Below are 144,179 nucleotides of genomic sequence, written 5' to 3'. Positions count from 1 at the left end.
ATTGAATTACATGAGTAACTCATTCTTTATTTTCTGTTTATTATTTATTATTATTCGAAAACCCAATAATCAATTATTATCCGCCTGACTGAGATTTACAAGGTGATCATAGCTTGCTTCATACCAACAATCTCTGTGGGATCGACTCTTACTCACGTAAGGTTTATTACTTGGACGACCCAGTACACTTGCTGGTTAGTTGTGCGGAGTTGTGACTAAGTGTGATTCATGTTTGAGAGCACCAAGTCTTTGGAGCCATTGTTGATGATCACAATTTCGTCCACCAAGTTTTTGGCGCCGTTGCCGGGGATTGTTCGAGTTTGGACAACTAACGGTTCGTCTTTTGCTCAGATTATGTAATTTTCTTTTTAAAAAGTTTTCAAAAATTTTTTTTAAAAAAATTTCTTTGTTTTTGTTTTTCCCAAAAATTATTTTCGAAAAAAATAATAATATTTTGAAAATAAATCATTCTATGGTTTCAGAATTTTTAAGAATGGATTCTAGAGTTTCTTGAAGCATGTTGAAGCCTGGTTGGCTGTAAAGCCATATCCAAATTCTTTTGGACTAAGGCTTCAACTAATCACCACAATGCATGTAATTCCATCCTAAAGCTGGCTGGCTATTAAGCCATATCCAACCCCTGAATCGGAGCTTTAGGCTAACATTAAAAGATTCCTGGAATTCTTCTTAAAAATTTTGAATTTCTTATTTTCTTTTTCCTATATGTTTTTCAAAAAATATAAAATAAAATCCAAAAAAATTATAAAATCATAAAATCAAAAAAATTATTTTGTGTTTCTTGTTTGAGTCTTGAGTCAATTTTTAAGTTTGGTGTCAATTGCATGTTCATCCTATTCTTGCAATTTTCGAAAATTCTTGCATTCATAGTGTTCTTCATGATCTTCAAGTTGTTCTTGGTAAGTCTTCTTGTTTGATCTTGATGTTTTCTTGTTTTGTGTCTTTTATTGTTTTTCATGTGCATTTTTGCATTCATATTTAAGATTTCTAAGTTTGGTGTCTTGCATGTTTTCTTTGCATCAAAAATTTTTCAAAAATATGTTCTTGATGTTCATCATGATCTTCAAAGTGTTCTTGGTGTTCATCTTGACATTCATAGTGTTCTTGCATGCATTAAGTGTTTTGATCCAAAATATTCATGTTTTGGGTCATATTTGTGTTTTTCTCTCTCCTCATTAAAAAATAAAAAATATATCTTTTCCTTTTTTCTCTCAAAATTTCGAAAATTTGGGTTGACTTAGTCAAAAAATTTTAAAATTAGTTGTTTCTTGTAAGTCAAGTCAAATTTTCAAATTTTAAAAATTTTATCTTTTCAAAACTTTTTCAAAAGTCAAATCTTTTTCATTTTTATCTTATGATTTTCAAAAATTTAAAAATATTTTTCAAAAATCTTTTTCTTAATTTTATCTTTATTTTCGAAAATTATGCTAACAATTAATATGATTGATTAAAAAATTTGAAGTTTGTTACTTTCTTGTTAAGAAAGGCTCAATCTTTAAATTCTAGAATCATATCTTTTAGTTTCTTGTTAGTCAAGTAATTCATTTTAATTTTAAAAATTAAATCTTTTTCAACCATATCTTTTTATCATATCTTTTTATCATATCTTTTATATCATATCTTTTTCAAAATCATATCTTTTTTAAAAATTTGATTTCAAAATATTTTATCTAACTTCTTATCTTCTTATCTTTTCAAATTTGATTTTAATATCTTTTTCAACTAACTAATTAACTTTTTGTTTGTCTCTTATCTTTTTCAAAACCACCTAACAACTTTTCTCTCTCTAATTTTCGAAAATACCTCCCTATTTTTCAAAAATTCTTTTTTAATTAATTAATTGTTTTAAATTTTAATTTTAATTTTATTTCTTATCTTTATTTTTGAAAATCATTTAACTCCTTTTCAAAATTTAATTTCGAAAATTTCTCCCTCTCTCATCTTTTCCTATTTATTTATTCATTTACTAACACCTCTCTTCACTTCTCTTCATCAAAAATTACTGCCCCTATCCTTACCCTTGTGTTTGGATTCTCCTTTCTTTATCCCCTTTCTTCTTCTACTAATAATAAGGAACCTCTTTACTGTGACATAGAGGATTCCTCTTCTTTTTCTATTTTCTTCTCTTTCATATGAGCAAGAATAAGGAAAAAGGGATTCTTGTTGAAGCTGATCCAGAACCTAAAAGGACTCTGAAGAGGAAACTAAGAGAAGCTAAATTACAGCAATCCAGAGACAACCTTGCTGAAATTTTCGAACAAGAAAAGGAGATGGCAGCCGAACCTAACAACAATAATGCAAGAAGGATGCTTGGTAATTATACCACACCCACGTCTAAGTTTGATGGAAGAAGCATCTCAATTCCTGCCATTGGAGCAAACAATTTTGAGCTAAAAGCTTAATTAGTTGCTCTAATGCAACAAAACTGCAAGTTTCATGGACTTCCATCAGAAGATCCCTACCAGTTTTTAACTGAGTTCTTGCAGATCTGTGAGACTGTTAAGACTAATAGAGTAGATCCTGAAGTTTACACACTCATGCTTTTTCCTTTTGCTATAAGAGACAAAGCTAGAGCTTGGTTGGACTCTCAACCTAAAGATAGCCTGGACTCCTTGGGGATAAGCTGGTCACGGCTTTCTTGGCTAAGTTCTTTCCTCCTCAAAAGCTGAGCAAGCTTAGAGTGGATGTTCAGACCTTCAAACAAAAAGATGGTGAATCCCTCTATGAAGCTTGGGACAGATACAAACAGATGACCAAAAGATGTCCTTCTGACATGTTTTCAGAATGGACCATGATAGATATATTCTATTATGGTCTATCTGAGTTCTCTAAGATGTCACTGGACCATTCTCCAGGTAGATCCATTCACCTAAAGGAAATGCCTGTAGAGGCTCAAGAACTTATTGACATGGTTACAAATAACCAGTTCATGTACACTTCTGAGAGGAATTCTGTGAATAATGGGACGCCTCAAAGGAAGGGAGTTCTTGAAATTGATGCTCTGAATGCCATATTGGCTCAGAATAAAATGTTAACTCAGCAAATCAACATGATTTCTCAAAGTCTGAATTGATGGTAAAATGCATCCAACAGTACTAAAGAGGCATCTTCTGAAGAAGAAGCTTATGATCCTAAGAACCCTGCAATGGCAGAGGTAAATTACATGGGTGAACCTTATGGAAACACCTATAATTCATCATGGAGAAATCATCCAAATTTCTCATGGAAGGATCAACAAAAGCCTCAACAAGGCTTTAATAATGGTGGAAGAAATAGGCTCAGCAATATCAAGCCTTATCCATCATCTTCTCAGCAACAGACAGAGAATTATGAACAGAATACCTCTAACTTAGTAAATTTAGTCTCTGATCTGTCTAAGGCCACTTTAGGTTTCATGAATGAAACAAGGTCCTCCATCAGAAATCTGGAAGCACAAGTGGGCCAGCTGAGTAAGAAAATCACTGAAACTCCTCCTAATACTCTCCCAAGCAATACTGAAGAGAATCTAAAAAGAGAGTGCAAGGCCATTGATATAATCAATATGGTCGAATGCAAGGAGGAGGGAGAGGATGCGAATCCCAATGAAGAAGATCTCATGGGACGTCTCTCAAGCAGGAAGGAGTTCCCTATTGAAGATCCAAAGGAATCTGAGGCTCATATAGAGACCATAGATATTCCATTAAATCTCCTTCTGCCATTCATGAGCTCTGAAGATTATTCTTTCTCTAAAGAGGATGAAGATGTAACTGGAGAGCAAGTTGCTCAATATCTAGGAGCCATCATGAAGCTGAATGCCAAGTTATTTGGTAATGAGACTTGGGAAGGTGAACCTCCCTTGCTTATTAGTGAACTTGATACATGGGTTCAGCAAACTTTACCTCAAAAGAGACAAGATCCTAGCAAATTCTTAATACCCTGTACCATAGGCACCATGACCTTTGAAAAGGCTCTGTGTGACCTAGGGTCAGGCATAAACCTTATGCCACTCTCTGTAATGGAGAAGCTGGGGATCATTGAGGTACAGCCTGCCTTATTCTCATTACAATTGGTAGACAAGTCAGTAAGACAAGCTTATGGATTAGTAGAGGACATGTTAGTAAAGGTTAAAGGCCTTTACATTCCTATTGATTTCATAATCTTAGACACTAGGAAGGAGGAGGATGAATGCATCATCCTTGGAAGACCTTTCCTAGCCACAGCAGAAGCTGTGATAGATGTTAACAGAGGAAAATTAGTCCTTCAATTGAATGGGGACTATCTTGTGTTTAAGGCACACGGCTATCCTTCTGTAACAAGGGAGAGTAAGCATGCAGAGCTTCTCTCAGTAAAGAGTCAAACAGAGCCCCCACAGTCAAACCCTATGGTCTCTATATGAGCCTCAGATTCCTTGAGGTCCTCAATAGGGAACTCCTTTCTGTCTGTAGGACGTCCCATGAGGTCTTTCTCATTGGGATTCACGTCCTCCCCTTCCTCTTTGGATTCAGCCAGGTTGATTATATCAATGGCCTTGCACTCTCTTTTTGGATTATCTTTTGTATTGCTTGGGAGAGTACTAGGAGGAGTTTCAGTTTCTTACTCAGCTGACCCACTTGTGCCTCCAAATTTCTAATGGAGGACCTTGTTTCATTCATGAAACTTAAAGAGGCCTTAGATAGATCAGAGACTATGTTTGCTAAGCTAGAGGGGCTCTGCTCAGAATTCTTTGTCCGTTGCTGAGATGATGATGGAAAAGGTTTTCTATTGCTAAACCTATTTCTTCCACCATTGTTATTATTGAAGCCTTGCTTCTGTGGATCCTTCCATGAAAAATTCGGATGATTTCTCCATGAAGGGTTATAGGTGTTGCCAAAGGCTTCACCCATGTAATTTACCTCTGCCATTGCAGGGTTCTCAGGATCATAAGCTTCTTCTTCAGAAGATGCTTCTTTAGTACTGTTGGATGCATTTTGCAATCTATTCAGACTCTGAGATATCATATTGACTTGTTGGGTCAATATTTTGTTCTGAGCCAATATGGCATTCAGAGCATCAATTTCAAGAACTCCCTTCCTTTGAGGCGTCCCATTACTCACAGTATTCCTTTCAGAAGTGTACATGAACTGGTTATTTGCAACCATGTCAATGAGTTCCTGAGCTTTTGCAGGCATTTTCTTCAGGTGAATAGATACACCTGCAGAATGGTCCAATGACATCTTAGACAATTCAGACAGACCATCATAGAATATATCCAGGATGGTCCATTCTGAAAGCATGTCAGAAGGACACTTTTTGGTCAGTTGCTTATATCTCTCCCAAGCTTCATAGAGGGATTCACCTTCTTTCTGTCTGAAGGTTTGAACATCCACTCTAAGTTTACTCAGCTTTTGAGGAGGAAAGAACTTGGCTGAGAAAGCCGTGACCAGCTTATCCCAAGAGTTCAGGCTATCTTTAGGTTGGGAGTCCAACCATACTCTAGCTCTGTCTCTTACAGTAAAAGAGAAAAGCATAAGCCTGTAGACCTCGAGCTCAACCCCATTAGTCTTAACAGTATCACAGATCTGCAAGAATTCAGTTAAGAACTGAAAAGGATCTTCTGATGGAAGTCCATAAAACTTACAATTTTGTTGCATCAGAGAAACTAATTGAGGCTTTAGCTCAAATTTGTTTGCTCCAATGGTAGGAATTGAGATGCTTCTTCCATGTAAGTTGGAATTTGGTGCAGTAAAGTCACCAAGCATCTTCCTTGCATTGTTGTTGGGTTCGGCTGCCATATCTTTTTCCTGTTCAAAAATTTCAGTTGGGTCATCTTCAGAGTGTTGTGCTTTAGCTGCTCTTAGCTTCCTCTTCAAGGTCCTTTCAGGTTCATGATCAGCTTCAACAAGAATGTCTTTTTCCTTGTTCTTGCTCATATGAGGGAGAAGAAAACAAAGAAAGTATGAAAATCTCTATGTCACAGTATAGAGATTCCTTTATGTGAGTAGAAGAAGAAAAGACTAATAGAAGGAGGAGAAAAATTTGAACACAAAGTAGAAAAGAGGGTTCGAATTTTTAGATGAAGAGAAGTGTTAGTAAATGAATAAATAAATAGAAGGAGATGAGAGATAGGAGTTTTCGAAAATTGTTTTTGAAAAATGGTTAGTGATTTTCGAAATTAGAGATAGAAAAGTAGTTAGGTGGTTTTGAAAAAGATAAGAAACAAACAAAAAGTCAATTAGTTAGTTGAAAAAGATTTGAAAATCAATTTTGGAAAGATAAGAAGTTAGAAAAGATTTTTGAAATTGATTTTGAAAAAGATATGATTTGAAAAAGATATGTTTGAAAAGATGTGATTGAGATTTGTTTTGAAAAAGATTTGAAAAAAAAACTAAAAAGATTTGATTTTTAAAAATTAAAATTGATTACTTGACTAACAAGAAACTAAAAGATATGATTCTAGAATTTAAAGATTGAACCTTTCTTAATAAGAAAGTAACAAACTTCAAATTTTTGAATTAATCACATTAATTGTTAGTAAAGTTTTTGAAAATAAAAGAAAAATAAGAAAAAGATTTTGAAAAATAATTTTTAAAATTTTCGAAAATAATAAAAAAATGAAAAAGATTTAATTTTTGAAAAAAGATTTGAAAAGATAAGATTTTTTTAAAATTGAAATCTTGACTTGACTAACAAGAAACAACTTATTTTAAAATTTTTTGACTAAGTCAACCCAAAATTTCGAAAATTATGAGGAAAATAAGGGAAAGATATTTTTTTGATTTTTTTGAATTTAATGATGAGAGAGAAAAATAACTAAATGACTCAAAACATAAAAATTATGAATCTAAACCAATGATGCATGCACGAACACTATGAATGTCAAGATGAATACCAAGAACACCTTGAAGATCAAGATGAACATTAAGACTTAGTTTTGAAAAATTTTCAAGAAAAGAAAAATATGCAAGACACCAAACTTAGAGATTTTTCATGTTTAGACACTATGAGTGCAAAAATGCATATGAAAAACAAGAAAAGATACAAAACAAGAAAATATGAAGATCAAACAAGAAGACTTACCAAGAACAACTTGAAGATCATGAAGAACACATGCATGAATTTTCGAAAACATTTAGAAAAATTAAAACGTTCAATTGACACCAAACTTAAAAATTGACTCAAGACTCAAACAAGAAACACAACAATATTTTTGATTTTATGATTTTATAATTTTTTTTGGATTTTTCGAAAATTATTTTCTGGAAAAACGAAAACAAAGAAAAATTTTGAAAGATTTTTGAAAACTTTTTGAAAATAAAATAGACGTTGAAACAAGAAGAAAATTACCTAATCTGAGCAACAAGATGAACCGTCAGTTGTCCAAACTCGAACAATCCCCGGCAACGGCGCCAAAAACTTGGTGCACAAAAATTGTGATCTCTAACGATGGCGCTCAACTTGGTATGCGCGTTTATAATCTCAACACTTTCTTCACAACTTCGCACAACTAACCAGCAAGTGCACTGTGTCGTCCAAGTAATAAACCTTACGTGAGTAAGGGTCGATCCCACGGAGATTGTTGGTATGAAGCAAGCTATGGTCATCTTGTAAATCTCAGTCAGGTGGATTCTAATGGTTATAATGGTTTTCGAATATAAAGATAAATAAAGCATAAAATAAAGATAGAGATACTTATGTAATTCATTGGTGGGAATTTCAGATAAGCGCATGAAGATACTATGTTCCTTCTGAATCTCTGCTTTCCTACTGCTTTCATCCAATCATTCTTACTCCTTTCTATGGCAAGCTGTATGTTGGGAGATCACCGTTGTCAATGGCTACTGTCCGTCCTCTCAGTGAAAATGGTCCAGGTGCGCTGTCACCACACGGCTAATCATCTGTCGGTTCTCGATCATGTAGGAATAGGATTTACTATCCTTTTGCGTCTGTCACTACGCCCTACAGTCGCGAGTTTGAAGCTCGTCACAGTCATTCAATCCCTGAATCCTACTCGGAATACCACAGACAAGGTTTAGACTTTTCAAATTCTCAAGAATGCTGCCAATGGATTCTAGCTTATACCACGAAGATTCTGATCAAGGAATCCAAGAGATATTCATTCAAGCTTATTTGCATATAGAACGAAAGTGGTTGTTAGGCACACGTTCATAAGTGAGAATGGTGATGAGCGTCACATAATCATCACATTCATCAGGTTCTTGAGTGCGAATGGATATCTTAGAATAAGAATAAGCATGAATTGAATAGAAGAACAATAGTACTTTGCATTAATACTCGAGGTGTGTAGAAACTATGGTGTGTAGAAACTCCACCGTTGAAAATACATAAGTGATAAAGGTCCAGGAATGGCCGTGAGGCCAACCCCCAAAACGTGATCAAGGGATCAAAAGATAATCCAAAGATATCCCCAAAGATGTAAATACAATAGTAAAAAGTTCTATTTATACTAAACTAGTTACTAGGGTTTACAGAAATAAGTTTAAGTGCAGAAATTCACTTCCGGGGCCCACTTTGATGTGTGCTTGGGCTGAGCTTGAGCTTTACACGTGCTAAGGCTTCTCTTAGAGTTAAACGCCAAGTTGTAACGTGTTTTTGGCGTTTAACTCTGGTTTGTGACGTGTTTCTGGCGTTTTACTCCAGAATGCAGCATGGAGCTGGCGTTGAACGCCAATTTGCGTCATCTAAAATTGAATGAAGTATGGACTATTATATATTGCTGGAAAGCCCTAAATGTCTACTTTCCAAAGCAATTAAGAGCGCGCCATTTAGAGTTCTGTAGCTCTAGAAAATTCATTTCGAGTGTAGGGAGGTCAGAATCTAACAGCATCTGTAGTCCTTTTTTAGTCTCCTATCAGATTTTTGCTCAGGTCCCTCAATTTCAGCCAGAAAATACCTGAACAAAAAAACACACACAAACTCATAGTAAAGTCTAGAAATATGAATTTTGCATAAAAACTACTAAAAACATCCCTAAAAGTAGCTAGATCCTACTAAAAACTACCTAAAAACAATGCCAAAAAGCGTATAATTTATCCGCTCATCAATGTGAATTTGCATGAGAATGAAAGTTCGATTAAGCTCATGTCTCTTCTTATAGTGGGGCTTACAACTGCAATCCTGAATAGTTTTGGCATCTCACTCTCCTTTGAATTAGAAGGATGTCACTGTCTTTTGAAATTAGAATCCGGATAATATTATGAATTCTCTGATCTTTATACTCCAGTTTTAATCCTTGAACACAGCAAAATTTACTTTAATTCTCTTTTCTTTGGTGCTTTGCACCTTGGGCCTAGCCGTGACTTTAAGTGTTTTGTCTCAAGCTTCACTTGACACAAAAATACCACAAGCACTTAACTGGGAAACTCTCCTTAAGTTTTGAATTTCCTTTAAGTTACTCCCAAACAGTAGTGCTCAAAGCCCTTGGCATACCCTGTTAAACGCACTTGGTCTCGACTCTAAGTGTTCTGTCTCAATGATTATTTGACACAAAAACACCACAAGCATATGACTAGGGAAACAACTCTTTGAGCTTTTAATCATGTCTGACCTCCCTAGTCATTGATGCTCTGAGCCTTGGACCTTGCTTTTTTCTTTTGCTGTTTCTTTTGCTTCAAGGGTTAAACTTTTACTTATTTTAGAAAATTCATAATAACTTTCAAAATTCCTGTTCCTTATACATCAACATCTTTTGATTCAAATTCAAATATGCACTGTTCATGTCATGCATTCAGAGTTACAGAAAATACCACCACATTAGGATAAATGAGACTACTCTTAAATTAAACTCAATTTCTCATGCAATACGTCACTTCTTTTTCTTTTGAATTCAAGCTCGGTGAGTAATGCATGAGATACCTTTCAACATTAAAGCAATTAAAATAAAATAAATAAAAATAGCAAAATAAACTGAAACTTAGGAATTGAAATAACAAAGGATCATGCAATAACTAAAACAAAACAGCAGAAAACCAGAACATAACATAGTAAGAGCGGGAGGAAATAATATAGAATGAAAGGAACTCAACCACCTCAGTTATCCTAGTGGCCGTCTCATTCTTCAGGTTGTGCTCCTCCGTGAAAATGATTCGCCTCCCTTTGGTGTCATTAAAATAAACAGAAAATCTACAAGCAAAGCGACAACACCAAACTTAAAGGTTTGCTTGTCCTCAAGCAAAGAAGAACTGAAAACAGAGAGGGACATAAAAACAATTAGTATGATAAAATAAGTATAAAAGGATAAAAGAACAAGAGAGAATTAGGATTTGGGAGGGAGAGAGAATTGAAATCTAGGTGGCGCGCTGGGTAAGTGATGCGGCGCGATCGACGCATATGTGTTAGGCACGCACACACGTGGTTGGCCACATGGTGAGGGTGACGCATACGCGTCAGGGACGCGAACGCGTGGGTTGAGTTGCGCGGCTAGCACAGTACCAGTGCGAGACCAGCATAACTTTCGGCCATGCCCCCGTTTACGTCAATTTTTTCAAGGCACGCGTGCGTGTTAGGCACGCGCACGCGTGGGTGGTCCGTGAACCAGAGGGACGCGTACGTGTCTGGTACGCGTACGCGTGGGTGAGCTGGTGCGCATTGCATAGTTCCTGCACAACTCCAACGCAACTTACGGCCTATTTTCTCTTCTCTCGCTCTTTCTCTTTTTTTTTTAAAATATTCGATTCCTGTTCTAAAATAGCTGCATGATCAAAACACACGTAAAATGAAAGAAAAACAGTAAAAACTCAATAAAAATCAAATAAATAAGAAAATCACTACTACGAAAAATAACTAAGGATACGAAATTATCGGGTTGCCTCCCGACAAGCGCTTCTTTACCGTCACTACGGTCAGCTCCTCTAAGGAGGAGGATCATAGGGGCTCAGCTCTTCACCCCTTACTTTGAACTTCTTTCCTGTGTCTCCATAAAGTAGCTCAATATGCTCTAGAGAGAGGATTCTGTTTAGTGTATAAATCCACACTAGATTGCTAGTCAACACCACTTTCATTCCTAGGGAGAAACCTTCAGTGGGGATCTTTTTGTTTCTCCATCCTCTGGGTACTTTCTTCTTTTTGGGAACCTCCTCCTTGGTGGATGATGCATTCCCGACACCAAACTTAGGTTTGATGTCAGGAGAAATTTTATTGGTTGTCACCAAAGGAGGTTTGAGCTGCAATTTCTGCTGTGCATCATCAGGGGGTTCTTGAAGGTTTGGATCAATAAGCTCAGTCTGCATGCACCTCTCTTCTTCACCTGCTGAATGTATATCTTTGAAGACATGAAAGACTAGCTGCTTGTCATGCACTCTAAGCACTAATTCACCCACTTCTACATCAATCAGAGCTCTTCTAGTGGCTAGGAATGGCCTTTCTAGAATTATAGAGGCATTCTCATCCTTCCCTGTGTCAAGAATCACAAAATCTGTTGGGAGGAAGAACTTACCCACTTTGACCAAGATATTCTCCACTAATCCATATGTAGGCTTCATAGATTTGTCTGCCATCTGTAATGCTATCCTTGTGGGTTGTGCCTCTTGGATTTGCAGCTTCTTCATCACAGAAAAGGGCATTAAATTGATGCTTGCTCCCAGATCACATAACGCTTTCTCAAAGGTTGTGCTCCCAATGGTGCATAGAATTTAAAAACTCCCTGAATCTGGCATCTTCCTTGGCAAGTTACTTTGAATTATGGCACTACATTCCTTAGTCAGGACCATTGTCTCATCACCCTTTAAAGGCTTCTTCTTTGACAACAATTCCTTCATGAATTTGACATAGAGAGGCATTTGCTCCAAAACCTCAGCAAAAGGAATATTGATCTGCAACTTTCTGAAGACTTCCAAGAACTTTGAAAACTGCTTGTCCTTGGTCTCCTTTTGAAGTCTCTGAGGATATGGCATTCTAGACTTGTACTCAAGAGCCTTTGGCAATGTAGGATAAGTGTCAAGAGAGTCTGGGAATGGGTTGTCTGCACGCTTTGGAGGGACATGCTCTACTTCTTCCTTCTTCTCCTCTGGAGCTTCTTTTTCAACTGGCTCCTCATTAACTTGTGCTTCCATACTTGCCACTTGTCCACTTATCAAGGTGATAGCCTTGCATTCCTCTCTTAGATTTGGAATTGTGTTACTAGGAAGGCTATTGGTGGTCCTCTGATTAATTTTATTAACTTTTGTGGCTAATTGACCCATCTGAATCTCAAAGTTCGTGATTGATGCTCTGGTTTCCTGTCTAAAATTTGCAAATATTGCTTCCAAATCATTATTCTGCTGGGGCTGAGAAGTTGCTTATTGAGATGACTAAAACTGGTGGTTATTAAAATTATTCTGTTGAAAACCATCCTGAGAATTATTATTAAAATTCTGTGGCCTCTGAGGTTGCTCTCTCCACCCAAAGTTTGGGTGATTTTTCCACCACTGATTGTAGGTCTTAGAATAGGGATCATTATTGGGATTTCTAGGAGCACTCCCCATGTAATTGACCTGTTCAGAAGAAGATTGAGCATAATCATAATTTTCATGTTGCATAAAATTATCTGTCATGTCATAAGAGACCTCTTGAGATGGATTTAGGGTGTTGATAGCTGAGACTTGCATGCCACCCATCTGTTGAGTAAGTAGACTTATTTGATGAGACATAAGCTTGTTCTGAGGAAGAATAGCATTAAGAGCTTCTACTTCCATAACACCCTTCTTTTGAGGAGCCTCAGAGTTCACAGAATTCCTGTTAGATGAGTATAAATATTGGTTGCTTGCAACCAATTCAATAAGCTCAATAGTCTCCTCCGGTGTCTTTTTCTTGTACAGTGAACCACCTGCAGAATTATCTAAGCACATCTTGGACATTTCACCCAAACCTTCATAAAAGATATCTAGTTGGGTCCATTTGGAGAACATGTCCGGAGGGCATTGCCTAGTCAGTAACTTGTATCTCTCCCAAGCTTCATAAAGAGTTTCACCATCCTTCTGCCTGAAAGTCTGAACCTCCACCCTAAGCTTAATCAGCTTCTTTGGTGGGAAAAATTTAGTAAGAAACTCAGTAACAACCTTGTCCCAAGTATCTAAACTGTCCTTGGGTTGAGAATCTAGCCATAGCTTTGCTCCATCCCTAAGAGCAAATGGGAAGAGCATGAGTTTGTACACCTTTAGGTTCACTCCATTTGTCTTCACAGTATCACAAATCTGCAGAAAAGTAGAAATAAATTGATTTGGGTCTTCGTGGGAAAGACCATGATACTGGCAGTTTTGTTGCACCAAAGTGACCAATCGTGGCTTCAACTCAAAGTTGTTCGCAGCTATAGGAGGCACCACAATGCTTTTTCCATAGAGATCTGTAGTAGGAGCAGAGTAAGAGCCAAGTACTCTCCTTTGTTGCTCATTCCCATTCGGATTTGCCACATTGGCATTAGCAGCATTATTAGAATCCATAGTGGATTCTGCAGCCTTGTAAAGTCTTGCTTGTTGCAAACGTCGCCTGAAAGTCCTTTCAGGTTCAAGATCAAAGTCTACGAGATGTTCTCTGTCTCTGTTCCTGTGCATAAACAAACAGAAGACAAGAAAAGATGGAACTCTCTACGTCAGAGTGCAGAGAATTCCCAGTGAGGTAACCTGAATAAAGAGATAAAAATATTGAATAAAACAAACAAACACTAAAATTCGAAAATTACTAGAAAAATTAAGACTAAAAATTTTCGAAATTATTAGGCAATTTAATTAAGAAAAATTAAAATAAGACTAACTAGGAAACACCAAACTTAATTTCAAAAATTAAGAAAAATATTATCACTATTTAATTAATTATTTTTTTTCGAAAATACTAAAGTAAAATTTAAATAAATTAAAACTAAAACGCCTAATCTAAGCAATCAAACAACTAATAGTTGTTAATCACTATCAATCCCCGGCAACGGTGCCAAAAACTTGGTGCGGAATTTATAACCACAAACTAACCGGTAAGTGCACCGGGTCATACCAAGTAATACCTCAAGTGAGTGGGGGTCGATCCCACGAGGATTGATGGATCAAGCAACAATAATTGAGTAATTAGCTTAGTCAGACAAACAGAAAATGATTTTGAAGAATCAAAAGCATTAACAGTAAATTCAGAGATATTAGAAAGACAGGCAAGTAAATAATTTGGAAAAAAACAATATGAAGAAGGCAGTTAAGGCTTCAGAGTTATTTATTTTTCGGATTGACTTTTCTTATTAATTTATTTTAATCATGCAAGATTTATATCACGGCAAACTATATGTGACTAGACCCTAATTCCTTAGACCTTTCTAGTATCCTCTAAAATTCATCAACCGCCAATTTCTTGGTCAATTAATTCCAATTAGGGGGTGAAGTTCAATTCTAGTTATTATGCCACAAAAATTCTAATTACCCAAATATAAGAGGATTATATGTCACGTATCCCGTTAAGTCCAGATAATTAGAATTTAGGAGAAATTGTTTTCAAGCTGTTGTTCAAGTAAAGAGCTTTTCCAAGTTATACAAGAACTCAATTAGAAAGAGGGTCATACTTCCGTTCCACCCAAATTTATAAGATAAAGAACGAAAACAATTCTTGAAATATAAATCAAAACATGAATTAAAATAGAAAAATAATAGTATCAATCAATACAATAGACAGAACTCTTAACCTTAACAGTGGAGGTTTAGTTGCTCATGGTTCAGAGAGAAAAATGAAGATTCAGGTAAATTGTAAAGTGCGGAATGTCAATTGGAATAGAATCGAATTATCTTTTACATCTAATCCTAATTAATTTAAAATCTAATTTCTAAAATTAAAATAATATCTTTTTCCTATTTTAAAAATTTAAATTTAAACCAGAATTAATTAAATAATTTGCGCCTTGTAACGTGGGGACTACTTGGCTTCACTGGATCCGTGCCTAAGTTGGCAAAGAGCTGCTCCTTACTTGAGTGCCAAAATGGGGCCCAGAAATTGCCCCCAGCATTTTTTGCACGTGACGCATAACACGCGTACGCGTCAGTCATGCGTACGCGTCGATGGTCTTCTTCGGGTGTCACGCGTACGCGTCAGGTACGCGCACGCGTCGCTGTGCAAATCTCCAAATTATGCGCATGCGTCGCTCCTCGCTGGTCATCTCCTTTAATTCCCGTGCTCCGAATTCAGCCAAATGCTACCTAAAATAAACGGAATTGCACAAGACTCAAAGTAGCATCCATAGTGGCTAAAAGATAATTAATTCTTGATTAAACTCAACAATTTAAATGTAAATTCACTAGGAAAAGATAGAAAAGATGCTCATGCATCAGACGCATACGCGTGCACTATGCGTACGCGTGGTTAGCAAAATGCCAAGTGACGCTTACGCATGACCCATGCGTACGCATCGCCATGCGACTTCACATCCACACGTGCGCGTCGATGGATGCACTCCAAATCCTTGATTTTCCATATTATTTTGTACTTCTCCACTTTATTATTTTCTTTTGCTTTGGTTCCTCCTTCAATTAAAAATATCCAAACATTATCACCGTTCACAGTGAGGATCATAGTAAGGGTGGAACCTACAATGTTGATGCATGTTTTTCCTCTACTACAATGCAAGCTCAAAAAAACAGAACTCTTTCAAAGCAAAATAAGGTGTTTTAGCAACTTGGAATTTCAGAGAAATAATGGTGTTTTTGATTCATTTTATTTAGCCAAAAAACCAAAATAAATAAATAAATAAATAAATACTAAAAATAATCAATTTTCTTTCTTATATTTGGTTAAATTAAAAAAAAATCACTTTCAAACTTTTTCAATTATATAACAATTTTTTAGTTGTAGAATCACTTTTTGCAGAACCTAAAACAACATTGAATTAAACAAAATTCTTTCTGCAAAACCCAATCACAAACCCTACATTGCAAATAACATAGTTGAAACAAATTGAAGGAAAATAATTAATCAATGGAGCAAAAAGGGTACGCAAACACCGTGCATGAACTAAAATCCCCAAATTCAATTTCCGCCACACCCCGAAATTAAAAATCACTCATTTCCTTACACAAAAGTAAAAGGGTATGTAATTTTCATTGATTTACAAGAGTGAGGAAGAAGATACTTACAAGGTGCTAATTATAAGTGCTGGGCATAAACTTTGCGAAATGGAGGAACTGAAAATGGTTCCAATAAATGTCATCAACCTAGGATTTGTTGTGATGGGAAATCTTTGATCCTTCCATGATTTGGATTCTTCAGCTCAAAAAAGAGGAAAGTTTGAGTTTTGATTGAAGAAACGAAGAGCGGTTAATGGGAATTGTTCACAGTTGACAGAGCTGAGAAACAGAGCTTAGAAACGGCGTCAACTTGGTATAGTAGGACTAATCTGTCTTGTTTTGAAAAGCTACACGTTTTGGTATGAGAGGACTAATATGTCCTGTTTTGAAAAGTTACATGCCACGTGTGCTCCCGTAATAGCCAGGTCAGCGCCAGGGGAGCCACATCAGCGTTTTTCGTTGAGTCCAATGGAGTCACTTCAACGAAGGGGTCAATTTGTCTGCGTTTTGGAAGGGTCAGAGACATGAATGTATTTTCCAATCCTTGGGGACGAAAATGTACGCGGAAAAAAGGTCAGGGACCTATTTGTCCTTTACTCTTAAAATAATGTTCCATCTGAACCAGCATATATTCCTTCCAGTTATTTTTTATCATTTTATCACTATTTTTATTTTTAAATTTGTATTTAACATTGTGTATGGTATGAAATTTCAGTTTTAATTTTATTTTTTTCACATGTGATTTTATTTTTATATAGCTTACTATTATTTTTATAGTTAGTTATAACAAGTTCTTGACTCCAATAAAGGAGGTGGCTAATAGGAGTAAAAAATAAAAAATAAAAACCAGCAACAAAATATACATTGACACGATCATTGTGGATCCCCTGATCATGATTTATTTGAGTCAAAATATGAGTAGGTACTTTTGTTATTTGCCTTTTTCTTTTGTAAATTTTTGTTAAGCCATTTTAAATTTACTCAAACTTAGGAACAATAATCCAACCAGTATTTATGGGTATCCGCTTTGTCCCTACTCAGTTCAGGCAGGTTTTGAGGTTTTTGTTCAGGACAAGGGTCAAGTTCTGATATATATAAAAGTTGATAAAAAAATTAATTTAAGAATTTATAGATAGAACAGATAGTCGGTTAGAGTATAAAATTTTACAATCTGCAGTAATAGCAAAACCAATTTTTTATAGAATATAATAAGGTACAATAGGGTTGAAGAGTGCAAAAACTCATCTCTACCCATTCTATTGCCATCCTTACTCTAGCTAAGCAAATGAATTTTGTAAAATATTTAATTTTAGGTTCTGTTTATTTCTCTCTTGTTTTGTTGCTTTCTCCATCTTGAGCATTTATAATCCTTTTTGGATTATGGTAGGCTTTCAGCCTTTCACCCATAAAAGAAAAACAATATGAATTAGGAGTTGGAAGACTTGGAATTGTTTATTAACGCACATTCACTATGCATTTATAAGTGGTAGTGTTCAACTTGTTACTAGATTGGGAAGCTTTTTAATAATAATATGCTATTCAATTGATATATAATAAAAAGTAAAGTATGTTATATTATTTTAATTTTATATTCACTTATTTTTAAATTAATTATATTTTTTAATTATAAATTATTATTATTATAAATATAAATTTTGTTAAACACCTACCAAAAAATAATAAATATTTTTATTAATTATAACTTTTTTATGATTATATGATATTTATTAATGTTATTTTTTTAATAATTGTACATAGTATATAATAATATAATAGATATAGAATAATCAATTTGTTATTGAAAATTTAAAAAATAATAATTATTTTAATATAAAAATAATATTAAAATTTTATATAATTATTTAATAATAACCAAATTAACCAAGTCAATAAGTGATCTACTAATTAAACTAATAAATTAATGAAGCAATAATATAACCAACTCAATTACCAGTTCGATTTTCACAACAGAGTTCACGTGACAAAAACTCACTCTAATTACTCTTAACGGACTTCACTATCAGATTCAGAAGACCTAATGCATCTCACAGAGCAAAGATTAAGGCTGCATTGTCACTTGTTCTTTTGTTAGGGGAGGCTTAGTCTATCGCAGAAATAAAACAGGCAGATTGGATATTTACTTCCTATTTTTCATTCACCTTCACAATTCACCATTGCTTGAAAGAACTCTGCAAAATTAGTGACTTAAAAACAATATCAAACCCAAGGCTAAAGAGTTGAGCATCTCTCCTTTGGATTCTAATTATACTGTTAGCTGTCCTAATGTCAAGGATGCCGATAGCAACTGTATCTAATACCACATTATTTAAGAAACATAACGCTAAAAATCAGTGGCGAAATTCAATATAATAGGACACTGGATCCTTCCAAACGGGTTGAATTCCTTCATTGAGGTGGCGGCATCTGGCTATAGGAAGGTGGTGGAGGCATTGAGGGTTGAGGATATGCCATAGGTCGTCCACTCTGTTGCTGCGGTGGTGGTGGTTGTGGTCGCCAAACAGGTGGTTGGCCTACCATTCCTGCTGGGGGCGGAAGAGGCCTTGGAGGAGCCGAAACAGCTTGTGGAGGTGGCGGCATTGGCATACCAGATGGAGGTGGCCGGAACTGCTGGACCTGAGGTGGGGGCATTCCAGGCGGGAGTCCAGGCTGCTGTTGATGCCATGGTGGTTGCCCAGCTCCTGCCATTGGCTTAAATGCTGCTGCTTGAGGTGGGGGTGGTGGTGGTCGGAGGGCAGGAATGGGAAGTGGAGCAACTCCATTAGCAAACGGGTGAGGAGGCACCGGAACAGCAATGGTACCATTAGCCTGAGCAACATTGGCGAGTGTTGGAGGTGCACTGGCGAATCTCGTATGAGGCCTACTCTTCTGCGCAGTGGGATTGCTTGCAGCCAAAACTCTTTCTGCATCAAACATAAAACATAAGCATATGGTATTGTGACAAAAGGCGACCTAATCACAGTGACAAAAACAAAAAGGGGCTGACCTGCTGGCGTGCCGTGCCGTTCCCCTTTAGTGTCTTTTTTGTAAGCATATGACACTGTAATTTGGCGATTGCAAAGATATTGCCCAACCCGTTTAACGGAAAACTAATTAGAAAACTTTTCTCTTGGAGGATACATTGGAACAGCATCAAATTCATTTAGTAAGACCACAAACATTTTAGGAGTATACAGCTAACTGCTAAGTGCTCAAAAATGAATGGACCAGTGATCAGAGGATAAAACAATAATATCTGGTTGTTCTACTGAGAAATGCAGATAAGGGAAAATGAAAAATACTTGGCAACCGCTACTTGCAAGAAGCCGTTAATTAAGCTATACAATCATGATGCTTCTAGAAGTAATGAAAGATATTAGAAGAAAATAACCTTTGGATTAGTAACAATAACTCCAAATGCACTGAAAGTGTCATACAAGAGCTTCTCATCTACATCCTGTAGTAACATCAGGAACAATTATGTTAGATTTCAATGTTCAACATATGTGAACTTGTTGAGCACTTGCATAACTTGGTAACTTACAGGATCAAGGTTGCCAATGAAAAGGTTTGCCCCCACATCCAAGCTCTTTTTATCTTGGGTTGCCTTAAAAATTTAAATAATAAAATAAAATAATCAATACTCTAATCATATGGTGAGGACATTGACATGAGATAGTAGAAACACAGCAGGGCATATACGGAAAACACGAGTGTTTATACAAACTAATGTAAATATGAAAGACTTGTTCCATGCGCAGGAAAAAGTGACATACTAACATCTTGCAACGAGAGATGACTTGGGAAAATGATTTAGGTTAATATTTTGCATAGAACTGGTACGTAACAATAAGGAGTGAACTGTGAAGTGAGCAGCTGTGAGGGAAGTGTGTATCATGTCAAGTTAGCATGTGCAAAGTGAAGTGAGAAGTGTGCGATAAAAAAAATGAACTTTAAGTGTATAGTGCTTGTGAATGTCAGAGAGTTTTTAAGGTGCGAGGGTGCTACTGTATGCACTAGCAAGTATTCATTGTGTCTCAATGAAGTGTAGGCTTGAGTTTTAGATCAATAATTTTTTTCCTTTATTGCCTCCATACTCTACTATTTAACGTTCGAATCACTTAATTCCAAAAGTAAACATTTAATGTTTTGTAAGAATCACGGCAATCCACTAACCAAACACATTCGCTACTCATCTCTAAAAAGGAAAACAATCAGATCTCATACCACTAGCACAATTCATGGTCCAGATTGCCAACATAGGCGGTCGCGTCCTGATTCCTCTCGGCAGAGTGTTGGCCAAGCAAGTTGGCGCCAACACCGGGTGCTATTCGAGTTGTCATAGATGGCAACAGAGGAGGAAGAGAGCGCCGCCGCGACCAACAGTGGGAGAGGGAGAAGGGCCTGCGAGCCGAGTATCTTCTTTTGTCACTGTTTTCTCGTCTCTTCTAGGGAGGTCTTGGACTGGCACACAAGATGTCACTTTTCAGCCATGGTGTAAGTAAAGTTTTTCTATTTTTATTTTTTAAAAATAGTTCTTTAAAAAAATAATATTTTGGCTCAAGTTGATATATCATATTTCTATTAGTTGTAAATTATTATGTATTTGCTATTTAGTCTAATTTTTAGTTAAAATATTTCAAAAGTAACTTAGAGAGTACTATAAAAAAAATCGGAGAAAAAAATTCAGTATATATTTTTTCATTTTTTTAAAAAAATCTTTAGACAAAATAATTTTCTAAAATCACAACGCAAAGAAATCACAAAACGCCATATAACTAAAATCAATAAATCATGAAAACAGTCACCAATGTAAGTATAACTAAGTCACAAAAACAGTAAAACACAAACACAAACACAAAACAGCAGCAATCGAGTCTCCAGCAGCACATCATTATGCAAAAAGCCACAAAATCCTACATAACTGAAATCAATAAATCTTGAAGACAGTCACCATCTAGGCATAATTAAGTCACAAAACAGCAGCAATTCAATCTCCAGCAGCACATCACAATGCAAAGAAATCACAAAATCCTACATAACTGAAATAAATAATCATGAAGACAGTCACCATCTAAGCATAATTAAATCACAAAACAATAAAACAAACACAAACACACACAAAACAGCAGCAATTCAATTTCCAGCAGCACATCACTACTCAAAGAAATCACAAAACACAAAACATCAGTACAACAACAGCACAGCAGAACATATGCTGAATTAACTAACTTAACAATCTAGGCACAATTAAGCCCAAAGCATAGGTTTAATTAACTTAATTAAACACAAAAAAGGTCTGCAGTGAATAGCAGAGAGCCAAAAAACACAGCACAACAGCGAAGAAGACACAAACCAGAGTACAACACAGCATAGCAGTAGTGAGCAGTGCCATTCTATAATTAATATAATTTGATAATTTCTGAACAAAAAAACAAACACGAACAGCAGGCACTAGTAGTGAGCTATGTGATACAACAAGAGTATTAAGCACCAACTTAAATTTATCATCAAGAAACTTCAACAAAATTTAACAACAAAAAATAAATAAAAGAATGAACAAACCAGTAACAATTTATCGGTATCAATTTATCATCAATCAGTAATCCAGTAACAGTTAATCAACCCAGAACAAACAAGAACAAGCCAGTAAATCAATTCAGAACAAACAAGAACAAGCCAGTAACAGTTAATCAACCCAGAACAAACAAGAACAAGCCAGTAACAGAGTTAAAATTTATTATCAAGCAGTGAGCAAAGCCAATCAACCAAGAAAAGCACCGAGCACTGACGGAGCATCCGAGCACTTCCTTCGGCGAGGGCAGTGACCAGAGATTTGAGGGAGAGCCACAGACGACGGGAAGCTGGCGACGAACACTGGCGAGCTGGCGACGGACGACGGGGAGCTGGCGTCGAACACGACCGAGGGACGACGGCGGAGTAGGACCTAGAGACGCTGGCGTTGGGGGAATGGAAGGGCCTTCGAGCACGACGAAACAGGAGGATTGGCGAACGACTGCGACGAACCAGGCGGCGACGGTGAGACTGAAGAATGGGGCTCGAAAGGGGGGCAAGGGCTTCAGGTGACTGAGGTCGAGAACCGGGCTCTTCTATTTTAAACAAAACTCAAAAAACGACGCCGTTTTCATAAAAACCGGCCGAGTCCCAATTCGATTCGCCCGGCCGGTTTCTGACCGGTTCAACAATGTTAAAATGATTTTTAAAATAATAATTTTTTCATAGTTGTCAGAACCGAACCAGTAATCGAACCGGTCAAGTTACTAGATTATTGGGTCATTGGTTCAACCGGTGGATCACTGGTTGAACCGGTTAACCCGATCCTATGTAAATAAAAAATTAAAAAATATTCAAAAATTTAAAATTAAAATTTAAAATACATATTTTTACTAACATTTTAAGAATATCTAGCTATTCTAAAATAATATGAAACATGAATAATAAGTATTTTGCTAATTTTACTCTATCATAAATATTTTATATAATTATTTTCAAATTTTAATAATTTATTAATTAATATATATCTATTATACTATTATATACTACAAGTATTTATTAAAAAATAATATTAATAGATATTATATGATTATGAAAAGAAAAAATAAGTAAATTTCTAGTTATTGTTAAATAAAAATATAATTAATTTAAAAATAAGTGAGTTTATAACTAAAATTAAAATAAATTAAATAGAAATAAATTATTTGATAAAAGATATCTATAAATATAATATAATTTGTAAACATATTAACTAGAAGTGTGATACCCTGGTGGTTGAGACTTGCTCTTTTTTCTTTGAGGATAGGGGTTCGAAACCCACCCCACCTATTTTGAAAAATTCTAACTTTCAGCGGTTCGATCGGACCAGTATTATCGAATTTGACCGGTTTTTACCGATTCACTCCGGATTTGACCGGTTCGTACCGGTTCTCTACCTTGTTTGGTTCAATTAGCAGACCGACCCAATTTAAGGTCCGGTTCACCAATTTTCTGGTCGAACCGACCAATTCGGTCCGGTTTTAACAACACTGGTTTTTTTGCTGGACTAAACTGTAAAACCTTCTAGTTTTTGGCTGGATTGATTCGATCGACCGGTTTTATCCGACTTTCAGAACCAATTATCCAAGTTCTTGAAGGAGAGAGTTACTTAGAGCATTTTTAAGGCATTATTTTAATTTTATTTTATTTTGAATTTTATAAAATACCATCTAACATATTTATTTGACCATAAAACTTAATTTAAAATTTAATGTGAAATTTCTCACATCAATATTTAGTCTCATTTTAATTTATATTTAAATTATTTCAAATAATTTTAATTAAATTTTGAAAATTTAACTAAAATAAAAAATATAGAATTACAAAGTTAATAATTTTAGGGACGTGAAAATTGAAAATTTTATGTATTTAGATTGAGAGAATAATTAAAATTTTGTAAATAATTGAGAAAAAATCTACGTTAAATTAATTTGAATCTATTTTTCTATCAAATTGATAATAAAATAACAAAAAATAGAATAATAAAATACAAGAGTATAATTGAGTACATTTAATTTATTTGAGTATATTTTAATTAGATTTTTGTTACAACGTTATAATAACAATATTATAATAATAACGTTACAATGTTAATTTAATAGTACACAAGTGGTAACATTTCACTAATTTTTTATTAAAATAACATGATATCTAATACTAATATCATTTCAAATATGATATCTGTAAAACCCGGTTAATTAACGACTAATTAACCCATAAATGAGAATTTATTCTAGAAAGCCTAAAATGTAATTTTTATGGCCAAATGTGATAGAGGAGACTGAGACGAGAATTTTGGTACCAATTTTATAGAATTCGGACCAAGATTGGACCGAACGGGTCAAACCGGGCCAACCGGACCCAAAGTGGGCCCTTGGCCCAACATAACTTAATCAAAACCCTAGTTTTCAGCACTCTCTCTCCTCATTTGTTACACACACAAGCTGAAATTAGAGAGAAAGGGAGGAAGAACACTCTCTCAAGTTCTCTCCCTTGGTTGATCTTCAAATCACCATAACTTTTGATCTAGAGCTCCGATTGCCGCTCCGTTTGCGGCCACGCGTTCACCGCGGAGAGCTCTACAAAACCCATATAACTAATCTTGAGGTAAGCCACGTGTTTCTGTTCGAAATCTCAGCCCTTATTTTCGAGTTTCATGGGTAAAATGTTGAGATTTTGGGTTCTTTGATGTTATAGGACCCAACTCTCTTGAAGGAGAAGGTTAATCTTGTCTCCTTGGACCTTGGGTGTGGTAAGATTCTCAACCCTAGTGTAATTTTTGTTGTTCTATGATGTTTGGGTTTTGAGATGTTGTGTATGGGTATGATGGTTGTGGCTTAGGTTGTGTATGTGTGGATATTGGAGCTTGATTGGTGACTTTGAAAAGCTTGGAAAGGGTTTGGTGGTGAGAAATCTGTTCTTGGAGGTGTTGAGGCCTTGAGAGCTTGTGGATAAGTGGTTTGGAAGTGCTCCGGTGGAGCTTGGGAAATTCGGCTAAGGTATGGTTTCGATTTCCCGTATCTAATATGTAATGTGGTAGGAAATACTTAGGCTAGAGGCCCTAAGATAGGCATTGAATTGTTGATGTTGTTGAATGATTGAGATATATGATGTGGTCATATATGTGATGATGATTATTGATGCCTTGGTGGTATGATGTATGAGAAATATGCATGTTGTGATATATGCTTGATGATTGGTTATGGTTGAATTGTGGGTTGAACCATGTTGATGTTGAGTATGATGTTGATTGTGTACAATAATAATTTATTGGAAGTGGTGTTGTTGAGAATTGGCATGAGGAAGGGTATATGATATGTCAATGTATTTGAGTTTGAGCCACTTGGGTGAAGTGGGTTAAATGATGAGATAGTAATTTTGGTAGATTGTGATAATGTGTCAATGTGTGAGTTGAGGAGGCTTGATGTTGAATTTGATACATTTTGATTGATTTCAAAGAAAAGGGATGAAATTGGCATATTTTGATTGATTTCGAAAAGAGTTAAAAATGGTTTGTTTTGAAAATGGCATATTGTGGTTTTGTATAAAAATAGGGTTTTTGGGCATACTTTGACGGGACATAACTTGGACTACGGATCTCCGTTTTGTACCAAATCTATTTAGAAATGAAATTGGATCCGGGATGTCCATACCGTTCGAAGAACGGGTGAAAAACGATTTAAAATGAGGAAGTTATGTCCGTTGGAAGATTGGGGTGTAAATCTGTGAAATTCTGCAGCTTTTAACTTAGAAAATTTTTAGCAGAATGACCCCTTGCGCGTGGGCGCACCTGGCGCGTACGCGCCGATCTTCCGAAAAGTGCCATCCACGCGTACGCGTGATGTGCGCGGGCGCGCCGATTGTGCTGCACCCAATGCCCAGCCAATTTCCAGAGAGTTATGCCAGACTTGTGCCGGTGTTGTGCCTGGGGCACGAGAACAGCCGCGCGTACGCGTGGTGGACGCGTGCGCGTCGGTTGACAAATTTTGAATCCACGCGTTAGCGTGCATGACGCTTGCGCGTCGATAAGTTTTTGAGGCCATCCACGCGTGCGCGTGGAGTGCGTGTACGCGCGGCCCTGTTTTCATCCCAAAGTTGATTTTTTGAGTTTTAAAAGCCAAATCTCATACTTCTAAGCCTCCGATCTCACCATTTATGTCTTAAATCATTATGGCATGCCTAGCTATTAAAAAGGGGCTAGTGAATGAGGTAACTTGCGAGTGAAGCAAGGGAAAATGAATGATCAATGAGGATCAAAGATGATTAAGTGAGATGCGGAGGATGGTGGTGGAAGTGCTTGTTATGCCATTGGCCGAAGGGCCGTAATTATTTGTGAATTGGCTGGTTCTGGATTGAACCATGAGCCGGAATAGCTGTGTATGCTATGAATATTGGCTGGTTATGGATTTAACCGTGAGCCGGAATGGCTGATATGGATGTTGATCCATGGATGAGGATTCATGCATGTTTATGCTGAATTATTGATAATTGTGAATTGCACTTCCACTATCAGAGATACGAGTTTCCCTGGGTAGTAGCAGTGGCTAGCCACCACGTGCTCCAAGTTGAGACTTGATACTCAGTTGACCCTATGTCGTAAGTGTGGCCGGGCACTGTGAAAGACCCGGATGAGCTCGCCCCCGAAATATTCACCAGTGAGGGTGATGGATATGGATCATGTTTATGATCAAGTTTATAACGAGTAAAACTCGAGTTGGGGATGCGCGACAGAGGGACAGTCCAATAGTTAGCGACCAGGACTTGTCGGGTTGGCTCTATAACCGACAAGATGATATCATCAGCCACTAGGGACAGGCATTCATCATATGCATACTATGTGAATTGTTTGAGATTGCCTATTTGGCTGCATATTACTTGCTAATTGTCTAAATGTCTTAATTGCTCCTATTTGTATATTCTTTGTTGATATAACTGTGTTTGCTACATTATACTCCTGCTGGTGGTTGGGAGGTTTGAAGGAATTGGAAAGGGAGGTATTAGTTAGACTGAAGAATCTTTAGTCAGATGCCCTTATATGGTTTAGCTTGTTTATAAGCTTTGATATTATCTGGAGGAAGTTCTAGGATTGCCTTCGGCTTTCCTCTATTTATTATGTATTATATATGTGGAAGCTGTTACCATGCTGGGGACCTCTGGTTCTCACCCATGCGGATTTTGTGGTTTTCAGATGCAGGACGTGAGGTTTCCCGCTGAGGCATGCTGGAGACTTCTAGATTTGCAAAGATCCTTTGTTCTCGGGACTATGTTTTTGGTTTATATGTTTTGCTTAGATACTTTTATCTCCATTAAATAATACAAACTGTGATGACTCCTCTTATGGGAGATTTTGGAGAATAGGTTCCTGTATTTGTGTCCCTTTGGGTTTCCTTTGGGGTTTTTCTTATTTTATCATATGTATATATTGCTATGCTCGGACCGGTTATCTTCGCAGCCGGAATTTGAGTCTTGATATTCCTGTTTTTGACACTCCTTTGTATGTATATAACCTCGCGTTGGTTATCCTTGTTCGTTACGTTATCGATCGGAGTGTTGCGCTTTCGAGTTGCGATTTTTTTGTTTACCCCTTTTCTACAAAGGCTCCTAGTTATAAACAATCATTCATACTACTATACGTACTAAATTTTTATTTTTGAGGTCGTAATACCTTGCCATCTCTGAATTATGACTTAAGCATAAGACTCTGTATGGTAGGGTGTTACATTATGGTATCAGAGCAGTTCGTTCCTGTAGAGCCTGAGGGATGGACTGACTATGCTTCTGTGCATTCTCTGTGTGTGTGTTATGTGCTATTAGTATATCTGCTTGATATAATTGGCATAAACGTTTATGAGCATGCATTTGGGACTTTGAAGCACTAGACTTCCGATATTGAGACTGATCAACTTAATATCGATTGTTGGGTGTGTATAGGAACCAAATGGCGCCTCGTGGACGCGGTAGAGGTAGTGCGAGAGGTCGTACGCATGCTCGTGCACCGGAGAATAACCCTAATGACCCGGTGAACTTTATGGCTGCGTTGGAGAACATGGCTGCTGCTATGCAAGCCACTGCTGAGGCTCTTGGTCAACAGATGAACAACCATGGTAATGATGGAGGTGGAGTTCAGGGCCCGATGACTCTGGCAAACTTTTTGAAGGTTAATCCGCCTAAGTTCAAGGGAACTACTAGCCCGACTGAGGCTGATACATGGTTTCAGGCTATAGAGCGAGCACTGCAAGCACAAGTGGTACCTGAAGGGCAGCGTGTCGAGTTTGCTACCTATATGCTCACAGGTGAAGCGTCCCATTGGTGGCAAGGTATCCGACGTCTTCTGCAGCAGGGTGATGACTATATCACCTGGAATGTTTTTCAAGAAGAGTTCTATAAGAAGTACTTTCCGACTTCTGTTAGGACGGCTAAGGAACTTGAATTGTTACAGCTGAAGCAGGGTACTATGTCCATATCAGAGTATACTGACAAGTTTGAGGAGCTGTTCAGGTTCTCTCGTATGTGCCAAGGGACTCCGGTGGAATATGAGAAATGGAAGTGTGTTAAGTATGAAGGAGGACTCCGGAGTGATATCTTCAGTTCAGTAGGGCCAATGGAGATTAGGACTTTCTCCGAATTGGTGAACAAGTGTAGGGTTGCTGAAGAGTGTGTGAAAAGGGCAACCGCTGAGAAAGGGAGTCACAAAGGATCATTTCCACAGAACCGAGGGAAGAGCTTTGCACCTAGAGGTCCGTCTTTCAAGAGGGGAAGCTCATTTAGGAGGCCCAACAACAACAACTCCCAAGGAAAGAAGATTGGGAAGCAGCCTCAGAATGATCAAGCTTGTGCTAGGTGTGGAAGTCACCATCCGGGAGCACCATGCAAGGCCGGATGGGGTTTGTGCTACAATTGTGGAAAGGCAGGGCATAAAGCCGCCAGTTGTCCGGAGAGGCAGAAACAAGGTGCTGGAAAGGCACAACAGACTGGTCGGGTGTTCACCACTTCAACTATAGGAGCTGAGGGATCCGAGACACTTATTCGAGGTAACTATGAAATGGCTGGTCAAACTTTAAATGCTTTATTTGATTCGGGAGCATCACATTCATTCATTGCATTTGAGAAAGCCCATGAGTTAGGCTTGAAGATTGTAACCTTAGGTTATGATCTAAGAGTGTACAATGCTACCCATGAAGCCACGGTAACTAGGCTAGGATGCCCGGAAGTTTCCTTTAGGTTCAAGCAGCGTGATTTTGTTCATAATTTAATCTGCTTACCAATGATCGGTCTTGATCTTATCTTGGGATTGGACTGGTTATCTAAGAACCATGTCCTGCTTGATTGTTCTACAAAGTCGGTGTACTTTATGCCGGAAGATACAGAAGGGCCGATCGTGGTGAATAATTATTACTTGAATTCGATGATGGTGAACTGTTCTGGAACCGAATGTCAGGGTATCATGTTGTTAACCGCGTGTGTTTCAGGTGATGATCAAAGGTTGGAGCAAATTCCGGTTGTGTGTGAGTTTCCGGAAGTGTTTCCTGATGATATTGATGAGTTTCCACCTAACCGAGAGGTTGAGTTTGCTATTGAGCTGGTGCCCGGGGCGGGACCAATCTCAAGTGCTCCTTATAGGATGTCACCGTTAGAGATGAACGAGTTAAAGTCTCAGTTAGAGGATTTGTTGGGAAAGAATTTCATACGACCAAGTGTCTCTCCGTGGGGTGCTCCAGTGCTACTAGTGAAGAAGAAAGATGGGAGTATGCGGCTCTGTGTGGATTACAGACAGCTGAACAAGGTTACAATAAAGAATAAGTACCCATTGCCGAGAATTGATGATCTCATGGATCAGTTACAAGGAGCTGGAGTTTTCTCTAAGATTGATTTGCGATCCAGTTATCACCAGATAAGGGTGAGGGGTGAGGATATCCCTAAGACCGCTTTCAGAACTCGTTATGGTCATTACGAGTACACTGTGATGTCCTTTGGGTTGACGAACGCTCCTGCGGTATTCATGGATTACATGAATAGAGTCTTCCGTCCGTTTCTGGATAAATTCGTTGTTGTCTTCATCGATGACATACTGATTTATTCCAAGACCGAGGAAGAGCATGCGGAACACTTGAGGACCGTGTTGCAGATTCTAAAGGAGAAGAAACTCTATGCAAAATTGTCTAAGTGTGAGTTTTGGAAGAGTGAGGTGAAGTTTTTGGGTCACGTGGTGAGTAAGAAGGGAATAGCCGTAGATCCAACTAAGGTGGAGGCTGTGATGGATTGGAAACAACCAACCACCGTAACAGAGATAAAGAGTTTTCTGGGTTTAGCTGGCTATTACCGAAGGTTTATCAAGGGCTTTTCACAGATAGCTTTGCCAATGACAAAGTTAACCCGCAAAGACACTCCGTTTGTTTGGACTCCTGAGTGCGAGGAGAGCTTTCAAGCATTGAAGAAAAAGTTGACAACTGCACCTGTGTTAGTGTTACCTGAGCCGAACGAGCCTTTTGAGGTGTATTGTGATGCCTCATTGAAGGGTTTAGGGTGCGTGCTGATGCAGCATCGTAATGTGGTGGCGTATGCCTCACGACAGTTGAGACCTCATGAAGTTAGTTACCCTACGCACGATTTGGAACTCGCTGCGGTTGTGTTTGCCTTGAAGGTGTGGAGGCATTATCTCTATGGGGTTAAGTTCCAAGTCTTCTCTGATCATAAGAGCTTGAAGTATCTCTTCGATCAGAAAGAGCTTAATATGAGGCAGAGAAGGTGGATGGAATTGTTGAAGGACTACGACTTTGAGTTGCATTACCATCCGGGAAAGGCGAACGTAGTGGCAGATGCGTTAAGTCGGAAATCATTATATGCAGCTTGGATGATGCTTCAAGAGGAGAAGTTGCTCAAGGGATTCGAGAGTCTAAAAATTGGTACTCAAGAAGTATCCGGAACCTTGTGTTTGAGCAGATTAGAAATCTCAAGTGATTTTAAGTCCGAACTCCTAAAGGCTCATCAAAATAATGAAGCGTTATGGAAAGTGTTACCGGTCATTGAGCAAGGAAAATAGTGGAGAGTGTCGGAAGAAAAAGATGGGTTATGGAGATTCAAGGGTAGGATCATTGTGCCGGATGTTGGCACTTTGAGGCAAGATATCTTAAAGGAGGCACACAAAAGCGGATTCTCCATTCACCCGGGAAGTACTAAGATGTACCATGATTTAAAGGTGATGTTTTGGTGGCCGGGTATGAAGAATGATGTGGCAGAATATGTTTCAAAGTGCTGAACTTGTCAAAAGGTAAAGATTGAACATCAAAAGCCCGCCGGTATGTTGCAACCTTTAGAGATTCCACAATGGAAGTGGGAAAGTATTGCAATGGACTTTGTGTCAGGATTGCCAAGGACTAGGGCTGGTTTTGATGCTATTTGGGTGATTGTGGACCGACTGACGAAGTCAGCTCACTTTTTGCCCATTCGTATGACTTACACCCTTGAGGAGCTAGCACGGTTATACATAAAGGAGATTGTGAGACTTCATGGTGTACCTGCTACTATAATCTCTGATAGAGATCCTCGTTTCACTTCAAGGTTTTGGGGTGCATTTCAGAAGGCCTTTGGAACCCGATTAAGCTTGAGCACGGCTTACCATCCTCAGACAGATGGTCAATCTGAGAGGACGATCCAAACACTAGAGGATATGTTGAGAGCTTGTGTTTTGGACCAACCGGCGAGTTGGGATCGGTATATGCCATTGGTGGAGTTTGCATACAATAATAGTTATCATGCGAGCATCGGAATGGCTCCGTATGAGGCCTTGTATGGGAGGAAATGTCAATCTCCGCTATGTTGGTATGAAGCTGGAGAGAAAAGCTTGTTGGGACCGGAAATGATAGCTGAGACCACCGAACAAGTCAAGAAAATCCGAGATAGGATGCTTACGGCGCAGAGTCGTCAAAAGAGTTACGCCGATCAGAGACGAAAGCCCTTAGAATTTGAGGAAGGGGACCACGTTTTTCTTAAGGTTACTCCGACTACAGGAGTAGGTAGGGCGATTAAAGCAAAGAAGTTGAATCCTCGATACATTGGTCCATTTCAGATCCTAGAGAGGATTGGACCGTTGGCGTATCGGATGGCTCTACCACCTCATCTTTCGAACCTGCACGACGTGTTTCACGTGTCGCAGCTTCGGAAGTACACTCCTGATGCTAGCCATGTGTTAGAACCTGAGTCGGTTCAGTTAAGGGAGGATTTGACGCTTCCAGTGGCTCCGGTCAGAATTGATGATACTAGTATTAAACGGTTGCGTGGAAAAGATGTTTCACTAGTCAAAGTGGCATGGAGTCGAGGCGGTGTTGAGGAACACACTTGGGAACTTGAGTCGGAGATGCGAACGGATTATCCGCATTTATTCTCAGGTAATTGCATTTGAATTTTGTGGGCAAAATTCCCAATTAGGTGGGTAGAATGTAAAACCCGGTTAATTAACGGCTAATTAACCCATAAATGAGAATTTATTCTAGAAAGCCTAAAATGTGATTTTTATGGCCAAATGTGATAGAGGAGACTGAGACGAGAATTTCGGTACCAATTTTATAGAATTCGGACCAAGATTGGACCGAACGGGCCAAACCGGGCCAACTGGACCCAAAGTGGGCCCTTGGCCCAACATAACTTAACCAAAACCCTAGTTTTCAGCACTCTCTCTCCTCATTTGTTACACACACAAGCTGAAATTAGAGAGAAAGGGAGGAAGAACACTCTCTCAAGTTCTCTCCCTTGGTTGATCTTCAAATCACCATAACTTTTGATCTAGAGCTCCGATTGCTGCTCCGTTTGCGGCCACGCGTTCACCGCGGAGAGCTCTACAAAACCCATACAACCAATCTTGAGGTAAGCCACGTGTTGCTGTTCGAAATCTCAGCCCTTATTTTCGAGTTTCATGGGTAAAATGTTGAGATTTTGGGTTTTTTGATGTTATAGGACCCAACTCTCTTGAAGGAGAAGGTTAATCTTGTCTCCTTGGACCTTGGGTGTGGTAAGATTCTCAACCCTAGTGTAATTTTTGTTGTTCTATGATGTTTGGGTTTTGAGATGTTGTGTATGGGTATGATGGTTGTGGCTTAGGTTGTGTATGTGTGGATATTGGAGCTTGATTGGTGACTTTGAAAAGCTTGGAAAGGGTTTGGTGGTGAGAAATCTGTTCTTGGAGGTGTTGAGGCCTTGAGAGCTTGTGGATAAGTGGTTTGGAAGTGCTCCGGTGGAGCTTCGGAAATTCGGCTAAGGTATGGTTTCGGTTTCCCGTATCTAATATGTAATGTGGTAGGAAATACTTAGGCTAGAGGCCCTAAGATAGGCATTGAATTGTTGATGTTGTTGAATGATTGAGATATATGATGTGGTCATATATGTGATGATGATTATTGATTCCTTGGTGGTATGATGTATGAGAAATATGCATGTTGTGATATATGCTTGATGATTGGTTATGGTTGAATTGTGGGTTGAACCATGTTGATGTTGAGTATGATGTTGATTGTGTACAATAATGATTTATTGGAAGTGGTGTTGTTGAGAATTGGCATGAGGAAGGGTATATGATATGTCAATGTATTTGAGTTTAAGCCACTTGGGTGAAGTGGGTTAAATGATGAGATAGTAATTTTGGTAGATTGTGATAATGTGTCAATGTGTGAGTTGAGGAGGCTTGATGTTGAATTTGATACATTTTGATTGATTTCAAAGAAAAGGGATGAAATTGGCATATTTTGATTGATTTCGAAAAGAGTTGAAAATAGTTTGTTTTGAAAATGGCATATTGTGGTTTTGTATAAAAATATGGTTTTTGGGCATACTTTGACGGGACATAACTTGGACTACGGATCTCCGTTTTGTACCAAATCTGTTTAGAAATGAAATTGGATCCGGGATGTCCATACCGTTTGAAGAACGGGTGAAAAACGATTTAAAATGAGGAAGTTATGTCCGTTGGAAGATTAGGGTGTAAATCTGTGAAATTCTGCAGCTTTTAACTTAGAAAATTTTTAGCAGAATGACCCCTTGCGCGTGGGCGCACCTGGCGCGTACGCGCCGATCTTCCGAAAAGTGCCATCCACGCGTACGCGTGATGTGCGCGGGCGCGCCGATTGTGCTGCACCCAATGCCCAGCCAATTTCCAGAGAGTTATGCCAGACTTGTGCCGGTGTTGTGCCTGGGGCACGAGAACAGCCGCGCGTACGCGTGGTGGACGCGTGCGCGTCGGTTGACAAATTTTGAATCCACGCGTTAGCGTGCATGACGCTTGCGCGTCGATAAGTTTTTGAGGCCATCCACGCGTGCGCGTGGAGTGCGTGTACGCGCGGCCCTGTTTTCATCCCAAAGTTGATTTTTTGAGTTTTAAAAGCCAAATCTCATACTTCTAAGCCTCTGATCTCACCATTTATGTCTTAAATCATTATGGCATGCCTAGCTATTAAAAAGGGGCTAGTGAATGAGGTAACTTGCGAGTGAAGCAAGGGAAAATGAATGATCAATGAGGATCAAAGATGATTAAGTGAGATGCGGAGGATGGTGGTGGAAGTGCTTGTTATGCCATTGGCCGAAGGGCCGTAATTATTTGTGAATTGGCTGGTTCTGGATTGAACCATGAGCCGGAATAGCTGTGTATGCTATGAATATTGGCTGGTTATGGATTTAACCGTGAGCCGGAATGGCTGATATGGATGTTGATCCATGGATGAGGATTCATGCATGTTTATGCTGAATTATTGATAATTGTGAATTGCACTTCCACTATCAGAGATACGAGTTTCCCTGGGTAGTAGCAGTGGCTAGCCACCACGTGCTCCAAGTTGAGACTTGATACTCAGTTGACCCTATGTCGTAAGTGTGGCCGGGCACTGTAAAAGACCCGGATGAGCTCGCCCCCGAAATATTCACCAGTGAGGGTGATGGATATGGATCATGTTTATGATCAAGTTTATAACGAGTAAAACTCGAGTTGGGGATGCGCGACAGAGGGACAGTCCAATGGTTAGCGACCAGGACTTGTCGGGTTGGCTCTATAACCGACAAGATGATATCATCAGCCACTAGGGACAGGCATTCATCATATGCATACTATGTGAATTGTTTGAGATTGCCTATTTGACTGCATATTACTTGCTAATTGTCTAAATGTCTTAATTGCTCCTATTTGTATATTCTTTGTTGATATAACTGTGTTTGCTACATTATACTCCTGCTGGTGGTTGGGAGGTTTGAAGGAATTGGAAAGGGAGGTATTAGTTAGACTGAAGAATCTTTAGTCAGATGCCCTTATATGGTTTAGCTTGTTTATAAGCTTTGATATTATCTGGAGGAAGTTCTAGGATTGCCTTCGGCTTTCCTCTATTTATTATGTATTATATATGTGGAAGCTGTTACCATGCTGGGGACCTCTGGTTCTCACCCATGCGGATTTTGTGGTTTTCAGATGCAGGACGTGAGGTTTCCCGCTGAGGCATGCTGGAGACTTCTAGATTTGCGAAGATCCTTTGTTCTCGGGACTATGTTTTTGGTTTATATGTTTTTCTTAGATACTTTTATCTCCATTAAATAATACAAACTGTGATGACTCCTCTTATGGGAGATTTTGGAGAATAGGTTCCTGTATTTGTGTCCCTTTGGGTTTCCTTTGGGGTTTTCCTTATTTTATCATATGTATATATTGCTATGCTCGGACCGGTTATCTTCGCAGCCGGAATTTGAGTCTTGATATTCCTGTTTTTGACACTCCTTTGTATGTATATAACCTCGCGTTGGTTATCCTTGTTCGTTACGTTATCGATCGGAGTGTTGCGCTTTCGAGTTGCGATTTTTTTGTTTACCCCTTTTCTACAAAGGCTCCTAGTTATAAACAATCATTCATACTACTATACGTACTAAATTTTTATTTTTGAGGTCGTAATACCTTGCCATCTCTGAATTATGACTTAAGCATAAGACTCTGTATGGTAGGGTGTTACATTATCCAATATAAGTTTTAATTTTAAATTATTTCAGTTACTGTTAACTCACAATGAAATAGAAAAGAAGGATAAAAAAACAAATGATGAGGAACATGATATTCTTTTGTTTTGATCTTTTATAGCTTTTATGATTAAAAAGAATGACAATGTATGAGTTTTTTTCTCTCTCCTTAATTCTCCTAAATTGGAGAGAAAAAAAAGGATAAACTACTAAGATGGTACTCGAAAGATTGTTAAACGTGAAAGACAAAATAGTGAAAGCACCGAAATAACTCCCGAAAGATTTTAAAATTTGACAAAAATACCCAAACGTAAAAGCATGACGTCATGATGAATGAAAAACATTAATATATCAATCGAAAAAGTTTCAGTGATGGGACAGAGAGCTCCAATAGCGTTTCCTTATTTTCTTCTAATCCAAAACCATTCTCATAACCGTTCATTCATCATCAACCATGAGAGCTTCAACGACTTCCAACCTTTTCTTCCAATCCAAAATCCTTTCCGTATCTTTGCAAGACTGTCTTGCTCAATGGAATCCATAATTGCTTGCTCCTTCAATAAAAGGTCTTCTATGAGATCGGTGAATCCTTATTGTTGTAGTTAGTGAAAGTGGAAGTGGGCAAGTGGTGCCATTATTTTTGTTGTTCTTGTAGATGTAATTTTTGCGGATTATGTAGTTGAAGAAGATGAATCAGTGGTGTTTGGGTGAGACTTAAAGGTACAATTCGAGAAAAGAGTTCTTGAAGAGAAGGGCATACCATCTTTTGTATATAGAACAAGCTTGAAAAAAAGCAGGAAAAGGAAATAAGGCGAGGATGCGATCGATGAGCCTCTGAGGAAACTTGCTCCATATTCTGTTGCTCATCCATGGTGCGATGTTGAAGGTGCTTATTGTTGCTATGGCAGTGGTGGTGGTGCTGGTGATGGTGAAGGTGTAAAAGAAAGGATGGGAATGGTGATGGTGACGATAAAAACCTTCCATGATTGTTTGATAAGTAAGGTAATAAGGAAAAAAAAAGTAAAGGACGTCATTTCGAAAAACTAGGATTTAGGGTTCTCTCACTCAACACTCTCGGTAGTCAGGTCAGTATTTTCTATTCAATGTGATATCATGTTTTTATGTTGGGTGTTTTTGTCAAATTCTAAAATCTTTTTGGGGTTATTTTATCTTTTTGCATCTTTCATGTTCCTTTTTGTCAAGCTAAAATTTTTTGGGTATTATTTTAGTAGTTTATTCGTAAAAAAATACTAATTTTGGATGACAGGTAATATTTAACAGAACATTGTTCCATTAATCCACCTTGAACATGCCATTTCTCCTTCTAAACGTTCTTCCAAACATGATTCACTTAGTCATTCCATTCTAGGCTACTTCTTTTTCTAATACTTCTAAACATAGGCTAAAGTTATGACTACATTCTGGTAAAAATTATGTTTTAAGATACTGTTTTAAGGAAATACTTGAAGTGGGCCTAAACGTGAGGTCCAGACTCCTTTGAGTTAAAATCTCTGTATTATCCACTAGAGATGAGGAATCTCTCAAATTTCTTGTATGAATAATGGTAGGGAGTACTGGTTGAACCGGTTAACCCAATCCTATGTAAATAAAAAATAAAAATAGTCAAAAATTTAAAATTAAAATTTAAAATACATATTTTTACTAACATTTTAAGAATATCTAGCTATTCTAAAATAATATGAAACATGAATAATAAGTATTTTGTTAATTTTACTCTATCATAAATATTTTATATAATATTATTTTCAAATTTTAATAATTTATTAATTAATTTATATCTATTATACTATTATATACTACAAGTATTTATTAAAAAATAATATTAATAGATATTATATGATTATGAAAAGAAAAAATAAATGAGTTTATAACTAAAATTAAAATAAATGAAATAGAAATAAATTATTTGATAAAAGATATCTATATATATAATATAATTTGTAAACATATTAACTAGAAGTGTGACAGCCTGGTGGTTGTGACTTGCTATTTTTTCTTTGAGGATAGGAGTTCGAAACCCACCCCACTTATTTTGAAAAATTTTAACTTCAAGTATTATCGAGTTTGACCGGTTTTCACTGATTCACACCGGGTTTGACCGGTTTGTACCGGTTCTCAACCTTGTTCGGTTCAATCAGCCTGGTGGTTGTGACTTGCTTTTTTTCTTTGAGGATAGGGGTTCGAAACTGATGAGCGGATAATTTATACACTTTTTGGCATTATTTTTACATAGTTTTTAGTATGATTTAGTTAGTTTTTAGTATATTTTTATTAGTTTTTAAATAAAATTCACATTTCTGGACTTTACTATGAGTTTGTGTATTTTTCTGTGATTTCAGGTAATTTCTTGCTGAAATTGAGGGACTTGAGCAAAAATCAGATTTAGAGGCTGAAGAAGGACTGCAGATGCTGTTGGATGTTGACCTCCCTGCACTCAAAGTGGAGTTTCTAGAGCTACAAGAGTCCAAATGGTGCTCTCTCAATTGCGTTGGAAATTAGACATCCAGGGCTTTCTAGCAATATATAATAGTTCATACTTTGCTCGAGTTTAGATGATGCAAACTGGCGTTCAACGCCAGCTCTCTGCCCTATTCTAGAGTTAAACGCCAGAAACAGGTTGCAAAGCAGAGTTAAACGCCAGAAACAGGTTACAAACTGGCGTTTAACTCCAAAGGAGTCTCTAAACATGAAAGCTCAAGGCTCAGTCCAAGCACACACCAAGTGGGCCCAGAAGTGGATTTCTACATCATTTACTTATCTCTGTAAACCCTAGTAACTAGTTTAGTATAAGTAGAACTTTTTACTATTGTACTAGGGGTCTTTTTCCCTATTTTCGAATTCATATGCCATTTGGGGAGGCTGGCCATTCGGCCATGCCTAGACCTTGTTATTATGTATTTTCAACGGTAGAGTTTCTACACACCGTAGATTAAGGTGTGGAGCTCTGCTGTTCCTCATGAATTAATGCAAAGTACTATTGTTTTTCTATTCAATTCAAGCCTATTTCTTCTCTAAGATATTCATTCGCACACAAGAACATGATGAATGTGATGATTATGTGACGTTCATCATCATTCTCACTTATGAATGCGTGCCTGACAAACACTTCCGTTCTACATGTAAACAAGCTTGAATGTGTATCTCTTAGCCTCCTGATCGACGATCAGAGTCTTCGTGGTATAGGCTAGAATTATTGGCGGCCATTCTTGAGATCTGGAAAGTCTAAATCTTGTCTGTGGTATTCTGAGTAGGGTCAGGGAAGGGATGGCTGTGATGAGCTTCAAACTCGCGAGTGATGGGCGTAGTGACAGACGCAAAAGGATTACTGAATCCTATTCCAGTATGATCGAGAACCGACAGATGATTAGCCATGTGGTGACAGCACATTTTGGACCATTTTCACTGAGAGGATGGGAAGTAGCCATTGACAACGGTGATGCCCTACATAAAGCTTGCCATGGAAAGGAGTATGAAGGATTGGATGAAGACAGTAGGAAAGTAGAGGTTTAGGAAGAACAAAAGCATCTCTATACGCTTATCTGAAATTCTCACCAATGAATTACATAAGTATTTATATCCTATTTTATATTTTAATTATCAAAACTCTATAACCATTTGAATCTTCCTGACTGAGATTTACAAGGTAACCATAGCTTGCTTCAAGCCGACAATCTCCGTGGGATCGACCCTTACTCATGTAAGGTTTATTACTTGGACGACCCAGTGCACTTGCTGGTTAGTTGTGCGAAGTTGTGACAAAGAACTAAAATTATGAACGTGTGTATTAAGTTTTTGACGCTGTTACCAAGGAATGTACGATCACGATTTTGCATACCAAGTTTTTGGCGCCGTTGCCGGGGATTGTTTGAGTTTGGACAACTGACGGTTCATCTTGTTGCTCAAATTAGGTAATTTTATTTTAATTTTAAGTTTTTGTTTTTATTCTTTTTATTTTCGAAAAATTTTCAAAAAAAAATTATTCTCTGTTCTTCAAAATTTTTAAGAAAGAATTCTAGAGTTTCTTCATGATCTGTTGAAGCCTGGCTGGCTGTCAAGCCATGTCTAAATTTTTGGACTGATGATTTGCTTTGTTTGATCTTTGCATTTTTATGTTTTGTGTCTTTTCTTATTTTTCATATGCATTTTCAATTTGTTAGTGTCTAAAGTTTGAAAATTTCTAAGTTTGGTGTCTTGCATGTTTTTCTTTTCTTAAAAATGTTCAAAAACATGTTCTTGATGTTCATCTTGACATTCAAAGTGTTCTTGGTGTTCATCTTGACATTTAAAGTGTTCTTGCATGCATCATGTGTTTTGATCTTTGCATTCTCATGTTTTGAGTCTTTTCATTGTTTTTCTCTTTCATCATTTAAAAATTCAAAAATAAAAAATATTTATCTTTCCCTTTTCCTTCTCATAAAATTCGAATATTTGAGTTGACTTTTTCAAAAATTTTTAAAATCTAGTTGTTTCTTATGAGTCAAATCAAATTTTCAATTTAAAAATTCTATCTTTTTCAAATCTTTTTCAAAAATCGATCAAATCTTTTTCATTTTTCTTTCATATTTTCGAGAATTTCAAAATTGATTTTCAAAAATCTTTTTCTTATTTTGTTTCATAATTTTAAAATCTTTACTAATAATTAATGTGATTGATTCAAAAATTTTAAAGTTTGTTACTTGCCTAGTAAGAAAGGTTCAATCTTTAAATTTTAAAATCATATCTTTTTGTTTCTTGTTAGTCAAGTAATCAACTTTAATTTTCAAAATCAAATCTTTTTAAATTTCTTTTTCAAATCTTTTTCAAAATAAATTTCAATCACATCTTTTTCAAAATCAATTTCAAAATCTTTTCTAACTTCTTATCTTTTCAAAATTGATTTTCAAATCTTCTTAATTAATCTTATCTTGTTTGATTCTTATCTTTTTTAAAACTACCTAACTAATTCTCTCTCTAATTTTCGAAAATCACTACCCTTTTTTTTCAAAATTCTTTTCATTAACTAATTATTTTAAATTTTAATTTAATTTCATTTTCCTTTTTAATTTTCAAATTTTAACTTTAATTTTAAATTAAAAACAAAAATATTTTTATTTTATTTTATTTAATTTTCGAATTCTTCCCTCTCTCATCTCCTTCTAATTATTTATTTATCTACTAACACTTCTCTTCTACTAAAAAATTTGAACCCACTATTCTCCTCTGTGTTCGAATTCTTATCTTTTCTTTCTTCTATCCTTCTCTTCTTATACTCATATAAGGAATCTTTATACTGTGACATAGAGGATTCCATATTTTCTTTTCTATTCTCTTCTTTTTCACATGAGCAGGAACAAGGATAAGAACATTCTTGTTGAAGCTGATCCTGAACCTGAAAGGACTCTGAAGAGGAAGCTAAGGGAAGCTAAAGCACAACTCTCTGGAGAAAATCTGACAGAAATTTTCGAAAAAGAAGGAGACATGGCCGAACCCAACAACAATGCAAGAAAGATGCTTGGTGACTTCACTGCACCAAATTCCAACTTACATGGAAAAAGCATCTCAATCTCTGCCATTGGAGCAAACAATTTTGAGCTAAAGCCTCAATTAGTTTCTCTGATGCAACAGAATTGCAAGTTTCATGGACTTCCATAAGAAGATCATTTTCAGTTCTTAACTGAATTCTTGCAGATCTGTGATACTATTAAGACCAATGGGGTTGATCCCGAGGTCTACAGGCTTATGCTTTTCCCATTTGTTGTAAGAGATAGAGCTAGAATATGGTTGGACTCTCAATCTAAAGATAGCCTGAACTCTTGGGATAAGCTGGTCACGGCCTTCTTAGCCAAGTTCTTTCCTCCTCAAAAGCTTAGCAAGCTTAGAGTGGATGTTCAAACCTTCAAACAGAAAGAAGGTGAATCCCTCTATGAAGCTTGGGAGAGATACAAGCAACTGACCAAAAAGTGTCCTTCTGACATGCTTTCAAAATGGACCATCCTGGATATATTCTATGATGGTCTATCTGAACTATCTAAGATGTCATTGGACCATTCTGCAGGTGGATCCATTCACCTAAAGAAAACACCTGCAGAAGCTTAGGAACTCATTGACATGGTTACAAATAACCAGTTCATGTACACTTCTGAAAGGAATCCTGTGAGTAATGGGACGCCTCAGAGGAAGGGAGTTCTTGAAATTGATACTCTGAATGCCATATTGGCTCAGAATAAAATATTGACTCAGCAAGTCAATATGATTTCTCAGAGTCTGAATGGATTGCAAGCTGCATCCAACAGTACTCAAGAGGCATCTTCTGAAGAAGAAGCTTATGATCCTGAGAACCCTGCAATAGCAGAGGTGAATTACATGGGTGAACCCTATGGAAACACCTATAATCCCTCATGGAGAAATCATCCAAATTTCTCATGGAAGGATCAACAAAAGCCTCAACAAGGCTTTAATAATGGTGGAAGAAACAGGTTTAGCAATAGCAAGCCTTTTCCATCATCCACTCAGCAACAGACAGAGAATTCTGAGCAGAATCCATCTAGCTTAGCAAATATAGTCTCTGATCTATCTAAGGCCACTCTAAGTTTCATGAATGAAACAAGGTCCTCCATTAGAAATTTGGAGGCACAAGTGGGCTAGTTGAGTAAAAGGGTCACTGAAATTCCTCCTAGTACTCTCCCAAGCAATACAGAAGAGAATCCCAAAAGAGAGTGCAAGGCCATTACCTTACTTGGTGTGGCCGAACCTAGAGAGGAGGAGAAGGACGTGAATCCTAGTGAGGAAGACCTCCTGGGACGTCCATTGACCTATAAGGAGTTTCCCTTTGAGGAACCAAAGGAATCTGAAGCTCATCTAGAGACCATAGAGATTCCATTCAACCTATTTCTGCCCTTCATGAGCTCTGATGAGTATTCTTCCTCTAAAGAGGATGAAGACATTACTGAAGAGCAAGTTGCTAAATACCTTGGTGTAATCATGAAGCTGAATGCCAAATTATTTGGTAATGAGACTTGGGAAGATGAACCTCCCTTGCTCACCAATGAACTGAATGCATTGGATAGGCAGAAATTACCTCAAAAGAAATAGGGTCTTGGTAAATTCTTAATACCTTGTACCGTAGGCACCATGACCTTTGAGGAGGCTCTATGTGACCTGGGGTCAGGCATTAACCTTATGCCACTCTCTGTAATGGAAAAACTTGGGATCTTTGAGGTACAAGCTGTCAGAATCTCATTAGAGATGGCAGACAACTCACAAAAACAGGCTTATGGATTAGTAGAGGACGTGCAAGTAAAGGTTGAAGGCCTTTACATCCCTGCTGATTTCATAATCCTAGACACTGGGAAGGATGAGGATGAATCCATCATCCTTGGAAGACCCTTCCTAGCCATAGCAAAAGCTGTGATTGATGTGGACAGAGGAGAATTGGTCCTTCAACTAAATGAGGACAACCTTGTGTTTAAAACTCAAGGATCTCCTTCTGTAACCATGGAGAGGAAGCATGAAAAGCTTCTCTCACTGCAGAGTCAACCAAAGCCCCCACAGTCAAACTCTAAGTTTGGTGTTGGGAGGCCACAACTAGACTCTAAGTTTGGTGTTGAACCCCCACATTCAAACTCTAAGTTTGGTGTTGGGAGGTCCCAACAATGCTCTGAATATCTGTGAGGCTCCATGAGAGCTCACTGTCAAGCTATTGACATTAAAGAAGCGCTTGTTAGGAGGCAACCCAATGTTATTTAATTATATCTATTTATTTTTCATTGCTATTTTATGTTTTCTTTAGGTTGATGATCATGTGAAGTCACAAAAGTTACTGGAAAATCAAAAACAGAATGAAAAATAGCATTAAAAATAGCACACCCTGGAGGAAAAACATTCTGGCATTTAAACGCCAGAAACAAGCATCTGTCTGGCGTTTAATGCCAGAAACAAGCACCAAGCTGGCTTTTAACGCCAGAAACAAGCATCAACCTGGCGTTAAACGCCAGAAACAGGCTACATTTGGGCATTTAACGCTAAAAACAGGCAGCAGTCTGGCGTTAAACGCCAGTATTGCATACAAAGGGCGTTTTGCACGCCTAATTGGAGCAGGGATGCTAAGTCCTTGACCCCTCAGGATCTGTGGACCCCACAGGATCCCTACCTCTCTTACACATTTTCATAACACTCTTCCCCACCTACCCTTCCCTAATCACCTCCATACCTCTTCCCTAAATACCCTTAACCACTCACATCCATCCACCCTTCCCCATAAACCCCACCTACCTACAATATTCAAATTCATTTCCCACCCAAACCCAACTCCATGACCGAACCCTAAACCTCCCCCACTCCTATATAAACTCCTCATTCCTTCTTCATGTTCACACAACACAACCCTTTCTTCTTCCCCTTGGCCGAATACACACCTCTCTCCCTCTCCTCCATTTTTCTTCTTCTTCTCCTTCTTTCTTTCTTCTTTTGCTCGAGGACGAGCAAACATTTTAAGTTTGGTGTGGTAAAAGCATTGCTTTTTATTTTTCCATAACCATTAATGGCACCTAAGGCCAGAGAAACCTCAAGAAAGAGGAAAGGAAAGGCAATTGCTTCCACCTTTGAGTCATGGAAGATGGAGAAATTCATCTCAAAGGTCCATCAAGACCACTTCTATGAAGTTGTGGCCAAGAAGAAAGTGATCCCTGAGATTTCTTTCAAGCTAAAAAAGAATGAGTATCCGAAGATCCGACATGAGATCCGAAGAAGAGGTTGGGAAGTTCTCACCAACCCCATTCAACAAGTCGGGATCTTAATGGTTCAAGAGTTCTATGCAAACGCATGGATCACTAGGAACCATGATCAAAGTGTGAACCCGAATTCAAAGAATTGGCTTGCAATGGTTCGGGGAAAATACTTAGATTTCAGTCCGGAAAATGTAAGGTTGGCGTTCAACTTGCCAATGATGCAAGAAAACACATGCCCCTACACTAGAAGGGTCAACTTTGATCAAAGGTTGGACCAAGTTCTCATGGACATATGTGTGGAAGGAGCTCAATGAAAAGTTGACTCAAGAGGCAAGCCGGTTCAATTGAGAAGACCGGACCTTAAGCCTGTAGCTAGCGGATGGTTGGAGTTTATTCAATGCACAATTATTCCTACTAGCGACCGGTCTGAAGTTACTGTAGATCGGGCCATCATGATCCACAGTATCATGATTGGGGAGAAAGTGGAAGTTCATGAGATTATACCTCAAGAACTCTACAAGGTGGCTGACAAGTCTTCCACTTTGGCAAGGTTAGCCTTTCCTCACCTCATTTGCCACCTCTGCAATTCGGCTGGAATTGACATAGAGGGAGATATCCTCATTGATGAGGACAAGCCCATCACTAAGAAAAGGATGGAGCAAACAAGAGATCATGGACCTCAACAAGAGCATGAGGAAATTCCTCACCATGAAATCCCTGAGATGCCTCAAGGGATGCACTTCCCTCCACAGAACTATTGGGAGCAAATCAACACTTCCCTAGGAGAATTAAGCTCCAACATGGGACAACTAAGGATGGAGCACCAAGAGCACTCCATCATCCTCCATGAGATTAGAGAAGATCAAAGAGCTATGAGGGAGGAGCAACAAAGACAAGGAAGAGACATAGAGGAGCTCAAGAGCACCATTGGTTCTTCAAGAAGAGGAAGACGCCACCCTCACTAAGGTGGACCCGTTCCTTAATCTCCTTGTTCTTATTTTCCTATTTTTCATTTACTATGCTTTATGTTTTATTTATGTTTGTGTCTTTACTATATGATCATTAGTGTCTAAGTGTCTATGTCTTAAAGCTATGAATGTCCTATGAATCCATCACCTCTCTTAAATGAAAACTGTTCTAAAAACAAAAGAACAAGAAGTACATGGTTTCGAATTCATCCTTGAAATTAGTTTAATTATTTTGATGTGGTGACAATACTTTTTGTTTTCTGAATGAATGCTTGAACAGTGCATATGTCTTTTGATATTGTTGTTTATGAATTTTAAATATGTTGGCTCTTGAAGAATGATGAAAAAGGAGAAATGTTATTTGATAATATGAAAAATCATAAAATTGATTCTTGAAGCAAGAAAAAGTAGTGAATACAAAAGCTTGCGGAAAAAAAAAAGAGAAAAGAAAAATGGCGAAAAAAAAGAAAGAAAAAGAAAAAGCAAGCAGAAAAAGCCAAAAGCTCTTTAAACCAAAAGGCAAGAGCAAAAAGCCAACAGCCCTTAAAACCAAAAGGCAAGGGTAATAAAAAGGATCCAAGGCTTTGAGCATCAGTGGATAGGAGGGCCTAAAGGAATAAAAATCATGGCCTAAGCGGCTAAACCAAGCTGTCCCTAACCATGTGCTTGTGGCGTGAAGGTGTCAAGTAAAAACTTGAGACTGAGCGGTTAAAGTCAAGGTCCAAAGCAAAAAGAATAGTGTGCTTAAGAACCCTGGACACCTCTAATTGGGGACTCTAGCAAAGCTGAGTCACAATCTGAAAAGGTTCACCCAATTATGTGTCTGTGGCATTTATGTATCCGATGGTAATACTGGAAAACAAAGTGCTTAGGGCCACGGTCAAGACTCATAAAGTAGCAGTGTTCAAGAATCAACATACTGAACTAGGAGAATCAATAACACTATCTAAATTCTAAGTTCCTATAGATACCAATCATTCTGAACTTCAATGGATAAAGTGAGATGCCAAAACTGTTCAGAGGCAAAAAGCTACTAGTCCCGCTCATCTAATTGGAGCTAAGTTTCATTGATATTTTGGAATTTATAGTATATTCTCTTCTTTTTATCCTATTTGATTTTCATTTGCTTGGGGATGATAAACCTCGTTTTGACGGTTTGTCTTGTATTGATTTTAGGGGATTTTATAACCTTTTACCCACATTTATCCATTGAAATAGCATGGTTTTATAACTTCTCCTTTAATTGTGCTTAAAAGTGAAAACATGCTTTTTAGGTCTTAAAATAGCTAAATCTAATTCTCCTTGATTCAATTAGATGCCTTGATATGTTTTTTAATTGATTTAAGGTTTAGGAGGCAAAGATTGGACCAAGGGAATGAAGAAAGAAAGCATGAAAAGTTGGAGAACTCATGAAGAAATGAAAGAACCGGAAAGCTGTCAAGCCGACCTCTTCGCACTTAAACGACCATAACTTGAGCTACAGAGGTCCAAACGATGCGGTTCCAATTGGGTTAGAAAGCTAATATCCGGGGCTTCGAAACAATATAAGATTTGCCATGGTTGCTACACGTATGGTGGCGCGCACGCGCAAAGTACGCGCACGCGCCGTTGCTGCCACCTGGTTCACTTAAAGCAAAACGTGGCCAGCGATTTTAGAAGCCTTGTGGGCCCAATCCAACTCATTTCTGATGCTATTTAACCCAAGGAGTGAAGAGGAATCAACATACTTTTCATACTTTAGATACTTTTGATCATTAGCTTAGTTTTAGGAGTTAGAGTTAGTTTTAGAGAGAGAAGCTCTCACTTCTCTCTAGGATTAGGAATTAGGGTTAGATTAGGATCTCATAATTCTAGGTTTAATTCAAGTCTCCTTCTACTTCTACCTTCAAGTGGTGATTGCTACACTTTGGTTCTTCTTTCTATCCCTATCCTCTTGTTGTAATTTCTCTTATTTTGTTTCTAGGTTTTGTAATTGAGATATTCTTGTTCTTTTGTTTTCATTTAATAATGCAATTTGAGATAATTCATGTGATTGTGATGTTGTTGATTGTTGTTTTGTTAATTCTTTGTAATTGTTGGTTGTTGATTCCTTTTATTCTTACAAATAAAAATGCTTTCTTTCATTACCCTCCAAGTGTTTGATGAAATGCTTGAGAGGATGTTAGAGTAGGATTTTATGTTCTTGGCTTGAGAAGGTAACTTAGGATTTCTTGAGTCACTAGTGTCCAATTGATTGCTAGTTGATAGCCATTAACTCTAGCCTTCATTAATCCAATTAGTGGAAAGCTAGGACTTATGGACTAGGATTGATATAACTCACTTGACTTTCCTTTGTTAATTGATTTAAGGATGACTAAGTGGGATTAATCCTTGCAACTACCATACTTGTGGCTAGTGATAATGATGAAGACCCTTGACAACCAAATCTTGCCAAGACCATTTTGTTAATAAAGTTTTCTTACCATTTACTATTCATGTTTCTCCTCTAAAACCCCAAATATAACTCACAACCAATAACAAAACACTTTATTGTAAATCCTAGGGAGAACGACCCGAGGTTTAAATACTTCGGTTTATAGATTTTAGGGGTTTGTACTTGTGACAAACAAATTTTTGTATGAGAGGATTATTGTTGGTTTAGAGACTATACTTCGACGAGATTTCATTTGTAAAATTCTAAACCGTCAAAAATCCAATCATCAGGGGACAAGCAACAATTTAAGGTTGGTGTTGTGATGAGCGGATAATTTATACGCTTTTTGGCATTATTTTTACATAGTTTTTAGTATGATTTAGTTAGTTTTTAGTATATTTTTATTAGTTTTTAAATAAAATTCACATTTATGGACTTTACTATGAGTTTGTGTATTTTTCTGTGATTTCAAGTAATTTCTGGCTGAAATTGAGGGACTTGAGCAAAAATCAGATTCAGAGGCTGAAGAAGGACTGCAGATGCTGTTGGATGCTAACCTCCCTGCACTTATAGTGGATTTTCTAGAGCTACAGAAGTTCAAATGGCACGCTCTCAATTGCGTTGAAAAGTAGACATCCAGGGCTTTCCAGCAATATATAATACTCCATACTTTGCCCGAGTTTAGATGACGCAAACTGGCGTTCAACGCCAGCTCTCTGCCCTATTCTGGAGTTAAACGCCAGAAACAGGTTGCAAAGCAGAGATAAACGCCAGAAACAGGTTACAAACTGGCGTTTAACTCCAAAAGGAGTCTCTACACATGAAAGCTCAAGGCTCAGCCCAAGCACACACCAATTGGGCTTGGAAGTGGATTTCTACATCATTTACTTATCTCTGTAAACCCTAGTAACTAGTTTAGTATAAGTAGAACTTTTTACTATTGTACTAGGGGTCTTTTTCCCTATTTTCGAATTCATATGCCATTTGGGGAGGCTGGCCATTCGGCCATGCCTAGACCTTGTTCTTATGTATTTTCAACGGTAGAGTTTCTACACACCATAGATTAAGGTGTGGAGCTCTGCTGTTCCTCATGAATTAATGCAAAGTACTATTGTTTTTCTATTTAATTCAAGCCTATTTCTTCTCTAAGATATTCATTCGCACACAAGAACATGATGAATGTGATGATTATGTGACGCTCATCATCATTCTCACTTATGAACACATGCCTGACAAACACTTCCGTTCTACATGTAAACAAGCTTGAATGTGTATCTCTTCGCCTCCTAATCGACGATCAGAGTCTTCGTGGTATAGGCTAGAATTATTGGCGGCCATTCTTGAGATCCAAAAAGTCTAAACCTTGTCTGTGGTATTCCGAGTAGGGTCTGGGAAGGGATGGCTGTGACGAGCTTCAAACTCACGAGTGCTGGGCGTAGTGACAGACACAAAAGAAATACTGAATCCTATTCCAGTATGATCGAGAACCGACAGATGATTAGCCGTGCGTTGACAGTACATTTTGGACCATTTTCACTGAGAGGACGGGAAGTAGCTATTGACAACGGTGATGCCCTACATAAAGCTTGCTATGGAAAGGAGTATGAAGGATTGGATGAAGACAGTAGGAAAGTAGAGGTTCAAGAGGAACAAAAGCATCTCTATACGCTTATCTGAAATTCTCACCAATGAATTATATAAGTATTTCTATCCTATTTTATATTTTAATTATATTTTAATTATCAAAACTCTATAACCATTTGAATCTGCCTGATTGAGATTTACAAGGTGACCATAGCTTGCTTCAAGCCGACAATCTCCGTGGGATCGACCCTTACTCACGTAATGTTTATTACTTGGACGACCTAGTGCACTTGCTGGTTAGTTGTGCGAAGTTGTGACAAAGAACTAAAATTATGAACGTGCGTATTAAGTTTTTGACGCCGTTACCAAGGAATGAACGATCACGATTTTGCATACCAGAAACCCTCCCCACATATTTTGAAAAATTTTAACTTTCAGCGGTTCGGTCGGACCAGTATTATCGAGTTTGACCGGTTTTCACCGATTCACTCCAGGTTTGACCGGTTCGTACCGGTTCTCAACTTTGTTCGGTTCAATTAGCGGATTGGACCGATTTAGGGTCCAGTTCACCAATTTTCCGGTCGAACTGGCCAGTTCAGTCCGGTTTTAACAACACTGGTTTTTTTTTGCTGGACTGAACTACAAAACCTTCTAGTTTTGGCTGGATTGATTCGATCGACCGGTTTGATCTGACTTTCAGAACCAAGTATCCAAGTTCTTGAAGGAGAGAGTTACTTAGAGCATTTTTAAGGCATTATTTTAATTTTATTTTATTTTGGATTTTATAAAATACCATCTAACATATTTATTTGACCATAAAACTTAATTTAAAATTTAATGTGAAATTTCTCACTTCAATATTTAGTCTCATTTTAATTTATATTTAAATTATTTCAAATAAATTTAATTAAATTTTGAAAATTTAACTAAAATAAAAAATATAGAATTACAAAATTAATAATTTTATGGACGTGAAAATTGAAAATTTTATGTATTTAGATTGAGAGAATAATTAAAATTTTGTAAATAATTGAGAAAAAAACCTATGTTAAATTGATTTGAATCTATTTTTCTATCAAATTGATAATAAAATAACAAAAAATAGAATAATAAAATGCAAGAGTATAACATTTAATTTATTTGAGTATATTTTAATTAGATTTTTGTTACAACGTTATAATAACAATATTATAATAATAACGTTACAATGTTCATTTAATTGTACACAAGTGGTAAAATTTCACTAATTTTTTATTAAAATAACATGATATCTAATACTAATATCATTTCAAATATGATATCCAATATAAGTTTTAATTTTAAATTATTTCAGTTACTATTAACTCACAATGAAATAGAAAAGAAGGGTAAAAAAACAAATGATGAGGAACATGATATTCTTTTGTTTGGATCTTTAATAGCTTTTATGATTAGAAGAATGACAATGTATGAGGTTTTTTTCTCTCTCCTTAATTCTCCTAAGGATAAACTACTAAAATGGTACTCGAAAGATTGTTAAACGTGAAAGACAAAATAGTAAAAGCACCGAAATAACTCCCGAAAGATTTTAAAATTTGACAAAAATACCCAAACACAAAAGCATGACGTCATGATGAATGAAAAATATTAATATATCAATAGAAAAAGTTTCGGTGATGGGACAGAGAGCTCCAATAGCGTTTCCTCATTTTCTTCTTATCCAAAACCATTCTCATAACCGTTCATTCATCATCAACCATGAGAGCTTCAACGACTTTCATCCTTTTCTTCCAATGCAAAATCCTTTCCGTATCTTTGCAAGACTGTCTTGCTCAATGGAATCCATTATTGCTTGCTCCTTCAAGAAAAGGTCTTCCATGAGATTGGTGAATCCTTATTGTTGTAGTTAGTGAAAGTGGAACTGGCGCCATTGTTGTTGTTGTTGTTCTTGTAGATGTAGTTTTTTTTTGCGGATTTTGTAGTTGAAGAAGATGAATCAGTGGTGTTTGGGTTAGACTTGAAGGTACAATTCGAGAAAAGAGTTCTTGAAGAGAAGGGCATACCATCTTTTGTATAAGGTGTAAAAGAAAGGATGGGGATGGTGATGGTGATGATAAAAACCTTCCATGATTGTTTGATAAGGAAGGTAATAAGGAAAAAAAAAAGTAAAGGACGGGATTTCGAAAAATTAGGATTTAGGGTTCTATCACTCAACACTTTCGGTAGTCAAGTCAATATTTTCTATTCAATGTGATATCATGCTTTTATGTTGGGTGTTTTTGTCAAATTCTAAAATCTTTTTGGGGTTATTTTATCTTTTTGCATCTTTCAAGTTTCTTTTTGTCAAGCTAAAATTTTTTGGGTATTATTTTAGTAGTTTATTCGTAAAAAAATACTAATTTTGGATGACAGGTAATATTTAACAGAACATTGTTCCACCAATCCACCTTGAACATGCCATTTCTTCTTCTAAAAGTTCTTCCAAACATGATTCACCTAGTCATTCCATTCTATGCTACTTTTTTTAATACTCCCAAACATAGGCTAAAGTTATGACTACATTCTAGTAAAAACTATGTTTTAAGATACTGTTTTAAAGAAATACTTGAAGTGGGCCTAAACGTGAGGTTCAGACTCCTTTGAGTTAAAACCTCTTATTTGTTCACTAGAGAGGAGGAATCTCTCAAATTTCTTGTATGAATAATGGTAGGGAGTACATGCTAGGGACTCTAATATTTAAATTAGCAAGAGTTCATGCAAGTTTAAGTGAATTGAGATCAAGAAATACTTGAGTTGAACAGGATATTTATAAAGTGTGATGACTTGGTCACCACTTTATTTATGGATAGTGGACAATTTTCTTTTCTTGTATCTTGGGAGGTTATTCCAAGTTGTGAAGACTGATGGGTAATGATATGCAAATAGTGTCTGAAGTAGCGGGATGACCAAGCTTTGCTTACAGCGCAAATAGGTTTGAGCATGGGTTATAAACCACGTTTCTCAACACAAGTCGGGTTGGTGGATTCATAGTCTTGTTGTATTGGACCTGCAAGCTTATTGGGATTCTTTAGAATGACAAGATCCTTGTAGAGTCCTTGGTCATGATTTATTTGGGTCAAAGTATGAACAGATACCTATGTTATTTGCCTTTTTTTTGTACATTTTTAAGCCATTTTAAGTCTACTCAAGCTTAAGAATGACAATATAACCAGTACTTACGGGTATCAGCTCCGTCTCTACTCAATCAGCCAAGGTATGGTTTCAGTTTTCTTTATGTAATATATTATGTTTCATGAAACTTAGGCTAATTGACCTTAAGATAGGATTGAATATTTGGGTGTATGTTTAATTGTGTGTGAATTTGATGTTTGAATATAAGTTGTGGGGTGATGATGATATAGAGTTTTGGGATGTAGGATATATGATATTATTGATATTGATTGTTGATTTTTAATGATTATAGAGGTTTGATGAAGGTTGTGATTTATTGTTGTTGATGAGGGTTTGTTGATATTGTTGATGATTAATGATTTTGATGGTGTGGAATTAGTGAAATTGGGACATTATTGATGGTTGAGTTGATGAATGATTAGTATGAACTTTTGTGTTGTTTTGGGTATTGTTTGGGTTGTGAGTAACTTTGCTTGAATTGAGAGTTTTGGTAAAGTTGAGTTTTTAGTATTTTTGGTAAAAATGGATTTTAGGCCAACTTTGGTAGATCATATCTTGAGCTACAATTATTGAATTTGATTGAATTTTATATCAAATTAAATATTATTCAGAGGGCTTTAAAACAGTATAGATTTTGTGGAAATCGAAATTTTGTAGAAAAAGATATGATCGTTGGAAGTTGGTGTCGAAAATCTGAAATTCTGTGATGTTGCAGAATTTGTGATTTTTGGCATGTGCGTGTGCTCTGAACAAAGATCATATCTTTACTTGTGCGTACACATCCCCTTGTGCGTACGCGCACCCTGTAAATCTTTGAAAATGTGCGTATGCACACACAGGTATGCACGCACACTCTGGTGCGCACACACACCCTTCAAATTTACAAGTTGTGTGCACGCACAATATCATGTGCAACATTTGAATATCAAGCAAGAGCCAAACTCATTTACCGGTCATACGTGGCTGTCCTTTATGGCAAGCAACATGTAGTTTGAAGACAATGATATTCTTTTCATTCCTATCATCCCCAGCATTATCTATTCACAACAAAAAAAAGAGACAAATTCAAGTCTGCCATATTACGAGATCTACACAAATGGCAAAACAACCTATATAAAATTTTATCTATCACACAAGAAAGATATTTACGTAATCAGAAACAAATTAGGTGACAACATAGAAATCAGACCTGGATATTCAATTAGCCTGGGATCAGCACTTATTGGTATGAGGCCTAATCTATGGGATAAAGCTTCATCTTGTATAAGTGATGTATTGTTTGCAATGTAAACTCTTTCAATAGCCATTGTTGGTACCTAAATTTATAACCATCACGTCAGAATTTGATAATCTCCATCAAACTATTAATGGCAAAACATAAAATTGGAGAGAAAGAAACTATGAAAGGCCAACACATCAAGGTGAAAATAACACTGCCAGAAGATGTTATACACTCCCAGGGGTAATTCTGGTCCACAGTTTACCAAAGAAATTTTTGTTTGGCTAAAGCATCAAAGCAAAGTAACATATCCCTGTTTTTGACATCATCAACAAAAAAAAAGACAAACAATAGCCGGTTGGAATTCATCCTTCAACTCTTTGAACGTAATATTTGGCTATGAGATTGTGAAAAAAATTAAATAAATACTTTTTGTATTAGAAAAAGAAATTTCATTGAGGAGATAGCATAAAGATGAGGATACGAAATCCACAAATAAATATGAGAGAGTTAGCTAAGACCTACATGGGTACACTATGTAACAATGGATGCAAATCCCTCTTAATATCGGCTAGAGAGGAACATCAAAGTTATGAAAAAAGAATCATTAAGGACCCTATATTCCAACCAAATGTACCAAAGCACTTCAAAATGGACTATAAATGATGCAATATTTAAGATAAACAAGTCTGACATACTGATTATAAATATTGAAGAAAGCATTAAATAAACATTTCACCTCTGCTATAAGGATTCTTCGAAATGCATTGGCAAGTGAAGGATCAATACCAATCATATCAAACTCTATGTCATCATCTGTGAGCCGCTTCACTTCAACTTTGAAGTTTTGACTGAAATTATCTAACCGCAAGCTATTATCAACACCTAATGCTGCATAAGCACCAGAATACTGTATGGTATCTGTCTACAAACATCAACATAGGAAAACATAAATAGCAAGCAACCGATAAAAAAGAAAAAAGAAAAGAAAATTTAGAACCAGCATATACTTATTACTTAATCACTCAAAAAGTGAAATAAGCTGAAAAAAAAAACTACAAGTTTTCATTGAAACTCATTAACACCTATCATACAAACACAAAACACAAATTCCAAAATAATAAAATTACAAACTGGATTTGAGAGAACCATAAGGAAAAAACAGACTAAAATAAAAAATAAACATAGAAATAGCAAGGTTTTACATGCTGAGGAGCATCGTTGTTGCAGAGGACCCGGGTCATGAGAAGCTCAAGATGTGGAGGGAGCTTTGTTGGCACACTTTCCAAGCTCATTATGTAATCAAGCACTCCATTTTCATGCTTTATTTCTTTATTCTGATTCTCTTGTTCTTCCATCTCGGACATTGACTCGTCTTCGGAAGATGACGACATTGCTGAAACTAAATAAATTTATAACTGCATCACATCAAAGTTCATCCACAATAAACACCAGTATCATAACAAGTATCAACGATTCAACATGCAAGATGGCATGTTATCAAGAGCTATTTGGACAAACACACGTAACATCATTTTGTATCTATATATGACATATACAAATGTTCAAAAACAAGAAATCGTACACTGTCATAACCATTCATCATCATAATCACCTCAATAATCTAAGTAAAAGTAAAACAGAACATGCAGTTAACATCATCAAATCCTAATTAAACTTAATCACCAGTGAACAGCCAACACAAATAGGAAGAAGAAGAAGAAACCCAAATAAGGAGAAACAGTAAACAGAGGATGAGATTCTGAAAGGAAAAAAAGCAGAGTCAGAAAGCAAAAATAAAGAGAGAAGAACCTATAAGTGCTGTTAAGTCACTGATGGACTATGCTCCGCCGCCGAAATTCACGCTACCGGTGAGAAAGCCGATTGAGAGAGTAGGAGAAAGAAGAGAAAGCACCCTTGTCGAGTCAATTATGGTGTTTTGCAACTCATGCTGTGGTATTAGGGTTCTTGTAGGGTTTTTGAAGAAAACATCTAGTTTTTTTAATTATATTTTTTTATTTTAAAACACAAATATTTAAAAATATTTTATCTTTTTTTGTTTGTTAAAATATCTTTTTCAGTGATATTTTTTAAGGACCAAACAAAAAATCAAGGTTGTGAAAACCGGACCGATCAATAAACCGGTAAAATTATTGATTTAATAATTTATGGGTTCGACCAGGGTTCAACTGGTTTAATCAAATATTAAATATAATTGTGTGTTTGGCACAGAGAAATTTTGGCACGAATCTCCCTTACCCTCAAACACCTCTGCAACGCTACCCTCCACTTGACCCCTCTTTCGCTTAGGTTTTATACTCGGACCATATTGAACAACAGCACTTGCAGCCTCCTTCTCTATGTTAGTAGAGGCTTCCTTTTCATTTTTCCTGCGCTGGCTAAAAAACGACTTCAACCCAACAGTGGTGATTGTGGGAGCTTTCTCGGCTACAAAGACAAAAACACAAAGCATAATCAGAACAAATAACAAAAAGAAACCGCAGAACACCAAAACTCAAATTACCTATATGATCTAACACAGCCTGCCTATCAGTGTCCCACTTCAACAGTTCAGTAATTGACAACAACCCTTTCGGACCCAGAGACTTAAATAGAAACTCCATGACAATATCATCATCAGGGAACCTATCATCTACATCTAACACTTGGTATGGTTCCGGACACCACGACAAGGGGAACTTCTCCACAAGATGTTCATTCAGATAAAAGGGAAATTCCTCAGGAATACTCCTAACTTTGACAAACATAGACTTAAAATCTTTGAACTAGGATTTATACAAGCCAAATATCGCTCGACGGAGATTGCTACTCAAATTCACCCACAAGCCTAGACCCACCCCTTTAGCTTGAAACAGTGAAAAGAACGACCTAAGAGGGAGGATGACCTTAAACCTCCATTAATATTTCAAAGGCCTGAACAAATCACGAAGAATTTGGGTGAAGCTGGGTTGGAGCGCAATTTAACCAATACAATACCCACACTCAAACTTGGTAAAACAAAGCCTGACACCCAGTTCTGTAAAAGGACAGCTATAGATGTAGAAAAAGGACCAGTCACTCAGTTGGTTACATACACGGTCATATTTTTGACAAAGTAATAATTCTATTCTAAAATTACTCCCCTCCTTAACGCATAAATCCGATCCCAACAGTTTCACAGACTCATCATTATCGAATTGAGAAGAGTAACCTCTAACCTTGGCATCAACCTAACAACATGGGTCACTTTCATTCCTTTTCCCCATCAAGAGACAGAATAAATAGCAAGAAGGAAATAACAAGTAAGAAAAGAAAAATCAACACTTACCCTTTTTTCTCTTTCTCAGAAAAAGAGGAAACAATTTTTCTTCAGGGAAAATCAGCAATAAAGAAAAATAAGCTCAAAAGGTGCAAGTAAACATAACACCTATACAACCAAATGGTTACAAAACCACCAGAATTTAATTTGTATCGTCAAAAAAAGAGCATTAACTCTCATCCAAATCCAACAGACAAGGGTACCTAGGAAAGCAGGACATGTTTCACATCCATCAAGTCAGAATAGCGCGAAGGACAAGACACACATTAAACGCAGGAACATTTCAAATTCCGTATAGAACCAAGCCGAGCTTGGGGGCTACAGACACAACACAAACACCAAATCTAACTGGCCGAGGTATGCACAAAATCCATATAAAGCTCGCTTTGATTCTATTTAAAACCAAGACAAGCTTGGGGGCTATGATACGTAACCCATACCTCGGCCACCTAGAAGCTCGGAACAAAACAACAAACTCGACATAATCGGACCCGAATATTTGAATAACACAAAGGTGGTCAGAGAAATCCGCTCCCCTCAAACGAACACTTAATAAACAACCAAATATCTCGGACATACTTATGCAACGGGTAAGAGGACTCATCTATAAAGCCGAATATTCAATCTCGGCAGAATCAGGTTCTTCTCTAAGTTTCATATTATTTTAATTATATTCAAATAGCCTTCTATTGACTTGAGCGTCGGAGTATCTTGTGCAGGTATTCCCGCCGCGGTGTTTCGCCCAGGACCGACGTATAGCTCTTCACAGGAGAAAACGAAGTGCTCGAAAATGCTATACCTCAGCAAAACCTACTCAGACGAATCAGAAATATAATCATTATTTTTTGTAAGCAAATTTTTTTTGTTACCTTCGTAATGTGGTAGATCATATAGTGTAATATTTTGCTATAATTGATTTTGTTGTTTGCTTTGTAGTTTTATCCCATATTTAGAAATAGTTCTAATGACACTAAGGGTGTATTTGATAGTGGGGATTGGGACTGAGATTGGAGAATTAGGATTCAGTATTATATTTGGTGACAAGATATTGGTACTAAAATTTTAGTTTCTGTCTCTAAAATTTTAGTCTCTTCAGTCTCTCCAAAAAATAGAGACACATGAAACTAAAATTTTTGGAGACGAAGACTAAAATTTACGTAAGTTTCTACATAAAATATCCCACTATATTTATAATAATTCAACATTACCCTTTGATGAGCAGATAATTTATACGCTTTTTGGCATTGTTTTTAGTATGTTTTTAGTATGTTTTAGTTAGTTTTTATTATATTTTTATTAGTTTTTAGTTAAAATTCACTTTTCTAGACTTTACTATGAGTTTGTGTGTTTTTCTGTGATTTCAGGTATTTTCTGGCTGAAATTGAGGGACCTGAACAAAATTCTGATTCAGAGACTGAAAAGGACTGCAGATGCTGTTGGATTCTGACCTCCCTGCACTCGAAGTCAATTTTCTAGAGCTACAGAAGCCCAATTGGCGCGCTCTCAACGGCGTTGGAAAGTAGACATCCTGGGCTTTCCAGCAATATATAATAGTCCATACTTTGCCCAAGATTTGATGGCCCAAACTGGCGTTCCAAATCAGCTCAAGAATGCTCGGCGTTAAACGCCGGAACTGGCACAAGAATGGGAGTTAAACGCCCAAATTGGCACAAAAGCTGGCGTTTAACTCCAAGAGAAGTCTCGACACGAAAATGCTTCAATGCTCAGCCCAAGCACACACCAAGTGGGCCCGGAGGTGGATTTTTATGTCATTTACTCATCTTTGTAAACCCTAGGCTACTAGTTCTTTATAAATAGGACCTTTTACTATTGTATTTTCATCGGGGTAGCTATCTTTGAGTTTTATGCTATCTTAGATCATGGGGCTAGCCTCACGGCCATGCCTAGACCTTGTTCTTATGTATTTTCAACGGTGGAGTTTCTACACACCATAGATTAAGGTGTGGAGCTCTGCTGTACCTCGAGTATTAATGCAATTACTATTGTTCTTCTATTCAATTCAGCTTGTTCTTATTCCAAGATATCACTTGTTCTTCAACTTGATGAATGTGATGATCTGTGACACTCATCATCATTCTCACCTATGAACGTGTGACCGTCAATCACCTCCGTTCTACCTTAGATTGGGTGGATATCTCTTGGGTTCTTTAACCGGAATCTTCGTGGTATAAGCTAGAATTGATGGCGGCATTCAAGAGAATCCGGAAGGTCTAAACCTTGTCTGTGGTATTCTGAGTAGGATTCAATGATTGAATGACTGTGACGAGCTTCAAACTCGCGATTGTGGGGCGTTAGTGATAGACGCAAAAGAATCACTGGATTCTATTCCGACATGATCGAGAACCGACAGCTGGATAGCCGTGCCGTGACAGGGTGCGTTGAACATTTCCACTGAGAGGACGGGACTGTAGCCATTGACAACGGTGATGCCCAACATACAGCTTGCCATGGAAAGGAGTAAGAAGGATCAGATGAAGACAGTAGGAAAGTAGAGAGACGGAAGGGACAAAGCATCTCCATTCGCTTATCTGAAGTTCTCACCAATGAATTACATAAGTATCTCTATCTTTATCTTTATGTTTTAGTCATATATCATCCATAACCATTTGAGTCTGCCTGACTGAGATTTACAAGGTGACCATAGCTTGCTTCATACCAACAATCTCTGTGGGATCGACCTTTACTCGCGTAAGGTTTATTACTTGGACGACCCAGTGCACTTGCTGGTTAGTTGTGCGAAGTTGTGTTTATGCCATGGTATTGAACACCAAGTTTTTGGATTCATTACCGGGGATTATTTGAGTTGTGAAAAGTAGTGATCACAATTTCGTGCACCAAGTTTTTGGCGCCGTTGCCGGGGATTGTTTCGAGTTTGGACAACTGACGGTTCATCTTGTTGCTTAGATTAGGTATTTTTCAGAGTTCTTAAGAATGAGTTCTAGAGTTTCATGATGATCTGTTGAAGTCTGGCTGGCTGTGAAGCCATGTCTAATCTTATTGGACCAAGGTTTCAACTTATCATCACAAGAGCTTGTTGATTTCTATCAACCTTGCTATTGGAACAATGATCTGCTAAGGCTTGGCTGGCCATTGGCCATGTCTAGTGTTTTGGACCGAAGCTTTCTTTGAAAGCTTGGCTGGCTGTGAAGCCATGTCTAATTCCTGGACCGAAGTCTTAGACTTGCATTGCAATGATTCCTGGAATTCTCATTAAGAATTTTGATACCTTTATTTTCTTTTCCACTTAATTTTCGAAAAAAACAAAAAAATTACAAAATCATAAAAACCAAAAATATTTTATGTTTCTTATTGAGACACTAGTCTCATTTTAAGTTTGGTGTCTTGCATGCATTGTTTATTTGATCTTGGTTCTATTTTCAAGTCAACAATACAGGGAACTGAAGATTCAGTACATGCAGCAGAGGAATTATACAGAAAAAGCTGGGCGTTCAAAACGCCCAGTGAAGAAGGAAAAACTGGCGTTTAAAAGCTAGCCAGGGTGCCTGGCTGGGCGTTTAACGCCCAAAAGGGTAGTGCTTTGGGCGTTAAACGCCAGAATGTGCACCATTCTGGGCGTTTAACGCCAGGATGGCACAAGAGGGAAGATTTTGTTTTTAATGCAAATTTTTTTCAAGTTTTCAAAGTTTTTCAAAATCAAATCTTTTTCAAATCATATCTTTTCAATCATATGTTTTCATAATCAATTTCTTTCCTTTTTCAAAGATACTTGCTAACAATTAATGATTTGATTCAACATTTCAAGTATGCTGCCTTTTCTGTTGAGAAAGGTTTAATGTTTGAATCATATCTTTTCTTGTTAGGCAAGTCATTATTTTTTAAAATCAAATCTTTTTAAATTATTTTTCAAATCATATCTTTTCAATCATATCTTTTTAAAACCATAACTTTTCAATCATATCTTTTTAATCACATCTTTTTCAAAATAGGTTTCAATCATATCTTTTTGATTTCTAATTTCAAAATCCTTTTCAAAAATCACTTGATTTCTTTTCCACTCTTGGTTTTCGAAAATCAATTAGTGTTTTTCAAAATGTTTTTAAAATCTTTTACTTAATTTTCAAAAATTTCTTCCCCTCTTCTCACATCCTTCTATTTATGGAGTACCACTCCTCCTCAATGCACAATTCGAACTCTATCTCACTAAGTTCGAATTCTTCTATCTCTTCCTTCTATTTTTTTGTTCCTCTGACACCTCAAGGAATCTCTATACTGTGACATAGAGGATTCCATATTTTCTTGTTCTCTTCTCTTTCATATGAGCAGGAGCAAAGACAAAAGCATTCTTGTTGAGGCTGACCCTGAACCTGAGAGGACCTTAAAGCGAAAGCTAAGAGAAGCTAAGGCACAACTCTCTGTAGAGGACCTAATAGAAATCTTCAAAGAAGAAGAACCCATGGCAGCCGAAAACAACAACAATGCCAACAATGCAAGGAAGGTGCTGGGTGACTTTACTGCACCTACTCCTGACTTCTATGGGAGAAGCATCTCTATCCCTGCCATTGGAGCAAACAACTTTGAGCTTAAGCCTCAATTAGTTTCTCTAATGCAACAGAATTGCAAGTTCCATGGACTTTCATTGGAAGATCCTCATCAGTTTTTAGCTGAATTCTTGCAAATCTGTGACACTGTCAAGACTAATGGGGTTGACCCTGAGGTCTACAGACTTATGCTATTCCCTTTTGCTGTAAGAGACAGAGCTAGAATATGGTTGGACTCACAACCTAAAGAAAGCCTGAACTCTTGGGAAAAGCTAGTCAATGCCTTCTTGGAAAAGTTCTTTCCACCTCAAAAATTGAGTAAGCTTAGAGTGGAAGTCCAAACCTTCAGACAGAAGGAAGGAGAATCCCTCTATGAAGCTTGGGAAAGATACAAACAATTAGTCAGAAAGTGCCCTTCTGACATGCTTTCTGAATGGAGCATTATAGGTATCTTCTATGATGGTCTGTCTGAACTGTCCAAGATGTCTTTGGATAGCTCTGCTGGAGGATCTCTTCATCTGAAGAAGACGCCTACAGAAGCTCAAGATCTCATTGAAATGGTTGCAAATAACCAATTCATGTACACTTCTGAAAGAAATCCTGTGAACAATGGGACAAATCAGAAGAAAGGAGTTCTTGAGATTGATACTCTGAATGCCATACTGGCTAGAACAAAATATTGACCCAACAAGTCAATTTGATCTCTCAAAGTCTGTCTGGAATGCAAAATGCACCAGGCAGTACTAGGGATGCTTCATCTGAAGAAGAAGTTTATGATCCTGAGAACCCTTCAATGGAAGAGGTGAATTACATGGGAGAGCCCTATGGAAACACCTATAATTCTTCATGGAGAAATCATCCAAATTTCTCATGGAAGGATCAACAGAAACCTCAACAAGGTTTCAACAACAATAATGGTGGAAGAAACAGGTTTAACAATGGCAAGCCCTTTCCATTATCTTCTCAGCAACAGACAGAGAGTTCTAAGCAGAGCCACTCTGACTTAGCAACCATGGTCTCTGATCTAATCAAAACCACTCAAAGTTTCATGACTGAAACAAGGTCCTCCATTAGAAACTTGGAGGCACAAGTGGGACAGCTGAACAAGAAAATTACTGAACTCCCTCCTAGTACTCTTCCAAGCAATACAGAAGAGAATCCAAAAGGAGAGTGCAAGGCCATAAACATGGCTGAATTTGGAGAGGAGGGAGAGGTAGTGAACGCCACAGAGGAAGACCTCAATGGACATCCACTAGCCTCCAATGAGTTCCCTAATGAGGAACCATGGGAATCTGAGGCTCACATTGAGACCATAAAGATTCCAATGGATTTACTTCTGCCATTCATGAGCTATGATGAGTATTCTTCCTCTGAAGAGGATGAGTATGTCACTGAAGAGCTAGTTGCTAGATACCTTGGAGCAATCATGAAGCTAAATGACAAGTTATTTGGTAATGAGAATTGGGAGAACGAACCTCGTTTGCTCACCAAAGAACTGGATGACTTGTCTAGGCAGAAATTACCTCCAAAGAGACAAGATCCTGGGAAGTTTTCAATACCTTGTACCATAGGCACCATGACCTTTAAGAAGGCTCTGTGTGACTTAGGGTCAAGTGTAAACCTTATGCCTCTCTCTGTAATGGAGAAGCTAGGGATCTTCGAGGTACAAGCTGCAAGAATCTCACTAGAGATGGCAGACAACTCAAGAAAACAAGCTTATGGACTTGTAGAGGATGTTTTGGTGAAGATTGAAGACCATTACATCCCTGCTGATTTTATAGTCCTAGAGACTGGGAAGTGCATGGATGAATCCATCATCCTTGGCAGACCCTTCCTAGTCACAGCAAAGGTTGTGATTGATGTGGACAGAGGAGAATTGATCATTCAAGTGAATGAAGAATCCTTTGTGTTTAAGGCTCAAGGATATCCCTCTGTCACCATGGAGAGGAAGCATGAAGAGCTTCTCTCAAAATAGAGTCAAACAGAGCCCCCACAGTCAAACTCTAAGTTTGGTGTTGGGAGGCCACAACCAAACTCTAAGTTTGGTGTTGAACCCCCACATTCAAACTCTAAGTTTGGTGTTGGGAGGTTCCAACATTGCTCTGAGTATCTTTGAGGCTCCATGAAAGCCCTCTGTCAAGCTACTGACATTAAAGAAGCGCTTGTTGGGAGGCAACCCAATGTTATATTTTATCTATTTTCCTTTGTTATTTAATGTTTTCTGTAGGTTGATGATCATGAAAAGTCACAAAATCAATTGAAAAAGCAAAAATGGAATGAAAAACAGAAAGAAAAACAGCACACCCTGGAGGAGAACTTGCTGGCGTTTAAACGCCAGTGAAGTTAGCAAATGGGCGTTTAACGCCCAGTCTGGCACCATTCTGGGTGTTTAAGGCCAAAAAGTGGCACCAGACTGGCGTTAAACGCCAGAAAAGGGCAAGCACCCGGCTTTAAATGCCAGAAATGGGCACCAGCCCGGCGTTTAACGCCAGAATTGGCAAAGGGTGCATTTTTGCACGCCACTTGGTGCAGGGTTGAATTTTCCTTGACACCTCAGGATCTGTGGACCCCACAGGATCCCCACCTACCCCACCACCCTCTCTCCTCTTCACCCATTCTCTTCACCACTCACATCCATCCTTCGTAAAACCCCACCTACCTCACTCCTTCATTTTCACACAACCTAAACACTACTTCTCCTCTTTGGTCGAACCACAAAGCCACCTCCATCTCCTCCATTTCTTCTTCTTCTACTCTCTTCTTTCTTCTTTTGCTCGAGGACGAGCAAACCTTTTAAGTTTGGTGTGGTAAAAACATTGCTTTTTGTTTTTCCATAACCATTTATGGCATCCAAGGCTGGAGAAACCTCTAGAAAGAGGAAAGGGAAGGCAAAAGCTTTCACCTCCGAGTCATGGGAGATGGAGAGATCCATCTCAAGGGTGCATCAAGACCACTTCTATGAAGTTGTGGCCATGGAGAAGGTGATCCCCGAGGTCCCTTTCAAACTCAAAAAAGGGTCAACTTTGATCAAAGGTTGGACCAAGTCCTCACAGACATTTGTGAAGAGGGCGCTCAATGGAAGAGAGATTCAAGAGGAAAGCCGGTTCAACTGAGAAGGCATGACCTCAAGCCCATCACTAAGAAGAGGATGGAGCAACCAAGAGATCCCACTCATCATGAAATCCCTGAGATGCCTCAAGGGATGCACTTTCCTCCACAAAACTATTGGGAGCAAATCAACACCTCCCTAGGAGAATTGAGTTCCAACATGGGACAACTAAGAGTGGAGCACCAAGAACACTCCATTCTCCTCCATGAAATTAGAGAAGATCAAAGAATCATGAGAGAGGAGCAGCAAAGACAAGGAAGAGACATTGAGGAGCTCAAGCACCCCATAAGATCTTCAAGAGGAAGAACAAGCCGCCATCACTAAGGTGGACCCGTTCTTTAATTTCCTTGTTCTTTATTTCCCTGTTTTTCGAAAAATTTATGCTTCTGTTTATCTATGTTTGTGTCTTATGATCATTAGTATCTTAGTGTCTATGCCTTAAAGTTATGAATGTCCTATGAATCCATCACCTTTCTTAAAAAAATGTTCTTAATTGAAAAAGAGAAGAATTGCATAAATTTTAGATTTTATAACAGATTAATTATTTTGATATGGTGGCAATATTTTTGTTTTCTGAATGTATGCTTGAACAGTGCATATGTCTTTTGAATTTGTTGTTCATGAATGTTAAAATTGTTGGCTCTTGAAAGAATGATGAAAAAGGAGACATGTTACTGAGGATCTAAAAAATCATAAAAAGGATTCTTGAAGCAAGAAAAAGCAGTGAATACAAAAAAAGAGAGAAGAAGCAAAAAAAAAAAAAAACGAAAAAAAGGGAGAAAGAGAAAAAGAAAGAAAAAGAAAGAAATAAAGTTGTGATCCAAGGCAAAAAGAGTGTGCTTAAGAACCCTGGACACCTCTAATTGGGGACTCTAGCAAAGCTGAGTCACAATCTGAAAAGGTTCACCTAATTATGTGTCTGTGGCATGTATGTATCCGGTGGTAATACTGGAAGACAGAGTGCTTTGGGCCACGGCCAAGACTCATAAAGTAGCTGTGTTCAAGAATCATCATACTTAACTAGGAGAATCAATAACACTATCTGGATTCTGAGTTCCTATAGAAGCCAATCATTCTGAATTTCAAAGGATAAAGTGAGATGCCAAAACTGTTCAGAGGCAAAAAGCTAAAAGCCCCGCTCATCTAATTAATACTGATCTTCACAGATGTTTTTGGAATTCATTGCATATTCTCTTCTCTTTATCTTATTTGATTTTCAGTTGCTTGAGGACAAGCAACAATTTAAGTTTGGTGTTTTGATGAGCGGATAATTTATACGCTTTTTGGCATTATTTTTAGTATGTTTTTAGTATATTTTAGTTAGTTTTTATTACATTTATATTAGTTTTTAGTTAAAATTCACTTTTCTGGACTTTACTATGAGTTTGTGTGTTTTTCTGTGATTTCAGGTATTTTCTGGCTGAAATTGAGGGACCTGAGCAAAATTCTGATTCAGAGACTGAAAAGGACTGCAGATGCTGTTGGATTCTGACCTCCCTGTACTCGAAGTGGATTTTCTGGAGCTACAGAAGCCCAATTGGCGCGCTCTCAACGGCGTTGGAAAGTAGACATCTTGGGCTTTCCAGCAATATATAATAGTCCAAACTTTGCCCAAGATTTGATGGCCCAAACCGGCGTTCCAAATCAGCTCAAGAATGCCCGGCGTTAAACGCCGGAACTGGCACAAGAATGGGAGTTAAACGCCCAATCTGGCACAAAAGCTGGCGTTTAACTCCAAGAGAAGTCTCTACACGAAAATGCTTCAATGCTCAACCCAAGCACACACCAAGTGGGCCCGGAAGTGGATTTTTATGTCATTTACTCATCTTTGTAAACCCTAGGCTACTAGTTCTTTATAAATAGGACCTTTTACTATTGTATTTTCATCGGGGTAGCTATCTTCGAGTTTTATGCTATCTTAGATCATGGGGCTGGCCTCACGGCCATGCCTAGACCTTGTTCTTATGTATTTTCAACGGTGGAGTTTCTACACACCATAGATTAAGGTGTGGAGCTCTGCTGTACCTCGAGTATTAATGCAATTACTATTGTTCTTCTATTCAATTCAGCTTGTTCTTATTCCAAGATATCACTTGTTCTTCAACTTGATGAATGTGATGATCTGTGACACTCATCATCATTCTTACCTATGAACGTGTGACCGTCAATCACCTCCGTTCTACCTTAGATTGGGTGGATATCTCTTGGGTTCTTTAATCGGAATCTTTGTGGTATAAGCTAGAATTGATGGCGGCATTCAAGAGAATCCAGAAGGTCTAAACCTTGTCTGTGGTATTCTGAGTAGGATTCAATGACGGAATGACTGTGACGAGCTTCAAACTCGCGATTGTGGGGCGTTAGTGACAGACGCAAAAGAATCACTGGATTCTATTCCGACATGATCGAGAACCGACAGCTGGATAGCCGTGCCGTGACAGGGTGCGTTGAACATTTCCATTGAGAGGACGGGACTGTAGCCATTGACAACGGTGATGCCCAACATACAGCTTGCCATGGAAAGGAGTAAGAAGGATTGGATGAAGACAGTAGGAAAGCAGAGAGACGGAAGGGACAAAGCATCTCCATTCGCTTATCTGAAGTTCTCACCAATGAATTACATAAGTATCTCTATCTTTATCTTTATGTTTTAGTCATATATCATCCATAACCATTTGAGTCTGCCTGACTGAGATTTACAAGGTGACCATAGCTTGCTTCATACCAACAATCTCCGTGGGATCGACTCTTACTCGCGTAAGGTTTATTACTTGGACGAACCAGTGCACTTGCTGGTTAGTTGTGCGAAGTTGTGTTTATGCCATGGTATTGAACACCAAGTTTTTGGATTCATTACCGGGGATTATTTGAGTTGTGAAAAGTAGTGATCACAATTTCGTGCACCACCCTTGTTTAATGAAAATTTTTACGGTAAAACATTGTCTTCTTTCTCAATTTCCATTGTGGTTCAATTTCTCAAACAGTAAATCAACGAAAGAGACAAAGAAGGATTCAACGGCAAACACCCACTAACATCATGGTAGTGACCAACAACGTGGTACCCAGAAGCGCCACCGAAATCAATGTCTCTTCGCAATGGCGTGCTCTAACGTCATGGGAAGAGGAGGCGCCAATATCACAATTCTGTGAGATGATTCATGGTGCCGCGATTGAGAAGCAATGCACACAAGAAAATACGTGTAGGCTTTGCTCCACTGGGTTTGTCTTTTGCTACCAGCGGCGGGGATGAAGTGCTTTGACGAAGGGGGTTGAATGCTACTTTCAATTACAGGGGCTAGGGTTTTTTTTAAACTGAAATATAATAGGGTTATTAAGGTAACTTGAATCATTTCAGTTTCTATCTTAAACCAAAAAGGATATTAAGACATAACTCAGTCATGTATACTCTACACCAAACACAATACTTAAATTAAGTTCAATTTCAGTCTCCGTTCCAAACACAGCCTAACAACACTAATATTTGTGGTTCTCTGCATCATTCATGTTAGTTTTTGAGTTCACTTGAGTGTAGTTATGTTCGGATGATGTCAAAGGAAATGTGACGGGATCTCGTTTTTAAACTCCAGTCCTTTTTAAGTAATTTTCTTAAACCTATACAACCATGTGTCGATACTAAAATAATTTATCTAAATCTACAATTGTATGAGGGGACAATGCCGCATGGGATATAAAGACTGGCATGGTTTCTTGTTACTGCCTGTAGTGCTACTTGACTTTCTACCTTTCTGGTTCTCTAAACCTTTTGGTTGTGGGTAACTAACTGATTTAAAATGCGTTGCTCAATTGCTGTATAGTAATCATTTATTATATGTTAAGCTTATTTTGGTTTGGGTTCATAGGGGATAAATTAATTTCAAGGGGAAAAGTTCTTTTCCCATTTTGTAACCATCTTTTTGTTTGGCTTCAGAGGTATAAATTAAATCAAGTATTCCACCTTGGGAACAATTTCAGCCTTTAATTTGATGGTTCAAACGAGGAATTTTTTTTTATAAAATCTCCATTCAGATTTCCTATTTCTAAAAGGGTTGAATTCACTCCAAGAAAAGAGAGCTTTTATATCAAAAGAAAAAAATATATATTCTTAGAGGATTAGATAAAGATAATAACAATACAAACCATGTGTAATCATGCACTACTACATTTTCACCATTACTTTCGTTGCAAGATACCACACAGAAAATTAAGAGAGCTCAGTAATTACTCGTTCACACTTATCTTCCAGAATCTTCACAGCTTCAGTGAATAGCACTTTAGGGGGCAATGCTCCAGCCTGATTCAATAGTAACTACAAGGGTGAAGAGGAAAAAAGGAAGTAAAAGATATACAAGTAATTTTGAGAACCTATAAACGCAAAGAAATCACAAAACACTATATATCGAAAATCAATAAATCATGAAAACAGTTACCAATGTAAGCATAACTAAGTCACAAAAACAATAAAACACAAACACAAACACAAAATAGTAGCAATCGAGTCTCCAGCAGCACATCATTATGCAAAAAAACACAAAATCCAACATAACTGAAATCAATAAATCTTGAAGACAGTCACCATCTAAGCATAATTAAGTCACAAAACAGCAGCAATTCAATCTCCAGCAGCACATCACTATGCAAAGAAATCACAAAATCCTACATAACTGAAATAAATAATCATGAAGACAGTCACCATCTAAGCATAATTAAATCACAAAACAGTAAACCAAACACAAACACACACAAAATAGCAGCAATTCAATTTCTAGCAGCACATCACTACTCAAAGAAATCACAAAACACAAAATATCAGCACAACAACAGCACAACAGAACATATGCTGAATTAACTAACTTAACAATCTAGGCACAATTAAGCCCAAAGCATAGGTTTAGTTAACTTAATTAAACACAAAAAAGCTCTGTAGTGAACAGCAGAGAGCCAAAAAACACAGCACAGCAGCGAAGAAGACACAAACCAGAGTATAACACAGCATAGCAGTAGTGAGTAGTGCCATTCAATAATTAATATAATTTGATAATTTCTGAACTAAAAAACAAACACGAACAGTAGGCACTAATAGTGAGCTATGGGATACAACAAGAGTATTAAGCATCAACTTAAATTTATCATCAAGAAAATTTAACAAAATTTAACAACAAAAAATAAATAAAAGAATGAACAAACCAGTAACAATTTATCGGTATCAATTTATCATCAATCAGTAATCCAGTAACAGTTAATCAACCCGAACAAACAAGAAAAAGCCAGTTAATCAACCCAGAACAAACAAGAACAAGCCAGTAAATCAATTCAAAACAAACAAGAACAAGCCAGTAACAGTTAATCAACCTAGAACAAACAAGAACAAGCCAGTAACAGATTTAAAATTTATTATCAAGCAGTGAGCAAAACCAATCAACGAAGAAAAAGTACCGAGCACTGACGGAGCATCCGAGCAGTACCTTCGGCGAGGGCAGTGACCAGAGATTTGAGGGAGAGCCATAGACGACGGGAAGCTGGCGACGAACACTGGCGAGCTGGAGACGGACGACGGGGAGCTGGCGACGAACACGACCGAGGGACGACGGCGGAGTAGGACCTAGAGACGCTGGCGTTGGGAGAATGGAAGGGCCTTCGAGCAGGACGAAACAGGAGAATTGGCGAACGACCGCGACGAACCAGGCGACGACGGTGAGACCAATGGCGGCGCGATGGAGGCTAGGGTTGTGCTTTGGGGAGAAATAATGAGAGTATAGATGAAATTGAGGAATGGGGCTCGAAAGGGGGGCAAGGGCTTCAGGTGACTGAGGACGAGAACCGGGCTCTTCTATTTTAAACAAAACGCAAAAACGACGCCGTTTTCATAAAACCGGCCGAGTCCCAATTCGATTCAACCGGCCGGTTTCTGACCGGTTCAACAATTTTAAAACGATTTTTAAAATAACAATTTTTTTCATAATTGTCAGAACCGAACCAGTAATCGAACCGGTCAAGTTACTAGATTACTGGCTCATTGGTTCAACCGGTAGATCACTGATTGAACCGGTTAACTCGATCCTATGTAAATAAAAAATAAAAAATAGTCAAAAATTTAAAATTAAAATTTAAAATACATATTTTTACTAACATTTTAAGAATATCTAGCTATTCTAAAATAATATGAAACATGAATAATAAGTATTTTGTTAATTTTATTCTATCATAAATATTTTATATAATTATTTTCAAATTTTAGTAATTTATTAATTAATTTATATCTATTATACTATTATATACTACAAGTATTTATTAAAAAATAATATTAATAGATATTATATGACTATGAAAAGAAAAAATAAGTAAATTTATAGTTATTGTTAAATAAAAATATAATGAATTTAAAAATAGGTGAGTTTATAACTAAAATTAAAATAAATTAAATAGAAATAATTTATTTGATAACATATATCTATATATATAATATAATTTGTAAAGATATTAACTAGAAGTGTGACAGCCTGGTGGTTGTGACTTGCTTTTTTTTCTTTGAGGATAGGTGTTCGAAACCCACCCCACCTATTTTGAAAAATTTTAACTTTCAGCGGTTCGGTCGAACCAGTGTTATCGAGTTTGACCAGTTTTTACCGATTCACTCCGGGTTTGACCGGTTCGTACCGGTTCTCAACCTTGTTCGGTTCAATCAGCGGACCGGGCCGATTTAGGGTCCGGTTAACTAATTTTCCGGACGAACCGGCTAGTTCGGTCCGATTTTAACAACACTGGTTTTTTTTTGTTGGACTGAACTGCAAAACCTTCTAGTTTTTGGCTGGATTGATTCGATCGACCGGTTTAATCCGACTTTCAGAACCAGTTATCCAAGTTCTTGAAGGAGAGAGTTACTTAGAGCATTTTTAATGCATTATTTGAAATAGCAAACCAGACACTTATCCTAAAGGTTTGGCCCAAATGTGGGCCAAACGAATCAAAAATGCTACGCGGTTGGACTGGGCCCAAGTTGGGCCTAAGCCCAACACATATACACCCTTTAATGAGCCTTTTTTTCAGCTCATAACACACACACACACAGGGGGCGCCGGTTTTTTAGGGAAGAGTGGAAGAAGAAGAATACTATTCACTCTCTCCTTCTTTGAGCCATATCTTGAGCTACGGTGCTCCGATTGACGAACCGTTTGCAGCCACGCGAAACTCTTGTCGAGCCCATTATTTCTAGCAGAACAAAGTGGTAAGAAACTCACTCTTTCCTTCCCAGTTTCTCTGTCCTATGTCATTTTCAAAAATGGCTCTTTGAGTTGTTGAGTTTCTTTGTGTTCTTGTTGTTTAGGTGCAATCTAGCTTGGCTAAGTAGTGGATTTTACTCCAAAACTCGTTGGGCAAGGTAAGATATCACTCTACCCTTGTGTTTAGTGGAATGTCATAAACCCTAGCTTTGATTCTTGTTGTTCTTCATGTTATAGAATGTTCTTGGTGTTGTTTGGTGTTGAGTGAAGGCTTGAAAGCTTGTGGTGAAGTGGTTTTGTGTGTGGAGGGTAATCAGCCAAGGTATGGTTTCGGTTTTTTTATGTAATATGTAATGTTTCGTGAAACTTAGGCTAGTTGACCTTAAGATAGGATTGAATATTTGGGTGTATGTTTAATTGTGTGTGAATTTGATGTTTGAATATAAGTTGTGGGGTGATGATGATATGGAGTTTTGGGATTTAGGATATATGGTATTATTGATATTGATTGTTGATTTTTAATGATTATAGAGGTTTGATGAAGGTCGTGATTTATTATTGTTGATGAGGGTTCGTTGATATTGTTGATGATTAATGATTTTGATGGTGTGGAATTGGTGAAATTGGGACATTATTGATAGTTGAGTTGATGAATGATTAGTATGGACGTTTTTGTTGTTTTGGGTATTGTTTGGGTTGTGAGTAACTTTGCTTGAATTGAGAGTTTTGCTAAAGTTGAGTTTTTAGTATTTTTGGTAAAAATAGATTTTAGGCCAACTTTGGCAGATCATATCTTGAGCTACAATTATTGAATTTGATTGAATTTTATATCAAATTAAAGATAATTCAAAGGGCTTTAAAACGGTATAGATTTTGTGGAAATCAAAATTTTGTAGAAAAAGATATGATCGTTGGAAGTTGGTGTCAAAAATCTGAAATCCTGTGATGTTGCAGAATTTGTGATTTTTGGTATGAGTGCCCACGCACACTGCTGTGCATGTGCTCTGAACAAAGGTCATATCTTTACTTGTGCGTACATACACCCTTGTGCGCACGTACACCCTGTAAATCTATGAAAACGTGCGTACGCACATACAAGTACGCACGCACACACAGGAGATTCTTACAGTTGAGAGCGTTCGCACACTCTGGTGCGCACACACAACCTTCAAATTTACAAGTTGTGCGCACGCACAATATCATGTGCAACATTTGAATATCAAGCAAGAGCCAGACTCATTTACCGGTCATACGTGGCTGTCCTTTATGGCAAGCAACATGTAGTTTGAAGACAATGGTATTCTTTTTATTCCTATCATCCCCAGCATTATCTATTCACAACCAAAAAAAGGAGACAAGAGATTGGAGACTGAGATTGGAGAATTAGGATTCAGTATTATATTTGGTGACAAGAGATTGGTACTAAAATTTTAGTTTCTGTCTCTAAAATTTTAGTATCTTCAGTCTCTCCAAAAAATAGAGACATATGAAACTAAAATTTTTGGAGACGAAGACTAAAATTTACGTAAGTTTCTACATAAAGTATCCCACTATATTTATAATAATTCAACATTACCCTTGTTTAATGAAATTTTTAGGGTAAAACATTATCTTTTTTCTCAATTTGCATTGTGGTTCAATTTCTCAAACAGTAAATCAAAGAAAGAGACAAAGAAGGATTCAACGGCAAACACCCACTAACATCACGGCAGTGACCAGCAACGTGGTACCCAGAAGCGCCGCCGAAATCAATGTCTCTTCGCAGTGGCGTGCTCTAACGTCATGGGAAGAGGAGGTGCCGATATCACAATTCTGTGAGATGATTCATGGCGCCGCGATCAAGAAGCAATGCACACAAGAAAATACGTGCGGGCTTTGCTCCACTGGGTTTGTCTTTTGCTGCCAGCGGCGGGGATGAAGTGCTTTGACGAAGGGGGTTGAATGCTACTTTCAATTACAGGGGCTAGGTTTTTTTTTAACTGAAATATAATAGGGTTTTTAAGGTAACTTGAATCATTTCAGTTTCTATCTTAAACCAAATAGGATATTAAGACATAACTCAGTCATGTATACTCTACACCAAACACAATACTTAAATTAAGTTCAATCTCAGTCTTTGTTCCAAACACAGCCTAAAAACACTAATATTTGTGGTTATCTGCGTCATTCATGTTAGTTTTTGAGTTCACTTGAGTGTAGTTATGTTCGGATGAAGTCAAAGGTAATGTGATGGGATCTCATTTTTAAACTCCAGTCCTTTTTAAGTAATTTTCTTAAACCTATACAAACATGTGTCGATACTAAAATAATTTATCTAAATCTAAAATTGTATGGGGGTACAATACCGCATGGGATATAAAGACTGGCATGGTTTTATGTTACTGCCTGTAGTGCTACTTGACTTTCTACCTTTTTGGTTCCCTAAACCTTTCGGTTGTGGGTAACTAACTGACTTAAAATGTGTTGCTCAATTGCTGTACAGTAATCATTTATTATATGTTAAGCTTATTTTGGTTTGGGTTCATAGGGGATAAATTAATTTCAAGGGGAAAAGTTCTTTTTCGATTTTGTAATCATATTTTTGTTTGGCTTCAGAGGTATAAATTAAATCAAGTATTCCACCTTGGGAACAATTTCAGCCTTTAATTAAATGGTTCAAAAGAGGAATGTTTTTTTTTTTATAAAATCTCCATTCAGATTTTCTATTTGCTAAAAGGGTTGAATTCACTACAAGAAAAGAGAGCTTTTATATCAAAAGAAAAAACATATATTTTTAGAGGATTAAATAAAGATAATAACAATACAAACCATGTCTAATCATACACTACTACATTTTCACCATTACTTTCGTTGCAAGATACCACACAGAAAATCAAGAGAGCTCAATAATTACTCGTTCACACTTATCTTCCAGAATCTTCACAGCTTCAGTGAATAGTACTTCAGGGGGCAATGCTCCAGTTGATTCAATAGTAACTACAAGGATGAAGAAGAAAAAAGGAAGTAAAAGATATACAAGTAATTTTGAGAACCTATCAAAACAAGAATCCCTATCAGAAAAATTACACAAGATTACTTTGAAACATAGATTTTCAGATAAACATAAGTAAAATAAGGCCAGAGAGAGAGAGGTCAAATATGGTGGCAGAATGCTTGTTATGCAATTTTGCACTACACATTATGTTTTTGGTTTACACAGTACTATATTCTCTTTGGTTTACTCATTGTTATTTGGAATTGTCTCTCACTGCCTTACATGTGCTTTAGTATTTTTTATACAAAAAAGAAAAGAAAAGAAAAATTAGACAGCTTTAGACAATTTGAAGGCCTAATTTAACAAATTCAGCAAGAACCATAGTACTTACATATGAAGTGATCTTTAACACGACGTAACGATATACGATCTTCCCATTCTTTTCCCTCTCTAATGCATTCCCTACACAGAGTGCAATCTCGTGGTCTGGCTACCATGGCCCTTTTTTGCCTGTCCAACATTAACTCAGTATCTAGTTATTACACAACAGGGAAACTTTACATCATTTGCGTAATTTACAGAACGTTGTATACAATACGGAAAAGGCATTGATGTAAAAGCAATGGTAATTTCCAGAGAATATGTGGTCAACAATTGAAAAATATATCTGATGCAAGAAGCATGGATCTAAAAACAAAAATACCTTCCCTAATATCTTCAATGTCAAATAATTCAACTGGACATTTTTCTTTTAGTTTGACGGCCAGATCATCCTCAGTGTTCTCCAAGAGGACAACCTATATAAGTCAAACATACAGAGGCCAAGTTTCTATAAGTTCTGGTAGTGAGTAAATTTTAGCAACACTGATATATGATATTCCCTTACCTCCGGAAGCATCCGATACCAAGCAGTGGAAACTGGTGACCATTTTGCATGTGTTCTGCCAACACCTTTAACTGCATGAGCTTCAAGTTCAATTTCCTATTAAAACACATATACAGTAAACCAAATATAAGATTAGAATTACTGCTAGTGAGTCTTTCTCAGAAAGAAAAGGGGAGGGAGACCTGATAGTTTCCAATTCAAATTTGCTTATTCAAGCACTATGCTCAATAAGTTTCCAATTGAAAAGCACGTAGGACTACTACATCAGTACACACAAATGGCACGCAGTATATATAACACACAAAACTTACCCAATCCCTTTGAAGAGCTACAGATAAATTCCTTTTTCCAGTTTATTTATTACCAAGCATTCAATTGAAATGTATGTTACCCTAAATAGTGAGGTAGATAGAATTTTTACCTGACTAGGTCCAAGTTTAGCTGATATAATATCCAAATATTTAGGACCAATTGGATTGCTCAAAATTTCGGGAATCGATTCTTGACTGCAAGTAAATGATGTAAATGTCTTTAGTTTTTGAACTTGCACTTGGTTTGGCATCTTCAGCTATAAGCTCATTGACGAGCGAAACTCTCGCGCGATCTAGAATTCTTTTGCAAATAAATTCGCGTTGTAAGTATAGCTTCTAGACTGACAAGAATTCCTTTCGTACAAACGTTTGGTTGTCACAAGTAACAAACCCAATAAAATTTATAAACCGAAGTATTCAAACCTCGGGTCGTCTTCTCAAGGAATTGCAGGGAGGTATGACTTATTATTAGTTATGGAAAAGGTGGAATTTTGGGTTTTAAAAGGGTTGAACAAGGAAAATAAATTGCAGGAATTAATAAATTAATATATAATAAAACTCTTGGCAAGGTACGAAAATTTGGAAGTCCTATCCTAGTTATCCTTATCGATGGTGATGAGAATTGAGTTTTAATCCCACTTAGTTAACCTTTACTAAAGCAAAGAAAAGTCAAGTGGACTAATTAGTTAGATCCTCAAGTCCTAGCCAACTCCTAAGGAAGGGCTAGAGTTAGTAGAATTCAATTCAATTAGAAAAAATAACAGTTATCAATCACGATGAGTTTGACAACTCAAGAATTACCAATTAATCAACCAAAGCTAAAACGGAAAAATCTAAATTATTTATATAAATAAAGAAAAGCAATCATAATTCTGAAATACCTCAAATTATATGAAATAGAAAATCCTAACATGAAGGGTTCATAAGCCAATTTGGCAACATAAGTAATTAAACAGAGAGATAGACAAATCAAAGCACTAGAATAAATGAAAGTAAAAGATAAATCAGATTAAAGGAACATTGAACCTATAATGAAGATAAGTGGTCCTAAAATTGAAAGAAATCCTAATCCTAATCCTAAGAGAGGGGAGAGAACCTCTCTCTCTAAAAACTACATCTAAACTATGAAAGGTGAATAATTGGAAGATCTCTGATGAGCGGATAATTTGTATGCTTTTTGGTATTGTTTTTAGTATGTTTTTAGTATGATTTAGTTAGTTTTTAGTATATTTTTATTAGTTTTTAATTAAAATTCACTTTTCTGGACTTTACTATGAGTTTGTGTGTTTTTCTGTGATTTCAGGTATTTTCTGACTGAAATTGAAGGTTCTGAGCAAAAATCTGATTCAGAGACTGAAAAGGACTGCAGATGCTGTTGGGTTCTGACCTCCCTGAACTCGAAGTGGATTTTCTGGAGCTACAGAAGCCCAATTGGCGCGCTCTCAACGGCATTGGAAAGTAGACATTCTGGGCTTTCCAGCAATATATGATAGTCCATACTTTGCCCAAGATTTGATGGCCCAAACCGGCGTAGCAATTCGGCCTCAGAAATTCCAGCGTTAAACGCTGGAACTGGCATAAAACTTGGAGTTAAACGCCCAAACTGGCATGAAAGCTGGCGTTTAACTCCAGAAAAGGTCTCTACACTTGAAAGCTTCAATGCTCAGCCCAAGCACACACCAAGTGGGCCCGGAAGTGGATTTTTCTGTCATTTACTCATTTCTGTAAACCTTAGGTTACTAGTTTACTATTAATAGGATCTTTTGACATTGTATCTGTACCTCATGACACTTTACACGTTTTCTTTGTGTACCTTCCACAGCATGAGTCTCTAAACCCCATGGTTGGGGGTGAGGAGCTCTGCTGTGTCTTGATGGATTAATGCAATTACTACTGTTTCTTATTCAATCATGCTTGCTTCCATTCTAAGATATCACTTGTTCTTAACCCGGATGAATGTGATGATCCGTGACACTCATCATATTCTCAACTATGAACGTGTGCCTGACAACCACCTCCGTTCTACCTTAGATTGAGTAGATATCTCTTGGATTCCTTAACCAGAATCTTCGTGGTATAAGCTAGAACTGATGGCGGCATTCAAGAGAATTCGGAAGGTCTAAACCTTGTCTGTGGTATTCTGAGTAGGATTCAATGATTGAATGACTGTGACGTGCTTCAAACTCCTAGCAGGCGGGGCGTTAGTGACAGACGCAAAAGAATCAATGGATTCTATTCCGGCCTGACCGAGAACCGACAGCTGAATTCCGCGTGCTGTGACAAAGCATATGCAATCGTCTTCACTGAGAGGATGGGAGGTAGCCGCTGACAACGGTGAAACCCTACATACAGCTTGCCATGGAAGGAGCCTTGCGTGTTTGATGAAGAAGACAGTAGGAAAGCAGAGATTTAGAAGATGGAGCATCTCCAAAACCCCAACTTATTCTCCATTACTGCAATACAAGTAACCATTTCATGTTCTTTTGCTTTTTACAATCAATCCTGATAATTTCTGATATCCTGACTAAGATTTACAAGATAACCATAGCTTGCTTCAAGCCGACAATCTCCGTGGGATCGACCCTTGCTCACGCAAGGTATTACTTGGACGTCCCAGTGCACTTGCTGGTTAGTTGTGCGGGATTGCAAAAGTGTGATTGCAATTTCGTGCACCAAGTTTTTGGCGCCGTTGCCGGGGATTGTTCGAGTTTGGACAACTGACGGCTTATCTTGTTGCTTAGATTAGGATTGTTTTTGTTTTTATTGGTTTAGAGTCTTTTAGTTGAGTCTAGTTTCATATTTTAAGTTTGGTGTCAATTGCATGCTTTTGTTTTTCTTTTAATTTTCGATTTTTGCATGTTCTTAGTCCCTTTTTGATTCATAAAAATTCTAAGTTTGGTGTCCTCTTTGTGTTTTTCCCTTAAAAAAAATTTCGAAAAAAAATTAGTGTTTGATTTCAAAAAATTTTAAGTTTGGTGTCTCTTTGTGTTTTTCTCTTTCCTCTTTTCAAAAGTCAAATCTTTTTCATAAACATTTTTCAATCATATCTTTTTAATTGCTATTTTCAAAATCTTTTTATTTGACTAATTGATTCAATTCTCAATTTACTTTGATCTTATTTTCTTTTTGATTTTCGATTTTTTATTTTAATTTTCCTTTGTTTTATTTTATTTTTTTTCGTTAATTCAAAAAAAAAAAACAAAATTTATCTGTTTGCAATCATAGTCATTTCCCTTTTGTCCATTATGGACATAAGTGGGATTGATCAGTCCAAAAGGACTCTAGGGTCATATGCTAACCCCATTACAGCTGCATATGGGAGTAGCATCTGTACACCTCCCATCAAAGCAAGCAGCTTTGAGCTAAATCCTCAACTCATTATCATAGTACAGCAAAATTGCCAGTATTCCGGTCTTCCACAGGAAGAACCTACTGAGTTTCTGGCACAGTTCTTACAAATTGCTGACACAGTGCATGATAAAGAGGTGGATCAGGATGTCTACAGACTATTACTGTTTCCATTTGCTGTAAAAGATCAAGCTAAAAGGTGGTTAAATAACCAACCTACAGCAAGCATAAAGACATAGAAACAGTTGTCAGACAAATTCCTGAATCATTTTTACCCTCCAAAGAGGATGACACAGCTAAGGCTGGACATCCAAGGCTTTAAACAAGAGGATAATGAATCCATTTACAATGCCTGGGAGAGGTATAGAGGTATGCTAAGGAAATGTCCCTCTGAAATGTTTTCAGAGTGGGTACAGTTAGACATTTTCTACTATGGGCTTACAGAAAAAGCTCAGATGTCTTTAGACCATTCAGCTGGTGGATCTATACACATGAGGAAGACAATTGAAGAAGCTCAAGAGCTTATAGACACTGTTGCTAGAAACCAATATTTGTACTCTAGCAATGAGTTCTCTCCAGAAGAGGAAGTCATTGCAGTAGTCACTGACTCTAATCCTCAAGAGCAGATAATTGAGCTTAATCAACAACTACTCCTGATGACAAAACAGTTAGCAGAATTTAAAGAGATGCTCTATGAAACTAAAGTTGCTAACAAGAGCATAGAACTACAGTTGAATCAGGCAAAACAGCAAATATCTAAACAGATAACAGAGGAGTGTCAAGCAGTTCAACTAAGGAGTGGGAAGACACTGAATACCACTGTTCAAAAGAATAAAAAGCCAAACAGGGAACAATTGACAGAGGATAACCAAACCACTGTTCAAAATCCCTCTGAGGACAGTAAGAGCCCAGAGAGGAATGTTATTGGCGTTCAAACGCCAGAAAGGGAAGGAAAGTTGGCGTTAAACGCCCATTCCTTGCCCAGTTCTGGCGTTCAAACGCCAGAAAAGGGAGAGAAGTTGGCGTTTAACGCCCAAACTTCACCCATTCCTGGCGTTCAAACGCCAAGGGAAGATCAGACACCTGAGAGTGCTGACAGTAATCCCACTAAAAAGGCTTCTTCAACCACTTCTGTAAGGAATAAACCTGCAGCATCTAAGGTTGAAGAATATCAAGCCAAGATGCCTTATCCTCAGAAACTCCGCAAAGCGGAACAGGATAAGCAATTTGCCCGCTTTGCAGACTATTTAAGGACTCTTGAAATAAAGATTCCGTTTGCCGAGGCACTTGAGCAAATACCTTCTTATGCTAAGTTCATGAAGGAAATCTTAAGTCATAAGAAGGATTGGAGAGAAACTGAAAAAGTGTTTCTCACTGAAGAATGCAGTGCAGTCATTCTGAAAAGCTTACCAGAAAAGCTTCAAGATCCTGGAAGCTTTCTGATACCATGCACATTAGAAGGCACTTGCACCAAGATAGCTCTATGTGATCTTGGAGCAAGCATCAATCTAATGCCTGCATCCACTATCAGAAAGCTTGGGTTGACTGGAGAAGTCAAACCAACCAGGATATGCCTCCAACTTGCTGATGGCTCCATTAAACAACCATCAGGCATAATAGAGGATATGATTGTCAAGGTTGGGCCATTTGCCTTTCCAACTGACTTTGTGGTGCTGGAAATGGAGGAGCACAAGAGTGCAACTCTCATTCTAGGAAGACCATTCCTAGCAACTGGACGAACTCTCATTGATGTACAAAAAGGGGAAGTAACCTTGAGAGTCAATGAGGATGAGTTCAAGTTAAATGCTGTAAAAGCTATGCAGCATCCAGACACACCAAATGACTGCATGGGCGCTGACATCATTGACTCTCTGGTAGAAGAGATCAATATGGCTGAAAGCCTAGAATCAGAGCTTGAAGACATCTTCAAAGATGCTCAACCTGATCAAGAAGAACCAGAGGAGGCAAGGGAATTTTCGAAAATTCCTCAGGAAGAGGATAAGCCTCCTAAGCCTGAACTCAAACCACTACCACCATCCCTGAAATATGCATTTCTGGGAGAGGGTGACACTTTTTCAGTGATTATAAGCTCTGCTTTAAAGTCACAGGAAGAGGAAGCACTGATTCAAGTGCTAAGGACACACAAGACAGCTCTTGGGTGGTCCATAAGTGATCTTAAGGGCATTAGCCCAGCTAGATGCATGCACAAGATCCTGTTGGAGGATAATGCCAAACCAGTGGTCCAACCACAGAGGAGGCTAAATCCAGCCATGAAGGAAGTGGTGCAGAAAGAGGTCACTAAATTACTAGAGGCTGGGATTATTTATCCTATTTCTGATAGCCCCTGGGTGAGCCCTGTCCAAGTTGTTCCTAAAAAGGGAGGCATGACAGTGGTTCATAATGAAAAAAATGAACTGGTTCCTACAAGGACAGTCACAGGGTGGCGCATGTGTATTGATTAGAGAAGGCTCAACACAGCCACCAGAAAGGATCATTTCCCTTTACCATTCATAGACCAAATGCTAGAAAGACTAGCTGGCCATGATTATTACTGCTTTTTGGATGGCTATTCAGGCTACAACCAAATTGCAGTAGATCCTCAGGACCAAGAGAAAACAGCATTCACTTGCCCTTCTGGCGTGTTTGCCTACAGGAGGATGCCTTTTGGTCTGTACAATGCACCTGCAACCTTTCAAAGGTGCATGCTCTCTATCTTCTCAGATATGGTAGAGAAATTTCTGGAAGTCTTCATGGATGACTTTTCAGTATATGGAGACTCATTTAGCTCCTGTCTTAATCACCTAGCACATGTCTTGAAAAGGTGCCAAGAGACTAACCTGGTTTTAAACTGGGAGAAATGTCACTTTATGGTGACTGAAGGAATTGTCCTTGGGCACAAAATTTCAAGCAAGGGAATAGAGGTGGATAAGGCAAAGGTAGAGGTAATTGAAAAATTACCACCACCTGCCAATGTTAAGGCAATCAGAAGCTTTCTGGGGCATGCAGGATTCTACAGAAGGTTTATAAAGGATTTTTCGAAAATTGCAAAACCTTTGAGTAACCTGTTAGCTGCTGACACACCATTTGTGTTTGACACACAGTGTCTGCAGGCATTTGAGACCCTGAAAGCTAAGTTGGTCACAGCACCAGTTATCTCTGCACCAGATTGGACATTGCCATTTGAACTAATGTGTGATGCCAGTGACCATGCCATTGGTGCAGTGTTGGGACAGAGGCATAACAAGCTTCTGCACGTCATTTACTATGCCAGCCGTGTTCTAAATGACGCACAGAAGAACTACACAACCACAGAAAAAGAGTTACTTGCAGTGGTCTATGCCATTGACAAGTTTAGATCCTATCTAGTGGGATCCAAAGTAGTTGTGTACACTGACCATGCTGCTCTTAAATACTTACTCACAAAGCAGGATTCAAAACCCAGGCTTATAAGATGGGTGTTGCTTCTGCAAGAGTTTGATATAGAAATAAGAGACAGAAAAGGGACAGAGAACCAAGTAGCTGATCATCTGTCCCGAATAGAACCAGTAGCTGGGGCGTCCCTCCCTTCTACTGAGATTTCTGAGACTTTCCCAGATGAGCAACTCTTTGCCATTCAGGAAGCTCCATGGTTTGCAGATATTACAAATTATAAAGCTGTGAGGTTCATACCCAAAGAGTACAGCTACGTGCAGAGAAAGAAATTAATTTCAGATGCCAAGTACTACCTCTGGGATGAACCATATCTCTTTAAGAGATGTGCTGACGGAGTGATCCGCAGATGTGTACCTAGAGAAGAAGCACAAAGGATCCTATGGCACTGCCATGGATCACAGTACGGAGGACATTTTGGAAGTGAGCGAATAGCCACTAAAGTCCTCCAATGTGGCTTCTACTGGCCTACTCTTTATAAAGATTCCCGAGAGTTTGTGCGTAACTGTGACAGTTGCCAAAGAGCTGGTAACCTGCCTCATGGATATGCCATGCCTCAACAAGGGATACTAGAGATAGAATTGTTTGATGTATGGGGAATTGACTTCATGGGTCCATTCCCACCATCATACTCAAACACTTACATTCTGGTGGCAGTGGACTACGTATCTAAGTGGGTAGAAGCAATTGCTACACCCACTAATGATACCAAGACCGTGCTAAAATTCCTCCAGAAACACATCTTCAGCAGGTTTGGCGTTCCCAGAGTACTAATCAGTGATGGGGGCACTCATTTCTGCAACAAACAACTATACTCTGCTATGGTTAGATATGGAATCAGCCATAAAGTGGCAACTCCATATCATCCACAGACAAATGGGCAAGCTGAAGTCTCTAACAGAGAGCTAAAAAGAATCCTAGAACGGACTGTGATAGCCCGGAGAAAGGATTGGGCAAAGAGCTTGGATGATGCTCTGTGGGCATACAGAACAGCATTCAAGACTCCTATAGGAACCTCTCCATACCAATTGGTGTATGGGAAGGCCTGTCATCTGCCCGTGGAACTGGAACATAAAGCCTATTGGGCAACCAGGTTCCTAAACATGGATGCACAGTTAGCTGGTGAAAAGAGATTACTCCAGCTAAATGAGCTAGAGGAGTTCAGACTCAATGCCTTTGAAAATGCAAAAATTTATAAGGAAAAGGCAAAGAAATGGCATGTCAAGAAGTTGTCAACCAGAGTCTTTGAGCCAGGACAAAAAGTTCTGCTCTTTAACTCTAGGCTCAAATTGTTTCCAGGAAAACTCAAATCCCAGTGGAGGGGTCCGTATGTGATTACAGGAGTCTCACCATATGGATATGTTGAGCTTCAGGATATTGATTCTGACAAAAAGTTCATTGTTAATGGACAGAGAATCAAGCATTATCTTGAAGGCAATTTTGAGCAGGAATGCTCAAAACTGAGACTTGAATGATTCTCAGTGAAGGTCCAGCTAAAGACAGTAAAGAAGCGCTTGCTGGGAGGCAACCCAATCATTAGTAGATTATATGTGTTGTTTTTACAAAGGCAAGTATCAAAAAAAAAAAAAAGAAGAAATTCACAGAGTTACAGAAGGATTCAGCTCAAAAAGCAGAGAAAATGAGCTTACTGACGAAAAAATGCCAGTAAGGGGCATTTTGGGCGTTAAACGCCAGAATGGGTACCATTCTGGGCGTTTAACGCCAGTAATGATACCATTTTGGGCGTTAAACGCCAGAATGGGCACCATTCTGGGCGTTTAACGCCAGGTGTGCAGCATCCTGGGCGTTTTGGAAAAACGCCCAGTGATAAAGGAATTCTAGCATTTAACGCCAGCCAGGGCACCTGGCTGGGCGTTAAACGCCCAAAAGGGGCATCAATTGGGCGTTAAACGCCAGAATGGGTGCCATTCTGGGCGTTTAACGCCAGAAAGGTGGGGGGACCACAATTTTGTTTTCAAATCAGATTTTTTCAAACTTTCCTTTTCTTACCCATATTTTTCCACAAAAATACATCTCAATCTCTCATCATTCACTTTCAAATTTTCAAATATCTAAAATCACTCTTCAAATCTCTCAAATCATTGTCAAATTTGGTTCAAAAAAATCACCCTTTTCTCAATTTCTTTCCATATCTTCTCAAATCTCCTTTCAAATCTCTCTTTTTTTTCGAAAACTCCCCTCCCCACCTTATAAATTCACGTTTGGCTCCCTCATTCCATCACACCATTCGAATTTCCTCTTCCTCCCCCTCTCTTCTCTCTTTTCTTTTGCTTGAGGACAAGCAAACCTCTAAGTTTGGTGTGCTTTTCCGTGATCACTAAGCCAAGATTCATCAATATCATGGCTCCTAAGGGAAAACAAACCAATTTAAGAGGCAAGAAAGAGAATAATCCAAAGAATCTTTGGAATCAAGAGAAGTTCTTAACCAAAGAACATGAAGACCATTATCACAAAATAATGGGCCTGAGGTCAGTGATCCCGGAAGTGAAATTTGATCTGAAAGAAGATGAATATCCGGGGATCCAAGAGCAAATTCGAAACAGAGGATGGGAAGTTCTAACCAATCCTGAAATAAAGGTTGGAAGGAACATGGTTCAGGAATTCTACTCAAATCTGTGGCTAACGGATAAGCAGAGAATGACTGGAACTGCTTACCATACCTACAGAACCATGGTCAGAGGGAAAGTTATGTACTTCCATCTGGACAAAATAAGAGAAATCTTCAAACTACCTCAACTGCAAGATGATCCTGATTCCTTCAATAGGAGGATGGTGAGAGCAGATAAAGGGTTGGATCAAGTTCTAGAGGACATATGCCTCCCTGGGACTAAGTGGATAACCAATTCAAAGGGTGTCCCAAACCAACTCAAGAGGGGAGACCTCAAGCCAATTACAAGAGGTTGGCTAGACTTTATTGGGCGTTCCATATTGCCCACTAGCAACCGTTCTGAGGTCACCATCAAGAGGGCAGTGATGATTCATTGCATTATTCTTGGAAAAGAAGTGGAGGTCCATCATGTGATTGCTTGTGAGATTTACACAATTGCAAATAAGAATTCCACTGAAGCCAAACTGGCTTACCCAAGCTTGATCTCCTTGCTCTGTAAAGAGGCTGGGGTGAAGATGGGAGTAGATGAGTTCATACCCATTGAACACCCAATCACCAAGAAGTCAATGGAAGGACAAATGCAAGACAACTCTATCAAAAGGAGGGCGCAGGAGTTCCTCCCTGAATTCCCTGAAATTGGCTACTGGGCCAGCCTAGAAGCGTCTATCACCAAGTTGCAAGAAACTATGGAGCAACTGAAGGAAGAACAGCAGAATCAGAACTGCATGCTCTGCAAATTGCTGAAGGAACAAGAGAAGCAGGGGCGTGAACTCCAAGAGATGAAACGCCAAAAGCTCTCCTCTCAAGCTGAGGGAGCATCCACTTCTCAAAATCAAGGTTGTTGAGTCCTAACTCTGTGAAAACCTCTATCATTAGGAGCCTAGTTTAAATTTTTGTTTTCTAATTTTTCCTTTTATATCTATTTTTGAGTCTTGTTCTTAATTTATAATTAATAAAACTTAAAGTTTATGCCTTAAAGCTATGAATGTCCTATGAATCCATCACCTCTCTTAAATGAAAAATGCTTTAATCACAAAAGAACAAGAAGTATAGAATTTCGAATTTATCTCTGAAACTAGTTGAATTAGTTTGATGTGGTGACAATAGTTTTTTTTGTTTTCTGAATGAATGCTTGAACAGTGCATATGTCTTTTGAATTTGTTGTTTTGAGAATGTTAAAAATTGTTGGCTCTTGAAAGAATGAGGAGAAAGAGAACTGTTGTTGAGGATCTGAAAAAAAAAATCATCAAATTGATTCTTGAAGCAAGAAAAAGCAGTGAATTCAAAAAAAAATTTCAAAAAAAAAAGAGAAGAAAAAGAAAAAGAAAGAAATAAAGTTGTGAACCAAAGCAAAAAGAGTGTGCTTAAGAACCCTGGACACCTCTAATTGGGGACTTTAGCAAAGCTGAGTCACAATCTAAAAAGGTTCACCCAATTATGTGTCTGTGGCATGTATGTATCCGGTGGTAATACTGGAAGACAGAGTGCTTTGGGCCACAGCCAAGACTCATACACTAGCTATGTTCAAGAATCAATATACTTAACTAGGAGAATCAATAACACTATCTGAGTTCTGAGTTCTTATAGATGCCAATCATTCTGAATTTCAAAGGATAAAGTGAGATGCCAAAACTGTTCGGAGGCAAAAAGCTACTAGTCCCGCTCATCTAATTTGGAGCTAAGTTTCATTGATAATTTGGAGTTTATAGTATATTCTCTTCTTTTTATCTTATTTGATTTTCAGTTGCTTGGGGACAAGCAACAATTTAAGTTTGGTGTTGTGATGAGCGGATAATTTGTATGCTTTTTGGTATTGTTTTTAGTATGTTTTTAGTATGATTTAGTTAGTTTTTAGTATATTTTTATTAGTTTTTAATTAAAATTCACTTTTCTGGACTTTACTATGAGTTTGTGTGTTTTTCTGTGATTTCAGGTATTTTCTGACTGAAATTGAAGGTTCTGAGCAAAAATCTGATTCAGAGACTGAAAAGGACTGCAGATGCTGTTGGGTTCTGACCTCCCTGCACTCGAAGTGGATTTTCTGGAGCTACAGAAGCCCAATTGGCGCGCTCTCAACGGCATTGGAAAGTAGACATCCTGGGCTTTCCAGCAATATATGATAGTCTATACTTTGCCCAAGATTTGATGGCCCAAACCGGCGTAGCAATTCGGCCTCAGAAATTCCAGCGTTAAACGCTGGAACTGGCATAAAACTTGGAGTTAAACGCCCAAACTGGCATGAAAGCTGGCGTTTAACTCCAGAAAAGGTCTCTACACTTGAAAGCTTCAATGCTCAGCCCAAGCACACACCAAGTGGGCCCGGAAGTGGATTTTTCTGTCATTTACTCATTTCTGTAAACCTTAGGTTACTAGTTTACTATTAATAGGATCTTTTGACATTGTATCTGTACCTCATGACACTTTACACGTTTTCTTTGTGTACCTTCCACAGCATGAGTCTCTAAACCCCATGGTTGGGGGTGAGGAGCTCTGCTGTGTCTTGATGGATTAATGCAATTACTACTGTTTCTTATTCAATCATGCTTGCTTCCATTCTAAGATATCACTTGTTCTTAACCCGGATGAATGTGATGATCCGTGACACTCATCATATTCTCAACTATGAACGTGTGCCTGACAACCACCTCCGTTCTACCTTAGATTGAGTAGATATCTCTTGGATTCCTTAACCAGAATCTTCGTGGTATAAGCTAGAACTGATGGCGGCATTCAAGAGAATTCGGAAGGTCTAAACCTTGTCTGTGGTATTCTGAGTAGGATTCAATGATTGAATGACTGTGACGTGCTTCAAACTCCTAGCAGGCGGGGCGTTAGTGACAGACGCAAAAGAATCAATGGATTCTATTCCGGCCTGACCGAGAACCGACAGCTGAATTCCGCGTGCTGTGACAAAGCATATGCAATCGTCTTCACTGAGAGGATGGGAGGTAGCCGCTGACAACGGTGAAACCCTACATACAGCTTGCCATGGAAGGAGCCTTGCGTGTTTGATGAAGAAGACAGTAGGAAAGCAGAGATTTAGAAGATGGAGCATCTCCAAAACCCCAACTTATTCTCCATTACTGCAATACAAGTAACCATTTCATGTTCTTTTGCTTTTTACAATCAATCCTGATAATTTCTGATATCCTGACTAAGATTTACAAGATAACCAGAGCTTGCTTCAAGCCGACAATCTCCGTGGGATCGACCCTTGCTCACGCAAAGTATTACTTAGACGACCCAGTGCACTTGCTGGTTAGTTGTGCGGGATTGCAAAAGTGTGATTGCAATTTCGTGCACCAATCTCCTCATGAATGGATGCATTTTCCCACTTTATAACCTCTAATCTATGTTTTCTGGACTTGGATCTGGGCCAAAAGGGTTTCAGAAATTGCTACGGGCGTTTTCTGCAGTTTCTGCACGTGGCGTCTGTCACGCGTCCACGTGGGTCACGCGGTCGCGTCATTTGGGAGTTTTCCTTGTCATGCGTTCGCTTCGGTCACGCGTACGCGTCGCTGCCTTTTCACGCTAGGCACGCAGCTGCGTCATCCATGCGTTCGCGTCACTGCCTTTTTTCTTCAAGACTCCATTTTTGTGCATTCCTTCCATTTTTGTATGTTTCCTTTCTGTCCTCTAAGCCATTCCTGCCTTGAGAGATCTGAAAATACTTAACACACAAATAACGGCATCGAATGGTAATAAAGGGTAATTAAAATGGATATTTTTAAAGCATAGGAAACATGTTTTTCACATATATCACATAATAAGGAAGGGAAAGTAAAACTATGCAATTTACATGGATAAGTGGGTGAAGGATTGAATAAATCACTTAAATTGAGCACGAAATACATCATAAAATATGGGTTTATCAACCTCCCCACACTTAAACAATAGCATGTCCTCATGCTAAATCCAAGAGAAAGGGTAAAGTTAGAATGGTGGAATCTCATGCAATGCATTCTATTCTAAATGCAACTACCTAAATGAGTCATGCAATTCTAGTTATTATTCACTTGTATATAAAGCTTACATGTAGTTAAATTAATTCATATCCTCAAGGAATCATATATGCATAGCCAAACCCTAGATAATGTTAAAGCACTTTTACAATTGAGATGGGTAAAAATATTTCACAAACTTGCAAGACAATTAACAATTAAGCAGAGATATATGGTGATGAGCTATTGAACCCTCACTGGATTTTGTGTTTACTCTCTAGTCACTCAGTGTTTATTGGGTTAATCACTCTATTCTTTTTCTATCCTTGCTTTCTAAAACTTTGTTCTTCATCTAACCAATCAACAGATATGGAATACAGACATACAAAAATCATGAGGTCTTTTTCGAGGTTGTAATGGGGCCAAGCTAAAGGGAATGGTATATGTATAAGGCTAAGTGAGCTAACAAAGTGAATCCTTGGTTAGTCTAAGATCTCACCTAACACACATACTTTATATAATTTAAAGTTCCTTTTCCTATTTACCCAAATTTTCCCACTTTGTATTACAAGCTCATGCATTAAATTTAATTTTTTGTCCCATGTGCATTGATTCTTTTTATTTTGTATTTGGGGAATTTTTGTATCCCCTTATTTAAATACTGAAAATAAAATTTTTATTTTTTTATTTTATTTTTTTATTGTGATTTTTATGCACATGGTAATTTAGTTATTTTTATTTCACATGAGCATGCTTCCCAAATTTCTGAAATAACTTATTCATTTTCTACTTTGTTTCTATCATCCCATGTTCCCATAAAATTCTCCACACTTAAATTGTACACAATATCTATCTTAAGCTAACCAAGGATTCAACTTGGGATTTTTATTTTATTTTTCTGCTTAAGGCTACTAATGTGGTTATAGAATAAGAGGGGATTAAAAAGCTCAAAGGGGCTAACAAGGGTGATGTAAAAGGTAGGCTAAATTGGGATAAGTGAGGAAAAATTCAAATGATGGCCTCAATCATCTCTTGGTATGTATCTATATTCTATATTGGACATATAGATTAAAACAAAGTAAAGAACACCAGAATGAAAAAGAAGGGCAAAACACACAGGAATGAAATTTATGGTTTGAATGCAACCATACAATTAAGCTCAAAACTCACAGGTTGTGTGTTCTCCAACTTAAAAATCATATATCAGTTATACATGTCATGCAAGTAGAAATCAAGAGTTCCCATTCAACTCAATGTAAATCATAGGGTGGCCCTTAAAATTTTAGTGTTCCTCCTTGAAGAAATATTGTTAACTAACTAACATGTAATGCTATATATACAAGGTGTGTGGATTATTTTAATTTACTAAAGTTTCTAGTTTACTCCTTTTTTATTTTCAATTAAACCAAACCAATATATGCTAAAAGGGTAAACTATACTAATTAATCCACATATTCTATAACTAATAAGTTTAGAATTGCAAACTAAACTAAATGTCTAAGATATAAACTAAAGTGCAAAATACGGAAATAAAGTAAAAATACAGCAAAAGAACAATGTGCAAGTACTGAAAAATAAAAATAAAAAAAATACAGAAAAATAAACAAAATAAGATAGAAGAGTCTATAGTGGTTCACCAAAAAGATAAGCCAGGGATGGCAACCTCCCCACACTTAAAATATAGCATCGTCTTCGATGCTCACTCAAGCTGGGTGTGAAGAAGTGTCATCACCGGAAGGATGGGCTGCTGGTGTCTCTGTGGTGGTCTGAGGGTCTGCAGGCTGGATAAGTGTAGGATGATCGGTCTGCTGCAGTGGGGGCTCTGACTGTAGAGGAATCTCCGGGTCTGCAACCTGGATCTGGTGTGGCTCCTCATGTTGTGGCGCAGCCTGCTCTGGTCCTGCCTGCTCAGCTGGTGGACGAAATTGTGATCCATATTCTTTTATATTTGTATGAAATCATTATTATGGCACCAGTTAAATTCACAACTCCGTTCAGCTAACCAGCAAGTGTACTGGGTCGTCCAAGTAATAAACCTTACGTGAGTAAGGGTCGATCCCACAGAGATTGTTGGTATGAAGCAAGCTATGGTCACCTTGTAAATCTCAGTTAGGCAGATTAAATTGGTTTATTGTTTCGAAAATAGAAATAAGAAAATAGAAGAAATAATAAAAGGGATAGAATACTTATGCAGATTCATTGGTGGGAATTTCAGATAAGTGAATGGAGATACTGTTTGGCTCAAGAACGCCTACTTTCCTACTGCTTCAACTCAATCCTTCTTACTCCTTTCCATGGCGAGCTGTGTATAGGGGTTCACCGTTCGACGATGGCTACTTTGTATCCTCTCTGGAAAATGGTCCTCTGCGGCTGTCACTCGCATGGCTAATCGTCTGGAGGCATCACACTGGCCGAAGGCTACATCCCATCCTCGCAGTGAAAACTACGCTCACGCGCTCTGTCACAGCACGGCTAATCACTGGTTGGTTTCCGCTCCTACTGGAATAGAATCCCTTGATTCTTTTGCGTCTGTCACTAACGCCCAACACTTGCGAGTCTGAAGCACGTCACAGTCATTCATTACCGGAATCCTACTCGGAATACAACAGACAAGGTTAGACTTTCCGGATTCCCAGGATCCTACTCGGAATACCACAGACAAGGTGAGACTTTCCGGATCCTCATAAATGCCGCCATCTATCTAGCTTATACCACGAAGATTCTGTTGGGGAATCTAAGAGATACACATTCAAGCTCGGTTGCATGTAGAACGTAGGTGGTTGTCAATCATGTGCGTTTATAGATGAGAATGATGATGAGCGTCACATAATCATCACATTCATCATGTTCTTGGGTGCGAATGAATATCTTGGAATAAGAATAAGAGAGATTTGAATAAAAGAAAATAGAATTGCATTAATACTTGAGGTACAGCAGAGCTCCACACCCTTAATCTATGGTGTGCAGAAACTCCACCGTTGAAAATACATAAGTAAAAGGTTCAGGCATGGCCGAATGGCCAGCCCCCTAAAATGTGATCAATAGTCTCTTAGGATGAAGAATAAAACAAAACTGAGACCAAAGATGAAACGTGGTCAAAAAAGACCTCTAATACAATAGTTAAATGTTCTATTTATAATAAACTAGCTACTAGGTTTACATGAGTAAGTAATTGATGCATAAATCCACTTCCGGGGCCCACTTGGTGTATGTTTGGGCTGAGCCTGATCAATCCACGAGCTGAGGCTTCTCTTGGAGTTGAACTCCGAGTTATGACGTGTTTTGGGCGTTCAACTCCGGATCATGACGTTTTCTGGCGTTTAACTCCAGACAGCAGCATGTACTTGGCGTTCAACGCCAAGTTACGTCGTCAATTTCCGAATGAAGTATGGACTATTATATATTGCTGGAAAGCTCTGGATGTCTACTTTCCAACGCTGTTGAGAGCGCGCCATTTGAAGTTCTGTAGCTCCAGAAAATCCATTTCGAGTGCAGAGAGGTCAGATTCCAACAGCATCAGCAGTCCTTTTTGTCAGCCTTTTTCAAAGTTTTGCTCAAGTCCCTCAATTTCAGCCAGAAATTACCTGAAATCACAGAAAAATACACAAACTCATAGTAAAGTCCAGAAATGTGAATTTAACATAAAAACTAATGAAAACATCCCTAAAAGTAGCTTGATCTTACTAAAAATTACCTAAAAACAATGCCAAAAAGCGTATAAATTATCCGCTTATCATCAGCCTGGCCATGTGTCTCCTCCATATGATCGCTCGCCTCCGCCTCAGATGTACCAGAAGGGGTGTCAGGCTCGGAGGGGATGTCGCTGCTGGATCAGATCATCAACTTAAGGTTCTCATAGCGCCGTTTGTTGCGACACTCCATACAATCCAGGCACGCGAAGAGGCGATGCACCAAATGATAAATGGGCTCAGGAGCAGGTGGATGCAGTGGATGAGGCTGGTGCAGCAATGGAGGCAGAAGGGGCAGTTGAAGATGTGGCTGCCTCACCAGCAGCGGTGAGGAATGGGGGTCTGTAGCCTAAAGCCTGAAATTTCCTACTGTGAGGAATGATCTTCTTGCAGTCTACAGCAGTCGGCTTCGCATCAGCCAGCTCCTAAGGCACGTCAGCTCGGCAGCATAGCTGGGTGACCAGATAAGGAAAAGGAAGAGTGCCTCTGACATGGACCCTGGCCATATAATACCAGATGAAACATGGCAGATACAGGTCCTTACCCTCCGTCATGCACCAGATGAGGGTGATCATAGCAGCGGGCAGCTCTGTCTCATGAGTGCTCGGCATCACATAGTTACTCAGAATCTGGTGCCAAAGCCGAGGCTCATCATTAAGGTAAATCAGCTTGATTCCCTTAGGCATTGCTGTATTCTTTCCCATGACCCATGGGACAGTAGGATCAAGGGCTATTCGCTGCTTAACAGTATCCCAGTCAAATCTCATAAAGCGCATATCCTCTTCAGCCTTTTGGTAACCGTCAGGCTGATCTGATTTAGGCTGAAGGTGGAAGATGTCCTCAATAACTTCCTCAGTGACCAAAATCTATTTCCCTCTGAGGTGCACTGCATCCAGGGAAGTATTGAAATAGTTGCAGTAAAACTCTCTGACCCAGGAAGCATTTACCTCTGTCAAGTTTCTCTCCAAGAAGAACCAGCCTCTCTATTTTATCTGTTCGGAGGTGTACTACTGTAGTTCTTTTGAAATTTTCAGAGTTCTTTCCAGGTACAGGTTCCTGGAAGTAGCAAACACTGGATACTTTAGCTCACAGTATCTATTTGCAAATTTAACTGGATCTGTGGCAGTGAGGAGCTGGTCAGCCTTCTCCTGCGGGGTAAAGTGCTTTTCCCGCTAGGAGTCATATGCAGAATGTCCAGGATGGTCATAGAGGATTCGCCTCTTTTTCTTTTACCAGTGGTTGCTTTGCCTTTTCCTTTGCGCTGAGGGTCAGACATCTTGAAAAGCAGAAATTCCAGGATATAATTGAAGAACAAAAGCAGGAAAATAAGTAGGGAAATAGAATAATAGCAATATAAGCACATAGTGGCAAAAGAGCAGTAGAATTATGAAATGAGTTAAATATATGTGCATTATGGACTGTATTTGAGTTAAAAATCTGAGATGAAAAATCACAATCCAAAATATATTATAAGTAGAATTCATGTTAATTAGGAAAAACAATAGTCATGCCTTGAGTTAGAAAGTTAAAGTAGTTAGTTAAAAAGCAAAAAGAGAAGTTAGAGAGTTAAAAGTGGGAATATGTGAAAAGGAAGTTAGAAAGTGAAAGCAGTGAGTTAGTAAAAAGGAAGTTAAAGTAGGGGGCATGATAATGGTTTCCTAGTTAACAATAAATTTCACAAGTTTAAAGAATAATCAACTCATAGTCAAGCAAGGATATCAGGTTATTGATGATAATTCATATAGATACCGGAGTAGCTAAAATTAAAATGAAATCATCAATAATGCAAGTTATTAACCAGGGAATCGAAAGGAATAAGAATGTGAGCCCGTGCATTCATGAATTGGTTTGGTTATAGGTAAGTAATGCAAAATGCAAAATTGCCAAAACCAATACATGAATGAAAATGAAACAATTTGCAGAAAATTGGGCAGCATTCCGGCTAAAATTAGATGTTCCCGGATAATAAACAACAGGAAAAATCAGTTCATATGAATTTAAATAAAGCTGCAAATAGACACAAATGAAAGAGCAGTGTAACAGCAGCAAGAAACATGGAAGAACAATGTATGAACAATATGATCATCACAGCAAAATCAGGATTGCGAAATAGATAAAAAAAAGTAGCAAGAACGGCGTAATTATCAGGCCTAAATCCACTAAGCACATCCTAGCTACCTAACCACCTAAAATCCACTACAAACATGCATCTCTAACTATCCTATTCTGAACAAAAATTGAAAAACTAACTAAGGAATCGAAAAGAGGAATCGCAGTATGGCGGAACCTGGTCTGTAGAAGTACAAATGTATGGAACAGAGATGAGGGTAGAGAGATGGTGGTGGTGATGCGGCGGCGCTGGGAGGGAGCACCGCGGCGCGGTGGTGGAGCAGGGTTAGGGTGGAGGTTAGGGTTGGGTGAGGGGTGAAGGAAGGAAGAAGGGGGCGAGGGTGGTGATGCTGTGGTGGTGGTCGGTGGTGGGAGGCGGTGGTCTGAGGTTGGCCGCGGTGGGGGGCAGTGGCAGAGGAAGGCGGCGGTGGGTGAGCGGGAAGGGAAGAAGGGGAGAAAGAAGAGAGGGGGGTTGCGGCGGGTCTAGGTGATTGCGGTGGTGTGCCGGTCGGGTCTGGGTGGTTGCAGTGGTTGGGTGCGGTGGTGGTGGTTGCAGAGGAGGGGGTGGTTGCAGAGAAGAGAAGAAGAAAAGGGGGGGTATGGGGGCGCCACGGGTAGGGTTTCGCGTGGGTAAGGGGGTTAGTGATTTTGAGTCCACGCGAACGCATGGAGCACGCGATCGCGTGACTAGGGTGAAATGGGTTCGACGCGGTCGCGTGATTGACGCAATCGCATGGGTTGGGTAAAAGATGGGTGACGTAGACGCGTGAGGCACGCGACCGCGTCGCTGAAAATTGTGCTAGACGCACACTTCTAGCGTCGTTTCAGCGCAACTCTCTGTCTCCATTTAGGGGGCCATTATATCCATGCGACGCGGACGCGTCACTCAAGCTTTCGCGTGGGATGATTGTTTTGCAAGTGACACGTTCATGTCAGGGACGCGAACGCGTGGGCCGTTTTGTGCTAAACTTTCTGGGCGTTGGATCTTTACGCCGATTTCCATTTCACACCCACGCGTGGCCTGCGCGCTTGTGTGGATGATCTCTTTTTTTTTGTAATTATGCATTATGCAATATACAGTGCTAATGTAGATGCTATGAATACTTCCAGGTTCAATGAAAATAAAATAAAATAAAAATAAAAATAAACAACACGAAATAAAATTGAAAAAGAAATGATCATACCATGGTGGGTTGTCTCCCACCTAGCACTTTTAGTTAAAGTCCTTAAGTTGGACATTTGATGAGCTTCCTGTTATGGTGGCTTGTGCTTAAATTCATCCAGAAATCTCCACCAATGTTTGGAATGCCAACAGCCTCCGGGGTCCCAAACTAGGCATGTAAAGCTTTTGAGCAGCTTCAAACAGATTCTCAGGCTCCCGGGGTGACGAATGTCAGAATAGATTCCAGGATCCCAAACTTTGCTTTTAAATCCGCCTTTGTCTTGATCTATATTCTTCCATCCGGGCGGTTTAGAAATTGTATTCTCACCAAGATGACCAAACGCCTTCCGAGACCCATTCAATTGAACTTGATACCAATCCGTGCACTTCGAATTGAAGCGTGGAACCTTATTGAATCTTGCACACCAGCTCTGAGTACGAGCCATTTCCCTCTTACTCTTAAAGCCGCAGAGAGCTCTAAGCTGGCCATCTGTTTCAAGCAAACCATATTCAAGTGGAAAAGTAAAGATAAAGGTTAAGGATTGTACCCACTTGAAGCTTGTATTAGGTGGTAATGGCCTTGGGATAGGTGTTTCCAGTGGTTCTGTAAGCTCTACTCCCTTGTATTCTTCTGTGAATTCCTCCACTTCTTTGCAAAATTCTTCAACTGCAACTGCGTCTTGATCAAAGTCTTCTATGTCTTCCTCGTCACTTAAGTCATAAGTTGGAGGTTGAGAGAAATCTACCTCGACATCATCTTCGTATTCACTTGGATAAGGTTCTTCAGGCTCAAGGAGTTCAGTTGCGGATGTAAGTTCGTGACTAGGAGAGCTTGATTCATGATCATCACTGCCTATGGAATCAATTTCTTGGTCTGTTCCGTCCAATTTTTCACAAGGTATATGCATTGGAGGTTGTGCACTATCCTCCTTGGCATCAATTTCGAACTTCTCAGCGGAATCCTTTACAGTTCTCGATTCCCATGGAGGTTCAGCATCTCCTAAATCTTCAACCACTTCTTCCTCTACAACTATTATGGCTTCCTCCACTTGTTCCAATACAAAGCCATGCTCCTCATTGTCCACCGAAGTTTCTAGTGTCTCCTTCATGCTACGCTCTTCTTTTTATTCTCCACATGTAGCCATGGGAGTACTTTGAGTGCTCAAATGTGAGGAAGCTAATTTATTTACTACCTCGGTTAAGGCAGTAGTGAGTTCCAATACGTCCCTTTGCATCTTCGCTTGCCCTTGAAGAAGAACACGAAGTTTGTCATTCATTGGAGATTGGGGTGGATATGAGGGTTCATTGGTTGGGGGAGAGGGTTCATAATAAGAATGTGGTGGTTCTTGGGAGTAATTGGATTGGAATTGTGGTGGATAAGGGTCATACGGTGGTGAATGGTGAAAAGGAACTTGTGAGTGTGGTGGTTCAAAGCTATGTTGAGAGGATGGTCTATAAGCACAGGGTGGGGCTTGTTGGTAATTACAAGGGGGTCCACCATATCTATCAGCTTGGTATGCATTGTAGAGTGGTCCTTGCCCATGATATCTTGGAGGGTGTTGTTGCCTAAAGGGTTGATCAGGGCCTCTTGGCTCCATCCATCTTTGATTGCTTAGACCTTGATGCATATTCCTGTTATAGCTTCCACTCCTTTCAACAAATTTAGAACCAAACTCAAAGCGAGAGGGGTGAGAATTCATAGTAGCTAATAGAAATAAAAGGGAAAAACAAAAACAAATAAACAAGTAAAATAAAAATATTTACAATAACCAATAATAAGGCACACATTTGTAATTCTCCGGCAACGGCGCCATTTTGACAAGCGAAACTCTCGCGCGATCTAGAATTCTTTTGTAAATAAATTCGCGTTGTAAGTATAGCTTCTAGACCGACAAGAATTTCTTTCGTACAAACGTTTGGTTGTCACAAGTAACAAACCCAATAAAATTTATAAACCGAAGTATTCAAACCTCGGGTCGTCTTCTCAAGGAATTGTAGGGAGGTATGACTTATTATTAGCTATGGAAAAGGTGGAATTTTGGATTTTAAAAGGGTTGAACAAGGAAAATAAATTGCAGGAATTAATAAATTAATATCTAATATAACTCTTGGCAAGGTACGAAAATTTGGAAGTCCTATCCTATTTATCCTTATTGATGGTGATAAGAATTGAGTTTTAATCCCACTTAGTTAACCTTTACTAAAGCAAAGGAAAGTCAAGTGGACTAATTAGTTAGATCCTCAAGTCCTAGCCAACTCCTAAGGAAGGGCTAGAGTTAGTAGAATTCAATTCAATTAGCAAAAATAACAATTATCAATCACGATGAGTTTGACAACTCAAGAGTTACCAATTAATCAACCAAAGCTAAAAGGGCAAAATCTAAATTATTTATATAAATAAAGAAAAGCAATCATAATTCTAAAATACCTCAAATTATATTAAATAGAAAATCCTAACATGAAGGGTTCATAAGCCAATTTGGCAACATAAGTAATTAAACAGAGAGATAGACAAATCAAACCACTAGAATAAATGAAAGTAAAAGATAAATCAGATTAAAGGAACATTGAATCTGTAATGAAGATAAGCGGTCCTAAAATTGAAAGAAATCCTAATCCTAATCCTAAGAGAGAGGAGAGAACCTCTCTCTCTAAAAACTACATCTAAACTATGAAAGGTGAATAATTGGAAGATCTCCTCATGAATGGATGCATTCTCCCACTTTATAATCTCTAATCTATGTTTTCTGGACTTGGATCTGGGCCAAAAGGGTTTTAGAAATCGCTAGGGGCATTTTCTGCAATTTCTGCACGTGGCGTCTGTCACGCGTCCGTGTAGGTCACGCGGTCGCGTCATCTGGGAGTTTTCCTTGTCACGCGTTCGCTTCGGTCATGCGTACGCGTCATTTGTGTTTTGCTCAAGGTACGCATCCGCGTCAGTCACACGTTCGCGTCGCTGCCTTTTCGCACTAGGCACGCAACTGCGTCGTCCATGCGTTCACGTCGCTACATTTTTTCTTCAAGACTCCATTTTTGTGCTTTCTTTCCATTTTTGTATGTTTCCTTTCTATCTTCTAAGCCATTCCTGCCTTGGGAGATCTAAAATACTTAACACACAAATCACGGCATCGAATGGTAATAAAGGGTAATTAAAATTAATATTTTTAAAGCATAGGAAACATGTTTTTCACATATATCACATAATAAGGAAGGGAAAGTAAAACCATGCAATTTACATGAATAAGTGGGTGAAGGATTGAATAAATCACTTAAATTGAGCACGAAATACATCATAAAATATGGGTTTATCACTGACTCCCATTAGGTAACCACTTTAGTTGATCTAATCTCACTGCATTTTGTAACATCATCAAACAAGAAAGATTGCTAATATGATTAAAGTTAAAATAGCCAAATAAAATTAAATGCAACATTTGAATATCAAGCAAGAGCCAGACTCGTTTACCGGTCATACGTGGCTGTCCTTTATGGCAAGCAACATGTAGTTTGAAGACAATGGTATTCTTTTCATTCCTATCATCCCCAGCATTATCTATTCACAACCAAAAAAAGGAGACAAATTCAAGTCTGCCATATTACGAGATCTACACAACCGGCAAAACAACCTATATAGAATTTTATCTATCACACAAGAAAGATATTTACGTAATCAAAAACAAATTTAGTGACAACATAGAAATTAGACCTGGATATTCAAATAGCCTGGGATCAGCACTGATTGGTATGAGGCCTAATCTATGGTATAGAACTTCATCTTGTATAAGTAATGTATTGTTTGCAATGTAAACTCTTTCAATAGCCATTTTTGGTACCTAAATTTATAACCATCACGTCAGAATTTGATAATCTCCATCAAACAATTATTGGCAAAACATAAAATTGGAGAGAAAGACACTATGAAAGGCCAACACATCAAGGTGAAAATAACACAGCCAGAAGATGTTATACACTCCTAGGGGTAATTCTGGTCCACATTTTATCAAAGAAATTTTTGTTTGGCTAAAGCATCAAAGCAAAGTAACATATCCCTATTTTTGACATCATCAACCAAGAAAAAAGAGAAACAATAGGCAGTTGGAATTCATCCTTCAGCTCTTTGAACGTAATATTTGGCTATGAGATGTGAAAAAAATTAAATAAATACTTTTTGTATTAGAAAAAGAAATTTCATTGAGGAGATAGCATAAAGATGAGGATATGAAATCCACAAATAAATATGAGAGAGTTAGCTAAGACCTACATGGGTACACTATGTAACAATGGATGCAAATCCCTCTTAATATCGGCTAGAGAGGAACATCAACAGCATTAAAAAAAGAATCATTAAGGACCCTTTTATTCCAACCAAATGTACCAAAGAACTTCAAAATGGACTATAAATGATGCAATATTTAAGATAAACAAGTCTGACATACTGATTATAAATATTGTGGAAAGTATTAAATAAACATTTCACCTCTGCTATAAGGATTCTTCGAAATGCATTGGCAAGTGAAGGATCAATACCAATCATATCAAACTCTATGTCATCATCTGTGAGCAGCTTCACTTCAACTTTGAAGTTTTGACTGAAATTATCTAACCGCAAGCTATTATCAACACCTAATGCTGGATAAGCACCAGAATACTGTATGGTATCTGTCTACAAACATCAACATAGGAAAACATAAATAGAAAGCAACCGATAAAAAAGAAAAAGAAAAGAAAATTTAGAACCAGCATATACTTATTACTTAATCACTCAAAAAGTGAAATAAGCTGAAAAAAAAACTACAAGTTTTCATTGAAATTCATTAACACCTATCATACAAACACAGAACACAAATTCCAAAATAATAAAATTACAAACTGGATTTGAGAAAACAATAAGGAAAAAAAGACTAAAATAAAAAATGAACATAGAGATAGCAAGGTTTTACATGCTGAGGAGCATCGTTGTTGCAGTGGACCTGGGTCCTGAGAAGCTCAAGATGTGGAGGGAGTTTTGTTGGCACACTTTTCAAGCTCATTATGTAATCAAGCACTCCATTTTCATGCTTCATTTCTTTATTTTGATTCTCTTGTTCTTCCATCTCGGACATTGACTCGTCTTTGGATGATGACAACATTGCTGAAACTAAATAAATTTATAACTGCATCACATCAAAGTTCATCCACAATAAACACCAGTATCATAACAAGTATCAACTATTCAACATGCAAGATGGCACGTTATCAAGAGCTATTTGGACAAACACACGAAACATCATTCTGTATCTATATATGACATATACAAATGTTCAAAAACAAGAAATCGTACACTGTCAGAACCATTCATCATCATAATCGCCTCCATAGTCTAAGTAAATGTAAAACATAACATGCAGTTAACATCATCAAATCCTAATTAAACTTAATCACCAGTGAACAGCCAACACAAACAGGAAGAAGAAGAAGAAACCCAAATAAGGAGAAACATTAAACAGAGGACGAGATTCTGAAAGGGAAAAGAAAGCAGAGTCAGAGAGCAGAAATGAAGAGAGAAGAACCTATAAGTGTTGTTAAGTCACCGTGGTGCGGTTATTTGTAACCACAGATTAACCCTTGAAATGTACTTGCAGATCTCTCAAGTATTTGCTTGCTCAGTTGGCCCACTAGCACCTTTAAGTTTCTAATAGAGGCTCTAGTTTCCTGCATAACTTGTGCTTCCGTACTTGCCACTTGTTCACTTATTACGGTGATAGCCTTGCATTCCTCTCTTGGATTTGGAATTGTATTACCAGGAAGGCTATTAGTGGTCATCTGATCAATTTCATTAACTTTTGTGGCTAATTGACCCATTTGAATCTCCAGGTTCTTGATGGATTTTAGAGGGTGATGATCAAATTCCAGTTTATATGCCACAAAAACTCTAATTACCCAAAAATAAAAGGATTATATGTCACGTATCCCATTAAATCCAGATAATTAAAATTTAAGAGAATTTGTTTTCAAGCTGTTGTTCAAGTAAAGAGCTTTTCCAAGTTATAGAAGAACTCAAATAAAAAGAGGGTCATACTTCCGTTTCACCCAAATTCATAAAATAAAGAATGAAAACAATTCTTAAATATAAATCAAGATATGAATTAAAATAGAGAAATAATAAAATCAATACATACAATAGATAGAGCTCCTAACCTTAACAATTGAGGTTTAGTTGCTCATAGAAAGGAGAAAATAAGGATTCAGGTAAAATGTACTGAGTTCCAATCTGATGGATCTGAATCCCCTAGGGAAGGAAAGTTTTCCCCTTTTATAACTAATCCTAATAAATTTAAAATCTATCTTTAAAACTAAAATAATATCTTTTCCTATTTTTAAAATTTGAATTTAAATTAGAATTAATTATAGCAATCAGCAAATCTTCAATTGATGGATGGGGACCACTTGGCTTCACTAGGATCCACGCCTAACTTGGGCTTGGCAGCATGAATTGGAGTTTAGTTGAGTGAAGCTTTGCCTAACTTGGGCTTTAGTGCGCCTAACTTGAAGTGGGCAGGACCAATCTCGCGTATTGTTGTTGTGTCTTGCGCGTAACTTGAGAAATCTCAAGTTAGGTGCAACCTTGGCAGCGAGTTCAGAGAAGAAGTATGGACTATCATATACCGTTGGAAAGCTCTCGAAGTTAGTTTTCTAACGCCACTAAAATCATGTCCATTGGACCTCTGTAGGTCGAGTTATTTAGGTTTGAGTGCAGAGAGGTCAGGGTTGACAACATCATTCGCCTTCATCTCTTCTTCTGCAGAAACTCCATCAAATCTAGCTGAATGCTACCTAAAATAAACAGAATTGCACAAGACTCAAAGTAGCATCCATAGTGGCTAAAAGATAATTAATTCTTGATTAAACTCAATAATTTAAATGCAAATTCACTAGGAAAAGATAGGAAAGATGATCACGCATCAAAAAGCCGATTGGGAGAGTAGGAGAAAGAAGAGAAAGCACCCTTGTCGAGTCAGTTATGGTGTTTTGCAACACATGCTGTGGTATTAGGGTTCTTGTAGGGTTTTTGAAGAAAACATCTAGTTTTTTTAATTATATTTTTTTATTTTAAAATGCAAATATTTAAAAATATTTTTTCTTTTCTTGTTTGTTAAAATATCTTTTTCAGTGATATTTTTAAGGACTAAACAAAAAATCAAGGTTGCGAAAATCGGACCGGTCAATAAACAAGTAAAATCATTGGTTTAATAATTTATTGGTTCGACCAGGGTTCAAGTGGTTTAATTAAATATATAAATTTAATAATTTCTAACTTAATAAAATTTAAAATTTCACAATTTTATATAATAAATTATTCATAATTTAATATTAAAAATTCACAACAACTTTAAACATCAAAATTCATAACTAAAAACAACCAAAACACACCTAGTGGGTAAAAAATTAAAAATACATATGGGTATATATAGTAATTAGATTATTATTGTGTGTTTGGCACAGAGAAATTTTTGCGGGGTTTGATCCAAATCTTGTTGCAAAAATGGAGAAAAAGGAAATCATGGACATAATATCAAACAAGGCACTTTCTTTGGCAGATAGTAGGATAATGTGCATCGTAGACAATGCTAAATGTATAACGAAGGCATGTACACATTTTCATTATTATATTCATGTCTATACAATTTTTTTTTATTAATTTCTTAAGCAATTATACTATTTATTTGAAGTTTTGAACCCATAATTGATGTGTTTATGTTAGACATATAAGACTCAAATTATCTTGTGGTAGTAGATGGAGAAAAGATAACTTCATTTCTATAAATAAAATTAAATCACTTAATGTTTACATTTAACATATCTTTATTTTTTCATACTTACATTAACCTCGCAAAATATTTTATCAAAAAGAAGAGAGTTTCAAATTTCATAACATACAATATTAATAATACCATCTAATTTTTACAAATTAAAAAATTACCATATATAATATGATCCAACATTGTAGAATCATGAACAAAATTAATTCAAGCAAACAAAATTAACTCAGCAAACAAATTTGACAGAATCATGAACAAAATTAACTGAAGCAAGCAAAATCCAGTTCACAAAAATCATGAACAAAATTAACCCAGCAAACAAATTTGACAGAATCATGAACAAAATTAACTCTAGCAAACAAAATTAACTCAATAAACAAAATTCAGCTACTCAACAACTCTATTTCAAATAACAGTAAAACACTAAAACCAGCAAAAATGATTCCAAGTCACAGTGCTTACTGCTTACCAGCAGGCAGGTGGAAGGGGAGGGGGAGTGACGGCGACGACAGCGGAGACAGCGAACATAGAGAGAGCGAGCTCGAACAGAGGAGACGGCGACGGCTACGGAGCTTCCACATGACGGCGAGGGAGCTTCTTATGACGGCGACACAGCTTCGTAGGACGGCGACGGAGCTTCTTACGATGGCGACACAGCTCCTGAGATGGCGACGGAGCTTCAACCCGCGATTCGTGTACACGCGACGGGGCTGCGGGATTGTGGCAGCTGCGGTGGCTGAGGTGGCTGCGGGCGGCTGGACTAGGTGGCTAGGATTCTTTTTTGAGTTTATTGTTCTTCCAATTTCAAAATTTCAGAGAGGAGAGGGGTGAGAGTGCGACTGCTGCGTTGGGGCATGGGGGTCATGGGTTTTAGGGTTTTTAAAAAAAGTAAAACGTTGCCGTTTTGAAGAGTAATTGATAAACCTATATTTCACAGTTCATCTTGGGCTTAATTGAGTGGATTTTATCCACTAATCTCACACTTATTCATTGAATTCGCATGTTTTACATTTTCATTCCTGATTCTGTGTTATGATTGAAAACATGCTTCTTTGGCCTTAAATTTGCTAATTTTAATCCTCTCTTATTACCATTCGATGCCTTGATATGTGTGTTAAGTGATTTCAGGGTTTATAGGGCAGGAAAGGCTTAGAGGATGGAAAGGAAGCATGCAAAATTGGAAGGAATACAAGAAATTGAAGGAATTGCTAATGCTGTCAGCCCTGACCTCTTTGCACTCAATCGATCATAACTTGAGCTATAGAGATCCAAATGAAGCGGTTCTAGTTGCGTTGGAAAGCTAACATCTAGGGCTTCGAAATGATATAAAATTTGACATATTTTCCTGGCGTTTAAGGACGCGCACGTGTGCATCATATGTACACATGGATCGTGCGAAAGTTCAGCGTATCAGAAATTGCTGGGGGTGATTTCTGGGCTGTTTTTGGCCCAATTTTAAGCCCGAAAAATACAGATTAGAGGCTAGGAGTGGAGCAGAATTGGGGATTCAATCATTATTCACAATTTAGATTTTAGATGTAGTTTCTAGAGAGAGATGCTCCTCTCTCGAGGTTTTAGGGTTTATCTTAGTTTTAGATTTGTTTCTTCTCAAATCCAGGTTCAATGTTCCTTTAATTTAGTTTCTCTTCTACATTCTACTATTCTAGCACTCTAGTTATCTAGTTGTCATTGTGATTTCCTTATTTTGCTAATTTGGTTTATGAATTCTTCATGTTAGATTCAATTTCCCTTTTAATGCAATTTGAAGTATTTCATGTTTATTGTTTCTCTCTTCATCTATTTGCAATTGGTTGTTTAGATTTAATATTCTCTTATTAATTTTCTATACTTTTATTTTGTACCTACCAAGTGTTTGATAAAATTCTTGGAAGGATGTTAGGGTAGATTTTATGTTCTTGGCTTGGTAAGGTAACTTAGAAATTCTTGAGTTACTAATGTCCAAGTAATTGATGATTGGAGCCATTAACTCTAGTTCTCACTAATTGAATTGGTGGAGAGCTAGGACTTATGGACTTGGATTGATATAGCTCATTTAATTTTCCTTTATTACTAGTTAGAGGATTATTTAATGGGATTGATCCTTGCCCATTCTCATGTTGTGGTTAGTGATAAGGATAGAGATCATTGACCACCAAACCTTGCCAAGACCGTTTTATCATTTAAATCCCCTTGCAATTTACTTTTCTTGTTTCCCTTCTCAAAAATCCCAAAAATATACTTTTCCATAACCAATAGTAACACACTTCCCTGCAATTCCTTGAGAGACGACCCGAGGTTTAAATACTTCGGTTATTAGTTTTATTAGGGGTTTGTACTTGATTGTGACAATCAAATTTTTGTATGAAAGGATTCTTTGTTGGTTTAGAAACTATACTCGCAACGAGAATTTATTGTGAAATTCTTTACCACACAAAAATCCGTTCATCAAAATGGCGCCGTTGCCGGAGAAATGCAAACGTGTGCCTTATTATTGGTTATTGTAAATAGTTGCTTTTTACTTGTTTGTTAGTTTTTGTTAGTTTTAGGACTTATTTCATTAGTTTTTGTTTTATTTGCTACTATGAATTCTCACAACTTTGGCTATGAGTTTGGTTCTAATTTTGTTGTAGGAAATGGAGATTACATTGCTAACATGCATAAAGGATGGGACAATCAAAGGTGGGAGGAGCCTCAAGCTTACGGACAACCTTCATGGCACCAACCTCCACCAACATACTATGACCAAGCGCCCATCGATAAACCCATATTTTATGATATATATTGTGCTCAATTCAAGAGATTTATTCAAACCTTCACCCACTTATTCATGTAAATTGCATGGTTTTACTTTTCCTTCCTTATTATGTGATATATGTGAAATACATGTTTCCTATGATTTAAAATTATTTATTTTAATTACCCTTTATTACCATTCGATGTCGTGATTTGTGTGTTAAGTAGTTTCAGATATTCTAAAGGCAGGAATGACTTAAAGGATGGAAAGGAAACATACAAAGATGGAAGGAAAGCACAAAATGGAGTTTTTGAAGAAACTGGCATCGACGCGAACGCATGGACGACGCGGCCGCATACCCAGCGCAGAAAGGCAGCGACGCGTGACTGACACGGACGCGCGCCTTAAGCAGAACACAGATGACACGGACGCATGACCGAAGCAAACGTGTGACAAGGAAAACTCTAGATGACGCGACCACGTGACCCACACAGACGCGTGACAGACGTCACGCACCAGAAATTACAGAAAACGCTCCCAGCGATTTCTGAAGCCCTTTTTGGCCCAGATCCAAGTCCAGAAAGCACAGATTAGAGGTTATAAAGTGGGGGAATGCATCCATTCATAAGGAGGTCTTCAATTATTCACTTTTCATAGTTTAGATGTAGTTTTTAGAGAGAGAGGTTCTCTCCTCTCTCTCAGGTTTTAGGATTAGGATTTCTTATTATTTCAAGTTAGTATTCCAACTCTTTATCAGGTTCAATGTTCCTTTTTTAATTACTTTGTCAATTTAATTTATGAACTCTTCCATGTTACATATGATTCTCTTAATAAATGTTATTTGAGGTATTTCAGTTTATGATTGCTTTCTTTCATTTATATTGCTGTTGCTTCCAATCTGAAGACATTTTTATTCGAGTAAGTTTACTTTTCCCCTTTTGGCCTTGGTTAAGTAATTGGTAATTCATGAGTTGTCAAACTCAACGTGATCGATAACTGTTGTTTTTGCTAATTGAATTAAACTCCAATAACTCTAGTTCTTTCTTAGGAATTGACTAGGACCTGAGGATCAAACTAATTAGTCACTTGACCTTCCTTTGCTTTAGTAAAGGCTAACTAAGTGGGATTAAAATTCAATTCTCATCACCATTAATAAGGATAACTAGGATAGGACTTCCAATTTCTCATATCTTGCCAAGAGTTTATTTTACAGTTATTTATTCATTTTAATTGTCATTTAAATTACTCTCTCTCCTTACCTTCAAAACTCCGGTTTACAAAACTCATAACCAATAATAAGAACATACCTCCCTGCAGTTTCTTGAGAAGACAACCCGAGGTTTAAATATTTCGGTTATCAATTTATTCAGGGGTTTCTTACTTGTGATAACCAAAACGTTTGTAAGAAAGGACTTTTGTTGGTTTAGAAGCTATACTTGCAACAGGAATTTATTCTGAATTCTAGACCACGCAAAAGTCTCTCTCTTCACCCATCCAAGAGACATACCAAGATAATGGCTATGGTGAGCATCAACAACCACCACCATATGCCTATGAACCCCCTCCTCAACATAATTTTGAACCACCATACTCACAAGTCCCTTACCACCAAACTCCCCCATATGACCCTAATCCTTACCCACCATACCAAGAGCATTATGAGCCATACTTAGAACCACCCCCATTCCAACATAATTACTCCCAAGAACCACCACCTCAATATACACCATCTCCACACCCTTATCAAGAAGAACCATCTCCATATTATGAGCCTTTTCTCCCAACAAATGAACCCTCCTATCCACCCCAAGCTCCCATAGGTGATACCTTTAGTGTTATTCGCCAATGGCAAAGAGAGCTTCCAACCACACTTATCTCTACTCTCATTGGTCTCACCTCTAAAATCCAAAATCTTATATCCCGCATGGACCAGCCCTCTACCTCCACTATTCAACCCTCAAGCTTTAGTGCACCACCACCCTCTGTGTAAGAATACCCATATCCATCAATCCAAGAGCAACATGATCCTAATGGTACTACTGACCCGGAACAATAGCGAAGAGATCGTCTTAGGGACGTAATGGATCAGTTTCACGCACACATACTTCAAGAGAAGCAAGAGGAGGCCCAAAAGGTGGAGGTAGGAGAGACCCTTGAAGATGAAGTAGTTGACGAATTAGTGAAGGTTGAACAAGAGGGAAGCTCCATCATTGAAGACAACCCTACACTAAGTGACATCAAGGAGGAGTTTGATTTTATATTAGAGCAAGTGGAGAAGGCCAAAATTATCAAAGAAGAGGAAGTGGTTGAAGACTTAGAAGATGCGGAACCTCCATGGGAAAGACAAGTCATAGAGCCTCCTTCCACGACGTTTGAAATTGATGTTGAGGAGGGTGTACAACCTCCAAGGCATATCATGGTTGAAGACTTTGAAGAAGTTGATCAAGAGATGGAGATTAAAGAGAAAGGAGGCACAACCTCCCATGCCCTTGGTAAGCAATGATGAAGAGATTGAATTGGAAGAAAGCAACCAAGAGGAAGAGGTTGAAATTTAAGAAACCTGCAAAGAGGTAGAAGTTGTCAAGAAAGAACACAAGGGAGTGGAGCTTGCAAGATCATTAGAAACACCTCTCCCAAAGCCATCACCATCCAATACAACATTCAAGTGGGTAAAATTCTTATCCTTAACCTTTACTTTCCCACTTGAATATGGTTTACTTGAGACGGATGGTCAATTTCGAGCTCTTTGTGGCTTTAAGAGTAAAGGGGAGATGGTTGGTGGTAGGCATTGTCAGGCAAGGTTCGATATGGTTGCATGCTCCAAATTGAAGTGCAAGGATTGGTGTAGAGCTCAATTGAATGGGTCTAGGAAGGTGTTTGGACGCTTCAATAAGAAATCATCCTGCTTACCACCCAAGTGGAGAAATGATGATCAACAAGAAGACGGGTGTAAAAGCAAGGTTTAGGACCCCGGAATTCATTCCAACAATAAACACTCTTGGGAACTTGTCACTTGCTTTAACTTGCTTGAAGGTTGTATGCACCTAGTTTGGGACCTCGGAGGCTATTGGAATTACAAACATTGGTGGGGATTCAAGGATCAGTAGAAGCACAAGCCACCATGACAAGGAGCTCACCAAATGTCCAACTTAAGGACAATAACTAAAAGTGCTATGTGGGAGACAACCCACCATGATATGATCGTTCCTTTTCTTTCTTAGTTTTATTTTGTTTTAATTTTATCAGTGTCATGCATACATTTTGCATCATCACTTGCATTCTGCATATAAAAAAGAGGCATTCGACGCGCAAGCGCCTAGTACGCGTACGCGTCCTCTATGAATACGAAATATGGTGGATTGAATAGAGAATGGCGCGGGAGCTTGGTGAGAAACGTGCTTTAGGCACAATCAAGCCCACGCGTACGCCTACCGTACGCGTGCGCATCGTTTCCACTTTTGGCGACCCACGCGTACGCGTCTATGGCGCGTCTGTGTGGATGAGAAAATCGGCGTAAATCTGTGTTTGACCAGAGAGTTGTGCTGATCTGGGGCTGGTACTGTGCTAGAGGCACATATTCACTCACGCGTACGCGTCCCTGACGTGTGCACGTCCATTTTAACACTTGCCCATACACGCGTGCAACGTTGACCCCAGCGCGCAACGAACAGAGAGTTGTGCGTGCGCGAGGCTAGACTCGCGCGACTGGCACAACCTGAGGCACGCGTCCGCGCACTGGAAGCTTACGTGTCCCTTCATCCTATCGTGCCCCACGCGTCCGCGCGCTGCACGCATGCGCGTCGCATGCGCCGCATCACTAAACCAGCGCGCCGCCCAGATTTCAAACCCTCCTCCCAAATCCTAATTCTCTCTCAATCCTAATTCTTTCTTCTCACGTTCTTCTCATCCTTATTCTCTTTCATTCCCTTTTACGTACTGCATTTGCATACTTTCCTTCATTGCATTTTAATTTTATTCATATTTTTATCTCCTTTTCTAATTTCTTCTTTTACCATTGGTGTTAAATGTTCTTATTCAACTATTGCATCTTTTCTTGAATTATTTTGGTGCTTCATGACTTGTTTTAAACTATTAGGTGTTATTAATTATAAGTCAATGCTAATTTTTATAATACTTGTATCCTATTTGCATTGATATGCACTTCTATTATCTTTCATTACCCACACTCTCTCCCCATTATTGCAATTTTTGCACTATTCATATGCCATTTGCTTCTACTGTTTTCTCACTTGCATGTTGTAGCTACCATGTAGTTGAGATCCTCATTATTTGGCATCAACCCACCCATTTTCTATTTGTTTTCCTATCTTTGTTTCTGGGTTACTTTTCTTCCTTTTTCTCTTCTTTCAGGATGGCCACCGAGAAGGGTAAGGGAAAGCTTCTCAATGGGGCAACCAACAAGTCCATCTGTACAACCTTGGGTGAAAAGCATCAGTTGTAGCAACCCGTCCACTTGCACATCTCAGCATGCACCGAGGACGGTACAATCTTTAAGTGCGGGGAGGTCGATACCGATCTCCGTGGGTTAGTTACTTTTCTGTCTCAACACCAATGTTTATATTTTCTTTGTTAAATTAGTTGCTGCATTTGCATGTTTGTTTGATTTCATGCATATTTTACCACTGCTTGGTTGAAGTGATGAACTCTTTTCCAAGAAATTATTTTATAGCATTTCACTAATTTGAATTAAATTTTTGTTAAACTTGTTTGAGAAAATTTTATTTTGGAACATGGTTTAGAGCTCGAACACACAAAACCAGTGAGATTTTGAGCCTATTCGATTGGTTGCATTTTATCAACCAATATTTTGTTTTGGTGTGTGTTGTTCTCTCTATAATTGTGATCTTTGCCTTGCTTAATTCTATATTTCCACTATTTGGTGTATGCATACACTTACATGATTGAGGCCTTCTTTCACTGAGCTTACATACCCATATGGCCTTTACCTTTTCATTATCCTTTGCAAATCAAAGTTGAGCCTATTTTACCCATTTGTTCTTTACTTTAGCTCATCACTAACTCTAAGCAGAAAATAATAATGTCCCTAATTTGAATCCTTGGTTAGCTTAGACTAGTGAGAGTGCTCACGAATTAAGTGTGGGGAAATTGGGATTGAAAATATTCGGTTTGAGAATTGGGTGTTGTATATTCTTGTGAAAATGTGCAAAACAATAGTTGAGCACATATTATTGCATTCAATAATTTAATCATATACATTGAGAAAAACAAAAGAAAAAAAAAGGGAAAAAGAAAAGAAAAAGAGCAAATAATAACAAGGGGACAAAATGCCCCAAAGTATATGGTGATAGCAATGCATATATGCTGTACTCAAAATTGGAATGCATGAATATGTGGTAAACACAGTTAATGGGCAGTTGGATTTTGCATTGTAATTATATGGATTGTCTTAGGTTAGGTGGTAAGTTTAGGTTAATCAAGGATTCAGATTTTAGTCCACTTGACCAAATACAATCCTACCTTGACCCTAACCCCATTACAACCCTTAAAAGACCTCTTGATATGTGTATTTGTGCATCAAATTATTTGTTGATTGGTAGAAGAAGAGCAAGCCTTAGAGAGCAAGATTAGTAGAGAATTTAGAGAATCGACCCTTAAACACTTGAGTGATTAGAGTGTATACACTTCCGGTGAGGGTTCGATGCTCAATTCTTCGTTCCCGGCTTTCATGAGCTATCTTCTTCTTGCAAGTCTATTTGTACTTCATTTTTATTATTTGAATTAGTGAAATCCAATTCATATTTGTTCTTGAAAAGGTTTATCTATTTTTAACCAAGTAGGTGAAAGCATTTCACATTTAGTTGCATTCATATAGATAGGTTGCATTTCATATATTCTACCATTCTTCTTCATTCTCTTATAGGTTCTCTTGAGCTTAGCATGAGGGCATGCTAATGTTTAAGTGTGGGGAGATTGATGAACCTCTATTTTACGATTTATCTTGTGCTTAATTGAGTGGATTTTATCCACTAATCTCACACTTATTCATTGAATTCGCATGTTTTACATTTTCATTCCTGATTCTGTGCTATGATTGAAAACATGCTTCTTTGGCCTTAAATTTGCTAATTTTAATCCTCTCTTATTACCATTCGATGCCTTGATATGTGTGTTAAGTGATTTCGGGGTTTATAGGGCAGGAATGGCTTAGAGGATGGAACAGAAGCATGCAAAAGTGGAAGGAATACAAGAAATTGAAGGAATTGCTAATGCTGTCAACCCTAACCTCTTCGCCCTCAATCGATCATAACTTGAGCTACAGAGGTTCAAATGAGGCGGTTCTAGTTGCGTTGGAAAGCTAACATCTGGGGCTTTGAAATGATATAAAATTTGCCATAGTTGCCTTGCGTTTAAAAACGCACACACGTGCATCACGCGTACGCGTGGATCGTGCGAAAGTTTAGCGTATCAGAAAAACACAGATTAGAGGCTGGAAGTGGAGCAGCATTGGGGATTCAATCATTATTTACAATTTAGGTTTTAGATGTAGTTTCTAGAAAGAGAGGCTCCTCTCTCTAGTTTTTAGGGTTTATCTTATTTTTAGATTTATTTCTTCTCAAATCCAGGTTCATTGTTCCTTTAATTTAGTTTCTCTTCTACATTCTACTATTCTAGCACTCTAGTTATCTAGTTGTCTTTGTGATTTCCTTATTTTGCTAATTTGGTTTATGAACTCTTCATTTTAGATTCAATTTCTCTTTTAATGCAATTTGAAGTATTTCATGTTTATTGTTTCTCTCTTCATCTGTTTGCAATTAGTTGTTTAGCTTTAATATTCTCTTATTAATTTTCTATGCTTTTATTTTGTACCTACCAAGTGTTTGATAAAATGCTTGGAAGGATGTTAGAGTAGATTTTATGTTCTTGGATTGGTAAGGTAACTTAGGAACTCTTGAGTTACTAATGTCCAAGTAATTGATGATTGGAGCCATTAACTCTAGTTCTCACTAATTGAATTGGTGGAGAGCTAGGACTTATGGATTTGGATTGATATAGCTCATTTAACTTTCCTTTACTACTAGTTAGAGGATGATTTAATGGGATTGATCATTGCCAATTCTCATGTTGTGGTTAGTGATAAGGATAGAGATCCTTGACCACCAAACCTTGCCAAGACCGTTTTATCATTTAAATCCCCTTGCAATTTACTTTTCTTGTTTCCCTTCTCAAAAATCTCAAAAATATACCTTTCCATAACCAATAGTAACACACTTCCGTGCAATTCCTTGAGAAACGACCTGAGGTTTAAATACTTCGGTTATTAGTTTTATTAGGGGTTTGTACTTGTGACAACCAAATTTTTGTATGAAAGGATACTTTGTTGGTTTAGAAATAATACTCGCAACGAGAATTTATTGTGAAATTCTTTACCACACAAAAATCCGTTCATCAGTAATACTGAATCAAAAACCCTCTAAAAAAACCGATTAGTTCCGACAGTTCGCCAGTTAACTATCTCGACCAGTTTTTTGACCAATAATTTATGAAGTCAATTAGATTGGTCTGGGAAATGGCAACCAATTTTCAGTTAATCCAATTGAGCCGATAGATTTAGTTCAACTTTTAGAACTATGCAAAAGATAGATAATTTATAAGGATAAAAAAGTTATTTAAACCTATAAATAAAATCATTTATGGTTTAACAGGTAACAATTTAAAAAAATATAACAAAAATATATTTATATCTTTTGAAAAACTTTTTGTATTTCACTTTATCACTAACCATATATAAAAACTAGTTACGGGCATTTTTTTTTAAGAAAATAAAAGCCCGTCAACAAGGAGTAAGAGCCCAATTGAAAACAGTAGAAGCTATTTATTTTTTGCTTTTGAATTATAAAAAAACACAATACACATGTTTGACATCATTTAAAAAAAAGTTTTAATTTTTTAAAAAGTTAATTCACAGTTTTTTGAAAAAGTAGAAATACATGACTTCTCCTTTTCGATAAGTCATTCTATCACTTTCTTAAAAAAAATTGACTTCAAAACAAGAAAGATCTGCTTTCATTCTTGACTTTGTGAAAATGTTTCCTGTTTCTTCTGGAAATACTGGCCATCCACCACCATTTTCAGGCAAGGTTCCATCTGTTAGAAGCACTAGCCTTCTACTATCATTTTTATGTAATGATTCATCTGCTGAAAATATTAACCCTCTACCAATATTTAAAATAAGAGTAAAGGACAAATAGGTCCCTGACCTTTTTTTTCGCAGACATTTTCATCCCCAAGGATTGGAAAATACATTCATGTCCCTGACCCTTCCAAAATGTAGACAAATTCACCCCTCCGTTGAAGTGACTTTGTTGGACTCAACGGAAAACGCTGACGTGGCTCCGTGGCGCTGATCTAGCCGTTACGGGAGCACACATGGCATGTAGCTTTTCAAAACAGGTCATATTAGTCCTCTCACACCAAAATGTGTAGCTTTTCAAAATACGAAATATTAGTCCTCCCACCCTAAAACGGTGTCGTTTCACCCAAACCCGCAATCTTTCACATTTATGAGCCCTAATCCTTCCACAGAAACGGTGAAGTGGGTCACTGTCCTCAGCCACCTCCAACCCCAACCACCTCCTACCCCCTGACTCCCTCTTCTACCACCATCTACGTTGTCCCTCCTCTCCTTGCCCCATCTCTTTCCCTCTCCACTCCCTCGCTTACCCTAACACACTCTACTCCCCTCCCCATGTGCACCCTCCACAACCACTGTCGGAACTCAGCACTGCCTCCACATGACCGTTCAGTGCTCCTCGCGTCGTGACAACGTCGCCGCGAAGCACACCCGTGGAATCACTGGGAAACTATTTATATGCATAGAAACAAGGTATCATCTCTCGTTGTCAACCCTATATTCCACAAGGCATCACCAGGACCTCGAAGGCTTATATTTTCTGGTAGCTTCTTCTTCGAACAACTCACATATTATTTTGTACTTCTCCACTTTATTATTTTCTTTTGCTTTGGTTCCTCCTTCAAATAAAAAGATCCAAACATTGTCACCGTTCACAGTGAGGATCATAGTAAGGGCGGAACCTACAATGTTGATGCATGTTTTTCCTCTACTACAATGCAAGCTCAAAAAAACAGAACTCTTTCAAAGCAAAAAAGGTGTTTTAGCAACTTGGAATTTCAGAGAAATAATGGTGTTTTTGATTCAGTTTATTCAGCCAAAAAACCAAAATAAATAAATAAATACTAAAAATAATCAATTTTCTTTCTTATATTTGGTTAAATTAAAAAGAATTCACTTTCAAACTTTTTCAATTATATAGCAATTTTTTAGTTGTAGAATCACTTTTTGCAGAACCTAAAACAACATTGAATTAAACAAAAATTCTTTCTGCAGAACCCAATCACAAACCCTACATTGCAAATAACATAGTTGAAACAAATTGAAGGAAAAAAATTAATCATTGGAGCAAAAAGGGTACACAGACACCGTGCATGAACTAAAATCCCCAAATTCAATTTCCGCCACACTCCAAAATTAAAAATCACTCATTTCCTTACACAAAAGTAAAAGGGTATGTAATTTTCGTTGATTTACAAGAGTGAGGAAGAAGATACTTACAAGGTGCTAATTATAAGTGCTGGGCATAAACTTTGCGAAATGGAGGAACTGAAAATGGTTCCAATAAATGTCTTTAACCCAGGATTTGTTGTGATGGGAAATCTCTACATGCCACGTGTGCTCCCGTAATGGCCAGGTCAGCGCCACGGGAACCACGTCAGCATTTTCCGTTGAGTCCAACGGAGTCACTTCAATGGAGGGGTCAATTTGTCTGCGTTTTGGAAGGGTCAGGGACATGAATGTATTTTCCAATCCTTGGGGACGAAAATGTCCGCGAAAAAAAGGTCAAGGACCTATTTGTCCTTTACTCTTAAAATAATGTTCCATCTGAACTAACATATATTCCTTCCAATTATTTTTTTATCATTTTATCACTCTATTTTTATTATTAAATTTGTATTTAACATCGTGTGTGGTATGAAATTTCAGTTTTAATTTTATTTTTTTCACATGTGATTTTATTTTTATATATCTTACTATTATTTTTATAGTTAGTTATAACAAGTTCTTGACTCCAATAAAGGAGGAGACTAATAGGAGTTAAAATAAAAAATAAAAAACAGCAACAAAATATACATTGACACACATTTTATATTTGTTTTTTATTTTTACCTACCATATCATACACAATAAAACAGCAAACACTAACTACATAGTAATTTCTTTGGTATTGCCATCAAGAAGATTATTGTGAATTAAAATTTTATTATTATTTACCACATACAAGAACACCGTTATGGGTGAAAGTGAAGTACAAGAACCAATTTCTAATGATATTACGTGACAAGAATCAATTGTCTAAAAATAGAACTAATAAGAGAGCAAATAAAGAATCAATTGCCTAAACGATTGTAATCTTAATTATTAGATATTGTAAAATCAACATTCAATATTGAAGTATTTATTATCATCGTTATTTTAATTTCCATTTTCTTATGTAAAAAAATTGTATTTTTTGAGTTATTTCTCCAAACGCTACAACTTTAAAATAAATATTTCTATAACTAAAAATCCAAACACAAAATAACTTATTTATAAACTGCTATTAATAAAAGTCTTTATACTTTAAGCTCTTTTTTCAAAAGAACTTATTTAAATTATTTATTTGAACTGGACCTAAGTCTTTCAAAGGAAAAAAAAATGATTATCAAAGTTCTTGAAAGAGAGAGTTACTTAGAGCATTTTTAATGCAATGTTTTAATTTATTTTATTTTGAGTTTTATAAAATGCCATATAAAATATTTATGTTATTATATATCATGAACTTTAATTTAAAATTTAATGTAAAATTTATCAAATTTAATGTTTAGTCTCATTTCAATTTACATTTAAATTATTTTTAATTATTTCAAATAATTTTAATTAAATTGTAAAAACTTAACTAAAATAAAAATATAGAATAACAAAATTAATAATTTTGTAGATGTGAAGGTTGAGAATTTTATGTATTTAGATTGAAAAAAATAAAAATTTTGTAAATAATTGAGAAAAGAATTTATGTTAAATTGATTTGAATATATTTTTCTATCAAATTGATAAGAATATAATAAAAAATAGAATAATAAAATGTTTATTTTTTATTTTTTAAAGTTAAGAGTGAGACTCAAATCCAAGACCTCTAGATGAGGATGAAAAAACGATACCATTTGAGTTATAGCTCGTTGACACATTATAATATTCGTTTAATGGTATACAAGCGATAGCATTTCACTAATCTTTCATTAAAATAATACAATATCTGATACTAGTATCATTTTAAACATGATATCCAATATAAATTTTAATTTTAAATTATTTCGGTTTATTGTTGACTCACAATAGAATAGAAAAGAAGAGTAATAAAACAAAATGATGAGGAACATGATGTTATTTTGTTTGGATGTTTAATAGCTTTTATGATTAAAAAGAATGATAATGTATGAGTTTTTTTTTCTCTCTCTCCTTAATCCTCCAAAATTGGAGGGTAAAAATAAAGGAGTAAACTACTAAAATGGTACGCGAAAAATTATTAAACGTGAAAGATAAAATAGTGAAAGCACCAAAATAACTCCCGGAAGATTTTAAATTTTAACAAAAATACCCAAACGTAAAAGCATGGCGTGATAGTGAACAAACAACATTGATTTGTCCATTGTTATTAAAACCGGACCGGACCTGTCAGTTCGACCGAAAAATTGGTGAACCGAATTCTCGATCGGTCCGATTCGATGATCAGACCGCACCAGATAACGAACCGATACGAACTGGTCAAACTCAGAGTGAACTAGTCAAAATCGGTAAACCCGGTTCGACCGAACCGCTTGAGTTTCAAAATTTCACCAAAATGTGAAAGATGAGGTTTGAACCCCCTCATCAAGGAGAAAAATAATAGTCACAACCACCAGGCTGTTAAGCTTGGTATTAATACATATGCAAATTAAAATACATATAAATATCTTTCAGCAAATAATTTACTAATATTTAATTTATTTTAATTTTAGTTATAAACTCATTCATTCTTAAATTAATTATATTTTTATTTAACAATAATTATAAACTCACTTATTTTTTTATAATTATATAATATCTATTAATATTATTTTTCAATAAATACTTGTAGTATATAATAGTATAATAGATATAAACTAATTAATAAATTATTAAAATTCAAAAATAATAGTTATTTTAATATAAAAACAAAATAAAAATATTTATGATAGAGTAAAATTAACAAAATACTTATTGTTCCTGTTTCATATTGTTTTAGAATAACTAGATATTTTTAAAATGTTAGTAAAAATATATATTTTAAATTTTAATTTTAAATTTTTTACTATACTTTGTTTTTTATTTACATAGGACCGAGTCAATCGGTTCAACCAGAAATCTACCGGTTGAACTAATGATCCAGTAATCCAGTGACTTGACTGGTTCGATCACCGGTTTGATTCTGACAACTATGGATTTGTCAATGAAAAAGCTTCGGTGATATAACAAAGAGCTCCAATAACATTTCCTCATTTTCTTCCAATCCAAAACACTTCTCATAACCGTTCATTCATCATCAACCATGAGAGTTTCAATACTTTCCCTCATTTTCTTCCAATCCAAAACCCTTTTCATACCTTTGCAAGATGATCTTGCTCAATGAAATCCATGATTGCTTGCTCCTCCAAGAAAAGGTCTTCCATGAGATTGGTGAATCCTTATTGTTGTGGTTGGTGGAAGTGGAAGTGGCGCCATTGTTGTTGTTGTTATTCTTGTAGATGTAGTTTTTTGTGGATTTTGTAGTTGAAGAAGATGAATCAATGGTGTTTGGGTGAGACTTGAAGGTACAATTCAAGAAAAGAGTTCTTGAAGAGAAGGGCATACCATCTTTTGTATATAGAACAAGCTCGGAAAAAAGCAGGAAAAGGAAAGAAGGTGAGGATGCGATCGATGAGCCTCTGAGGAAGCTTGCTGCATATTCTGTTGCTCATCCATGGTGCGATGTTGAAGGTGCTTGTTGTTGCTATGGCGGTGGTGGTGGTGCTGGTGATGGTGAAGGTGTAAAAGAAAGGATGGGGATGGTGATGGTGACGATAAAAACCTTCCATGATTGTTTGATACAGAAGGTAATAAGGTAAAAAAAAGTAAAGGACAGGATTTCGAAAAATTCGGATTTAGGGTTCTCTCACTGAACACTTTCAGTAGTCAAGTCAGTATTTCTATTCAATGTGATATCATGCTTTTATGTTGGGTATTTTTGTCAAATTCTAAAATCTTTTTGGGGTTATTTTATCTTTTTACAACTTTCATGTTCCTTTTTGTCAAGCTAAAATTTTTTGGGTATTATTTTAGTTGTTTATTCGTAAAAAAATACTAATTTTGGATGACAGGTAATATTTAACAGAACATTGTTCCACCAATCCACCTTGAACATGTCATTTCTCCTTTTAAAAGTTCTTCCAAAAATGTCATTCCATTCTATGCTACTTCTTTTTTTAATACTCCCAAACATAGGCTAAAGTTATTACTACATTCTGGTAAAAACTATGTTTTAAGATACTGTTTTAAGAAAATACTTGAAGTGGGCCTAAACGTGAGGTCCAGACTCCTTTGAGTTAAAATCTTTGATTTGTCCACTAGAGACGAGGAATCTCTCAAATTTCTTGTATGAATAATGGTAGGGAGTACATGCAAGGGACTCTGATATTTAAATTAGTAAGAGTTCATGCAAGTTTAAGTGAATTCAGATCAAGAAATACCTAAGTTGAACAAGATATTTATGACCACTTTATTTATGGATAGTGGACGATTTTTCTTTTCTTGTATCTTGGGAGGTCATTCCAAGTTGTGAAGACTGAAGGGTAATGATATGCAAATAGTGTCTGAAGTAGCGGGATGACCAAGCTTTGCTTACTGCGCAAATCGGGTTGAGCATGGGTTATAAACCACGTTTCTCAACATAAGTCGGGTCGGTGGATTCGTAGTCTTGTTTTATTGGACCTGCAAGCTTTTTGGGATTCCTTAGAATGACAAGATCCTTGTAAAGTCCTTGGTCATGATTTATTTGGGTCAAAGTATGAACAGGTACCTATGTTATTTGCCCATTTTTTGTACATTTTTTTAAGCCATTTTAAATCTACTCAAGCTTAAGAATGACAATCTAACCAGTACTTGCGGGTATCGGCTCCGTCCCTACTCAATTCAGGCAGGTTTTGAGGTTTTGTTCGGAACAACGGCCAGGTTCTAAACGTACCCAATACATATAAAGTTCATAAAAAAATTTAATTTAAAAATTAATAGAGAAAGAACAAGTAGTCGGTTAGAGTACAAAATTTTATTATTCGTAGTTAGTAATAAAACGGGTTTTTTTGTAAGAACCGAGGCTTTCACAAAAAACCGCTTAAGTAGAATAGAATAATTTTATGGCCTGGAATAAGTTCGAAATAAAATTGTTTTTCTAAAATATAAATGTGAGATTCGGATTCTGTGGATTTTTCTGAGTGGAAAAATATTTTCTTTTGAAAATTTTCGGGTAAAAACGCGTACCGGTAGATTAGCCGGCAGTAGTGGCTTAAGTCTGTCCAGCACTGCGTGAGAGAGAATAAAACAGTAGAAAATCTTAGAAAAGTATTTGAAATAGCAAACCAGACACTTATCCTAAAGGTTTGGCCCAAAGTTGGGCCAAACGAACCAAAAATGCTATCTGGTTGGACTGGGCCCAAGTTGGGCCTAAGCCCAACACATATACACCCTTTAATGAGCCTTTTTTCAGCTCATAACACACACACAGGGGCGCTGGTTTTTGAGGGAAGAGAGGAAGAAGAAGAAGAACACTATTCACTCTCTCCTTCTTTGAGCCATATCTTGAACTACGGTGCTCTGATTGACGAGCCGTTTGCGGCCACGCAAAACTCTTGTCGAGCCCATCGTTTCTAGAAAAACAAAGTGGTAAGAAACTCACTCTTTCCTTCCTGTTTCTCTACCCTATGTCATTTTCAAAAATGGCTCTTTGAGTTGTTGAGTTTCTTTGTGTTCTTGTTGTTTAGGTGTAATCTAGCTTGGCTAAGTAGTGGATTTTATCCCAAAACTTGTTGGGCAAGGTAAGATATCACTCTACCCTTGTGTTTAGTGGAATGTCATAAACCCTAGCTTTGATTCTTGTTTTTTTTTCATGTTATAGAGTGTTCTTGGTGTTGTTTGGTGTTGAGTGAAGGCTTGAAAGCTTGTAGTGAAGTGGTTTTGTGCGTGGAGGGTAATCAACCAAGGTATGGTTTCGATTTTCTTTATGTAATATGTAATATTTCGTGAAACTTAGGCTAGTTGACCTTAAGATAGGATTGAATATTTGGGTGTATGTTTAATTGTGTGTGAATTTGATGTTTGAATATAAGTTGTGGGGTGATGATGATATAGAGTTTTGGGATGTAGGATATATGATATTATTGATACGGATTGTTGATTTTTAATGATTATAGAGGTTTGATGAAGGTTGTGATTTATTGTTGTTGATGAGGGTTTGTTGATATTGTTGATGATCAATGATTTTGATGGTGTGGAATTAGTGAAATTGGGACATTATTGATGGTTGAGTTGATGAATGATTAGTATGGACTTTTGTGTTGTTTTGGGTATTGTTTGGGTTGTGAGTAACTTTGCTTGAATTGAGAGTTTTGGTAAAGTTGAGTTTTTAGTATTTTTGGTAAAAATGGATTTTAGGCCAACTTTGGTGGATCATATCTTGAGGTACAATTATTGAATTTGATTGAATTTTATATCAAATTAAAGATAATTCAAAGGGCTTTAAAACGGTATAGATTTTGTGGAAATTGAAATTTTGTAGAAAAAGATATGATCGTTGGAAGTTGGTGTCAAAAATCTGAAATTCTATGATGTTGCAGAATTTGTGATTTTTGGTGTGTGCCCACGCACACTGCTGTGCGTGTGCTCTGAACAAAAGTCATATCTTTACTTGTGCGTACACACACCCTTCTGTGCACGCGCACCCTGTAAATCTTTGAAAACGTGCATACGCACACAGGTACGCACGCACATAGAGGGAGATGCTTACAGTTGAGAGCGTTTGCACACTCTGGTGCACACACACACCCTTCAAATTTACAAGTTGTGCGCACGCACAATATCATGTGCAACATTTGAATATCAAGCAAGAGCCAGACTCATTTACCGGTCATACATGGCTGTCCTTTATGGCAAGCAACATGTAGTTTGAAGACAATGGTATTCTTTTCATTCCTATCATCCCCAGCATTATCTATTCACAACCAAAAAAGGAGACAAATTCAAGTCTGCCATATTACGAGATCTACACAAACGGCAAAACAACCTATATAAAATTTTATCTATCACACAAGAAAGATATTTACGTAATCAGAAACAAATTAGGTGACAACATAGAAATCAGACCTAGATATTCAAATAGCCTGGGATCAGCACTGATTGGTATGAGGCCTAATCTATGGGATAGAACTTCATCTTGTATAAGTGATGTGTTATTTGCAATATAAACTCTTTCAATAGCCATTGTTGGTACCTAAATTTATAACCATCACGTCAGAATTTGATAATCTCCATCAAACTATTAATGGCAAAACATAAAATTGGAGAGAAAGAAACTATGAAAGGCCAACACATCAACGTGAAAATAACACTGCCAGAAGATGTTATACCCTCCCAAGGGTAATTCTGGACCACTGTTTATCAAAGAAATTTTTGTTTGGCTAAAGCATCAAAGCAAAGTAACATATCCCTGTTTTTGACATCATCAACCAAAAAAAAAAGACAAACAATAGCCGGTTGGAATTCATCCTTCAACTCTTTGAACGTAATATTTGGCTATGAGATTGTGAAAAAAAATTAAATAAATACTTTTTGTATTAGAAAAAGAAATTTCATTGAGGAGATAGCGTAAAGATGAGGATACAAAATCCACAAATAAATATGGGAGAGTTAGCTAAGACCTACATGGGTACACTATGTAACAATGGATGCAAATCCCTCTTAATATCGGCTCGAGAGGAACATCAAAGGCATTAAAAAAAAGAATCATTAAGGACCCTTTTATTCCAACCAAATGTACCAAAGCACTTCAAAATAGACTATAAATGATGCAATATTTAAGATAAACAAGTCTGACATACTGATTATAAATATTGAGAAAAGTATTAAATAAACATTTCACCTCTGCTATAAGGATTCTTCGAAATGCATTGGTAAGTGAAGGATCAATACCAATCATATCAAACTCTATGTCATCATCTGTGAGCCACTTCACTTCAACTTTGAAGTTTTGACTGAAATTATCTAACCGCAAGCTATTATCAACACCTAATGCTGCATAAGCACCAGAATACTGTATGGTATCTGTCTACAAACATCAACATAGGAAAACATAAATAGCAAGCAACCGATAAAAAAGAAAAGAAAATTTAGAACCAGCATATACTTATTACTTAATCACTCAAAAAGTGAAATAAGCTGAAAAAAAACTACAAGTTTTCATTGAAACTCATTAACACCTATCATACAAACACAGAACACAAATTCCAAAATAACAAAATTACAAACTGGATTTGAGAGAACCATAAGGAAAAAACAGACTAAAATAAAAAATGAACATAGAGATAGCAAGATTTTACATGCTGAGGAGCATCGTTGTTGCAGAGGACCCGGTTCATGAGAAGCTCAAGATGTGGAGGGAGATTTGTTGGCACACTTTCCAAGCTCATTATGTAATCAAGCACTCCATTTTCATGCTTCATTTCTTTATTCTGATTCTCTTGTTCTTCCATCTCGGACATCGACTCGTCTTCAGATGATGACGACATTGCTGAAACTAAATAAATTTATAACTGCATCACATAAAAGTTCATCCACAATAAACACCAGTATCATAACAAGTATCAACGATTCAACATGCAAGATGGCACGTTATCAAGAGCTATTTGGACAAACACACGTAACATCATTCTGTATCTATATATGACATATACAAATGTTCAAAAATAAGAAATCGTACACTGTCAAAACCATTCATCATCATAATCGCCTCCATGGTCTAAGTAAAAGTAAAACAGAACATGCAGTTAACATCGTCAAATCCTAATTAAACTTAATCACCAGTGAACAACCAACACAAATAGGAAGAAGAAGAAGAAACCCAAATAAAGAGAAACAGTAAACAGAAGACGAGATTCTGAAAGGGAAAAGAAAGCAGAGTCAGAAAGCGGAAATGAAGAGAGAAGAACCTATAAGTGCTGTTAAGTCACCGATGGACTATGCCCCGCCGCCGAAATTCACTCTACCTGTCAGAAAGCCGATTGAGAGAGTAGGAGAAAGAAGAGAAAGCACCCTTGTCGAGTCAGTTATGGTGTTTTGCAACTCAAGCTGTGGTATTAGGGTTCTTGTAGGGATTTTGAAGAAAACAACTTGTTTTTTTAATTATATTTTTTTATTTTAAAACACAAATATTTAAAAATATTTTTTCTTTTCTTCTTTGTTAAAATATCTTTTTCAGTGATACTTTTTAAGGACTAAACAAAAAATCAAGGTTGTAAAAACCGGACCGGTCAATAAACCGGTAAAATCATTGGTTTAATAATTTATTGGTTCGACCAGGGTTCAACTGGTTTAATTAAATATTAAATAAAATTATTAAAAAATTTATATATAATTTTAAATATATAAATTTAATAATTCCTAACTTAATAAAATTTAAAATTTCACAATTTGATATAATAAATTATTCATAATTTAATATTAAAAATTCACAACAACTTTAAACATCAAAATTCATAACTAAAAACAACCAAAACACACATAGTGGGTAAAAAATTAAAAATACATATGGGTATATATAGTAATTAGATTATTATTGTGTGTTTGGCACAGAGAAGTTTTGGCGCGAATCTCCCTTACCCTCAAACACCTCCGCAACACTACCCTCCACTTGACCCCTCTTTCGCTTAGGTTTTATACTCGGACCATATTGAACAACAGCAGCTGCAGCATCCTTCTCTACGTTACTAGAGGCTTCCTTTTCATTTTTCCTGTGCTGGCTAAAAAACGACTTCAACCCAGCAGTGGTGATGGTGGGAGCTTTCTCGGCTACAAAGACAAAAACATGAAGCATAATCAAAACAGATAACAAAAAGAAATCGCAAAACACCAAAACTCAAAATTACCTATATGATCCAACACAGCCTGCCTATCATTATCCCACTTCAACAGTTCAGCAATTGACAACAACCCTTTCGGACCTAGAGACTTAAACAGAAACTCCATGACAATATCATCATCAGGGAACCTATCGTCTGCATCTAACACTTGGTAGGGTTCCGGACACCACGACAAGGGGAACTTCTCCATAAGATGTTCATTCAGATAAAAGGAAAATTCCTCAGGAATACTCCTAACTTTGACAAACATAGACTTAAAATCTTCGAACTAGGATTTATACAAGCCAAATATCGCTCAACGGAGATAGCTACTCAAATTCACCCACAAGCCTAGATCCACCCCTTTAGCTTGAAACAGTGAAAAGAACAACCTGAGAGAGGGAGGATGACCTAAAACCTCCATTAATATTTCAAAGGCCCGAACAAATCCCCAAGAATTTGGGTGAAGTTGGGTTGGAGTGCAATTTAACCAATACAATACACTCAAACTCGGTAAAATGAAGCCTGACACCCAGTTCTGTAAAAAGACAGCTATACATGTAGAAAAAGGACCAGTCACTCAGTTGGTCACAGACACGGTCATCTTTTTGACAAAGTAATAATTCTATTCTAATATTACTTCCCTCTCTAACCCATAAATCCGACCCCAACAGTTTCACGGACTCATCATCATCGAATTGAGAAGAGTAACCTTTAACCCTGGCATCAACCCAACCACATGGGTCACTTTCATTCCCTTTCCCCATCAAGAGACAAAATAAATAGCAAGAAGGAAATAACAAGTAAGAAAAGAAAAATCAACACTGACCTTTCTTACTCATTCTCAAAAAAAGAGGAAACAAGTTCTCTTCAGGAAAAATCAACAATAAAGCAAAATAAGCTCAAAAGGTACAAGAAAACATAACACCTACATAACCAAATGGTTACAAAACCACCAGAATTTAATCGGTATCGTCGAAAAAAGGAGCATTAACTCTCATCCAAATGCAACGGACAAGGGTACCTAGGAAAGCGGGACATGTTTCACATCCATCAAGTCAGAATGGCGCGAAGGACAAAACACACATTAAATGCAGGAACATTTCAAATTTCGTACAGAACCAAGCCGAGCTTGGGGGCTACAGACACAACACAAACACCAAATCTAACTGGCCGGGGTATGCACAAAATCTATATAAAGCTCACCTTGATTCTGTTTAAAACCAAGGCAAGCTTGGGGGCTATGATACGTAACGCATACCTCGGCCACCTAGAAGCTCGGAACAAAACAATAAACTCGACATAATCGGACCTGAATATTTGAATAACACAAAGGTGGTCAGCGAAATCCGCTCCCCTCAAACGAACACTCAATAAACAACCAAATATCTCGGACATACTTATGCAACGGATAAGAGGACTCATCTATAAAGTTGAATATGCAATCTTGGTAGAATCAGGTTCTTCTCTAAGTTTCATATTATTTTAATTATATTCAAATAGCCTTCTATTGACTTGAGCGTCGGAGTATCTTGTGCAGGTATTCCCACCGCGGTATTTCGCCCAGGACCGACGTATAGCTCTTCACAGGAGAAAACGAAGTGCTCAGGAACGCTATACCTCAGCAAATCCTACTCAGACGAATCAGAAATATAATCATTATTTTTTGTAAGCAAATTTTTTGTTACCTTCGTAATGTGGTAGATCATATAGTATAATGTTTTGCTATAATTGGTTTTTGTTGTTTACTTTGTAGTTTTATCCCATATTTAAAAATAGTTCTAATGACACTAAGGCTGTATTTGATAGTGGGGATTGGGACTGAGATTGGAGAATTAGGATTCAGTATTATATTTGGTGACAAGAGATTGATACTAAAATTTTAGTTTCTGTCTCTAAAATTTTAGTCTCTTCAGTCTCTCCAAAAAATAGAGACACATGAAACTGAAATTTTTGGAGATGAAGACTAAAATTTACGTAAGTTTCTGCATAAAGCACCCCACCATATTTATAATAATTCATTACCCTTGTTTAATGAAATTTTTAGGGTAAAACATTGTCTTCTTTCTCAATTTCCATTGTGGTTCAATTTCTCAAACAGTAAGTCAAAGAAAGAGACAAAGAAGGATTCAACGGCAAACACCCACTAACATCACGGCAGTGACCAACAACGTGGTACCAGAAGCGCCACCAAAATCAATGTCTCTTCGCAGTGGTGTACTCTAACGTCATGGGAAGAGGAGGCGCCGATATCACAATTCTGTGACATGATTCATGGCGCCGTGATTGAGAAGCAATGCACACAAGAAAATACGTGCGGGATTTGCTCCACTGGGTTTGTCTTTTGCTGCCAGCGACGAGGATGAAGTGCTTTGACGAAGGGGTTGAATGCTACTTTTAATTACAGGGGCTAGGGTTTTTTTTTTAACTGAAATATAATAGGGTTATTAAGGTAACTTGAATCATTTCAGTTTCTATCTTAAATCAAATAGGATATTAAGACATAACTCAGTCATGTATACTCTACACCAAATACAATATTTAAATTAAGTTCAATCTCAGTCTCTATTCCAAACACAGCCTAACAACACTAATATTTATGGTTTTCTGCATCATTCATGTTAGTTTTTGAGTGAGATGAAGTCAAAGATAATGTGACGGGATCTCATTTTTAAACTCCAATCCTTTTTAAGTAATTTTCTTAAACCTATACAACCATGTGTCGATACTAAAATAATTTATCTAAATCTACAATCGTACGGGGGGACAATACCGCATGGGAATAATTTATCTAAATCTACAATTGTACGGGGGGACAATACCGCATGGGAATAATTTAGGGAAGGGGATATAAAAACTAGCATGGTTTCATGTTACTATAGTGCTACTTGACTTTCTACCTTTCAAGTTCCCTAAACCTTTCGGTTGTGGATAACTAACTGACTTAAAATGCGTTGCTCAATTGTTGTACAGTAATCATTTATTATATGTTAAGCTTATTTTGGTTTGGGTTCATAGGGGATAAATTAATTTCAAGGGGAAAAGTTCTTTTCCCATTTTGTAATCATCTTTTTGTTTGGCTTCAGAGGTATAAATTAAATCAAGTATTCCACCTTGGGAACAATTTCAGCCTTTAATTAAATGGTTCAAACGAGGAATGTTTTTTTTTATAAAATCTCCAATCAGATTTCCTATTTGCTAAAAGGGTTGAATTCACTTCAAGAAAAGAGAGCTTTTATATCAAAAGAAAAAAAAATATTCTTAGAGGATTAGATAAAGATAATAACAATACAAACCATGTGTAATCATGCACTACTACATTTTCACCATTACTTTCGTTGCAAGATACCACACAGAAAATCAAGAGAACTCAGTAATTACTCGTTCACACTTGTCTTCCAGAATCTTCACAGCTTCAGTGAATAGCACTTCAGGGGGCAATGCTCCAGTTGATTCAATAGTAACTACAAGGGTGAAGAAGAAAAAAAGAAGTAAAAGATATACAAGTAATTTTGAGAACCTATCAAAACAATAATCCCTATCAGAAAAATTACACAATATTACTTTAAAACATAGATTTTCAGATAAACATAAGTAAAATAAGGCCAGAGAGAGAGAGAGGTCAAATATGGTGGCAGAATGCTTGTTATGCAATTTTGCACTACACATTATGTTTTTGGTTTACACAGTACTATATTCTCTTTGGTTTACTCATTGTTATTTGGAATTGTCTCTCACTGCCCTACATGTGCTTTAGTATTTTTTATACAAAAAAGAAAAGAAAAAAATTAGACAACTTTAGACAATTTGAAGGCCTAATTTAACAAATTCAGCAAGAACCATAGTACTTACAAATGAAGTGATCTTTAACATGACGTAACGATATACGATCTTCCCATTCTTTTCCCTCTCTAATGCATTCCCTACACAGAGTGCAATCTCGTGGTCTGACTACCGTTGCCCTTTCTTTTCCTATCCAACATTAACTCAGTATCTAGTTATTACACAACAAGAAAACTTTACATCATTTGCATAATTTACAGAACGTTGTATACAATACGGATAAGGCATTGATGCAAAAGCAATGGCAATTTCTAGAGAATATGTGGTCAACAATTGAAAGATATATCTGATGCAAGAAGCATGGATCTAAAAACAAAAATACCTTCCCCAATATCTTCAATGTCAAATAATCCAACTGGATATTTTTCTTTTAGTTTGATGGCCAGATCATCCTCAATGTTCTCCAAGAGGACAACCTATATAAATCAAACATACAGAGGCCAAGTTTCTGTAAGTTCTGGTAGTGAGTAAATTTGAGCAACACTGATATCTTATATTCCCTTACCTCCGGAAGCATCCGATACCAAGCAGTGGAAACTGGTGACCATTTTGCATGTGTTCTACCAACACCTTTAACTGCATGAGCTTCAAGTTCAATTTCCTATTAAAACACATATACAGTGAACCAAATATTAGGTTAGAATTACTGCTAGTGAGTCTTTCTCGGAAAGAAAGGGGGACGGAGACCTGATAGTTTCCAATTCAAATTTGCTTATTCAAGCACTATGCTCGATAAGTTTCCAATTGAAAAGCACGTAGGACTACTACATCAGTACACACAAATGGCACGCAGTATATATAACACGTAAAACTCACCCAATCTCTATAAAGAGCTTCAGATAAATTCCTTTTTCCAGTTTATTTATTACCAAGCACTCAATTGAAATGTATGTTACCCTAAATAGTGAGGTAGATAGAATTTTTACCTGACCAGGTCCAAGTTTAGCTAATATAATATCCAAATATTTGGGACCAATTGGATTGCTCGAAATTTCGGGAATCGATTCTTGACTGCAAGTAAAAGATGTAAATGTCTTCGGTTTTGAACTTGCACTTAGTTTGGCATCTTCAGCTATAAGCTCACTCCCATTAGGTAACCACTTTAGTTGATCTGATCTCACTGCATTTTGCAACATCATCAAACAAGAAAGATTGCTAATATGATTAAAGTTAAAATAGCCAAATAAAATTAAATGCAACATTTGAATATCAAGCAAGAGCCAGACTCATTTACCGGTCATACGTGGCTGTCCTTTATGGCAAGCAACATGTAGTTTGAAGACAATGGTATTCTTTTCATTCCTATTATCCCCAGCATTATCTATTCACAACAAAAAAAACGAGACAAATTCAAGTCTGCCATACAAGAAAGATATTTACGTAATCAGAAACAAATTAGGTGACAACATAGAAATCAGACCTGGATATTCAAATAGCCTGGGATCAGCACTGATTGGTATGAGGCCTAATCTATGGGATAGAACTTCATCTTGTATAAGTGATGTATTGTTTGCAATGTAAACTCTTTCAATAGCCATTGTTGGTACCTAAATTTATAACAATCACGTCAGAATTTGATAATCTCCATCAAACTATTAATCGCAAAACATAAAATTAGAGAGAAAGAAACTATGAAAGGCCAACATATCAAGGTGAAAATAACACTGCCAGAAGATGTTATACACTCCCAGGGGTAATTCTGGTCCACTGTTTATCAAAGAAATTTTTGTTTGGCTAAAGCATCAAAGCAAAGTAACATCCTTGTTTTTGACATCATCAACCGAAAAAAAAAAGACAAACAATAGCCAGTTGGAATTCATCCTTTAACTCTTTGAACGTAATATTTGGCTATGAGATTGTGAAAAAAATTAAATAAATACTTTTTGTATTAGAAAAAGAAATTTCATTGAGGAGAAAGCATAAATATGAGGATACGAAATCCACAAATAAATATGAGAAAGTTAGCTAAGACCTACATGGGTACACTATGTAACAATGGATGCAAATCCCTCTTAATATCGGCTAGAGAGGAACATCAAAGGCATTAAAAAAAGAATCATTAAGGAACCTTTTATTCCAACCAAATGTACCAAAGCACTTCAAAATGGACTATAAATGATGCAATATTTAAGATAAACAAGTCTGACATACTGATTATAAATATTGAGGAAAGTATTAAATAAACATTTCACCTCTGATATAAGGATTCTTCGAAATGCATTAGCAAGTGAAGGATCAATACCAATCATATCAAACTCTATGTCATCATCTGTGAGCCGCTTCACTTCAACTTTGAAGTTTTGATTGAAATTATCTAACCGCAAGCTATTATCAACACCTAATGCTGCATAAGCACCAGAATACTGTATGGTATCTGTCTACAAACATCAACATAGGAAAACATAAATAGCAAGCAACCGATAAAAAAGAAAAAGAAAAGAAAATTTAGAACCAGCATATACTTATTACTTAATCACTCAAAAAGTGAAATAAGCTGAAAAAAAAACTACAAGTTTTCATTGAAACTCATTAACTCCTATCATACAAACACAGAACACAAATACCAAAATAACAAACTGGATTTGAGAGAACCATAAGGAAAAAACAGACTAAAATAAAAAATGAACATAGAGATAGCAAGGTTTTACATGCTGAGGAGCATCGTTGTTGCAGAGGACCCGGGTCATGAGAAGCTCAAGATGTGGAGGGAGATTTGTTGGCACACTTTCCAAGCTCATTATGTAATCAAGCACTCCATTTTCATGCTTCATTTCTTTATTCTGATTCTCTTGTTCTTCCATCTCGGACATTGACTCGTCTTCGGATGATGACGACATTACTGAAACTAAATAAATTTATAACTGCAACACATCAAAGTTCATCCACAATAAACACCAGTATCATAACAAGTATCAACGATTCAACATGCAAGATGGCACGTTATCAAGAGCTATTTGGATAAACACACGTAACATCATTCTGTATCTATAAATGACATATACAAATGTTCGAAAACAAGAAATCGTACACTGTCAGAACCATTCATCATCATAATCGCCTCCATAGTCTAAGTAAAAGTAAAACAGAACATGCAGTTAACATCGTCAAATCCTAATTAAACTTAATCACCAGTGAACAGCCAACACAAACAGGAAGAAGAAGAAGAAACCCAAATAAGGAAAAATAGTAAACAGAGGACGAGATTCTAAAAGGGAAAAGCAAGCAGAGTCAGAGAGCGGAAATGAAGAGAGAAGAACCTATAGGTGCTGTTAAGTCACCGATGGACTATGCTCCGCCGCCGGAATTCATGCTACCGGTGAGAAAGCCGATTGAGAGAGTAGGAGAAAGAAGAGAAAGCACCCTTGTCGTGTCAGTTATGGTGTTTTGCAACTCATGCTGTGGTATTAGGGTTCTTGTAGGGTTTTTGAAGAAAACATCTAGTTTTTTTAATTATATTTTTTATTTTAAAACACAAATATTTGAAAATATTTTTTCTTTTCTTGTTTGTTAAAATATCTTTTTCAGTGATATTTTTTAAGGACTAAACAAATAATCAAGGTTGCGAAAATCGGACCGGTCAATAAACAGGTAAAATCATAGGTTTAATAATTTATTGGTCCGACCAGGTTTCAACTGGTTTAATTAAATATTAAATAAAATTATTAAAAAATTTATATATAATTTTAAATATATAAATTTAATAATTCCTAACTTAATAAAATTTAAAATTTTACAATTTTATGTAATAAATTATTCATAATTTAATATTAAAAATTCACAACTACTTTAAACATCAAAATTCATAATTAAAAACAACCAAAACACACATAGTGGGCAAAAAATTAAAAAAATATTTCAAAAGTAACTTAGAGAGTACTATAAAAAAATCGGAGGAAAAAATTCAGTATATATTTTCCCATTTTTTAAAAAAATCTTTAGACAAAATAATTTTCTAAAATCACTACGCAAAGAAATCACAAAACACTATATAAATAAAATCAATAAATCATGAAAACAGTCACCAATGTAAGCATAACTAAGTCACAAAAACAGTAAAACACAAACACAAACACAAAACAGCAGCAATCGAGTCTCCAGCAGCACATCATTATGCAAAAAAAACACAAAATCCTACATAACTGAAATCAATAAATCTTGAAGACAGTCACCATCTAGGCATAATTAAGTCACAAAACAGCAGCAATTCAATCTCCAGCAGCACATCACTATGCAAAGAAATCACAAAATCCTACATAACTGAAATAAATAATCATGAAGACAGTCACCATCAAAGCATAATTAAATCACAAAACAGTAAAACAATCACAAACACACACAAAACAGCAGCAATTCAATTTCCAACAGCACATCACTACTCAAAGAAATCACAAAACACAAAACATCAGCACAACAACAGCACAGCAGAACATATGCTGAATTAACTAACTTAACAATCTAGGCACAATTAAGCCCAAAGCATAGGTTTAATTAACTTAATTAAACACAAAAAAGCTCTGCAGTGAACAGCAGAGAGCCAAAAAACACAGCACAGCAGCGAAGAAGACACAAACCAGAGTACAACACAGCATAGCAGTAGTGAGCAGTGCCATTCAATAATTAATATAATTTGATAATTTCTGAACTAAAAAACAAACACGAACAGCAGACACTAGTAGTGAGCTATGTGATACAACAAGAGTATTAAGCACCAACTTAAATTTATGATCAAGAAACTTTACCAAAATTTAACAACAAAAAATAAATAAAAGAATGAACAAACCAGTAACAATTTATCGGTATCAATTTATCATCAATCAGTAATCCAGTAACAGTTAATCAACCCAAAACAAACAAGAACAAGCCAGTTAATCAACCCAGAACAAACAAGAACAAGCCAGTAAATCAATTCAGAACAAAGAAGAACAAGCCAACAGTTAATCAACCCAGAACAAACAAGAACAAGCCAGTAACAGATTTAAAATTTATTATCAAGCAGTGAGCAAAGCCAATCAACCAAGAAAAAGCACCGAGCACTGACGGAGCATCCGAGCACTACCGTCGGCGAGGGCAGTGACCAGAGATTTGAGGGAGAGCCACAGACGACGGGAAGCTGGCGACGAACACTGGCGAGCTGGCGACGGACGACGGGGAGCTGGCGACGAACACGACCGAGGGACGACGGCGGAGCAGGACCTAGAGACGCTGGCGTTGGGGGAATGGAGGATTGGCGAACGACCGCGTCGAACCAGGCGGCGACGGTGAGCAATGGCGGCGCGATGGAGGCTAGGGTTGTGCTTTGGGGAGAAATAATGAGAGTATAGATGAGACTGAGGAATGGGGCTCGAAAAGGGGGGGGAGGGGGGCAAGGGCTTAAGTAGACTGAGGACAAGAACGGGCACTTCTATTTTAAACAAAACGCAAAAACGACGCCGTTTTCATAAAAACCGGCCGAGTCCCATTTCGATTCGACCGGCCAGTTTCTGACCGGTTCAACAACTTTAAAATGATTTTTAAAATAATAGCTTTTTTTATAGTTGTCAGAGCCGAACCAGTAATCGAACCGGTCAAGTTACTAGATTACTGGATTATTGGTTCAACCGGTAGATTACTGATTGAACCGATTAATCCGATCCTATGTAAATAAAAAATAAAAAATAGTCAAAAATTTAAAATTAAAATTTAAAATACATATTTTTACTAACATTTTAAGAATATCTAGCTATTCTAAAATTATATGAAACATGAATAATAAGTATTTTGTTAATTTTACTCTATCATAAATATTTTATATAATTATTTTCAAATTTTAATAATTTATTAATTAATTTATATCTATTATACTATTATATACTACAAGAATTTATTAAAAAATAATATTAATAGATATTATATGATTATGAAAAGAAAAAATAAGTAAATTTATATTGTTAAATAAAAATATAATTAATTTAAAAATGAGTGAGTTTATAACTAAAATTAAATAGAAATAAATTATTTGATAAAAGATATCTATATATATAAAATAATTTGTAAAGATATTAACTAGAAGTGTGACAGCCTGGGGGTTGTGAGTTGTTGTTTTTTCTTTGAGGATAGGGGTTCGAAACCCACCCCACTTATTTTAAAAAATTTTAACTTTCAGCGGGTCGGTCGAACCAGTGTTATCGAGTTTGACCAGTTTTCACCGATTCACTCTGGATTTGACCGGTTCGTACCGGTTCTCAACCTTGTTCGGTTCAATCAGCGGATCGGGCCGATTTAGGGCGGTTTTAACAATTGATTTTTTTTCTGGACTAAACTGCAAAACCTTCTAGTTCTTGGCTGGATTGATTCGATTGACCGGTTTAATCCGACTTTCAGAACCAGTTATCCAAGTTCTTGAAGGAGAGAGTTACATAGAGCATTTTTAATGCATTATTTTAATTTTATTTTATTTTGGATTTTATAAAATACCATCTAACATATTTATTTGACCATAAAACTTAATTTAAAATTTAATGTGAAATTTGTCACTTTAATATTTAGTCTCATTTTAATTTATATTTAAATTATTTCAAATAATTTTAATTAAATTCTAAAAATTTAACTAAAATAAAAAATATAGAATTACAAAATTAATAATTTTATGGACGTGAAAATTGAAAATTTTATGTATTTAGATTGAGAGAAAAATTAAAATTTTGTAAATAATTGAAAAAAAAAACCTACGTTAAATTGATTTGAATCTATTTTTCTATCAAATTGATAATAAAATAACAAAAAATAGAATAATAAAATGCAAGAGCATAACTGAGTACATTTAATTTATTTGAGTATATTTTAATTAGATTTTTGTTACATCGTTATAATAACAATATTATAATAATAACGTTACAATGTTCATTTAATAGGACACAGGTGGTAACATTTCACTAATTTTTTATTAAAATAACATGATATATAATACTAATATCATTTCAAATATGATATCCAATATAAGTTTTAATTTTAAATTATTTCGGTTACTGTTAACTCACAATGAAATAGAAAAGAAGGGTAAAAACATAAATGATGAGAAATATGATATTCTTTTGTTTGGATGTTTAATAGTTTTTATGATTAAAAAGAATGACAATGTATGAGTTTTTTTTTCTCTCTCCTTAATTCTCCTAAATTGGAGAGAAAAAAAGAATAAACTACTAAAATCGTACTCGAAAGATTGTTAAACATGAAAGACAAAATAGTGAAAGCACCGAAATAACTCTCGAAAGATTTTAAAATTTGACAAAAATACCTAAACGTAAAAGCATGACATCATGATGAATGAAAAACATTAATATATCAATCGAAAAAGTTTCGGTGATGGGACAGAGAGCTCCAATAGACGTCCAAAGATGATCCAAGCATAAGAACAAGGTCTAGGCATGGCCGAATGGCCAGCCTCCCAATGATCTAAGAACTAGACGTCCAAAGATGATCCTAAGATCGAAAATGATCAAAAGATGAAAATACAATAGTAAAAGGTCCTACTTATAGGGAACTAGTAGCTTAAGAATTACAAAGATGAGTAAAAGACATAAAAATCTACTTCCGGGCCCACTTGGTGTGTGCTTGGGCTGAGCATTGAAGCATTTTCATGTAGAGACTCTTCTTGGAGTTAAACGCCAGTTTTTGTGCCAGTTTGGGCGTTTAACTCCCATTCTTGTGCCAGTTCCGGCGTTAAACGCCGGGCAGTTTTGAGCTGATTTGGAACGCCAGTTTGGGCCATCAAATCTCGGGCAAAGTATGGACTATTATACATTGCTGGAAAGCCCAAGATGTCTACTTTCCAACGTCGTTAAGAGCGCGCCAATCGGGCTTCTGTAGCTCCAGAAAATCCACTTCGAGTGCAGGGAGGTCAGAATCCAACAACATCTGCAGTCCTTTTAGTCTCTGAATCAAATTTTTGCTCAGATCCCTCAATTTCAGCCAGAAAATACCTGAAATCACAGAAAAACACACAAACTCATAGTAAAGTCCAGAAAAGTGAATTTTAACTAAAAACTAATAAAAAATATACTAAAAACTAACTAAATCTACTAAAAACATACTAAAAATAATGCCAAAAAGCGTACAAATTATCCGCTCATCACAACACCAAACTTAAATTGTTGCTTGTCCCCAAGCAACTGAAAATCAAACAAGATAAAAAGAAGAGAATATGCAATGAACTCCAAAAACATCTATGAAGATCAGTATTAATTAGATGAGCGGGGCTTTAGCTGTTTGCCTCTGAACAGTTTTGGCATCTCACTTTATCCTTTGAAATTCAGAATAATTGGCTTCTTTAGGAACTCAGAATCCAGATAGTGTTATTGATTCTCCTAGTTAAGTATGATGATTCTTGAACACAGCTACTTTATGAGTCTTGGCCGTGGCCCAAAGTACTCTGTCTTCTAATATTACCACCGGATACATACATGCCACAGACACATAATTGGGTGAACCTTTTCAGATTGTGACTCAGCTTTGCTAGAGTCCCCAATTAGAGGTGTCCAGGGTTCTTAAGCACACTCTTTTTGCCTTGGATCACAACTTCATTATTTTTTTCTTCTTTTCCTTCTTGCTTCCTTTCTCTCTTTTTTTCGTTTTTCTTTTCACTGCTTTTTCTTGCTTCAAGAATCATTTTTATGATTTTTCAGATCCTCAGTAACATGTCTCCTTTTTCATCATTCTTTCAAGAGCCAACAATTTTAACATTCATGAACAACAAATTCAAAAGACATATGCACTGTTCAAGCATACATTCAGAAAACAAAAGTATTGCCACCACATCAAAATAATTAATCTGTTATAAAATATGAAATTCATGCAATTCTTCTCTTTTTCAATTAAGAACATTTTTTTTAAGAAAGGTGATGGATTCATAGGACATTCATAACTTTAAGGCATAGACACTAAGACACTAATGATCATAAGACACAAACATGGATAAACATAAGCATGAAAATTCGAAAAACAGGAAAATAAAGAACAAGGAGATTAAAGAATGGGTCCACCTTAGTGATGGCGGCTTGTTCTTCCTTTTGAAGATCTTATGGAGTGCTTGAGCTCCTCAATGTCTCTTCCTTGCCTTTGTTGCTCCTTTCTCATGATTCTTTGATCTTCTCTAATTTCATGGAGGAGAATGGAGTGTTCTTGGTGCTCCACCCTTAGTTGTCCCATGTTGGAACTCAATTCTCCTAGGGAGGTGTTGATTTGTTCCCAATAGTTTTGTGGAGGAAAGTGCATCCCTTGAGGTATCTCAGGGATTTCATGATGAGTGGGATCTCTTGTTTGCTCCATCCTTTTCTTAGTGATGGGTTTGTCCTCATCAATGGGGATGTCTCCTTCTATGTCAACTCCAACTGAATAACAGAGGTGACAAATGAGATGAGGAAAAGCTAACCTTGCCAAGGTAGAGGGCTTGTCCGTCACCTTATAGAGTTCTTGGGCTATAACCTCATGAACTTCCACTTCCTCTCTAATCATGATACTATGAATCATGATGGCCCGGTCTATAGTAACTTCGGACCGGTTGCTAGTGGGAATGATTGAGCGTTGGATAAACTCCAACCATCCCCTAGCCACGAGCTTGAGGTCATGCCTTCTCAGTTGAACCGGCTTCCCTCTTGAATCTCTTTTCCATTGGGCGCCCTCTTCACAAATGTCTGTGAGGACTTGGTCCAACCTTTGATCAAAGTTGACCCTTCTAGTGTAAGGATGTTCATCTCCTTGCATCATGGGCAAGTTGAATGCCAACCTTACATTTTCCGGACTAAAATCTAAGTATTTCCCCCGAACCATTGTAAGCCAATTCTTTGGGTCCGGGTTCACACTTTGATCATGGTTCTTGGTGATCCATGCATTGGCATAGAACTCTTGAACCATTAAGATTCCGACTTGTTGAATGGGGTTGGTAAGAACTTCCCAACCTCTTCTTCTAATCTCATGTCGGATCTCCGGATATTCACTCTTTTTGAGTTTGAAAGGGACCTCGGGGATCACTTTCTTCAAGGCCACAACTTCATAGAAGTGGTCTTGATGCACCCTTGAGATGAATCTCTCCATCTCCCATGACTCGGAGGTGGAAGCTTTTGCCTTCCCTTTCCTCTTTCTAGAGGTTTCTCCGGCCTTAGGTGCCATAAATGGTTATGGAAAAACAAAAAGAAATGCTTTTACCACACCAAACTTAAAAGGTTTGCTCGTCCTCGAGCAAAAAAAGAAAGAAGAGAGTAGAAGAAGAAGAAGTAGAGGAGATGGAGATGGCTTTGTGGTTCGGCCAAAGGGTAGAAGTAGTGTCTAGGTTGTGTGAAAATGAAGGAGTGAGGATGGGTTTATATAGGGGTGGAGAGAGGGGTAGGGTTCGGTCATGTAAGGGTGGGTTTGGGAGGGAAAGTGGTTTGAATTTTGAATGGTAAGGTAGGTGGGGTTTTATGAAGGATGGATGTGAGTGGTGAAAAGAATATTGGGATTTGATAGGTGAGGGGTTTTTGGGGAAGAGTGGTAGAGGTGATTGGTGAATGAGTGAAGAAGAAGAGAGAGGGTGGTGGGGTAGGTGGGGATCCTATGGGGTCCACAGATCCTGAGGTGTCAAGGAAAAGTCATCCCTGCACCAAATGGCGAGCAAATTTGCTCTTCATGCCAATTCTGGCGTTAAACGCCGGGCTAGTGCCCATTTCTGGCGTTTAACGCCAGCCTCTTGCCCTTTTCTGGCGTTTAACGTCAGTCTGGTGCCCCTTTCTGGCGTTAAACGCCCAGAATGGTGCCAAACTGGGCGTTAAACGCCCATTTGCTAGCTTCATTAGCGTTTAAACGCCAGTAAGTTCTCCTCCAGGGTGTGCTATTTTTCTTTCTGTTTTTCATTCTGTTTTTGCTTTTTCAATTGATTTTGTAACTTCTCATGATCATCAACCTACAGAAAATATAAAATAACAAAGGAAAATAGATTAAATATAACATTGGGTTGCCTCCCAACAAGCGCTTCTTTAATGTCAGTAGCTTGACAGAGGGCTCTCATGGAGCCTCACAGATACTCAGAGCAATGTTGGAACCTCCCAACACCAAACTTAGAGTTTGAATATGGGGGTTCAACACCAAACTTAGAAGTTGGTTGTGGCCTCCCAACACCAAACTTAGAGTTTGACTGTGGGGCTCTGTTTGACTCTGATTTGAGAGAAGCTCTTCATGCTTCCTCTCCATGGTGACAGAGGGATATCCTTGAGCCTTAAACACAAAGGATTCTTCATTCACTTGAATGATTAATTCTCCTCTGTCAACATCAATCACAGCCTTTGCTGTGGCTAGGAAGGGTCTGCCAAGGATGATGGATTCATCCATGTACTTCCCAGTCTCTAGGACTATGAAATCAGCAGAGATGTAATGGTCTTCAACCTTTACCAGAACATCCTCTACAAGTCCATAAGCTTGTTTTCTTGAATTGTCTGCCATCTCTAGTGAGATTCTTGCAGCTTGTACCTCAAAGATCCCTAGCTTCTCCATTACAGAGAGAGGCATGAGGTTTATGCTTGACCCTAGGTCACACAGAGCCTTCTTGAAGGTCATGGTGCCTATGGTGCAAGGTATTGAAAACTTTCCAGGATCTTGTCTCTTTTGAGGTAATCTCTGCCTAGACAAGTCATCCAGTTCTTTGGTGAGCAAAGGAGGTTCGTTCTCCCAAGTCTCATTATCAAATAACTTGTCATTTAGCTTCATGATTGCTCCAAGATACTTGGCAACTTGCTCTTCAGTGACATATTCATCCTCTTCAGAGGAAGAATACTCATCAGAGCTCATGAATGGCAGAAGTAAGTCCAATGGAATCTCTATGGTCTCATTTTGAGCCTCAGATTCCCATGGTTCCTCATTAGGGAACTCATTGGAGGCCAGTGGACGTCCATTGAGGTCTTCCTCAGTGGCGTTCACTGCCTCTTCCTCCTCTCCAAATTCGGCTATGTAGGTCGTGTTAATGGCCTTGCACTCTCCTTTTGGATTTTCTTCTGTATTGCTTAGAAGAGTACTAGGAGGGAGTTCAGTAATTTTCTTGCTCAGCTGACCCACTCGTGCCTCCAAGTTTCTAATGGAGGATCTTGTTTCAGTCATGAAACTTTGAGTGGTTTTGATTAGATCAGAGACCATGGTTGCTAAGTCAGAGTGGTTCTGCTTAGAATTCTCTGTCTGTTGCTGAGAAGATGATGGAAAAGGCTTGCCATTGCTTACCCTGTTTCTTCCACCATTGTTGTTGTTGAAACCTTGTTGAGGTCTCTGTTGATCCTTCCATGAGAGATTTGGATGATTTCTCCATGAAGAATTATAGGTGTTTCCATAGGGTTCTCCCATGTAATTCACCTCTTCCATTGAAGGGTTCTCAGGATCATAAGCTTCTTCTTCAGATGAAGCATCCTTAGTACTGCCTGGTGCATTTTGCATTCCAGACAGACTTTGAGAAATCAAATTGACTTGCTGAGTCAATATTTTGTTCTGAGCAAATATGGCATTCAGAGTATCAATCTCAAGAACTCCTTTCTTCTGATTTGTCCCATTGTTCACAGGATTCCTTTCAGAAGTGTACATGAATTGGTTATTTACAACCATTTTAATTAGTTTTTGAGCTTCTGTAGACGTCTTCTTCAGATGAAGAGATCTTCCAGCAGAGCTATCCAAAGACATCTTGGACAGTTCAGACAGACCATCATAGAAAATACCTATGATGCTCCATTCAGAAAGCATGTCAGAGGGACACTTTCTGATTAATTGTTTGTATCTTTCCCAAGCTTCATAGAGGGATTCTCCTTCCTTCTGTCTGAAGGTTTGGACTTCCACTCTAAGCTTACTCAATTTTTGAGGTGGAAAGAACTTTGCCAAGAAGGCATTGACTAGTTTTTCCCAAGAGTTCAGGCTTTCTTTAGGTTGTGAGTCTAACCATATCCTAGCTCTGTCTCTTACAGCAAAAGGGAATAGCATAAGTCTGTAGACTTCAGGGTTAACCCCATTGGTCTTGACAGTGTCACAGATTTGCAAGAATTCAGCTAAAAACTGATGAGGATCTTCCAATGGAAGTCCATGGAACTTGCAATTTTGTTGCATTAGAGAAACTAATTGAGGCTTAAGCTCAAAGTTGTTTGCTCCAATGGCAGGGATAGAGATGCTTCTCCCATAGAAGTCGGGAGTAGGTGCAGTAAAGTCACCCAGCACCTTCCTTGCATTGTTGGCATTGTTGTTGTTTTCGGCTGCCATGGGTTCTTCTTGTTTGAAGATTTCTGTTAGGTCCTCTACAGAGAGTTGTGCCTTAGCTTCTCTTAGCTTTCGCTTCAAGGTCCTTTCAGGTTCAGGGTCAGCCTCAACAAGAATGCTTTTGTCTTTGCTTCTGCTCATATGAAAGAGAAGAGAACAAGAAAATATGGAATCCTCTATGTCACAGTATAGAGATTCCTTGAGGTGTCAGAGGAAAAGAAAAATAGAAGGAGAGGTAGAGAAATTCGAACTTATCAAGAAAGATGGAGTTCGAATTGTTCCCTGAGGAATAGTGTTAGTCCATAAATAGAAGGATGTGAAAAGAGGGGAAAAAATTTTCGAAAATTAATTAAAAGATTTTAAAAACATTTTGAAAAACACTAATTGATTTTCGAAAAACAAGAGTGGAAAAGAACTCAAGTAATTTTTGAAAAAGATTTTGAAATTAGAAATTAAAAAGATATGATTGAAAACTATTTTGAAAAAGATGTGATTAAAAAGATGTGATTGAAAAGTTATGGTTTTAAAAAGATATGATTGAGAAGATATGATTTGAAAAACAATTTAAAAAGATTTGATTTTGAAAATTAATGACTTGGCTAACAAGAAAAGATATGATTCAAACATTAAACCTTTCTCAACAGAAAAGGCAACATACTTGAAATGTTGAATCAAATCATTAATTGATAGCAAGTATTTTTGAAAATGGAAAGAAATTGATTTTGAAAACATATGATTGAAAAGATATGATTTGAAAAATATTTGATTTTGAAAAAAATTTGAAAACCTGAAAAAAATTTGAATTAAAAACAAAATCTTCCCTCTTGTGCCATCCTGGCGTTAAACGCCCAGAATGGTGCACATTCTGGCATTTAACGCCCAAAGCACTACCCTTTTGGGCATTAAACGCCCAGCCAGGCACCCTGGCTAGCGTTTAAACGCCCAGCCAGGCACCCTGGCTAGCGTTTAAACGCCAGTTTGCCTTCCTCACTGGGCGTTTTGAACGCCCAGCTTTTTCTATATAATTCCTCTGCTGTATGTTCTGAATCTTCAGTTCTCTGTATTATTGACTTGAAAAGACACAAATTAAAAAT

General features: G+C 37.3%; 2 protein-coding genes, 3 non-coding genes and 2 pseudogenes across 5 annotated transcripts; 2 read left to right on the top strand and 5 right to left on the bottom strand.

Annotated features, from left to right (window-relative positions):
- Positions 1–5,264: 5,264 nt before the first annotated feature.
- On the top strand, positions 5,265–5,372 carry LOC130963921 (small nucleolar RNA R71). The gene has a single exon (XR_009080037.1). It is a non-coding gene; the product is annotated as a small nucleolar RNA R71 (small nucleolar RNA).
- Positions 5,373–12,873: 7,501 nt separating this feature from the next.
- On the top strand, positions 12,874–12,980 carry LOC130964061 (small nucleolar RNA R71). The gene has a single exon (XR_009080172.1). It is a non-coding gene; the product is annotated as a small nucleolar RNA R71 (small nucleolar RNA).
- Positions 12,981–18,404: 5,424 nt separating this feature from the next.
- On the bottom strand, positions 18,405–19,102 carry LOC130962682 (uncharacterized; the record flags this gene model as incomplete). Its single annotated transcript, XM_057888862.1, has 2 exons — positions 18,405–18,919; positions 19,003–19,102. Coding segments are annotated over 2 exons (615 nt in total), but the record flags the coding sequence as incomplete, so codon positions are not given.
- A 22,294-nt stretch (positions 19,103–41,396) lies between these two features.
- Positions 41,397–41,504, bottom strand: LOC130964731 (small nucleolar RNA R71). The gene has a single exon (XR_009080807.1). It is a non-coding gene; the product is annotated as a small nucleolar RNA R71 (small nucleolar RNA).
- An 11,804-nt stretch (positions 41,505–53,308) lies between these two features.
- LOC130962681 (uncharacterized) lies at positions 53,309–70,317 on the bottom strand. The gene is made up of 5 exons (XM_057888861.1): positions 69,993–70,317; positions 54,791–54,987; positions 54,325–54,510; positions 53,556–53,682; positions 53,309–53,403 (listed from the first exon to the last, which is right to left on the bottom strand). Exons 2-5 carry the CDS (start codon positions 54,977–54,979, stop codon positions 53,309–53,311), a joined length of 597 nt encoding a protein of 198 aa, XP_057744844.1. The 5' UTR covers positions 54,980–54,987; positions 69,993–70,317.
- A 4,302-nt stretch (positions 70,318–74,619) lies between these two features.
- Positions 74,620–124,654, bottom strand: LOC130963735 (uncharacterized; annotated as a pseudogene).
- Positions 124,655–130,783: 6,129 nt separating this feature from the next.
- On the bottom strand, positions 130,784–135,198 carry LOC130961653 (uncharacterized; annotated as a pseudogene).
- Between the last annotated feature and the right edge of the window lie 8,981 nt (positions 135,199–144,179).

Source organism: Arachis stenosperma, chromosome 2, assembly GCF_014773155.1.
Source record: "Arachis stenosperma cultivar V10309 chromosome 2, arast.V10309.gnm1.PFL2, whole genome shotgun sequence".
Classification (NCBI taxonomy): domain Eukaryota; kingdom Viridiplantae; phylum Streptophyta; class Magnoliopsida; order Fabales; family Fabaceae; genus Arachis; species Arachis stenosperma.
The sequence above is the reverse complement of the archived record's forward strand: the minus strand, read 5'-3'. Positions and strand labels throughout refer to the sequence as shown.

Excerpts from the sequence above, each read along its gene's own strand:
- LOC130962681 (XM_057888861.1), bottom strand. The coding sequence starts at position 54,979 with ATGTCGTCATCTTCCGAAGACGAGTCAATGTCCGAGATGGAAGAACAA. Across the intron at positions 53,683-54,324 it reads GAAGAATCCTTATAGCAGAG|GTACCAACAATGGCTATTGA; the intron begins GTGAAATGTTTA and ends TTATAAATTTAG. Across the intron at positions 53,404-53,555 it reads CAGGCTAATTGAATATCCAG|ATAATGCTGGGGATGATAGG; the intron begins GTCTGATTTCTA and ends TGTTGTGAATAG.